At 46.1% G+C, this 143,352-nt stretch overlaps 3 protein-coding genes across 6 annotated transcripts; 1 reads left to right on the plus strand and 2 right to left on the minus strand.

Moving 5' to 3' along the window:
- Positions 1 to 3,133: 3,133 nt before the first annotated feature.
- AHNAK2 (AHNAK nucleoprotein 2) lies at positions 3,134 to 29,201 on the plus strand. The gene is made up of 3 exons (XM_071426297.1): positions 3,134 to 3,269; positions 3,611 to 3,786; positions 4,616 to 29,201. Exons 1-3 carry the CDS (start codon positions 3,134 to 3,136, stop codon positions 28,229 to 28,231), a joined length of 23,928 nt encoding a protein of 7,975 aa, XP_071282398.1. The 3' UTR covers positions 28,232 to 29,201.
- A 4,114-nt stretch (positions 29,202 to 33,315) lies between these two features.
- PLD4 (phospholipase D family member 4) lies at positions 33,316 to 47,985 on the minus strand. The gene is made up of 11 exons (XM_071426298.1): positions 47,863 to 47,985; positions 44,852 to 44,941; positions 42,460 to 42,695; positions 41,629 to 41,812; positions 41,174 to 41,294; positions 40,701 to 40,828; positions 40,015 to 40,215; positions 39,455 to 39,594; positions 36,225 to 36,390; positions 35,094 to 35,190; positions 33,316 to 33,815 (listed from the first exon to the last, which is right to left on the minus strand). Exons 1-11 carry the CDS (start codon positions 47,863 to 47,865, stop codon positions 33,616 to 33,618), a joined length of 1,566 nt encoding a protein of 521 aa, XP_071282399.1. The 5' UTR covers positions 47,866 to 47,985; the 3' UTR covers positions 33,316 to 33,615.
- A 4,584-nt stretch (positions 47,986 to 52,569) lies between these two features.
- CEP170B (centrosomal protein 170B) lies at positions 52,570 to 110,811 on the minus strand. 4 transcript variants are annotated; one of them, XM_071426299.1, is made up of 21 exons: positions 110,674 to 110,811; positions 109,301 to 109,436; positions 97,266 to 97,355; positions 94,197 to 94,277; positions 91,650 to 91,706; positions 90,223 to 90,361; positions 81,770 to 81,871; positions 80,740 to 81,216; positions 78,423 to 78,485; positions 76,728 to 77,473; positions 74,522 to 74,707; positions 74,209 to 74,317; positions 70,973 to 72,748; positions 67,496 to 67,745; positions 65,107 to 65,266; positions 61,299 to 61,337; positions 60,611 to 60,754; positions 59,112 to 59,200; positions 58,478 to 58,571; positions 57,508 to 57,559; positions 52,570 to 56,782 (listed from the first exon to the last, which is right to left on the minus strand). In XM_071426299.1, the coding sequence occupies exons 2-21, from the start codon at positions 109,403 to 109,405 to the stop codon at positions 56,547 to 56,549; spliced, it is 4,995 nt and encodes a 1,664-aa protein (XP_071282400.1). In that variant the 5' UTR covers positions 109,406 to 109,436; positions 110,674 to 110,811; the 3' UTR covers positions 52,570 to 56,546. The 4 variants fall into 4 exon arrangements, with proteins under 4 accessions (XP_071282400.1, XP_071282402.1, XP_071282401.1 ...); XM_071426301.1 differs by lacking the exon at positions 78,423 to 78,485; XM_071426300.1 differs by lacking the exon at positions 61,299 to 61,337.
- Positions 110,812 to 143,352: the final 32,541 nt, after the last annotated feature.

Here is a 143,352-nt window from a genome sequence, read left to right on the forward strand (position 1 = left end):
GATCTCTGCAAATGTTCTAATTCTGTTCTAAAATGCTGTTTTAATTCTTTGGTGCCCAATTTAAAGCGTTTCATCATACTTTCAAGACAGCCCATCTCCTTCACCTCTTCTCTGTCTGCCCTCAATACTTTTAAAAACTAAGAAAAAATGTCTTTTGTACTGTCAAGGTTCATGATATTTACTCTCCTGTTCTTAAGACCTTTGTCAGAAGTGAGGAAGAGTTTCAATATGAGGAATTTCAATCAATTTAATTCACTGTGAATTAGCAACCTTAATTACTGATTCTGCTATTTTAAAGAATAAAACAACTCTGGTAGAAACACTTCAGATTCCCTCTGTACACGTCTCCTTAACTTTTTCTGGTCTCCAGTCCTTCCAAGCTTTCACTGTGGGCTCAGTCCCTCTGGAAAGGTGGGGGCTGGTGGAGGAGACTGGGGTCAGCAGATGGTCGATGCTTTTCTTTTTCTAAACATATCAGAAATACTCATATCCAGAACTCTAAAGGCTTTTGTGAAAAAGAAAACTCCCCAGTTTGGAGAAAATGTGGAATTAGAAGTAAGCCAGATTATAACCCCTGCCCATGGCTAGTAGGGAGAACTAGATGATCTTTAAGGTCCCTTCCAACCCAAACCATTCTGTGATGCTAGGAATCTAAATTAAGGCAGGCCTTTCCAGTGGCCTGTGCACAGCCCTTGCCCTGCTGCTCCAGGGAGTTTCAGCTTGCAAGCTGACTGCTCTGTGCTCTGTGTGGATCATGCAGGCACCAACAACCACAACCTGTGTGCTGCTTTCAGGTTCTGGACGACAGCTGAGACCGGCCGAGCCCCCGGGAGATGCTGATGCCGATGCAGATGCAGAGGAGGAAGATTCTGTGAGTTTTTTAGGGTTGAATTTTTCTGTGATGACAGTTTGGCAAAATGGGATCTTAAATATTTTGTTTATGGCTAGGTCTTGCTGGTGGTTTTCTTTCCTATTAAAATGTATTTTTGCTTGGGATTGTCCTGCCAGCTCAAAACCCAGAAAGACTCTTTGCCATGGTTCATTGGCATAAGTTTACTACCAAGACTTAGCAAACTATTACATGGCTGTTAACTACAGTAACTTTTCTTTAAGGATTTAGACAGTTTAGGTTCCCTATTGTCTGACTGGAGAAGGAAGAATGCCAATTGCTTGTCAGCAGAAATTCCTGCTGGGACGTTTGCTTGCTTATAGAGGGCACTAAAGTTTGAAGCCATTGGATGCAAAGTTTAGGTATGGAAATAGAGCAGGGAAGGAATTTTTTTTTGTTTGTAACTTTTTCAGTTATTACTAATTGATCTGTCTGTTTTCAGTCTGTTCAGTCTGCAGATACACACAATACATAAAGAAAATCAAAATAAGCTTACCACTGGGTTTTGTCTCAGAACTCTGTCCCTTGTGAGTTTGAGTGCTTTAACATGAGAACTGTATTTGTTCTTGACCTAAAAAAAAGTTATTGGTTATTTTTTATCCACTGTCAGTAATGAAAGATTTTTACTCAGAAGGTTACTATGGATAGCTAGAGAAACATTCCTAAAAACGAGTCACTGTTTAATGGTGAGTGTTCCTTTACCACTGCTCATGTCTTTTCCACAGGTTACTGAAGTGGCAGTAGAAGACATTCGTCCAAGGCCACAAGGATCCTCTCCAGTTTATGAGTATCCCGTAGAAGAAGACTATTTAAAGGCAAGATAACTAAATTTTCATGTAGGCATGGCTTTCTCAAGATACTTTAGCTCCCACAAGTAGCAGAGAGCCACATGCCATGGAGTGGGACATTGCTGCAGCCATATTGTCTTCCTGTCCCCACCAAAACTGCATCTCTGTTCATTGATGGATTTATTTTGTGCTGGGCTTCCTGACCATGTTCTTGTTTCTTGGCATGAAAATGCATTTGACTTAATCCTGTAAAGGAACAAGGCAGAGAGCATAAAGAAATTGTAGTGTTTTTCCTGTTAGAATATATGGCTTGAACCTAATTAATAAGTATTTCAAAATTACCTGCACCTCTTGGTTATTCAAAGTTAGAGATTTAATTAGTACAGCCATGTTAAGTAGGCAACAGTTTAAAATTCATGCTGAAGTTGAATAAGTAAAAAAAATTATGTTTACAGAATTGAAAGATGAACAATGTACTACATTAGGACACAGAAAGTCTCCCAATATCTTAAGACATTTGGTCTCTGACTAAATGAAAATTTTCTTACAATGGTCCCTGATTTAATGCAAATTTTGGTAAAATGAAGGGAGGCCTTAGCATCTAATTTACTGCTGGGATTAGTATAGTTAAATCATTCATGTTGTACATGGCACTTGATCCTGATTTTGCTCTGTTGCCATTAAAGTCAGCCTCATTTCTTGCTCTAAACCAGGAATTTTAACTGACTTTTGTTGTACTTAAGAACACTGTGGCTTCTGAACTTGAAATAATTTAAAATTGTTTTTTAGATTCAAGAAGAAAACAAAAGACATTCTACAGACAAATCAAAGCAGAGTCATCCACAGGTCAGTCTAAAAGCACTCTGTAGTTTTAGGTATGAGCTTTGTAAATAGTAAAGTTTGTTAAAACACACAGACATGAATGGGTGGACAGAAGGAAGGACAAATGGGCAAAGAATCACTTCAGACTTGTTTTGACCAGGAACTCCATGAATGGCCAAGTTGTGGCACGGGCAGGAACATTTATTTGTCCTATTTGTGGTCCTTCCATAATTCTTTTTAGAATTCTTTCTTTAGCCTTCTCTGATTTGAGTGCAGTACAGCATTAACTCTTATTCTGACTTTTCTGGCCCATTGACTTTAACTCGAGTGGTTAACATCTTCACAGAAAATACAATCTTTCAGCCCTAAAAGTTTCCATATGTTTCACATTTTAAAATTATAACCTATTTTTCCTATGACCCTGATTTAACATAACCCTAACACATGTGCTTAATTGTAATTTAGAACAGAATCAAACCCATACTAAGTATATCCTCTATTTTGGATAATCTTTTTTGCGCTATTGAAAATATACTTGAGGAGATTAAATTTTTTATTGTAGAACAACTTAGAACCCTTTAATACAAATTAGTAAAAATGATAAATTCACATATTTTTCTATCTCTAGGAGACAATGGAAGTGACCCTGAAAACAGAAGTGGAAGCTGGAGCTAGTGGTTTTAGTGTGAAAGGTGGAGGAAATGAAGGAATATTTATTAAAAAAGTACTTAAGGAATCTCCTGCTTCAAAAATATTTAGTCTTAGAGAAGGTACAGTCTGATTTTTTTATTTTGTTTTGATTTTATTCTATATCTTTAAATAATGAGAATTGTAGCTGTGTGATCTGCCATCTCTTTGGGTATCAGAAATAGTAGATTTTAAACCAACTAATGTTATCTATGAGCTTAACCTGTCCATATTAATAATTTCTAAGATCACTTGCTTGAACAATAATGAAATGTGATGTTTTTTGTATACCGTAAAAAAAATCAGTTTTCACTGGAACAGTGGAAAAGACACATAGAAATTAGTATATACAAAACTAAAATAGAAAAAAAAAAACTATAAGAAAACACAAAGTAATTAAAATTATGTATTATTCCACTTACAGGTGATCAGCTTCTAAGTGCTACAATATTTTTCGATAATATCAAATATGAAGATGCACTCAAGATTCTCCAATATTCCGAGCCATACAGAGTCCAATTCAGCCTCAAAAGAAAAATTGCCGTGCAAGAAGATCTGGAACACTCTACAGCCCAGCATAAAAAGGAAAGGATAGCCCAGGTAGATTTCTGATTAGTTTACAAAGTTTGGATAACATACTATAGTAATGTGCTCTGTGGAAATAGATCATAAACACACGCTTGTGTCTTCTTAAGACTTACGCATGTGTTTAAAGTTACTAGCATGAATATTCATGATTTTAAAAAATCCCACACAATATTTGCAGCTTTTTAAATATCTTGAGTGAGACTATGGATTTTATATAAATCCACAATCTTGTTTTAGGTGGTGATAATACTCTTTAGTGAGTCAGCATTTTTTAATTGTTAACTGTCCACTGATGGAACAGACTTGGGTAATCTCTGTAATACTTATAATAAGCATGTTCAAAAATGTAAAATATCAGTGAAAATTTTAATCCAAAGCTTCTCTGTAAGATTTTTCTATTAAAAAAATATCTGTGTCTAACCACTGATATTTTGCCAGACCTCTTCATAGGTTTCCATCAACTTAAAGATTGTATTTTCTTCAAATACTTATACATACACATAAATACTATATATAACATATATTTGTACAGGGATAGATAGATAGATAGATAGATAGATAGATAGATAGATGCATACATACATACATACATACATAAACCACTGTTTACTGTAATATTTTGAAAGGAATATCTTCAGAAATCCATATATTACAATCCATTTGTTTTATGTAATTTCTGCCTGACATTGCATATTTTTATAATCTTCAGGATTTTTTTATATAACAAGTAGATACTAGTAATCAAAAGAACATTTTTCAGGTTTTAAGGTATGTTTTTTATTTTCTGTTGCACCTATATTTAGGTTACTTCTAATCTTCTGAATACTATTTGTTCTTTTAGGAAAAAGAGCTCAGTGAGAGCATTCCTGAAGAAACACTGCATGTTTCAGGAAAATCCATTTCAGAAGAAGACAGGGAAACATTAATTGTAAGCCAAAGAGTAGGAAGAAGTAAGAGACCTAAAAAAGATAGATTATCATGGCCAAAATTTCAATCAATCAAAAATAAAAAGATATTGAGGCACAGAAGATCTCATAGTACATCAGATGCATATGAGCCTGCTTTGCAGGATATTTCCCCTACAAGCACGGACACAGAGTCTCAATTTCCACAAGAGGTCCATACCAAAGAGAAAAAAGGAAGCCAAAAGAAGCTGAAGTTCCCTAGCATTGGATTCAGAATGCACAGGTCCAAACCAGAGCCACAAGAGAAGCAAAAAAAAGAAATAAAAACGACACTGATCTCTGAAAGAGAAAAAATGCATAAATATGATATAAGCCTGGAAAATCCCGAAATTTTAACTGTTGAATATACCACATCTCCTGCTTATGAAGTGAAGACAGGGGAGGGACATGAAACTTTAACAAAAGACTTAAAAGAAATTAAAAATGGCATTCCGTCTCATGTAAAACAATGCCCTGAAGTTGAAATAAGCATTAAAAATGACAAGGAAGCATCATCAAAATTTAGTGTACCTGAAGTACCAGACATAACAACAGAGATACCAAAGCCTAGTTTAGAAACTGCTGATCTGAAAGTAAGCCCAACTAAAAAATCTCCACAAGCCTCATCAAAATCCCGAAAAAAGAAACAGAAGGGAACAGCAGATAAAAAAGATGGAGAAAGTGGAATTAACATAGACTTGATGGGTCACAGTACTAAAGGATCTGTACAAGTAAAAGGCCTAGAAATTGGCACTGCTAAAGTAGAATTACAGACATCTGAAACACTGGAAACAGGAGAAAAACAAGCAGAAGACACACAAATACTAAATATTCAGAAAATAAATTCTGGAATTTCAGTGCCCAAAAGAAAAGAGACAGAGACTGACACTACTAAACAGGGAAGTGACGTTCCACAGTCAGTCCCAGAAAAAACAGCTGATATGACTTCAGAGGACAGCAGGAATTTCAATGCGAAAACTCTTTTGCCAGATGCACAATCAGATGTATCTACTTGGAAAATACAAATGCCATCATTCAAAGTGGCCAAAGTACCCAAAGCACCCAAAACAGACATGAAAATAACAAGAGAAGAAAGCAAAGAGGACACAGAAGATAGGATAAAAAAGGAAAGTATGGAGGAAGATGGCATGCCCACAAATGACAAAGACTTAAACATAGAAATTGAAATGAAGAGAGGAGAAAAAGATATAGAGGGGAAAGAAAGCAAATTCAGACTGCCAAAGTTAAAATTCCCTACATTTACCTGGTCAAATACCAAGGAAGAAACAGCCCAACTTGAAGAACAGATAAGTGACAGGGAACTAAAAGTGCAAACCTTGGAAAATGCAGGAGGACTTCAGGTAACTGGACCAACAGAAAAAATTCCAACTGCTGAAATGGAAATAGGAATATCCATGGGAAAAATAGGTGAAAACAATGTAATACAAAAACCTGAAGACCAGTTGCCGAGTCTGAAAAAACCAAATATAAAATCTACCCCAATAGAAATAAAAACAGAAGATACCAAAGGAAAAATACAGATTTCAAAAATAGGTATTGAAACAGAGAAGTGGGAAATCAATAAAAAATCAAAAGATAAAATTTCAGAAATTACACCATCTAATATCAAAGCTGCCAAGGTGGACATCAGCCTGCCCTCTGTTGACGTCACCCTTCCACAGGCCAGCGTCGACTTGCAGGCCCCCGAGGCCAGCCTTAGCCTTGAAGGAGAAGCCAAAGTCCCAGAGAAGGAGGCCACCAAGACCAAGGACGGCAAGTTCAAGATGCCCAAGTTCGGCATGCCTTCCTTTGGCTGGTCCAGCAGCAGAGAGGCCAAGGGCACCGTGGCCGCCGAGGTGGACGTCAGCCTCCCGGAGCCTCAAGTGACGGTGCCTTCCGGAGCCAGCGAAGGGGAGGTGACCCTGCCCACGGCCGATATCCAAGTGCCCGGTGTGGAGGTGACCGTTGATGCGGGCACGGTAGCAGCCGAGGGTGAGAAAGGCCGATTCAAGATGCCCGACGTCAAGATGCCCAGCGTCAAGCTGCCCAAAGTCAAAGCTCCCCAGGCACAGGTCAGCCTGCCCAAGGCCGAGGTCTCGCTGCCCAAAGGCCAGGAGGGCGAAGCGGCCCTGCAGGGCCCCGAGGCCGAAGGCAGCCTGGAGGTGGCCGCTGGCAAAGCGGAGGGTGGCGGCATGAAAATACACATGCCCAAAGTCAAGGTCCCCAGCGTGGTCTTCTCCAAGCCCACCATCAAGTCTCCCAAACTGGAGGCAGAAGTCAGCCTCCCGCAGGCTGAGCTCAAGGCCACCGACATCACTGTCACGGCCCCCGATGTCAAGCTGCCCTCCGTTGAAGGCTCCCTGGAGCTCCAGGCGCCCGACGTAGAGCTCAAAGCTCCCTCCGCCGAAGGCAAGCTGGAGCTGGAAGGCACGGGCCTGAAAGGCAAGCTGAAGATGCCCAAATTTGACAAGCCCAAATTCACAGTCTCCTCCCCCAAGGCCGAGGTGCCCACAGCCGAGGTCAGCCTGCCCAGCGCTGAGGTGGAGCTCCCATCCGCCACCGTGACGGCCTCAACAGAGGGCACTGGCGTGAAGCTGGAGAAGCCCTCCCTCAAGATGCCCAAAGCTGACATCAAAGCTGCCAAGGTGGACATCAGCCTGCCCTCTGTTGACGTCACCCTTCCACAGGCCAGCGTCGACTTGCAGGCCCCCGAGGCCAGCCTTAGCCTTGAAGGAGAAGCCAAAGTCCCAGAGAAGGAGGCCACCAAGACCAAGGACGGCAAGTTCAAGATGCCCAAGTTCGGCATGCCTTCCTTTGGCTGGTCCAGCAGCAGAGAGGCCAAGGGCACCGTGGCCGCCGAGGTGGACGTCAGCCTCCCGGAGCCTCAAGTGACGGTGCCTTCCGGAGCCAGCGAAGTGGAGGTGACCCTGCCCACGGCCGATATCCAAGTGCCCGGTGTGGAGGTGACTGTTGATGCGGGCACGGTAGCAGCCGAGGGTGAGAAAGGCCGATTCAAGATGCCCGACGTCAAGATGCCCAGCGTCAAGCTGCCCAAAGTCAAAGCTCCTCAGGCACAGGTCAGCCTGCCCAAGGCCGAGGTCTCGCTGCCCAAAGGCCAGGAGGGCGAAGCGGCCCTGCAGGGTCCAGAGGCCGAAGCCAGCCTGGAGGTGGCCGCTGGCAAAGCGGAGGGTGGCGGCATGAAAATACACATGCCCAAAGTCAAGGTGCCCAGCGTGGTCTTCTCCAAGCCCACCATCAAGTCTCCCAAACTGGAGGCAGACGTCAGCCTCCCGCAGGCTGAGCTCAAGGCCACCGACATCACTGTCACGGCCCCCGATGTCAAGCTGCCCTCCGTTGAAGGCTCCCTGGAGCTCCAGGCGCCCGACGTAGAGCTCAAAGCTCCCTCCGCCGAAGGCAAGCTGGAGCTGGAAGGCACGGGCCTGAAAGGCAAGCTGAAGATGCCCAAATTTGACAAGCCCAAATTCACAGTCTCCTCCCCCAAGGCCGAGGTGCCCACAGCCGAGGTCAGCCTGCCCAGCGCTGAGGTGGAGCTCCCATCCGCCACCGTGACGGCCTCAACAGAGGGCACTGGCGTGAAGCTGGAGAAGCCCTCCCTCAAGATGCCCAAAGCTGACATCAAAGCTGCCAAGGTGGACATCAGCCTGCCCTCTGTTGACGTCACCCTTCCACAGGCCAGCGTCGACTTGCAGGCCCCCGAGGCCAGCCTTAGCCTTGAAGGAGAAGCCAAAGTCCCAGAGAAGGAGGCCACCAAGACCAAGGACGGCAAGTTCAAGATGCCCAAGTTCGGCATGCCTTCCTTTGGCTGGTCCAGCAGCAGAGAGGCCAAGGGCACCGTGGCCGCCGAGGTGGACGTCAGCCTCCCGGAGCCTCAAGTGACGGTGCCTTCCGGAGCCAGCGAAGTGGAGGTGACCCTGCCCACGGCCGATATCCAAGTGCCCGGTGTGGAGGTGACCGTTGATGCAGGCACGGTAGCAGCCGAGGGTGAGAAAGGCCGATTCAAGATGCCCGACGTCAAGATGCCCAGCATCAAGCTGCCCAAAGTCAAAGCTCCCCAGGCACAGGTCAGCCTGCCCAAGGCCGAGGTCTTGCTGCCCAAAGGCCAGGAGGGCGAAGCGGCCCTGCAGGGCCCCGAGGCCGAAGCCAGCCTGGAGGTGGCCGCTGGCAAAGCGGAGGGTGGCGGCATGAAAATACACATGCCCAAAGTCAAGGTGCCCAGCGTGGTCTTCTCCAAGCCCACCATCAAGTCTCCCAAACTGGAGGCAGACGTCAGCCTCCCGCAGGCCGAGCTCAAGGCCACCGACATCACTGTCACGGCCCCCGATGTCAAGCTGCCCTCCGTTGAAGGCTCCCTGGAGCTCCAGGCGCCCGACGTAGAGCTCAAAGCTCCCTCCGCCGAAGGCAAGCTGGAGCTGGAAGGCACGGGCCTGAAAGGCAAGCTGAAGATGCCCAAATTTGACAAGCCCAAATTCACAGTCTCCTCCCCCAAGGCCGAGGTGCCCACAGCCGAGATCAGCCTGCCCAGCGCTGAGGTGGAGCTCCCATCCGCCACCGTGACGGCCTCAACAGAGGGCACTGGCGTGAAGCTGGAGAAGCCCTCCCTCAAGATGCCCAAAGCTGACATCAAAGCTGCCAAGGTGGACATCAGCCTGCCCTCTGTTGACGTCACCCTTCCACAGGCCAGCGTCGACTTGCAGGCCCCCGAGGCCAGCCTTAGCCTTGAAGGAGAAGCCAAAGTCCCAGAGAAGGAGGCCACCAAGACCAAGGACGGCAAGTTCAAGATGCCCAAGTTCGGCATGCCTTCCTTTGGCTGGTCCAGCAGCAGAGAGGCCAAGGGCACCGTGGCCGCCGAGGTGGACGTCAGCCTCCCGGAGCCTCAAGTGACGGTGCCTTCCGGAGCCAGCGAAGGGGAGGTGACCCTGCCCACGGCCGATATCCAAGTGCCCGGTGTGGAGGTGACCGTTGATGCGGGCACGGTAGCAGCCGAGGGTGAGAAAGGCCGATTCAAGATGCCCGACGTCAAGATGCCCAGCGTCAAGCTGCCCAAAGTCAAAGCTCCCCAGGCACAGGTCAGCCTGCCCAAGGCCGAGGTCTCGCTGCCCAAAGGCCAGGAGGGCGAAGCGGCCCTGCAGGGCCCCGAGGCCGAAGGCAGCCTGGAGGTGGCCGCTGGCAAAGCGGAGGGTGGCGGCATGAAAATACACATGCCCAAAGTCAAGGTGCCCAGCGTGGTCTTCTCCAAGCCCACCATCAAGTCTCCCAAACTGGAGGCAGACGTCAGCCTCCCGCAGGCCGAGCTCAAGGCCACCGACATCACTGTCACGGCCCCCGATGTCAAGCTGCCCTCCGTTGAAGGCTCCCTGGAGCTCCAGGCGCCCGACGTAGAGCTCAAAGCTCCCTCCGCCGAAGGCAAGCTGGAGCTGGAAGGCACGGGCCTGAAAGGCAAGCTGAAGATGCCCAAATTTGACAAGCCCAAATTCACAGTCTCCTCCCCCAAGGCCGAGGTGCCCACAGCCGAGGTCAGCCTGCCCAGCGCTGAGGTGGAGCTCCCATCCGCCACCGTGACGGCCTCAACAGAGGGCACTGGCGTGAAGCTGGAGAAGCCCTCCCTCAAGATGCCCAAAGCTGACATCAAAGCTCCCAAGGTGGACATCAGCCTGCCCTCTGTTGACGTCACCCTTCCACAGGCCAGCGTCGACTTGCAGGCCCCCGAGGCCAGCCTTAGCCTTGAAGGAGAAGCCAAAGTCCCAGAGAAGGAGGCCACCAAGACCAAGGACGGCAAGTTCAAGATGCCCAAGTTCGGCATGCCTTCCTTTGGCTGGTCCAGCAGCAGAGAGGCCAAGGGCACCGTGGCCGCCGAGGTGGACGTCAGCCTCCCGGAGCCTCAAGTGACGGTGCCTTCCGGAGCCAGCGAAGGGGAGGTGACCCTGCCCACGGCCGATATCCAAGTGCCCGGTGTGGAGGTGACCGTTGATGCGGGCACGGTAGCAGCCGAGGGTGAGAAAGGCCGATTCAAGATGCCCGACGTCAAGATGCCCAGCGTCAAGCTGCCCAAAGTCAAAGCTCCCCAGGCACAGGTCAGCCTGCCCAAGGCCGAGGTCTCGCTGCCCAAAGGCCAGGAGGGCGAAGCGGCCCTGCAGGGCCCCGAGGCCGAAGCCAGCCTGGAGGTGGCCGCTGGCAAAGCGGAGGGTGGCGGCATGAAAATACACATGCCCAAAGTCAAGGTGCCCAGCGTGGTCTTCTCCAAGCCCACCATCAAGTCTCCCAAACTGGAGGCAGACGTCAGCCTCCCGCAGGCCGAGCTCAAGGCCACCGACATCACTGTCACGGCCCCCGATGTCAAGCTGCCCTCCGTTGAAGGCTCCCTGGAGCTCCAGGCGCCCGACGTAGAGCTCAAAGCTCCCTCCGCCGAAGGCAAGCTGGAGCTGGAAGGCACGGGCCTGAAAGGCAAGCTGAAGATGCCCAAATTTGACAAGCCCAAATTCACAGTCTCCTCCCCCAAGGCCGAGGTGCCCACAGCCGAGATCAGCCTGCCCAGCGCTGAGGTGGAGCTCCCATCCGCCACCGTGACGGCCTCAACAGAGGGCACTGGCGTGAAGCTGGAGAAGCCCTCCCTCAAGATGCCCAAAGCTGACATCAAAGCTGCCAAGGTGGACATCAGCCTGCCCTCTGTTGACGTCACCCTTCCACAGGCCAGCGTCGACTTGCAGGCCCCCGAGGCCAGCCTTAGCCTTGAAGGAGAAGCCAAAGTCCCAGAGAAGGAGGCCACCAAGACCAAGGACGGCAAGTTCAAGATGCCCAAGTTCGGCATGCCTTCCTTTGGCTGGTCCAGCAGCAGAGAGGCCAAGGGCACCGTGGCCGCCGAGGTGGACGTCAGCCTCCCGGAGCCTCAAGTGACGGTGCCTTCCGGAGCCAGCGAAGTGGAGGTGACCCTGCCCACGGCCGATATCCAAGTGCCCGGTGTGGAGGTGACCGTTGATGCGGGCACGGTAGCAGCCGAGGGTGAGAAAGGCCGATTCAAGATGCCCGACGTCAAGATGCCCAGCGTCAAGCTGCCCAAAGTCAAAGCTCCCCAGGCACAGGTCAGCCTGCCCAAGGCCGAGGTCTCGCTGCCCAAAGGCCAGGAGGGCGAAGCGGCCCTGCAGGGCCCCGAGGCCGAAGGCAGCCTGGAGGTGGCCGCTGGCAAAGCGGAGGGTGGCGGCATGAAAATACACATGCCCAAAGTCAAGGTGCCCAGCGTGGTCTTCTCCAAGCCCACCATCAAGTCTCCCAAACTGGAGGCAGACGTCAGCCTCCCACAGGCCGAGCTCAAGGCCTCCGACATCACTGTCACGGCCCCCGATGTCAAGCTGCCCTCCGTTGAAGGCTCCCTGGAGCTCCAGGCGCCCGACGTAGAGCTCAAAGCTCCCTCCGCCGAAGGCAAGCTGGAGCTGGAAGGCACGGGCCTGAAAGGCAAGCTGAAGATGCCCAAATTTGACAAGCCCAAATTCACAGTCTCCTCCCCCAAGGCCGAGGTGCCCACAGCCGAGGTCAGCCTGCCCAGCGCTGAGGTGGAGCTCCCATCCGCCACCGTGACGGCCTCAACAGAGGGCACTGGCGTGAAGCTGGAGAAGCCCTCCCTCAAGATGCCCAAAGCTGACATCAAAGCTCCCAAGGTGGACATCAGCCTGCCCTCTGTTGACGTCACCCTTCCACAGGCCAGCGTCGACTTGCAGGCCCCCGAGGCCAGCCTTAGCCTTGAAGGAGAAGCCAAAGTCCCAGAGAAGGAGGCCACCAAGACCAAGGACGGCAAGTTCAAGATGCCCAAGTTCGGCATGCCTTCCTTTGGCTGGTCCAGCAGCAGAGAGGCCAAGGGCACCGTGGCCGCCGAGGTGGACGTCAGCCTCCCGGAGCCTCAAGTGACGGTGCCTTCCGGAGCCAGCGAAGGGGAGGTGACCCTGCCCACGGCCGATATCCAAGTGCCCGGTGTGGAGGTGACCGTTGATGCGGGCACGGTAGCAGCCGAGGGTGAGAAAGGCCGATTCAAGATGCCCGACGTCAAGATGCCCAGCGTCAAGCTGCCCAAAGTCAAAGCTCCCCAGGCACAGGTCAGCCTGCCCAAGGCCGAGGTCTCGCTGCCCAAAGGCCAGGAGGGCGAAGCGGCCCTGCAGGGCCCCGAGGCCGAAGCCAGCCTGGAGGTGGCCGCTGGCAAAGCGGAGGGTGGCGGCATGAAAATACACATGCCCAAAGTCAAGGTGCCCAGCGTGGTCTTCTCCAAGCCCACCATCAAGTCTCCCAAACTGGAGGCAGACGTCAGCCTCCCGCAGGCCGAGCTCAAGGCCACCGACATCACTGTCACGGCCCCCGATGTCAAGCTGCCCTCCGTTGAAGGCTCCCTGGAGCTCCAGGCGCCCGATGTAGAGCTCAAAGCTCCCTCCGCCGAAGGCAAGCTGGAGCTGGAAGGCACGGGCCTGAAAGGCAAGCTGAAGATGCCCAAATTTGACAAGCCCAAATTCACAGTCTCCTCCCCCAAGGCCGAGGTGCCCACAGCCGAGATCAGCCTGCCCAGCGCTGAGGTGGAGCTCCCATCCGCCACCGTGACGGCCTCAACAGAGGGCACTGGCGTGAAGCTGGAGAAGCCCTCCCTCAAGATGCCCAAAGCTGACATCAAAGCTGCCAAGGTGGACATCAGCCTGCCCTCTGTTGACGTCACCCTTCCACAGGCCAGCGTCGACTTGCAGGCCCCCGAGGCCAGCCTTAGCCTTGAAGGAGAAGCCAAAGTCCCAGAGAAGGAGGCCACCAAGACCAAGGACGGCAAGTTCAAGATGCCCAAGTTCGGCATGCCTTCCTTTGGCTGGTCCAGCAGCAGAGAGGCCAAGGGCACCGTGGCCGCCGAGGTGGACGTCAGCCTCCCGGAGCCTCAAGTGACGGTGCCTTCCGGAGCCAGCGAAGTGGAGGTGACCCTGCCCACGGCCGATATCCAAGTGCCCGGTGTGGAGGTGACCGTTGATGCGGGCACGGTAGCAGCCGAGGGTGAGAAAGGCCGATTCAAGATGCCCGACGTCAAGATGCCCAGCGTCAAGCTGCCCAAAGTCAAAGCTCCCCAGGCACAGGTCAGCCTGCCCAAGGCCGAGGTCTCGCTGCCCAAAGGCCAGGAGGGCGAAGCGGCCCTGCAGGGTCCAGAGGCCGAAGCCAGCCTGGAGGTGGCCGCTGGCAAAGCGGAGGGTGGCGGCATGAAAATACACATGCCCAAAGTCAAGGTGCCCAGCGTGGTCTTCTCCAAGCCCACCATCAAGTCTCCCAAACTGGAGGCAGACGTCAGCCTCCCGCAGGCCGAGCTCAAGGCCACCGACATCACTGTCACGGCCCCCGATGTCAAGCTGCCCTCCGTTGAAGGCTCCCTGGAGCTCCAGGCGCCCGACGTAGAGCTCAAAGCTCCCTCCGCCGAAGGCAAGCTGGAGCTGGAAGGCACGGGCCTGAAAGGCAAGCTGAAGATGCCCAAATTTGACAAGCCCAAATTCACAGTCTCCTCCCCCAAGGCCGAGGTGCCCACAGCCGAGATCAGCCTGCCCAGCGCTGAGGTGGAGCTCCCATCCGCCACCGTGACGGCCTCAACAGAGGGCACTGGCGTGAAGCTGGAGAAGCCCTCCCTCAAGATGCCCAAAGCTGACATCAAAGCTGCCAAGGTGGACATCAGCCTGCCCTCTGTTGACGTCACCCTTCCACAGGCCAGCGTCGACTTGCAGGCCCCCGAGGCCAGCCTTAGCCTTGAAGGAGAAGCCAAAGTCTCAGAGAAGGAGGCCACCAAGACCAAGGACGGCAAGTTCAAGATGCCCAAGTTCGGCATGCCTTCCTTTGGCTGGTCCAGCAGCAGAGAGGCCAAGGGCACCGTGGCCGCCGAGGTGGACGTCAGCCTCCCGGAGCCTCAAGTGACGGTGCCTTCCGGAGCCAGCGAAGTGGAGGTGACCCTGCCCACGGCCGATATCCAAGTGCCCGGTGTGGAGGTGACCGTTGATGCGGGCACGGTAGCAGCCGAGGGTGAGAAAGGCCGATTCAAGATGCCCGACGTCAAGATGCCCAGCGTCAAGCTGCCCAAAGTCAAAGCTCCCCAGGCACAGGTCAGCCTGCCCAAGGCCGAGGTCTCGCTGCCCAAAGGCCAGGAGGGCGAAGCGGCCCTGCAGGGCCCCGAGGCCGAAGGCAGCCTGGAGGTGGCCGCTGGCAAAGCGGAGGGTGGCGGCATGAAAATACACATGCCCAAAGTCAAGGTGCCCAGCGTGGTCTTCTCCAAGCCCACCATCAAGTCTCCCAAACTGGAGGCAGACGTCAGCCTCCCGCAGGCCGAGCTCAAGGCCACCGACATCACTGTCATGGCCCCCGATGTCAAGCTGCCCTCCGTTGAAGGCTCCCTGGAGCTCCAGGCGCCCGACGTAGAGCTCAAAGCTCCCTCCGCCGAAGGCAAGCTGGAGCTGGAAGGCACGGGCCTGAAAGGCAAGCTGAAGATGCCCAAATTTGACAAGCCCAAATTCACAGTCTCCTCCCCCAAGGCCGAGGTGCCCACAGCCGAGATCAGCCTGCCCAGCGCTGAGGTGGAGCTCCCATCCGCCACCGTGACGGCCTCAACAGAGGGCACTGGCGTGAAGCTGGAGAAGCCCTCCCTCAAGATGCCCAAAGCTGACATCAAAGCTGCCAAGGTGGACATCAGCCTGCCCTCTGTTGACGTCACCCTTCCACAGGCCAGCGTCGACTTGCAGGCCCCCGAGGCCAGCCTTAGCCTTGAAGGAGAAGCCAAAGTCCCAGAGAAGGAGGCCACCAAGACCAAGGACGGCAAGTTCAAGATGCCCAAGTTCGGCATGCCTTCCTTTGGCTGGTCCAGCAGCAGAGAGGCCAAGGGCACCGTGGCCGCCGAGGTGGACGTCAGCCTCCCGGAGCCTCAAGTGACGGTGCCTTCCGGAGCCAGCGAAGGGGAGGTGACCCTGCCCACGGCCGATATCCAAGTGCCCGGTGTGGAGGTGACCGTTGATGCGGGCACGGTAGCAGCCGAGGGTGAGAAAGGCCGATTCAAGATGCCCGACGTCAAGATGCCCAGCGTCAAGCTGCCCAAAGTCAAAGCTCCCCAGGCACAGGTCAGCCTGCCCAAGGCCGAGGTCTCGCTGCCCAAAGGCCAGGAGGGCGAAGCGGCCCTGCAGGGTCCAGAGGCCGAAGGCAGCCTGGAGGTGGCCGCTGGCAAAGCGGAGGGTGGCGGCATGAAAATACACATGCCCAAAGTCAAGGTGCCCAGCGTGGTCTTCTCCAAGCCCACCATCAAGTCTCCCAAACTGGAGGCAGACGTCAGCCTCCCGCAGGCCGAGCTCAAGGCCACCGACATCACTGTCACGGCCCCCGATGTCAAGCTGCCCTCCGTTGAAGGCTCCCTGGAGCTCCAGGCGCCCGACGTAGAGCTCAAAGCTCCCTCCGCCGAAGGCAAGCTGGAGCTGGAAGGCACGGGCCTGAAAGGCAAGCTGAAGATGCCCAAATTTGACAAGCCCAAATTCACAGTCTCCTCCCCCAAGGCCGAGGTGCCCACAGCCGAGATCAGCCTGCCCAGCGCTGAGGTGGAGCTCCCATCCGCCACCGTGACGGCCTCAACAGAGGGCACTGGCGTGAAGCTGGAGAAGCCCTCCCTCAAGATGCCCAAAGCTGACATCAAAGCTGCCAAGGTGGACATCAGCCTGCCCTCTGTTGACGTCACCCTTCCACAGGCCAGCGTCGACTTGCAGGCCCCCGAGGCCAGCCTTAGCCTTGAAGGAGAAGCCAAAGTCCCAGAGAAGGAGGCCACCAAGACCAAGGACGGCAAGTTCAAGATGCCCAAGTTCGGCATGCCTTCCTTTGGCTGGTCCAGCAGCAGAGAGGCCAAGGGCACCGTGGCCGCCGAGGTGGACGTCAGCCTCCCGGAGCCTCAAGTGACGGTGCCTTCCGGAGCCAGCGAAGTGGAGGTGACCCTGCCCACGGCCGATATCCAAGTGCCCGGTGTGGAGGTGACCGTTGATGCGGGCACGGTAGCAGCCGAGGGTGAGAAAGGCCGATTCAAGATGCCCGACGTCAAGATGCCCAGCGTCAAGCTGCCCAAAGTCAAAGCTCCCCAGGCACAGGTCAGCCTGCCCAAGGCCGAGGTCTCGCTGCCCAAAGGCCAGGAGGGCGAAGCGGCCCTGCAGGGCCCCGAGGCCGAAGGCAGCCTGGAGGTGGCCGCTGGCAAAGCGGAGGGTGGCGGCATGAAAATACACATGCCCAAAGTCAAGGTGCCCAGCGTGGTCTTCTCCAAGCCCACCATCAAGTCTCCCAAACTGGAGGCAGACGTCAGCCTCCCACAGGCCGAGCTCAAGGCCTCCGACATCACTGTCACGGCCCCCGATGTCAAGCTGCCCTCCGTTGAAGGCTCCCTGGAGCTCCAGGCGCCCGACGTAGAGCTCAAAGCTCCCTCCGCCGAAGGCAAGCTGGAGCTGGAAGGCACGGGCCTGAAAGGCAAGCTGAAGATGCCCAAATTTGACAAGCCCAAATTCACAGTCTCCTCCCCCAAGGCCGAGGTGCCCACAGCCGAGGTCAGCCTGCCCAGCGCTGAGGTGGAGCTCCCATCCGCCACCGTGACGGCCTCAACAGAGGGCACTGGCGTGAAGCTGGAGAAGCCCTCCCTCAAGATGCCCAAAGCTGACATCAAAGCTCCCAAGGTGGACATCAGCCTGCCCTCTGTTGACGTCACCCTTCCACAGGCCAGCGTCGACTTGCAGGCCCCCGAGGCCAGCCTTAGCCTTGAAGGAGAAGCCAAAGTCCCAGAGAAGGAGGCCACCAAGACCAAGGACGGCAAGTTCAAGATGCCCAAGTTCGGCATGCCTTCCTTTGGCTGGTCCAGCAGCAGAGAGGCCAAGGGCACCGTGGCCGCCGAGGTGGACGTCAGCCTCCCGGAGCCTCAAGTGACGGTGCCTTCCGGAGCCAGCGAAGGGGAGGTGACCCTGCCCACGGCCGATATCCAAGTGCCCGGTGTGGAGGTGACCGTTGATGCGGGCACGGTAGCAGCCGAGGGTGAGAAAGGCCGATTCAAGATGCCCGACGTCAAGATGCCCAGCGTCAAGCTGCCCAAAGTCAAAGCTCCCCAGGCACAGGTCAGCCTGCCCAAGGCCGAGGTCTCGCTGCCCAAAGGCCAGGAGGGCGAAGCGGCCCTGCAGGGCCCCGAGGCCGAAGCCAGCCTGGAGGTGGCCGCTGGCAAAGCGGAGGGTGGCGGCATGAAAATACACATGCCCAAAGTCAAGGTGCCCAGCGTGGTCTTCTCCAAGCCCACCATCAAGTCTCCCAAACTGGAGGCAGACGTCAGCCTCCCGCAGGCCGAGCTCAAGGCCACCGACATCACTGTCACGGCCCCCGATGTCAAGCTGCCCTCCGTTGAAGGCTCCCTGGAGCTCCAGGCGCCCGATGTAGAGCTCAAAGCTCCCTCCGCCGAAGGCAAGCTGGAGCTGGAAGGCACGGGCCTGAAAGGCAAGCTGAAGATGCCCAAATTTGACAAGCCCAAATTCACAGTCTCCTCCCCCAAGGCCGAGGTGCCCACAGCCGAGATCAGCCTGCCCAGCGCTGAGGTGGAGCTCCCATCCGCCACCGTGACGGCCTCAACAGAGGGCACTGGCGTGAAGCTGGAGAAGCCCTCCCTCAAGATGCCCAAAGCTGACATCAAAGCTGCCAAGGTGGACATCAGCCTGCCCTCTGTTGACGTCACCCTTCCACAGGCCAGCGTCGACTTGCAGGCCCCCGAGGCCAGCCTTAGCCTTGAAGGAGAAGCCAAAGTCCCAGAGAAGGAGGCCACCAAGACCAAGGACGGCAAGTTCAAGATGCCCAAGTTCGGCATGCCTTCCTTTGGCTGGTCCAGCAGCAGAGAGGCCAAGGGCACCGTGGCCGCCGAGGTGGACGTCAGCCTCCCGGAGCCTCAAGTGACGGTGCCTTCCGGAGCCAGCGAAGTGGAGGTGACCCTGCCCACGGCCGATATCCAAGTGCCCGGTGTGGAGGTGACCGTTGATGCGGGCACGGTAGCAGCCGAGGGTGAGAAAGGCCGATTCAAGATGCCCGACGTCAAGATGCCCAGCGTCAAGCTGCCCAAAGTCAAAGCTCCCCAGGCACAGGTCAGCCTGCCCAAGGCCGAGGTCTCGCTGCCCAAAGGCCAGGAGGGCGAAGCGGCCCTGCAGGGTCCAGAGGCCGAAGCCAGCCTGGAGGTGGCCGCTGGCAAAGCGGAGGGTGGCGGCATGAAAATACACATGCCCAAAGTCAAGGTGCCCAGCGTGGTCTTCTCCAAGCCCACCATCAAGTCTCCCAAACTGGAGGCAGACGTCAGCCTCCCGCAGGCCGAGCTCAAGGCCACCGACATCACTGTCACGGCCCCCGATGTCAAGCTGCCCTCCGTTGAAGGCTCCCTGGAGCTCCAGGCGCCCGACGTAGAGCTCAAAGCTCCCTCCGCCGAAGGCAAGCTGGAGCTGGAAGGCACGGGCCTGAAAGGCAAGCTGAAGATGCCCAAATTTGACAAGCCCAAATTCACAGTCTCCTCCCCCAAGGCCGAGGTGCCCACAGCCGAGATCAGCCTGCCCAGCGCTGAGGTGGAGCTCCCATCCGCCACCGTGACGGCCTCAACAGAGGGCACTGGCGTGAAGCTGGAGAAGCCCTCCCTCAAGATGCCCAAAGCTGACATCAAAGCTGCCAAGGTGGACATCAGCCTGCCCTCTGTTGACGTCACCCTTCCACAGGCCAGCGTCGACTTGCAGGCCCCCGAGGCCAGCCTTAGCCTTGAAGGAGAAGCCAAAGTCTCAGAGAAGGAGGCCACCAAGACCAAGGACGGCAAGTTCAAGATGCCCAAGTTCGGCATGCCTTCCTTTGGCTGGTCCAGCAGCAGAGAGGCCAAGGGCACCGTGGCCGCCGAGGTGGACGTCAGCCTCCCGGAGCCTCAAGTGACGGTGCCTTCCGGAGCCAGCGAAGTGGAGGTGACCCTGCCCACGGCCGATATCCAAGTGCCCGGTGTGGAGGTGACCGTTGATGCGGGCACGGTAGCAGCCGAGGGTGAGAAAGGCCGATTCAAGATGCCCGACGTCAAGATGCCCAGCGTCAAGCTGCCCAAAGTCAAAGCTCCCCAGGCACAGGTCAGCCTGCCCAAGGCCGAGGTCTCGCTGCCCAAAGGCCAGGAGGGCGAAGCGGCCCTGCAGGGCCCCGAGGCCGAAGGCAGCCTGGAGGTGGCCGCTGGCAAAGCGGAGGGTGGCGGCATGAAAATACACATGCCCAAAGTCAAGGTGCCCAGCGTGGTCTTCTCCAAGCCCACCATCAAGTCTCCCAAACTGGAGGCAGACGTCAGCCTCCCGCAGGCCGAGCTCAAGGCCACCGACATCACTGTCATGGCCCCCGATGTCAAGCTGCCCTCCGTTGAAGGCTCCCTGGAGCTCCAGGCGCCCGACGTAGAGCTCAAAGCTCCCTCCGCCGAAGGCAAGCTGGAGCTGGAAGGCACGGGCCTGAAAGGCAAGCTGAAGATGCCCAAATTTGACAAGCCCAAATTCACAGTCTCCTCCCCCAAGGCCGAGGTGCCCACAGCCGAGATCAGCCTGCCCAGCGCTGAGGTGGAGCTCCCATCCGCCACCGTGACGGCCTCAACAGAGGGCACTGGCGTGAAGCTGGAGAAGCCCTCCCTCAAGATGCCCAAAGCTGACATCAAAGCTCCCAAGGTGGACATCAGCCTGCCCTCTGTTGACGTCACCCTTCCACAGGCCAGCGTCGACTTGCAGGCCCCCGAGGCCAGCCTTAGCCTTGAAGGAGAAGCCAAAGTCCCAGAGAAGGAGGCCACCAAGACCAAGGACGGCAAGTTCAAGATGCCCAAGTTCGGCATGCCTTCCTTTGGCTGGTCCAGCAGCAGAGAGGCCAAGGGCACCGTGGCCGCCGAGGTGGACGTCAGCCTCCCGGAGCCTCAAGTGACGGTGCCTTCCGGAGCCAGCGAAGGGGAGGTGACCCTGCCCACGGCCGATATCCAAGTGCCCGGTGTGGAGGTGACCGTTGATGCGGGCACGGTAGCAGCCGAGGGTGAGAAAGGCCGATTCAAGATGCCCGACGTCAAGATGCCCAGCGTCAAGCTGCCCAAAGTCAAAGCTCCCCAGGCACAGGTCAGCCTGCCCAAGGCCGAGGTCTCGCTGCCCAAAGGCCAGGAGGGCGAAGCGGCCCTGCAGGGTCCAGAGGCCGAAGCCAGCCTGGAGGTGGCCGCTGGCAAAGCGGAGGGTGGCGGCATGAAAATACACATGCCCAAAGTCAAGGTGCCCAGCGTGGTCTTCTCCAAGCCCACCATCAAGTCTCCCAAACTGGAGGCAGACGTCAGCCTCCCGCAGGCCGAGCTCAAGGCCACCGACATCACTGTCACGGCCCCCGATGTCAAGCTGCCCTCCGTTGAAGGCTCCCTGGAGCTCCAGGCGCCCGACGTAGAGCTCAAAGCTCCCTCCGCCGAAGGCAAGCTGGAGCTGGAAGGCACGGGCCTGAAAGGCAAGCTGAAGATGCCCAAATTTGACAAGCCCAAATTCACAGTCTCCTCCCCCAAGGCCGAGGTGCCCACAGCCGAGATCAGCCTGCCCAGCGCTGAGGTGGAGCTCCCATCCGCCACCGTGACGGCCTCAACAGAGGGCACTGGCGTGAAGCTGGAGAAGCCCTCCCTCAAGATGCCCAAAGCTGACATCAAAGCTGCCAAGGTGGACATCAGCCTGCCCTCTGTTGACGTCACCCTTCCACAGGCCAGCGTCGACTTGCAGGCCCCCGAGGCCAGCCTTAGCCTTGAAGGAGAAGCCAAAGTCCCAGAGAAGGAGGCCACCAAGACCAAGGACGGCAAGTTCAAGATGCCCAAGTTCGGCATGCCTTCCTTTGGCTGGTCCAGCAGCAGAGAGGCCAAGGGCACCGTGGCCGCCGAGGTGGACGTCAGCCTCCCGGAGCCTCAAGTGACGGTGCCTTCCGGAGCCAGCGAAGTGGAGGTGACCCTGCCCACGGCCGATATCCAAGTGCCCGGTGTGGAGGTGACCGTTGATGCGGGCACGGTAGCAGCCGAGGGTGAGAAAGGCCGATTCAAGATGCCCGACGTCAAGATGCCCAGCGTCAAGCTGCCCAAAGTCAAAGCTCCCCAGGCACAGGTCAGCCTGCCCAAGGCCGAGGTCTCGCTGCCCAAAGGCCAGGAGGGCGAAGCGGCCCTGCAGGGCCCCGAGGCCGAAGGCAGCCTGGAGGTGGCCGCTGGCAAAGCGGAGGGTGGCGGCATGAAAATACACATGCCCAAAGTCAAGGTGCCCAGCGTGGTCTTCTCCAAGCCCACCATCAAGTCTCCCAAACTGGAGGCAGACGTCAGCCTCCCACAGGCCGAGCTCAAGGCCTCCGACATCACTGTCACGGCCCCCGATGTCAAGCTGCCCTCCGTTGAAGGCTCCCTGGAGCTCCAGGCGCCCGACGTAGAGCTCAAAGCTCCCTCCGCCGAAGGCAAGCTGGAGCTGGAAGGCACGGGCCTGAAAGGCAAGCTGAAGATGCCCAAATTTGACAAGCCCAAATTCACAGTCTCCTCCCCCAAGGCCGAGGTGCCCACAGCCGAGGTCAGCCTGCCCAGCGCTGAGGTGGAGCTCCCATCCGCCACCGTGACGGCCTCAACAGAGGGCACTGGCGTGAAGCTGGAGAAGCCCTCCCTCAAGATGCCCAAAGCTGACATCAAAGCTCCCAAGGTGGACATCAGCCTGCCCTCTGTTGACGTCACCCTTCCACAGGCCAGCGTCGACTTGCAGGCCCCCGAGGCCAGCCTTAGCCTTGAAGGAGAAGCCAAAGTCCCAGAGAAGGAGGCCACCAAGACCAAGGACGGCAAGTTCAAGATGCCCAAGTTCGGCATGCCTTCCTTTGGCTGGTCCAGCAGCAGAGAGGCCAAGGGCACCGTGGCCGCCGAGGTGGACGTCAGCCTCCCGGAGCCTCAAGTGACGGTGCCCTCGGGGCCCGCCATCGTGGACGTGACATTTTCTGAGTCTGAGTTCCAAGCGCTGAGCTTTGATGTTCCCCTAGATTCTTCTTCTTGTAAAGAGGATGTTGGTAAATCTAAATCTTCTGTCTTTAGGATGCCTAAAATTTCTCTTTCTAAAAGTTTCAAACCTCATGCACAAAGCCAGTCTGCATATGATGTTTCTGTCTCTGAAACTCTTTGTTATTCTTTGACAGAGGAATCTTCTTCTGTCCCTTCTGAGAGCGTTGAACCTAAACATTTTACTGACATTAAGGGGGAGAGTGTCTCTAAAAGTGCCAAATTCAGAGTTCCTAGCATTGGTTTCTCTAAATCTGAAGTGACTTCATCTGAAATTGATCTGGAATCCTCATTACGACAGGGGGATATTACTCTTACTAAATACCAAACTAATCTATCAGAATCGGAATCAAAAATAGCATCTCTTGCTGATGAAAATCTTTCAGATTTTGAAATTTTAAGTGAAGATGGTTCTGAGGAGCAAGGAGGTTTTAAGCTAGAGGGCAAAACCACATCTGCTGAAATATCTTTGGGTGACACAGAGGTCACAGTTAAAATTCCTAAATTCCGAAAACCAAAATTCAGAATTCGATCTAAGGGAAAAGCATCTGAAAGTGATGTTGGTGCCAATGTGGAATCTGAAATTTCCAAGGGAAGGATAACATCTGATATGACTTGTCCTGATATTGAAAAACCAGTTCAAATCCCTGATGCCCATCTTGGTGTCAAGTTGCATAAGCCTTCACTTGAAGCTGTTCTGGATGCACCAACAATGGATCCAAATCTCTCACCCATGGAGGTTACCTTGCCAAAATTAGAAGCAGAAATCCATGGCCCAGATTTAGAGTGCAAGGCAGAACAGGAAGTAGTTACAGGAGAAAAGGGCACTGAGGAGAAAGAAAACAAATTTAAATCATCAAAATTCAAATTGCCTTCATTTAGGTGGTCCCCAAAGAAAGAAGCTATTGCTCCTTCTCATGTTGAGGAACATTTGGAAGGACCCACTTTGTCTACCTTATCTGGAGACATGGGATCTGAATTAACTTTTCCTACTCCTGAGAATCAATACCTTCATGAAGAATTTGATACAACAGAAAAAGATGGTGAAAAATCCAAAACTAAGAAGTCCCAATTTACTATGCCAAAGATCTCATTCCCTAAAATTAAGGGTCAGAAAGTACAGGTCTCTCTGCCTGTAGTGGAAAGTGGTGTTTCTGGACCCAAACAAGAAAATGAAGGTGTTTCTGTTCAGAAATCTGAGAAAGGAAGTAGTGGAGAAGTTGCAGGACTGGGCATAAAAGTGCCCAAAGTTACAGTCCCAACTTCAGAATTTTCCAAACCAGAAGCCAAAGGTCCCAAAATAGAGGTGGATATTAGCATGCCTACAGGTGAGGTCAAAGTTCCTACCTGTGAAGGAGATGATCTGACACTGAAATCAGCTGCTGCTAATGCCAGCCTCTCCACCTCAGATATTAAGATGATACCTGAAGGTTCACTTGAGGTGAAGAGTCCTGACATAAGTGTTGAAAGAACATCAAGTGAAATTGCTGTGGGTGATGTAGAGATAAAAGCTGAAGGTTCTGAAGGGAAAACAAAAACGTCTAAATTCCAAATGCCAAAGGTAGGAATCACACTTTCTAAAGGGAAAGGGTCGGAAAAGAATGTTGGCCAATCCAAAGCAGAAGTCAAGGTTCCCCAACTAAAAGCAACAGTAGAAATATCTGACATTGCTGTTGAAGCACCAGACTTGAAGGTAGAATGTGGCACAGAAACAAGGACTTACAGTCCTGAAGCCAAAATTACCAAAACTGACAGTAAGACATCAGAGGCTGATGTTCACCTCCCATCAGCTGACATTCCTATTCCAAAAACAGACAGTGATATTCAGGATTCAGATGCAGCAGTAAAGATCAAGGGGGAAATAAAGCAAGATGGAGATGGAGAAGAGAAAGAAGGACATTTCAAGATGCCCAAATTCAAACTTCCATCCTTTAGTTGGTCACCAAAAAAGGAAGCAAGTGTTAAATCTGATTCTGGAGCAAATTTGGAAGACCAAAAGCTTGTTGTCATGTCAAGCAGAATAGACACAGAAGTGAATGAAACTGCAACTGATGATCAAGGTAGTGGGCCAGACCTTGATCTGGAAATATCTGCAGGAAAAGTTGAGCAAAAAAGTCCAATTAAAAAGCCTCAATTTGTCATGCCTAAAATTTCGCTCTCCAAGATCAAGGTTCCAAAATCTCAAAAAGTTGAAGCTGATGCTACTTTCCCTAAAACAGAAATAGAGGGTGATGATTCTATTAAGATACCTGATATAGAAAAATGTCATCCTGAAGGGACGGAAGAAGGGGCACAGATCAGCATAAAACTGGCTGACACTACAGTCCACACTCTGGAGTTTTCCAGAGTAGAAACTGAAGCCTCTAAAACTGAAATAACAGTCAGCTCAGCAAAGATTGATGCTTCTTTGGCTCCCTCAGAGGGGAGTTTTCAACAGGTCGACTTAAAAATAAGTTCTACCAATGAATGTAACATTCAAAAAACAGGTACTAAGCTCTCCAAAGGAGAAGCTTCAGTTGATTTGAAGAGCCCTGATATATTAAGAGAAAGCTCATCAGTTGTGGATGGAAGAAAAGTGAAATTAGAAGGTCCTGAAGGGAAGATTAAAATGCAGAAATTCCAGAAGACAAAGTTTGGAATCACTAGAACAAAAGGGAAAGTCCCAGAGACAGAGATCAGTTCTCCAAAAATAGAAGCTGAGCTACCCCAACTAAGAACAACAAAAGAAATTGCTGACATTGCTGTGGGAGTTCCAGCATCAGAACTTATATCTGATGTGTCAGATCCTGGAGTAGTTGATGGTAAGGTAAAAACACCCCAAGCTCTGACAGGTGGCATTGAAGATGCAAAGGTAGACATAAGCACCAAACCAAAGACAGAGGGGGTTAGTGAGAGTCTTGAGGAGAAGGAAATCAAATTAAAAGAACATGAAATAAAAGCTGAAGTTCAGACTGAAGAACATCAGGGATGGTTTAAAATGCCAAAATTCAGAATACCTGCATTTGGCAGGTCATCCTTAAAGGAAAAGAAAAGTGATGCCGATATTGAAAGAAGTATGGAAAAAGCTCAGGCAACTATTCCTTCTGCTAAAGTACAAACTGAAACAAGTGCTCCTGAAAATACCTTCTCATTACCACATGCAGTTGCTGAAATTACTATTGGAAAAGAAGGGATTCAGAAATTAGGAGATTCTGTGGAGAGTTCTAATGTTAGCTCGCCAAAGATTGAAGGAGACATTTCATTATCCACAGAAAGAACAGATAGTAGAGTGAGTATTCCAAAAACTGAAACTTACGCAGATGTAGTTAAGCGCAGTGCTGAAGGACATACTTCAGAAATCACAGTGTCTGCAGCAGAATTGTCTAAGTCATACCCAAGCACTTTGGAAACTGACAAAGACAAGAGTTCAGCAAATAGGTTTCCTACGTGTACTCTGTCATCTCCAGAGCATAAAGGCAAATCACAGGATATAAATGTCCAAAAGGTAGAAAGTTCCATGAAGTTAGAGACATCAGGGGTAGGATTCAAGCCATCATCAGCTGAAATTACTCTGGATGCAACACAGAAGAAAACAGATGTTAATCTTCCAAAGGAAGAGCTAGATATTCAAAATGAGGCAGCAATTAAAAAAGGAAAGATAAAGGGTGAGGTGAAAATCACAGGAAAAGACAGTGAAGAAAGTCAATTAAAAAGGACTACGTATGAATGGTCCACAGCAAAAGGATCAGAAGATGGTACTTATGTTACTGCTAAGCTGGAAGATCTAAAGGTAGAAGTTCCAACATTGAAGACGGACGTTAAAATTACTGGAGTAGATCCTGAAATGAAATTTCACGTGAAAAGTGTTGAAAAGGATGTGTCTGCAGGAGTGGAAGTGCAAGTAGAAGATAGAGCAGAAACAAGTAAAATTAAAGCATACAAGTTTAAGATTCCAAGGTTTGGAATGTTGCATTCTGAAATCAAGGGGTTTGAAGATGATACCAATTTTCCAAAGTCAGAAGCTGATTCAGCACCTAAAAGTGAAAGAGGCACAGCAGAAATGCAGTTACAAAAACCAGAAGGATCAATTGGCCTGAAAAGTCCAGCTCTAGATTGTATAGAAGCATCTGCCAGAGTAACAGGGGAAACAGTGGACCAAACACAAGGTGTCCCAGAAGTAAGTGTAAGAATTCCCAAACTAAAAATACCAAGATTCACTTTCAGAGCTCCCCCAATTGAAGCTGATGTTTTACTGTCAAAAGTAGTAACAGATCCAAAGGGATCTAGTACTGACATTGAAATAGTGCAACTGCAAGCAAGCTCTGCTATCCCCGAAGAAACCCCAGGAGCTGTAGAGGGGGGTATTCAAAAAGCAAAAAGCAAAATTTTAACACTGACTGAACCTGCCATTAAAACAGCCCAAATGACAGCTACCATAGAGTCCTCCCTTTCAAGTGCAGGGCAAGACATTCATTGGTCTTACATAGAGGGCCAAGAAGTAAGTGAAAAAGTAGAACCTGAACATGTTGCTATTGAGCGGTGTGAGATTTACACTACTGAGATACTGAAAGAATCAGAGATTCTGTCATCAGAGGTCAAAACTGCTACTTTGGGATTCTCATTGCTCAAGGCCAAGTTGCCTGAATCACACAGTGATTTAGATGTGCTGGTCCAGCAGCCATCTCCAACAGGAGATGCATCAGTGAGAAAACCTACAGGGGCTGGTGAAAGCTTTGGAGTAGCTGCACAGGGAAGTGGCAGTGCTGAGCTTAAACTATCTGACAAACCGCACCGTGGGTCTGAAGAATCTAGAGGAAAAGTAAGTTTGTCAAAGTTAAAAACATCTGCTGCTGAAGTAAAGGGTTCCAGTAAACTTGAAGAAAGTTTTCCTGATAAATCACCAGAGAGAATAACTGCAGCTCCTCTCTCTGAAGATGAAGATGTAGTTGAAGCAGTGGAAGGTGAAGAAAAAGACATAACCAATGAGAAAGAAAAGACTGATAGTAAAAGATCTCCTGGAAGATTTAAATTTTGGCTTCCAAGTATTGGCTTTTCATCTTCTGGGGATGAAACAAGCACAGATGCAAAAGCAGAAATAAAAAAATCAGTTCCAGAAGATGTGAAACCTGCTGACACATCAGATGATTCCTCTAAGCAGGCTGAAAAAGCTGGATGGTTTAGATTTCCCAAGCTTGGTTTCACATCTCCTTCCAAAAAGGCTAAGTCTGCTGACAAAGAAGAGGTGGGTCATAAAGAGGGGAGACTCTCAGATGAAGATAGCCCAACAGATAAGCCAGATGTGTTTTTTGATGCACAAGAAAGCTTATCACCTAAAGAAATAGGAGAAAGTGAAAAAGCTGAAATTGATGGGGCCTCATCTATTGTGACATCTTCAGCAAGAACTGAACTGATCTTGTTGGAGGAAGAAAAAGAGAGTAAATCTAGTATTGTTGGAGATACAGCCAAATGAAGGTTGTATTTTCTCAATCCTCAATCCTCAAAAAAACAAAATCATCCACAGAAGAGAATGTTTTCCTAATTTTCTACTAACTGAAAATTAAAAGCCAAGGTTGGTATTCATGAAAACACTTGAACAATTTTTCAAGTACATGGATGTACTAGATTGTACACTAATAAAAATAATGATTTCTTCATATCTACCCCAAGGGCAACAATTATGACAGGTGCAGATGAGCCCATAGGTTGAGCAAAGTCTGAGTAGATACCAGAACCACGAAAGTAAATCATTGAAAGGCTCAACAGTACCAAAAGACTTGTTAAAGAGGCTTCTCAAAACACACCAGTTATATTTAGATTACAGATTATTTCCAGAATGGGCTCTAAACTAGTATTATGAGAACTACACTTACCTGTTTAGATTTTGGAACTTTCTGATCTACTTTTGCTTTGTTATTAAAAGGTTTTTTCTTTATTTCAGCTAAGGTAGTATGTATATTCCACAAACATTTTAAAATATAAAATAAAAATTAAATATTAGTATAGAGAGACTAATGCTTTGCCTCTTCCTCTCTTCTCATTTTTTTTATTATTGTGGCAGGTCATATTTAGCCTTACAATAATTTAAAATAAAAAACAGCAAAACCCAACAGAATAATTTCAAGACCAAAAAACATGTAACTAAATCATGTTTGTAAGATACCAGAATAAAACATGCTTACAAAGAATATTATTCAAATGTGGATAAATAAATCTTAATGTATATACTTATGGGATTGTTAAATGCTTAGAATGATCTGCCACACTGGTGGAATTGCTTCAGAGATTTTCTGGGAAAGGAGGTGTATATAATTATTTGCTCCTTTGTTTATATTAATGCTTCTCTCAAGTGCACAATGAAAACCAGGGTGTGTATGTGACAGCCTTCACATGTACCATTAAAACACTGTCTGTATTCTTAATTCACAATAAACTCACTATAGGAATAATAACTTGAGTAGCGTGAGTTACTGACATTTCTGATTAGGAAAATCCCAGCTTAAATTTGCAAAAGTTTGCATGTTCTTCATGGACTTAATGACAGCACAGTTCCTTAATGTAAGGATAATGGAGACTTTTCACTCAAAGTTGAACTATAGAATATGTTGAGTCAGAAGGAACCTTTCAGGATCCTTGAATCCCACTCCTGGCCCTGCACAGGACACCCCAGGACTCGCACCATGTGCCTGAGAGCATTGTCCAAAGGCTGCTTGAGCTCTGTCAGGCTTGGGGCTGTGACCACTGCCCTGGGGAGCCTGTCCCAGTGCTGAAACACCCTTTGGGTGAAAAACCTTTCCTAACATCCATCCTAAATCCCTCATGACTCAGCTCCAGCCGTTTCCTGAGGTCCTTTCACAGGCCATGAGAATGAAGAGATCAGCACCTGCCCCTCTGCTTCCCCTCATGAGGATTTGAAGGCCACACTTGAGCTCTCCCCTCAGTCTCCTCCAGGCTGGACAGACCAAGTGACTTCAGCCCCTCCTCATACAGCTTCCCCTCCAGACACTTCATCATCCCTGTGGCCTCCTTTGGACACTCTCTAATGTCCTTTTTTTTAATTGTGGCACCCAAAACTGCTCACAGGACTCCAGGCAAGGCTGCCCCAGTGCAGAGCAGAGCAGGAAAATCCCCTCAAATACAAAAACATTTTCCAGGAGAGTTTACTCACTAGTTCCTGAAGTCAGCTCTCCTCCTGTCCAGAGTTGAAGTTTTGCTGTCCCTTTTCCTCCTGTTGAGATTTTAAACTCAATTTCTTTGTGGCTTCTTTGGCCAAGATGGCTGCAATCACCACTTCACTCACGAGATACTCTCTCCAGAATGACAAGTGCAGACATGCTTCATTATAGTAGTTTTCCCACATTTCTCCATGTTCTTCTTAGTATAGGAAAGCAGACACAGCAAAACACTTAGGAAATGGGTTGTAAGTGAAGTGCACTTGGTTGTCTAACCATCTGTAGATTAAGATGTTCTTCATTTCTTCTCTTCTTCTTATGACAGAATCACAGAATGTTAAGGGGACAGAAGGAACCTTAAAGATCATCCATCTGCTATGGGCAGGGACACCTTCCACTGGCCCAGCTTGCTCAGAGCCCCATCCAGCCTGGCCTTGAACACTGCCAGGGGTGGGGCAGTCACAGCTGCTCTGGGCAACCTGTGCCAGGGCCTCAGCACCCTCACAGTAAAGATTTTTTCCTTGTAGCTGATCTGACCCTGTTTCACTTAAAAGACAGTTAGAATAGAATAGAATAGAACAGAATGGAATAGAATAGTTAATTGAAAGGGGCCCAAAATGATCATTCAGTCAATTGCTCGACGACTTAAGTGATGACCAAAACATAGAAAAAACATTGAGGTTATTAAGGGCATTGTCCAAATGCTTGTGGCATTGAACACTTCTCAGGACAAGTCTGGTTTAGTGTTTGAGCTCTCTCTTGGTAAGGAAATGTTTCCTAGTGTCAAGTTTGAACCTCCCCTGATGCAACTTTGAATTATTCCCACACATCCTCACACTGGATACTGGAAGAAGGAGCTGGCACCTCCCTCTCCACTTCCCCTCTTCAGGAAACTGCACCACCACAACCCACCCTGCAAATAAAACTGACTTTTCTGGGCCTCTGCAGAGAGCAGAGGTCTGTGAGTCAGTGCCCATGGCCCAAGAGCTATCCTCTAAGGATTGTGGAGATATTAATGACTGTCATGAAATTAAGTGTACCCTGATATGGCATAAATGGTAGATGAAATGTTTTCCCAGTACCTGGATTAAAGCAACAAAGGTATGTTTTATCTGTAACAACTGGGAAAGGAAAATCCTGCATAATGGCAGGAAAAAATGTGAACAGATAATACTAAAGTTTTGGAACAAGCTGGTGTCTAAGGTGACTTTGTGCTCATGTCAGTACTCATAACCCCTGAAGCCAGCTGGGTTCTGTCCTGCTGTCACCTGCATTGCTGTGCACTGTAGCCACAAGGCACTGCACCAAACCAAGAGCTTCCAGAGGTGATCCTGCTGGGAGAGCAGTGCAGCAGCTCCTCCTGAAAGCCACTGCAGTGAAGCAGAGCCAATTCTCACACCTTGTACTCCCTCATCACACAGGTACCTGAGATGAGCTGATCAGAGGAGAGTGTCCATGCTCAAGAGCCAAAACAGTGACTTTTTCTAGACATGAATAAACCAATACTGACAAAAATATGAACAGCCTACAGTCAGACTAGAAAATCATAGATTATCCTGAGCCAGAAGGGACTCACAAAGTCCAGCTCCTGGCTCTACACAGTACAACCCCAAGAATCACACCACATCTCCAAGAGTGTAGTTCAAATGCTTCTTAATGTGACAACTTTCCTGGGGAGCCTTTCCACTGCCCAACCACCCTCTGGTTGAAGAACCTTTTCCAATAGCCAGTCTGCCCAAAGATGATGCTAATAAATGCCACTGGAGGACCCAGGATACATTTGGTCCAGTCCTTAACTTGGAGAAATCACAGTCTAAACAAAAGAGATAAATAAGAGATGAATGGATAAGGACTATTATTAACCCTGTTTCATAAATAGAAAATAATTGAGACTCAAAGCCTGGTTTTAACTTACATGTTTAATAGAAAACAAGTAAATAAGAATCAAGGTATGAACGGGCTTCAAAAATCTCACAAGAAATGAGGGAAATACTCCCAAGTTCCTCTTAGATCCAGTTCACTGTATTCATTGTAAACACCCCCCTCACCTTCCCATGTGTAGAGGAAAACCAGCAGTGAAGTCAGTAGAGAAAATAGAAGAGCACTCTCCTAAACATCCATTTTTCTTTTGTAAGCCAAACCTTAACCCACCTGAGGTTTATATGGCCATAAGAACAATTCTGCCACCTTATCCAGAAACTCTGTCCCACTGAACAACTAATCCAGCACTGTCAGATTTGAGCTCCCGAGTAGAAGAGAAGGAAGTTTTCTTCTTCCTCCTGCAGTATCTATCTCTGCCAAAACAGAAAACACAGCTTGGAGTGCCATCTAGAGGAGTGTGCTCCTCTACAGAAAACTGTTTTGTTGGTTGAAGATGTAACGTCTCACAAAGATTTTCAAGCTAGCTCTAGTAAGGAATTAGGGGGTGAGAGCACGAAAAGCACCTGCATGTTCCTCAATATTTTGGCATGTATGGGACTACTCCCAAAATTTCCATGATGCCTGTACATGTAACTACCTGTCTTAGAAAATCTGCCACAGTAACAGGAAGAATTGATTTGTAATGATGGATAAAACACTCCAAGGAATCTTGGAAATGTCTGAAGAGATAGCTAAGGAGCAGCCTGGAAACCAAAAAACGGAACATTGATGGGGGTCATCTCTGAAAGTCCTTATTTGTATGGGGGTTTTTGTGTATGCACAGCCCTGGCAAAGCTCATGGAGCTCCAGCCCAGTGTCACTCACAGCTGGAGCACGAGCCCTGCTCTCCTTTCCTGTCACCTCAGGAAGCCACCCAGGGCAGAGCTGTGGTGGATGTGGATATCAGGCACCAGATGGCTCAGGGCTGTGGTCCCTGAGTGACTGCAGGAGGAAGGGCAGCCCAGAGACTCCACAATGCTCAGGGCCAGCACCAGGGCAGCCCAGAAGGAGGAAGGAGCCTCTCCAAGCACTGCCCACAGTGCAGGTGGGATGCCCCAGCCACAACAGCACCCATGTAGCAGCTTTGCCCTGCTCCCCATCCTGTTTGCTGCACAAGACTGACACACAGACATCCAAACACCCCCAGACTCTCGGGGCTCCAGGGCAGCTGAGCTGGAAACTGGCCCCGAAGTTTAAATCCCAGGCATTTATCTCTACCAGCTAGCCTTAACACTTAGAAACAGGTATCTCTAATTTTTTCAACCAACATTAATCCCTGTATCTCTAATTTCTAAATGCCTTTAAAAATCTGCCCTTGCTATTGTAGGTGATCATTATACATGGCTAAAAAGTTAAGGTGGCCAGGAGTTTTTTAAAAATGTTTAAATACATGTAAGCAGACACTGTTAATGGAACTTTTAGGTTGAAATATACAGTTTCTAAAGATAGAATAGCAGAGCAATAATGATCTGTGTCTCTGATGTTTGCTTTAATGTCAGACAGCTTGTCATACAACATTGTATGCATTTCATTAACTCTGCAATGAGGTAATCACACCAAAAAAATCAATCACACACTGACTAGTGGTTTTGCAGGTAGAGTCAACTGTCAGAAATTCTCCTGTCACCAATGTGGATGCCACGAGGAAGTGATTTCTCTGACAAAGACAAAAAGAAGAGATTTCCTTGATTTGCACCTGCACAAGATTCAAATTTTTTTTTTTTTTTGTTTCTATTTTAAGTGCACATTTCAATTCACTTCAGGTCTAATCCCAGTTACAGTCTTTCTGTCCCTGCACATCTTCCAGATTCACCGCATATTTGGAATTCCAGTCTCGCTCAAAAAGATCTTTCAGCTGTTCCTGGACACGTTGTTGCCTTCTTTGCAGGTCGGTCAAATTCTGTTTGATAATTAGTCCCACACCAGCTGTATCAGTGAAGTAGTTTTCTGACCAATTGGAAGTCCCTATGCAATGGAAAAGCAGCTGATTAGAAAACATTCATTTCTCAATGTTCTGTTTGATCTCTGGGCTTTGTTGATTTGCTCTATGACTGCAAATCTCATTAGGACCAACGAGGCAGCAAAAATCAGGTCACCTCCTTCTTATGCCAGACCTCAGGTTTTGAAAACTTGCTATTAACTGCAACCCTGAAGGTTCATAACCTTCTGATTCATTACAGCCTGTGACAGAGTGCACAAATCTACTCATAAACATGGCAATAAAGTGCAATATATGAGTATTAAGAGAAGTAAAAGCCAGTGTTTGACATGGGTTTCAGTGTTTAAAGAAAGAAGTCTTTAATTTACTCAATTCTCTTCACTTGTTAAAGGAAAACAAAAGGAGAAACTGGACTCCTGATCAATAAACCCTCAGGAGCTGTTCTGAGCTTGACACGCAAAGCCTGCTTCTAAACCAGGCAAAGCTGGAAATCCAGCTGCAGACATTGTCTAGAGCTCTCTCCAAAGCTACCTCAATTCAGACAATCAAGCACTGTGAACAATGCACATTTTATCACTTACGCACTTCCCCTCGTGATCGCCTTAGCCAGAAAACTCTGCCAATTCCAGAAGGTGCTTAGGCATGAAAACAAATCATCTGCATATCTGCCTTCAAGTATAAAACAAGTTATTAAAGTATTGAAGGCAACTGGGGCTGTAAACCCTCAGCCAGTTGGAAGATGAGGCTATTTGCTGGAGTGTATTGCTGGGAGGATGAGCTGGCTGAAGTGACAGAGCACTTTCACATCTCCTTTTCTGAGGGTTCCTAATAAAAGGATGAAATGTAAACACCATCCCTGCTTTCAGGAACAGCGCACAATTGACATTACTGTTTTCTCATTTCCTTTCCTAGAATTCTGTTCAACAAACAGTGCATGGAATTAATTCCTCCCAGCAGTTCCTCTTTATTAAAGCACTGTAATGTTATGTACTGGAGCACCAGCTATCCCTGTGTCATTCTGAGCACACAGGCTGTGAAATCCCCGCTGTGTTTGTCACAGGGGGATTTGTGCACTCAGCCTTGTCACACTCTGCTCCTAATGGCTCACAATCACATGAAATAATCTCTTACTGAACTTGACCTACATTATTTTCTCCCCTTTATATCTATACTACTTTACCTAGAACAGATTTTGGTTTGTATGGCAAAATGAGGTATTTTTTGGTATTGCAGCTGATCCTATCTCAGCCTCAGTCTAGTAGATCTGGGGATACTGTAAATATTTGGAATCATGGAATACATACCAATGTAGGCTACTTTATCAGTGACCATGTATTTGTTGTGATTCACTCTCCCATGAGGAATGTTTGTGTGATTGAGAACAGGAACAATGAAGAGTTTCTGGAGGGAGAGGAATTAAAAATATTAACACAAATACTAGAGTGAGGAACAGACATCATGATTGGACAGTGCATGTTTTCTGTAGTTTCAAAGAATAGAAGAGTGTGGGAAGAACAAAAGAGAGCATACTGCACTCTGTTATTGAGTAGACCATAGAAGAGATTTTACTCCTATCCAAGAAAACTAGCAAATAATACTTCCACTATACATAAAACTGGATAAGCAATTAAGATCAGATACAGAAAATGTTTGCCTCACAATGTTCCATTAGTGGCACAGCTATTATCATTACAGGGCAGACAATTAAATGCAGTTTTAGGCAGCTGTTTAATAGATTGCATTTACCACTGATTGCTGCTCTTATTTTGTGTGAGAATGAGCTGATCACAGACACAATGGGTACTGTAGGCAACTATAATGCCTAACTTTTTGTGTTAACTCTTACCAAAATCTATGTTTCCCTTTTTATTTTTTTTTTTCTGAAATCCACTCCTCCTTCTGCGGTATTTCTCTGTTGTGATAACTGCATCATGTTGGGAGCATCCACACCATCCCCACTCCACCTGATGCATTCCAGCCTAATGCCTATGGCCTGTGTGCAATATTTAGTGTTCAAGAACAGATCTATCTGTAGAGGCAGAGAGCAGAGCTCTCAATTAAAAAAAAAACTGATATCAATTAAACCAATTTAACATATTCCATGCAGGAAAAGGTCTCTGAGAGGAGCACTAAGTTATCATATAAACTGTTACTTGTCACAGTGCTCAGAAAAGCAGCTGCCTGGATAACGTCTCAAGTGCCACAGCCAGGCACATACCTGATATCACTAGTATCTTGAAATAGCTACTTCCTCAAAGATTATATATTGGGCCTTATTTTCACTAAAACGGGAAGCAGTCACCACAAAACCAGACAACCAGCTTCTCTAAAACCTAACATTTGTACACACAAACAGCAGCTTATTCTCAGAAATCAGAGAACTGGGGGGCCGTATCCCCAAAGTGTCTTTCCAAAATCAGGTTTTTTATTCATACCACGTCGACACTGATGTGGGCGTGTGGGTTGTTGAGGGCACGCAGGGACCTCAGGTAGTGGAGCATGGCGGGGTCCGTGTAGGCCCAGCAGCTGACCAGGAGCCGGACCTGCACTCGGTGGTTGAAAGCTGCACGTCTGAGGGCATTGTCAATGGCTGGCCAGTATCTGCAGAAAAGCAGGTGTGTGCAAAAAGGGATGTTTTTTTAAAGCAGTTCACTAGAAAGCTGTGAAGTTAAACTGAGACTAGGAGTGATGATGCACAGATGGGGTTTCTGATGTCTAGTAAGTGAAGCACTTGTGGCTTCCCTGGAGGTACAAACAAGGTTTCTGCCTTCTACCAAGCCTGTTCTTCTCACAGAACGTGTTTTGAGACCTCCAGACCCTGCCAAATTGGGGTGAAATTAATCCAAAAGTCTAAAGCTTAGTAAAGTGCCCATACACAGATACACACACAGCGTGGTGCCTGCTTAGGAAACTGAAGATAACAATAGCAACTCCAGGGTAAGGACAGTTCATACAGCACAGAGTACAAGGGCAGTGCAGAGCCCATAGGAAAGTCTAAGAACCATTTTGCAGAATATGGCTTTTTCAGGCCCCTGGAGACTGTTTCCAGTGTCTGCAGTGGTCCTGTGCCATCGGCCAGCATGAGCAGACTCCACCCCTCCCCACCCCTCCCTGTTCTCATTGTGTGTGCCCAAGGTAAGGGACACAGCTGTGCTCTCCATGTTCCCTGAACATGAGAAAATCTGTTTTCCTGACCCTTGTGTTGGCTGTAGCAATGGGGGACATTTTTAACTCCTTCACCCAGCTACACAACACTAAGAGCTGAACAATGTGCATCCCAGGGCTGGTAACTCCAAACACCCACATGGCATTTTCATTGCATGGATCCTAACAAATGCTGCACGGAGGGAGACAAGCATGTTTAGTACAGATTGGAAGGCTGATACAGAGAGAGGTCCAGCATTTGCTCGCAGCCCCATGAGCAATGATGAATTAATTTGCCTAACTTAATCCTTTTGGTCTTATGTACAAAGGCCTGAATTCTCTGATCCTCCCCCGTGCATCGTCCTATTGCGATCAATGGCCTGGCCACGTGCTCTGAGGCTCAGGCTTGACTTACAGATCCTGAAAAGCTTGGAAAATCATGCTATTTGAAATGCAATTTTTGAATGGTTTCAATTTTTAAAATATATCAGTTTCTAGTTGATGAACACTCAGGCATTAGACAGCAGCTTTGTTTCCTCTGCCTCAGCTGCTGGAGGAACCTAACCTGAACTAATCAGCTTCAATTCATGGCACTACAGCTGGTTGCTGTGGAGATAGCCCGAGGCCCTGTGCCACTTTCCCTGGGCCTTTCAAACCCTTGTTTGCATCTGATCAGCCCTAGATGTCACAAACTGTGGATTAAGCTTTCAGATGAAGAATAAGGAGTATTAATGCACTCAATGCTAAGGGGGGAAAGAGACTTTCTGGGAACTTATTCCCAGAAAGATGAGTGGGTTCTCAGAAGATGAGAAACCCAGAGACTCAATTGTATTACATAGAAACTGAAAATCCTCTGAGGTGTTTGATTTATTAAAGATATCCTCCAAGTAGAGGCTAGTCTCAATTTTGTTTCTTGGACAGTAGAATTATCTGCATCTCTCTATTATCCTAAAATCTTCCCCATAACACACCTATGCCTCAGCTGAACAACAGAGGCTTTACACAGTTGTGGCAAAGGGACATGATGCATGGTATCATTCTGGCTGAATGGCAGCCTAGAGCTTACCCTATTCAACAAGACATGTACATAATTCTTTCACTTGAACTTCTTTCTCAGATCATTTAGCTGGTTGAAAAACTCAGAAATGTTGTAAGCAGGTAATTCAGAGCACTTGGTTGCACAGAAACATCCCAATTCAGGCATATCTAAGAGGATTTGGGAGTCTTAGTGCTGCCCCATGACTGTGTAACTTTCTGTGCTTCTCAGGTTTGGGTTCATGTGCAGAGCCTGCACAGTTCTGCTGAGCCTCGGGCAGTCTCTGGAGCAGGGCAGTGGTTCAGGCTCAAGGCCAGGCTGGATGGGGCTTTGAGCAGCCTGGTCTAGTGGAAGGTGTCCCTGCCCACAGCACAGGAGGGGAGGAATGAGATGGTCTGTAGCCTAAACCATTCTGCGATGACTCCAGATCACCACCATCACTTTATCTCTGAAGCTGCTGCTGGAACTTAGATGGAATTATTAAAAACAAAACAAAAACCCCAAACAACAACAACAACAACAAACCTCTCAACAACAGCAACAAAAAAATGCTAACCCCCAAACAAACAAAAAACCCAGAAGTTTCTTTTAGAGGCTGTTTCAGCTCTCACTGCAAAGGTCAGGAGAGTCAAGAACCACCCTCTAAACCATTGGTCAAGTGCATCAAGCAAGAAATAGAGCAGGAAGTCAAGACTCTTCAGAAGTAAAGAACAGCAAGAAAGAAACATGGGAGCAAGAAAGGAGAGCACAGCAATGTTTTCTCTGAAAAATCTGATGCCAGATGTATTTCTGGTGTTCCCTTTCCTCTCTCAATTCATAAAGCTACTGTGTTGAATTTTGGAGGATGCTGGACCTGACTGTCCCTAGCATGGCATTCCACATGGCATGGCATTTCACAGCATGGCATTTCACATTCAGCATGGCATTCCACAGCTGTTCTGCTGTGTGTAGAGCACAGGAGGCTGCTCCAGAGCACCAGCAAAGCACACAGGTACTGGTAATCATCCTTCCTGCAGCATCAGGACTGGAATCACAGAATCCTGGAATTGTCAGGTTCTGGAAAAGACCTTTAAGGTCATCAAGTCCAACTCTCAGCCCAGCAGCAGCACCATGTTCACCACTAAACCATGTACTCAAGTGCCATAGCCACAGAATTTTTAAACTCTTCCAGGGATGGTGGCTCCACCACTTCCCTGGGTAGTCTGTTCCACTACCTGACAACCCTTTCCATGAATTTCTTTTTCCTAATATCCAATCTAAACCTCCCCTGGCACAGCTTGAGGCTGTTTCCTCTCATCCTGTCCCTTGGTACGTGGGAGGCACAGTCTATGGGATGGTTGTGAATGCAGAGCAAAGCCTCTCTCCATTTTGAATATTTTCATTGCAGAAGGAGAGGAATCATATTTTTTTTTCTTCAAATAGTACCAGTAGCTGATTTGCTCAGGATGGAAATTGTGAAGATAATTGTGAAGATGGAAATTGTACCTTTTTGGTTGAACAAAACGGCTGGTAGGGAAATATTCCATAACAGAAACATAGACAAACTTCTGTGCCTGACTGATTATACTGAGTATAGCATAGAGGTCATGAGTGCGACCTTCTGGACAAAATGCTGGAGGGGAAGCCTGTAAAAAAAAAAAAAAAAAAAAAAAACCAAACAAACATGTAGATCAGTGATTTTCTTTTTTTTTTTTTTAAATCTCAGACTCCTTTGTGTTTAGATCTGTCTACTTTTCACTAAAATACCACGAAGCAATTGAGATGGATCACCATCTTTCCTCATGTCTTCCATACGCTGCTGGGTCAGATACTTATTGATATATTGGGCCTACAGGTGATTAAAAGAGACTTGCACACTGTTCCTGCCATACAATTTGCCAGCTTATGCTGGGTTTATCCCTATCCTTTGAACATCCCAGAGAAACCTAAGGAACAAATTATTATCCACCTGGAACACAAGCAACTGAGCAGGACTGCTGAAGAAACTTTCCTGCTCAATCCTTAAGCACTTTACACTTTGTTGTGTTATTTTCAAACATACTTACAGAAAAATAGGTTTTTGTCAAGATTCCATTAAATTCTACTTCCAGAGGATGATGATTGTTAATGTGGGTTGAGTAATTGAGAGGCCAAGGGGCTGGGATGGTAGCATTAGGATATCCAACATCCCAATAGGTACTAAATGTTTTCCAGAGGTCTTGGGCCAAGCAGCTGCAGTTATACATCACAGCACCAAACTCTTTCACCTGCAAAGAGAGCAAGCTCTGTCACAGCCCCAGAAGGAGCCACCTCCAGGGGTTTCTGTAGGGGGATAGAATATAAGAAAATAAAGGTAGTATAGAAAGTAATCTTAACCCTAAAGAGTTGCAGCTGGGCTAATTATTAAAGATTAGGAGCAGGCCTGACTTTAACAGGCCACAGCTGTAGCCAATAAGAAGAAGAGTGCTATAAAAGAGTGGGTTGGTTGGTTAAGAGGGGAACTGGTGTCAGTTGGCTGCTGTAAGAAGGAAGAGTCAGTGCTTGGAGGAGCTGCCCACAAGAAACATCAAGGAGGTATGAAACCCTTGCATTAAGGAGCCAACAATATGGAACCTTTGTAATGTAATGACAGCAGGTTTCTTTGCTGTTTCTTCTGCTCTGATAATATTCTACATCAATATGATTTTTCTCTGTTATCTGGTAGGATATGAATTTTCCCCCAGATTTCTGAATACGCAGTAGCAGACGTTACCTGAGATAAAGATCTCCAGTCCATGTTTGCACTACCAATGTATACGTGTTTCATGTCTACAATCCAGAATTTGCTATGCAACACTCCTCTTGTCAAATGTCCAAAATCAATCTTCTTCACATGAGCCCCTGAAGAAAGATGGAGGGGGAAAAAAAGAGTTTAGATACAGCATGAAGATGGTTCCTCAACAGGCAGAACACATCTGCGTGTCTGACTCTTGCAGGCAGTAACAACTACCAAAATTCACAAGCACTCATTCCCGGGATCACAGTAACTTGAAAAAACAATATGCAAAATGTGAACTTTCAGAAGATCCTGAAGAGCACAGAAAGAAAGCATGAACTAGTGAGCAGATGGCACTTGTCCTGTGAATTTATTTAAGCACTACATCAGAACAGGCCTTGGAAACCAGGTTTCCCACAGATGCCTTTTTGCAATACAGAAGCTGTGAGTGGATCACTGAAGGGAATTACCTTTTTCTTCTAAAAGCTCAAGGTCCGTGGATTTTGTAGCCAGAGTTGGTGAACTTGCTGCAATATACAAAGAGACATTCTCTGCGAGTAACCTCTCAAACCTCTGCAGAATATCTTCACCCTGTGTGATGAATTATTTTTTTATATGAGTTATTTTTTTATATTTTGTTGCAGAAGGTGTAGCAAGATATAGGCAAGGGCAGTGTTACTAATGGATACTTCCTTTGAAGAACCCCAGCACAAGGAAGGTCCGAAATTTCACTTATTTCAGCCTAACTTGACTAAAGGAGGAGAGCTGGAGTGCTGCTTCAGAACAGCATGGAAAACCTCCCTGGATTTGCAGGAGGAGTTAAGCAATGTCTCTGGGAGACACACCACACAGCCAGCCTGTCCTCTACCACAGGGACATGAGGAAAAACAATCACAGACCATGCTTGCTGCTGGTTTTACCTTACCTGCTTGGAAGAGGAGTCATTGACACCAATATCCTTCCCAGTGAGAGACCAGTAGTAAGAGGCCACGTGCACTTTTTCCTGGGCTAGATCAAGCAGTTTTGTCCAGGCTTGGTACAAGGGTTTGGCTGCAGTGCTGTTTATCTCGAAGGGCAAGTCATAAGGAACATTTTCCACAAGTTCAAAGCTGCAATGGCAATTTTGTGTTGTGAAGCAAGTGACCCCCAACAGGACACCAAGCCAGACTGCACAGTTGGCCATGCTGGGTGTCAACCTCCACAGCAAACAAGATGAGCTGGACAAACAGGCTGGCAGTGCTCTCTACCCCTAGCTTTCGTAGCCAGGCTTATATTGTTGTACAGTGACCTCCCAAATTCAGCAGAGTGGTTTCTCGGTAGCTATTCTGAGCTTTTTATTTTACCCTGCCTAAGATGTGGAGAAAAGCAAACCCCCATAGCTGGATGTTGCTAGGGTACCCTCTTCACCCTCTCCTAGCACAGACATTCCCTGCCCCTGCAGCCTCTGGGAAAGGCTGCTCTGCCAGCTGGTGACACAAAAGGAGGGTGGCTGCAGGGGGCAGAGGAGGAACCGAGCTGGGATGAGCATACAAGCAAGGACTGGGAGCAGGGCTGTGACACTGCCCCTCACAGCAGGCAGCTGCCAATTACCCAGCGCCTAAACAGCACCCCCAAATTAGCACTCCTCCCTAATTTGTGGTGCTTCATCACTTATGGTACAGTGGGAAGAGAATAAAGCCCATGCTGACATTATCAGTCCTGTAGCTATTTCTCCCTCTGGTGATGAGTTCTCCATGTGCCATCTAACCTGACTCACCTGCAGGAGTCATTGCATCTGTTGGTGCCCTCCTCAGTTGCTGTGGCTCTTGGGAGATCTCCATAGAGTCCTTCTTCCTCTGGGAGATCTCTGTACAGTCCTTCCTCCTCCACATTTCTGTAAATGCTGACAGCTGCTGCTTCTTCTCCATTACCATCAACTGTGCTGTCCATACTCAGGAAGTAAAAAGCCATCAGGACAAGACCAAGGGTCAGAATCGCCCCTAAGATTTGAAACTAGAACAGAACCCACAGAGGAGAAGGTTTAAGTCATCACCAAGGCATTGATGCACCAGCTAATGGATGACTACCTGTGCAGGTGAATAAATCACAATCTTTGAATGGGAGATCTGCTTGCAGCTCCTGTTCTTAGGGGCAGCACTGAAAGCGAGGAACAACTGTTCAAGGTCTGCTTGGACAGGGCCCTGAGCAGCCTGATCCAACTGAAGATGGCCCTTCTCTCTGCAGGGAGGTTGGATTAGATGACCTTTAAAAGGTCCATTTAAACTCAAGTGAGGTGCAGTGAGAAGGACTAGAAGTTGCTAAGATTTTACACATTGAAACCCCAAAATTGAGGAATAAAGGTAAACAAAGAGACATGAGAATAAATTGAAGAAAAGAACTGCTTAAAAAAAAAAAAAAAAAGAGAAAATTCTGAAACTAAGTGAAAACAGTAAAAGTTAATGGGATGACACAATGTGCAGGGGAAATGGACCAAAGCTTGACCAATTGATCCTCATTGAAATGGCAAGATTTCATTCCCTTCCTGAAAGGAGGAATTTCCTGAAATTTCATGAAATCTTGAAATCAGAGAATCAAGTGGAACAAACACTCTGGAAAGGAGATATGATCAAATAAAGTGCAACTGGGGTAAAAAAAGAAAATTTGGAAATTGATTGGTGTTGGTTTATGTGAAGACTGTGATTTTAGTTCCATTTTTTGGTTCATTTTTTTTTTTTTGTGCCAACATATCAATCCCTTGGAGCTTTTTTCCCAAATTTTGTGATTAATTTGACATTGATTAGCTTTATTTTAGCACAGGACCAATGGACGTTCAACAAAATTTCTACCAAAATCAAAATAGGGCAATTTCTAACACAAGATTAGCTGTGGGATTAAGCCAAGCATTACCATAGAAAGGAAGTTTGTGTCGTCAGGGGAGAAAAAACAGTTCAGAAAGTGTCAGAGGCAGAAAGACATTTTGTGGTTTCTGAACACGTTCTGGTTTTGTCTTAAACCTCCCTTAACTGAAGCAACACAAATCTCATTTATCCATGTGCACAGTATTCCCGTGTCATTTTAGTGTGGTGAGTTAGTTTCATTTCACTTTTGCTGCACTTTCAATTTTTTTCCTGAATGTAGATTGGAAAAAAAAAAGTAGCTTGGCTACCTGGTAGCTTCAGATCTGCAGTCCAGCCACTCACATGCTGGAAATTTTAGCACCAGGCTCTAAATGCTGCCTTGTACTGAGCAGGCAAAGACAACCAGCCACACATGCAGATCTATTTCCCCCCAGTAATTATCATGGCTGGCTCCCCATGGCAATTTATGGGAGCTGGAACCATCCACCAGCCTGTGATAGGCACCATGGACTTCAGAGCTGAGCTTCTGAGCTCCCAGGCAGGAGAATCAAGTCTGGGGGTGGTCGTGAGGCTGCAGCCATAAATCTGAGCTCCCAAAAGGGCACATGGGAAAACCACACAGAAACCACTTGCCTCTGAAAGTTTCTGTTTCTATGTGGTTTCAGTTTTAGTTTCTATGTGGATAAAGCTTCTTGCTTTTTATCTTCTCTGCTTTTCTCAAAATCTACAGTGCTGACATAGATTTCAGGCAGCAATTTTAATAAAATAATCATCTTAAAGGTATCTACTTAAATTTTTGCCCTCTGGGTTGTTCTCCACCTTACCACAAAAAAAATCTCACCCATTTTTAACAGTTCCACATTTCATCACATGAACATGTTAGCAAGACTTAGGTTTTAGAAGTTATTTCTAAGGTAAGAAATCTATTTTGAAGTCACATCATGGCTGTCACCATGCTACACACTGTGATGTCCAGGTACTCTGGGCATCTGAATAAATGAACAAATGAATACATTATTAAATGCTGTGCCAGGAGTGGAAGTGAGGCTGTTTGTATGAGTGTGGTTTCCTTGTCCTGAGCCAGACAGAGCTGCAGGATTTATCTCCACATTACTCCCTCTGGGCAAGGTTTGATCAGTCTACCGGATAAATCAATGAGGGTTTTGTCACTCACTTGTTTACAAATAGGATTGAAACCTCCACAGTTTTCTAAAATGGCCAATAAAATAATTCTCAACCTGTTATTTCTTTTCAGAAATGTCAGCACAATCCCAGCTTTTGTAAGCAAATGTGGTGCGTCCCAATAATTACCGTTTTGACGTCTTTTTGATTGTTCACGCCTAATTTCATGTTGGAGGACTCATCAAACATCAGGGATGTTTTTAATGCTTTTTTCACAATCTGAAAAACAGAAATGTATGCAAGGGGAAAAATAAAGCTTTGTAACAACATTTGTGTACAGCCAATTACAGACAAATAGTGCAGATTACTGCCACTGCTTTACACAGTGCTCTGAGATTTGAGTATGGATCTGTGCAACATCCTCCTGTATTATGGGTCTTGAGTGACATTAACAGATTCCAAAGTGACAGAGAGAGACGTGTCCCCACTGTTTTCCCCCCGTGCTCTCTACACACAAAAATCCCTGCAGTAATTAATGTGTAAACAACTGCATCACTGCCTCTTCCAGCCATCCTTCAACACCCGCTTTTGTCCTGTTGCAAGAGAACATATTTGCCAACAAGCAGTAATTAAATGCAGAAGCAGTGGGTGATAGTGTGCAGAGCATCAGTCTCATCCTGCATGTGACTCTGTCAGGCTTCTGCTCTCTTCCTGTGCCTGTTGTCTTCAATGCCAGCGTCTCTTCCAGAAGTGACTCTGTTAAGGGGACAGGGACCAGGCTGAAATACAAACTCCCTTTCTCCCCTGTTGCAGTCATGACTCTAGAAAATAAGTTATCTTCTTTTCTTTCTCAGGCAGTATTTCTCCAATCTTTTGTTATCACCAGCAGAGGCAAACATAAGAGCAAATACCAAAATATTCCAATATGACAGCAGATGGTCAGACACGGGGAGTTGGCACTTGCCTATTTTACCTCCTCAAAAACTTGACACATGCCCAGTGGGTCACGAATCATCCCTGCATTGGCAGAGGTGAATTTACACAACAGGAGCCTGATGACACTTTTCATTCCCAGAAGCAAGAAGCAGATCCTGGGCTGGAGCAGATCTCAGAAGGTGCTACCAGATGATACCTCCACATGTCCAGTCCCTGAATGCCTGCTTCTGACCCCTGAGCACTGGGCTTTTGTAGAGGAGGAGCCTGCTGCAGTGGTACTGGATGTGGAGTTGCTCTGTGGGTGGCCAAGCAAGGTTTGTGTAGGAAGGATCCTGCCAGGCTTGTCCCATCCATCTTGCCATGTGTTCACAGCTGTTGTCACCTGAACTGGGTGGGCTCACAGTGTCTGCCCTCCCCCAGCAGCAAAGCAGCATGGCCATACACATTCCCTGCTGCTTCCAGCTCCTGCCCACTCCACCTTTCTGTGTGGATGCAGTGGCTGCATGGAACAGGCAGGGGTTGGACACAGCCCCAAAGGCTTCCTCGACTCACAGGTACTGGTGGGGCTGAACCAAAGACGTGGAGGATGGACAGGAAGACAAGGGAGGAGGGTCTGAAACAGACTTGGGGAATGCAGAGAGGGATGTGGAAAGGGGGGACCTGTGGTAAAACAGCAGACATAAAAGATGGAAAAGGTTGGGAGGGATGAAAAGGTACAAACACTCCTGCTTAAAAGCATACTGGAGCTGCATAGAAGAAAGCCCTGCTTCCATTTCAGGACCTGTTTGTTGTTATCAGCTGCAATCACTGTAGCAGAGCCCACTTCCCAAAGCAGTTTTACTCACACTTTTCACTGTCACTTCCTTTTGCTGCCCCAGGCTCAGCTGCAAGCTTTTCCACTAGAAATAGTTACAAATGCTGGCAAGTAAATATCCATTCTCCCAGCCCTGGAGAAATGGAGTGGCTGCCAGCAGTGAGGGACAGTTGGCCATTCCCAGAGCTCTGAAGTCCCAGTTCATGTTTTTAGCACAGAATAAGGACCCACTGTCTTTCCCCAAAGAGCTGACAGCCCAAGCAGATGGGGGGATATAACCCACCACACAGGGAAAGGTGTGACAGCAATACACATGAGAGGAAGGGGTCACATTGCAACCCAGAAATCTTAGTGGGTAGAAAGGGAAGAGAAGCAAGAGTGAAGATGTGAGAGAGTTGGGTAGAAAGTGAGACAAAGGTATTTTACAGGAGGAGATGAAAGGCATCTGACAAACAGCAGCAGCCCTTCAGGCTGGGCCAGGAGAGCCCACTGGGGCTGCAGGTCACACTGCACAGCTTGTGCCTTTGGCACAGCTGTCCCAGCCAGCTGGGCTGGCCAGGAACAAACAGCCACCACGAGTGCTTCTCAACACAGGACTGGAGCTGAGAGGTGTAGAGGTGTCCCTCTGGCTCCCTTGTCCCTCTGGCTCCCTTGTCCCTCTGGCTCCTGAAGTCCCATCTGGTGACCCAGGCAATATCTTGGTAAGAAACTGCGGGTGTCAGTGCAATTAAAGCCACGTGATGGCCTCAGATGGATGGAGCTTACCAGAAACAACTTGTTTCACTTCTCTTTTTCAGCAACAGTTACAAAATGTCTTCCAAAAGCAGTGTTTTTCTTAAAATACGAAGGTGAACAGATTTTGTATGTGCTGTTATAGAATTATCTATCATTCTGTTCAAACAAAGCCCTTTCTGATGTTTTTGACTGGTGATGGGTTGAAGTCCCACCTGCTGTACAGAAGTTGTGAGAACTGCTCTAAAACAGTTTAATTTTCAAGAAGGGAAACATCACAGAAACAACCAGAATTCCTAAGAATAATATTGTAGCTAGTCAGCAATTAACTACAGCTCCCTAAAAGCTTTCAGGGCTCTACCAGCTGCCAGTTTCAATGACTGAATGAAGTTCATCCAAGAGCAGTGAATATAAGCACTACTCAGCATTGCTGCACAGGCTGGGGCACCAGCTAATGCCAGTCTGCTGAGTACCCATAGGACACTGCTGTTTGTAACATTAAGTTTGCTTTCTCCTCGTCTCCAAAATGCCTCTTGGAACTTCTTTTCTCCACCAGCAACAAATTGTGTCATACTTTGCATTTCAAACACAAGCATGTGATTTTTCACTGTACCGAATCCTCCCCGGGAGCAGTTTGAAGTTCCTCACACGAACAAGGTGCACTCATCTCTCCATTTCCACCCCCCAGCTCCCTCAAGATGAAGACAAAGGTACTCACCATCCTGGAAGGTCTCCTCCTGTGTGGATGTCCCCCTGTACTCTGATGTTATCCCAGCTTTGTGTACAAAAGGCAACACTCATGCTCTGTCAGCACATTTGTTTAGGTTTCTTCTGGTTTTTTCCCCTCCTGCTGTAGATCACTTCCTCTTAGACACTGAGTTTCACAATGTGTACTGACAGGGTACTAAGTTATCCTCCAGTTGTTGTGACCCAGTTCTTAAACTCTGGGTCCTGATCTTCACATGTTTGCCATAACTTGCTCTGTTGGATGTCAAAGCTCCCACTCAGTGGTGGAAAGTCAGAGTCCACATCAGCATGAGAAGACACTGGTTGGAAGGACTGCTCAGCTTTGGTGCTCTTTGCTGCCCAAACATGGCTCCATTTTCACTGCACTATCTTAACCAGAAGCTTCATTTTAAGCAGACAAACAAACCCTCCAAAACAAACTCTCTACAAAGCTTTTTTTGAAAGCACAGTTGTGCTTGGACAAACACAAGGGAGCAAGGCAGCTCCTCTGAAACAATGCAGCCCTCGTCTTGAACATGTGGCATTTGGAATTTGCAGTGATGCTGTTCAGGGGTTATATCTGACATTGAGTTTGGGGCAGCTTCTAAGAAATTATGCCTTCTGTAAAAATCCAAAGGCTGCACCTCAGCCAACACGAATCCTTCTGGGAATGCTGCTGTTTTCCTCCAGGCAGCCTCTTGTTCCTGCTGAACCCAAGGATGCAGTTCCCTAGTGCAGGTCCAGAGGAAGGATGCTGTAAGGAGTGAATGGAGACAGCTTGGAACATGAGGCTTTAGCACACCTTGTACTAGGCTGCTGAGGATGGAAAAAATAAGGAGCCAGAGGATAGGTCTGGTACAACAGAAAGAGGGCTCTCCATGGAAAATGCAAGTGCCATGAGTCCTCTGCTTCCCTCAAGACCAAAACACAAGCATGAACTCAAAGAAGCCCAAAAAGTAATTAGTGGAGCAGATAGGACACCTCTCTTCCCAGCCACCTCACTCCTGAATTTACTGCTGTGCACAGATCACTTATCATGGGAGCCATCCCAAATCTCTGGATTTACAACAGGGCTTAAAAACAAAGCAAAGGCTGCTGCTGTCCCTGTAGATCTGAGTTACCAGAAAGCTGGAGGCAGGATCTGCAGCCAATGAAAAGAGCTCCAGAAAGCCACCCCTGCTAAAGGTCCAATCACCCCCAGGAAGTGTCCCTGGCCCTCAGATGACTTCAGAGGCTGAGCATTCCAACTAAATATTTCAGCTAAGCTCTTGCTTGTGTGCAGGACTGAAATCCTGGTGTGAACTGTGTCAGATAAGTCACAAAAGCTCACACTGAATTCAGGATCGAACCACACCAGGCAGCAGCACCTTTTTACCAAGTTCAGGATTCATAATTTATCTCTCCAGTATCACAACTTCAGTTTAAGAGGGTTGTATCAGAGGAAGAGCAGCTCCCAGGAAAAGGAATGCTCTGTATTCCTCCTCTTTGTCAGCTCTCTAACCACTTGCAGCACTGATGAATTCCACTGTCCTCCTCCACTCCAGCTTGCAAAATCCTGGTTTCCTTCTCATCTGACCTCACATACCAGCCCACCCATTCTGCATTTCTGATCTTGCTAGCAGTGTTGTAGCTATGACAGCTTCAGGATGGAAGAGGGTTTATGGGTAGAATATTGTTCTGTTTGACCAATTCTTGCAGCTGGGGGGAGGAAAGAAAAAAAGAATAGCAAGTTTTAGAGCAAACAGGAAACTTTATTTCTTCTTCCTCTTCCCCATCTCTCAGACAAGGCTCCTTCTACCAGTTGCTCTGGCTGACTTGCCATCATCCCACACAGAATAAATGCACCTCTTGCTGTATGGTTGGGTGGCACTCTATGGTTAACATAATCCCTCTAAAAATCATGCCTGGCCTTCCAGTTTGCTACAGAGCGCATTAAAAGATAGAGTGGAGGAGCTTTTTCTGCCTGTGTGGGAGGTTTGCTAAGAAGAAACTGCCAGTTTAATGCATCCTCATCTCTGAGAACTAATTATAGACAAAAACATCAGTACCACTGCAGAGATTACTACAAAATTACACTTTCTGTTTCGTGAGAAGGAGGCTGGGCTCCAAATACCAACAGCTGACAGAAGGATGGGAGGCAGGAGTAGTCAAGGTCTGAAAAGAAAAGTGCTCTATTTATACTTTGTGCCAAAAGATTGTATACTTAAATTAGCTGGGGAAGGGGGGTGGGGAACCAAAAGAAATTATTTCAGGTTCAGAATTGGGAAGTGATTCAGCTGACAAGCCATGGGAAAATTTCAAAGTCTAAATAAAATTGTGATTTGTTTGGAAGTATTTTTAAAGATTTACTCAGTTTCCATCTTTTAAAACATTCAGTAAATTCACTAAGATATCTCATCATGGACTTGAAACATTTCACTTGAAATATATAACTTATTTGGAATAAGTTATAATAAATTTTATAATAAATTTTATTCAGCCTAAAATTAAATGTTCTATTTAATGTCTGCCATGTCTGCCAGCCATGTTCTGTTTAGAAAAAAATATTTCAGGGGAAAACAAATAAAGCTGTGATTCATATAGCACAAGAGACGGCAGAGTCCTTTGCTGTCTCAGTCTTGTCACTCATCTTTTGTAGCACCCACCCTCCAGCCACACCTGGGAAAGATGACTTGCAAGTATTAGGAAAATACTTCAGTGTATGCTGTGTTAAAGGTATTTTCTAGTATAAAAATTATACTCCTCTTATCTCTGTGGTTATTGCTGTTGCTGAAACGAAACCTCACCCAGACCTCTGGATCTCCTGTTTGGGAAGTGTCTGCAGGTGCCAGGTGGATGCTGTATTTTGTGGGCTTTGGTGGTTTTTTTCCTTCCTGTGATTTGAATGTTGACAGAAGCATTTAGTGTTGAACAAACCCTTTCTGGCACCAACTCTTTTGGCAAGTATAATATTTCCAGTATTTTCTGTTCAGAGGGGAAAAGGCTTAATCAGGGTAGAGTCCTAATGAGTGCTGCTTTCTTATATTCATTGTTCTTGGCTTCTCTTGCTCAGCCCACATCACTCAGAGAGCCCAGCAGCCAACCCACTGCAGTAACACCTTTGCTAGGTAACTGCACAGGGGAGTGTGCAGGTGTGTGCTGGTGCTCAGGGTTGCACCCAAATGGCTGCACCCCACTGAGGAAAGCAGCCCCCCTGCATGCACACTGCCCACTGCAGCCCCCTCGCACCAGCTGAGACCAGCAGGGCTTTGCTCTTCAAAGCCCAAGGATGTCCTTGCTGTCCTGACTCTCCCACCAACCCATGGGCAGATGAGGGTCTACTGCTGGATCTTCACACAACATCCAAAAAAAAACCCAAACCTGTCTCCTCCAAAGAATGAAAAGTTTTGTTCTGAGAAAAGATCCTGAAACCCTGCTCAAGGCAAAGCGTTCTGGTGTTCCCTGCTGTGCACATGTGGAAAACCAGGCTCTATTTCCCAAAGCAGCTGAGGATGTTGGAGAGCCAGGCCTGCAGCTGAAGGCTCAGCAGGAAGATGCACAGAGGAGATCATTACTTTTCCCATCTATCCTTTATTTTTCAATTCTAGCAGCTTTCATTATGTTGCAAATAGTTTTGGCTAGAGTTCCACCGCCTCTTATGTTTATTCAGTCAAACAGTTAAAAATTAATGAAGTGGGTGCACTATTGATTTCAAAAGGGCCCTTTGCACAGCATCCCAACTCAAACACTGCTCCATACTGTCAGGGAAGCCTGGGGAGAGGCAATATTGTCAGTGTGTAATGCAGCCCTGCATTGTAGGCAACACAGAAACCTCTGCAGACACAGCACACAAAGCTTCAGAAGGCTTTTTAAGAGAGACATAAGATTTATTGGTTTTTTAAAAACAAAACCCCTCCCTAAAACTTTTCAATGTAAAAGATTTCTATATACAAGTATCTGATGGAAAGGTAACCAGGAGATGGAAAATCTCCCAGTGATTCTACTTTAGGGACTAATATTTTCTTCCTATTTCTGTTTCAGTTATTGCTGGCAAGCAATGCCATGTTTTCATCAGCTGCATGTGTTCTGCTTCCTACAGGAGCTGTGCTAATGCAGAGTCCCATGTGGCACCAGGCAGGCTGGGGGAGGCTGAAGGCAGTGCAGAGAAGGAGGAATTAACATTATTTCTAAAGTGCCAGGAAGGATGCAAAGCTCAGACAGAACTGCAGCAGGGAAGGAGGACACTGGTGCAATGAAGGAAAACATCAACAACTATTTCACAGACACATAAGCTATATATATATGTATCTAAAAAAATAAATAAGCCTAATAATGTATCTGCAATCACATACCTCTTGGGGAATGATCACTTCCAGGCTGGATTCAACCACCATGTTAATCATGGCAATGACACATACCAGCACTAAAAATTAAATAAAGTATCACCAGACAATACTGAGAGGTGCTAACTTCATGTGAAAGGGACTTAGGGACTTAAACCCCGGAGTTTCTGGGGGAATAAGGGGACTCCCGCTCTTTGCAGAGGGATCTGCCCAGCCATAGGTGTCACAGGACTGATCCAGCCATGCTCTGAGTCTCCAGTTGCTGACAATTCTGTCATTCTACTGCACTTAACACCAGTGAGAACAGGCAGTTGAAACAATCCATCCACCAAACACACATCCTCCTCCAAATCAATGCACAAAATGCAGCATCACTGTCACATGATAAAAGAATGATTTATTAGAGCAACTTTATGATAAAATTATATAAAATAACAATTTGGTTTTTTAAAGACATCCACAATATCACCTTGAAACAAAATGTACAGATACTGCCTATAATCCAAACAAAAATAAATTACCGTTCAAAAAAAAACACAACAAACCAAAAGTGGAAAGAAATCAGGGCAGAAGAAACAAATCAAAATTATACACAGCATTTCAAGAGGGCGTGGAAGAGAGAAAGTCATTAATCGATTCAAGTTATACAAACATGTTTCAGCTTTACTCTCAGACAGCTCAGCTTGCATTTGTGTTGCATGCAAATGGAATGATCCAGTGAACAGTTCAGAACAGCAGAATCAGCAGCATAACAACAGCAGAGAGTGAAATAGGCACAATTCAGCACGGGGCACATTGAAAGTGAACAGGTAGTTCTGTCTGGTCTTTGCAAAAGTTATACACATTTACCAACTTCAAAAATAGCTAGTGTGATCTGCAAAACAAGAAAAAACTAGTAGAGTCTTGCACTTAAATACTTTACACCTTTTTATCTTTTTCTTTTTGTCTCCTTTTTTGTCAGTAGGCTGTATGTAAACATTCCACTAATTGTACCTTTACTAAAATACTCAAGGATGATGCAGACGTTCTTTCCTCCTGGAGCATGACCACAACATGACACCACCACAGATCCAGCTGGGTCCTTGCTCCCAAAGCTCCTACATACCCTCACAGGAATTTACATTCACCCCATCAGAACAGAGTAACAGGATTTTACATTTGATTTTACATTTGAAAGCGTCGAACTGAAAAGTTTTCAAGTATAGTGGAAGAGCTGAGGGCTGGGATTTTGGAAGGTGCTCAGGGCATCAAGCACCCAAAGCATATGGAAACCCCAAAAGAACATGAGCACCTGCTTCCCCAAGACTTCAAAAATCCCACCCTTGGTTACATTGCTTTAGTCAAACACAAAACACACAAAAGCAGTGGCCCAGGAGTGACACACAGGGCAGTGCCAGCCCTGCCAAGCTCAATGCAGGGCCCATCCACAGCTCACAGGAGCAGCAGGAACCTCGTGCACTGATCCTGGGCCCCCCAGGTACACCACTACACGTGGGGCAGGTTCACATTGGAGTCACACAGGCATGGTTCCATGGTTGCATACAGTACTGCTTGAAAGAACCAACAATCAGCAAAGGAGTGGATAGCTCTTTGGCTTATCTGGAGCAGACAAGTGCAAACCACAGTACGGCAGAAGCAGTGAACACAAGAGAAAATATGTCGCGTTTCATCGTTGACTAGCAAAACCTTTTCAAATGCAAAGATCCAAGAATGAGCATTGTGTCAGGACACAGAAGCATTTTACAGTTTGGCTGAGTCACAAATAAAACAAATCAAGCTGTGCATCCTCCCTGCCTTCACACACTCATTTCCAAATTATCAAGAGACACTGATTGTTGCATCCTCATTAGTCACTTGAAGAGGTACTGTATTTTGCAGGTTGATTTAATTGATGCAAGGTGTCTGTGGGTTTGCTCTCTTCTAGCTCAGAACAGAGCAACCAAGGGAGAAAAATCCCTCCCTGATGTGTTCAAGAATCAAAGAAGAATCAAGCAATTTTCAAGTGAAAGTAAACAGAAGTCCCATCAAGGACACGTTGCAGAGAAACAGAATCCACTTGCGCATAGCCATGAAGATGTGGAAATAACAAATAATCAGAGAAGTCAGATTTATGTCTTAGTAATTCACTTGTTTCTACAGCAAAACTGAAACTAACAGCAACACCTTATCTGTGAAGGTCCTTTGACTCCTAGTGAGTTGGGGTAGCACCTGGTCAGTTCAAACCCTAACTAAGAAGGGCTTGAAAAATTGTGTTTCATATGTCAGGAATGATACCACCACTTATGATATTCACCAAGGACACAGTCAGGTATTTCAAGAAAAGACAGATCAGAATCAACGACTGAATTAACACATTCAGATAGTGCGTATATTACAGGCAGAACAACATCAAGGGCAAATTCTTTTTATTCTGCATTCATCTATGTGAAATCCAGCAGATTTCTTCATGGAAGGGCATCTCCACACAAGCAGATGAGCTTATAGCCTACTGGAAATCTCGGAAGGATATCTGCATCTACTATTTACCAGCCAGCATCTTGCAGGCTCAAAAATAAACTAATGACATGTTGACATACTCCCATTTTGGGACTGATCCTGTCTCTGCTGAAATTGATGGAAAGCTCTCACTGGCTCCGCCAGGAAAGCAATCACCTTCTTCACTAGTAAGGTTAAACACTTTGTGAGCATCCCTATTTATGTAAATTATTTTAACAGGTTCCCACAGTTACAACATCCTAGCAGAAAAGCTCAGGTAACTACTGAAGCTAACTAAGGAATCCACTACTCACCCCAAAATATAGAGTCAGCACACAAGAAGCAGTCAAGCTTGGGAAACCATTTTCACTGGTTAAACTACATACTGTATGAGGGCAAAGTGGAACTCATCTGCTCACCTTTCCCAGTAAATGTATCCTCCACAGCTACAAAAGAATTTCTTTACATGATTACTATTTGTTGACCTGGAAGAATGAAAAAGGAATTGATACAAGACAGAAAAACCTGGGAGCAAACACATCTGGAAGAGATCCCCTCAAAACCAAAATTTTTGCTCTTAAAGCAACAAAAAGTGCAAAACACTAAGCAATTTAACACAAAGACAGAATATAAACCCCAACTTTTGTTAAATAAGAAATTGCTCAAAGAACTGTACACAATCCTTAGTGTTTCTAGGATTATAACGGACCAAAAATTAAATCCAGAGACAAAAATCCCAAACGTACCTATACAAGTGCTTGACACCGTTGAATAGTTTCTGAGGAACACCACAATGGTGGCCTTCACAAGCACTTTTGCATTGAAAAAAAATTCATAACAGAATTAGCCATAAAGGTGGAGCTACATTGAAGCCATTATTTTTTCAGTGCTGTCAAGCGATTGCACTAGTTCACAGCAACTGTGTAATTGAGTTTATTCCATGAGCCATTGGAACAGATGGTTTTCTTTGCAATTGGGTAATTGCAAACATCTTAGTCTTTGGCCCAGCCAAGAGCATCTGTAGCTCATGACGAAAAGACTGTATATTTAAATTAAAAAAGAAAAGCAGCTTAAAGACCGCATTTGTACCAAAATCATGAAAATTTGGCAAGCTAAATTGTAAAATATAACTTTTTGCACCTACCCCAAACTTTGGGTCTGAAAGAGAATCAAAAATAGTAGGTGTATTGGTAGTCTTTACATTCATACCATTATTAACTTTTATACTTTCCCAAGAGAAAAAACAAAAGGGTTTATTCTGTCTTGTTTTGGTTTTTGGACTGAAAAACAGATGCACAACTTCAGAGTGGCTTCTTTTTTATGACTGCCAAAAGGAAATCTTACACAACTGCAAGTAAGGGTTTCTCTCAGAAACCCATGATATTGCACAATTGTTCTGTTGGATTTGCAAGTTGATTCCAACAGAGTTGTAATGCTTCACTTGTACACTTCAAAAAAATTCAACCAAATAAAACCCAAACAGATATAGTACCAAAAAGGTGTGGTTTTTTTTTCAAATTGAGCCACATTACAACTTAATAGTTATAAACAGGCCAATGCAAGAGCACTTTAGCCTCAGCAGTATTGAATGGAAAATATGCAAAGCCTGTTTTCTTATGGCACACTGGAAGAATAAATAAATGAGTAATTTAGTAAAAATCAGTTTGCCTCTGTGCTGAGTATGTGCTGCTCCACAGTGCTAGTCTTGTTTAAAAGGCATACACAGACTTTCCATTCACCCTCACAGCATAGATTTTTCTTTTTTGTGCAACATGTTAGCAATCTAAAGAACTGCTCCACACAAACTGTCCACAAACCACTCATACACAATACTAATGCAACAGTAGATTACAGTATAACAGCAATACAAAATATTGTATCAGATCACATATTTCTCTCCATCTGGAATGAAATTCGAATCTTGCAAGCTAGAAGACCCACAGTTCGATTTCTGAGCGTAGTTTCTCATCTGTGCTAGGGACAAAGTCTCCAGTGTGGACCCAGAATTGTTAGCAGTCCTGACTTTAGTGGCTGTAGATTGTTTAGCAGCAGAAGATGCTTTGTTACTGGCAACTATATCCAAGTTTCCAGTAGGGTCAATGATAGCGTTTATGACTAGGGAAAAAAAAAAAAAAGAGACATAAACACATGAGCAACCATCAGCAAAGTTTCCAAACAGAAGTTTGCTGCCTTCATTTTGAAGGCAGCAGAACTGTAAGCAGTACTTTTGTTCATCTTAGTCAGGTTATTTTGCTCATTAATACGTTCAGGTCTAAACAGCTTTAACAAGCAAAACCTCTCCCAGACTGAAGAGATGTGGACTCTCAACTTTCTGGTTAATTTGGAAAAGACAAATTAGAGCAGCCAAATGGCAAGCTTCTAGCAGGAGCCCAACATGTTGCCTGGATGTTTTTACATGCCTTTATTATGCTTTTAGATGATGCAAGAGCTTGTCTTGTTTTTCCTAATGCAGAGATCCATGTGCAAAATTCAAGTCCAAAAAGCATAGCACAGCTTATTGGCTGAAAGAGCTGCTAAATATTATTTTACCAGAACAGTCCTGCACCGTTTTATCTTATGGGAATATGCTAATTACCACAAACAAAGCATTTCCATAGCAACAGCTTCTACATTTCAATAGTACAAAATTTTCCTAAAAACAGGCAGTATAAGATAAATCTACCGTTGATTCCCTATGCATTCATCAGACAGCCCTGTGGTAACAGCCTGAACTTCTGCATCCCTTCCCAGCTTTCACTGACAAATCAGGCCAACAATACTTTATTTTGTGCAACTCTACTGGCATTTGGGAGACAACAGGAACATTTTAGATGACCAACCTTCAAGCTGTTTTTGAACTCGCCTCAGCTCCTTCAGGATAGAACTGATTTCCTAGAAACAAAAGCATCAGAATGGAAAATTAAGCAACAAAGTACTCGACTGACACAGGAATCTAGTGTTACTGCTTCTGCCTTATCTGATCAAGAAGATTCAAGGTCAGGCCCAACCTTGCTCATTTACCAGAAAAGCTGCATTGAGGGGCATTTGGTCAGTGCACAGGGAGCCTGCTCTGCACTGTGTCGCCAAGTGCTACTACAGCACTCCATTCATGGCCACAGTGGCTTTTATGAAATGCTACACCTGTACAAAAACTCCTCCTTAATACGAAATACACAAAGATAATTATAAACTCAAGACCTAGACCAGACAGGGCATTTGGCCACATTTATACTGCTGCAGCACCAAGCTGCACAGGTCTAGCACGAGGTTGTTTAGCATTAATCATATTCACTGGATCCACTACTGCACTTAAATCCTTACTGACAATCCCCTTCAAGGACAATGAAAGGCCATGACAGCACAAGCACCATCTTGAGGCTGAATCACCTGAGTGAATGCACCCTGAGGTGGATTTTTACTGCCCTAACATCAAACAGTTCCAGGTGAAGAAAACAAACATTCATGAGAAACACCTGTCTGCAACTGAAGCTGTGGCAACCACATGGCAGGTGACCCTTTGGTAAATGTTTAAATGAGGCCTAATGACCCTGAACTTCAACATCTGTTAAGAAACCCCGGCTTTGAAGATCATTTGCAAAGGAACTGGGAAAGGGTTTGGTGAAACAAAACCACAGAAAGAACTCACTCTGTGACACTTCAAACAGTAATGAAATCCAGCAGTTCAACACATGAGAATGGACCAGAAATTCCAGAAATGGATTTGAGAAGGGTCAGAGATTGTTGGTTTGGTTTCTTACAAAGCTTTCATGGATCAAGTCTTTAGTATTTCACTGGTTTGCATGGACTTACTTTGTTTGATGTCTTCAGAATTGGCACTTCATTTTCTGAATTGATTTTGGCCTCCATTTCCTCCCAGGTCCTTTCTGAGTTTTGAAACAGAATCCTGTAATACAAAAAGTAGAGCAGATCTTAAAATTGCCATCAACAAACTGCTTGTTTAAAAGACTTAATTATCACAAGATGTGGCAACAAAAGAGATTAGTGGATTAGCAGCTGGATAAAGCTCCTTTCAGCTGATTTAGGAACAATCCAAAGTCCTTCCCTCTGATGTCTCTAGAGCAACAACAAACTTTGAAAAGATTTCACAAGCTTGGTAACATATTGCATATTTACAAGAGCCTTGTAAAAAGAGACAATCCACCAGTTTTCTGCTGTATCTCCTGCATAGGCAACATTTCAAAGTCAAGGCATCAACAGGCAAACCCAGCATCAAAATTCCAAAGGCCAAATATATGAGGAAAAGTGATAGCAAATAATCGTATTACCTCTGGTTCACTACACACACACAATTTCCTACATGTAGACTCCCTGCATCTTGATTACAGAACTTTCCAAGACAACAGAACAATATCTTCCCCAAGTAGCAAGTCAACAAACTCACCAGCAAGTCAATATTTCAGGCAAGGGACAAGAAGTTACTTACTTCATTTTTTCAGCAAGGTTTTCTGTATTTTCACGGATTGTATGTGATAACTGGGACACTGGGTTCAACATCAGATTGTCAAAGATTACCTAAAATATGAGGACAGATTGGAAAAATTTTAGCAAAAGCAGCATATTACAAAACAGGATTTTTTTTGTACAGTAAATCATCTTCACTGAAACATCTCTCTTTGTGTGGATAATACTTGAAGTTCAAGGGAGATTAAGATGGTGTGCAGCTTTACTGCAGCACTTTGGCAAAAAAGTTAATACTAACTTGTTCAGACTTTTTCTAGAGACAGAGCTGTTTGCAGTAACATAGGCATTTAAGCATTTCTGAAAGAACAGCACTTGGGACTTTCCACACCAAAAAAAAAACACCCCAAAAGTCAAATCACAATGCAAGAAGCCCCACAAGCAGTCTCACTGATACTACCTAATGTGACACATATGAGTTCAAACCACCTTCACAGGCAGGAATCCCACCATGTTACATTCTGCTGTATTAAAATACTATCAAACTCCAAATACTCAAGTCCTGTGGCTTAGCAGAGCCTCCAGGCTTCTGCCAGGAAAGCCCACATCAAGCTGGGGGCACTCTGAAGCTGCACCTTTTATCCAGCCTTGGCACTTCTCTACAGGAGAGGAAGGGACTGCTTCAAAACAGCACAGGATCAGTTCCAGTGGCTCAGCCCACAGTCCCCTGTATGTGCCTGTGTGAGTCACACTCCACCTCCAGAGTGGCTGTGCTGGAGCCAGCTCTGCCTCACTGCCTCCCTGAAGCCTCTGCCCAGCTCTTCCCTCCCACCACAGCTGGCAGGCAGAAAGCAAGCAGGAGCAACAGCCAGTGCGGGATCAGCAGCTTTCTCCTCCTCCTCCTGGCACCATCACCCCACTACACCCCTCATCCCAACACCATTCCCAGCCTCAAGTGCAGGACAGGCTTTCCCAGCCTTTAGCATCACCCCAGTGATTTGCAGATCACCCTGCAGGTAACATTGGAGGGAGCAATGCTCACAGACTGCAGGGCACAGCAAACCAGCTGTGCCACAGCCCCAGTCATACACCTCTCCTAAGGTCCAGATCCTGCCACTGCTGCTCCATGAGCAGCTCTAGCCAGGATGCCAGCTGCAGAACAGTGCCATTGAACTATCAGTGCTTCTGCTTTCAAAGTTGAGATGTTTGAGTTCTTCTCTAAGACAGCAGTGAAATAGCCTAAGAAGACACTGAATGTGTGCTCTCAAAAACAGGTGATCAAGCCTCAGGTTTTACTGGCATTTTACACAAGAGAGGAAACTTCCAGTCACTACTGGCAAGAGGGGTGGTTCTCTTCCTCTTTTTTCATTTTAAACACTGTTTCTATACCCACACATCAGTGCTGCTGAGAAGTGTAGGCTTGGGTTTTTTTGAGCAGCCTCCTTTGGCAGCTTACAAAGAACAAGAAGACATACAGCATCTTAAACCCATGTCATATATAAAGTAAAGAAAAAGGTGGCCTGCCTCCTCACGGTTTCTGGTCCTTGTTTTTCTTGAGGGATCCTCTTCTCTGTTGTCGTTCATATTTTGGTCAAAATCCTTCAGTTCCACTGATCCCGGAGGCACTTTCTGGTAGTTCAGACTTGCTTCTGGAATGTGCTGCACCAACTTGGAAATAATGAGTAATGAGTCATTAAAAATTAGTAGGGAAAGCAGGTTCACAGGCACTCACTGAAGGTATTGCAGATTTAAGAGGAATACTGATTCACTTAAGTCTTGTTCAGGTATGGGCTTGTAAGCAAATTACTAGACCCCAATCCTGCAAGTGCCTACCCACTGGAGTCATACCACAAAACTCTGTGGGGCTATTCTACTTTAAAATTTTGAGTCTTGAGCATGTATGGAAAAGTACATCTTTGTCTTTTTTGAATTTAGCTAAAACTCAAAAGGACTCTGTTTTCCTGTTATCTTATGTCTTAATACATCAATGCAACATTAAAGACACACTCAAATTAATCAGAAACCATTTAGTAACACATGAAAGAGATGAAAAAGCAATACAAAACCACTAAAAAAGCAAATAATTAACAAGAAGAACAGAAATGACAAGACAGTTACTCCTGTTGGGTTTACTGACAAAAACTTTAAAAGAAGGGGAAGAAAATAACAGTGACAAGACAGAGATACAAAAATAATGGGATGGAAAGTGCACCTGAGATGGATATGCCAGCCGAAAAGATCTACGAGCAATCTGTGTTAAAACAGAAACAAAGAGATCAATGCTAGTGAATGACTGTGACAGCAAGTATCAAAGAGAACACAGGGTTTGGGGTTATTTGGGGTTGATATTCCCAAAAGCACATTCCTGAGGACCAGCACTTGGTGCCCACCCCCCATCATGCACTGAAGCCCACGGAGATCCTGGCCAGCAGCCAGTTCTGCTGAGGTGGCCTCGGGCAGATCCCCAGTTACTCCACACTGGACTGTGCTGAGTGAAATCCAGAGTGCTCTGGGAAAGGGAGGAACACCCAGCCCAAGAGGCTCTTTGGCTGGCAAAGCACACAGCTCCTTGTGAGGAAACTGTGTGCCATCCAAGGTCCAGGCTCCCCACACTATGCAGCAGCACTTGGGTTATACACAGGCAGCAGATGTGAGATATTATAGCACAGGGGCAGAACAACCAAAATATTTAGCTAATAAGCTTCCTTTCATCAAGTGCAGAAACAGTAAGTTAGGCTGACTGCAGCAGTAAAAGTGTCAGAAGGGAATGAGATATTCCTACAGTGAGCAGGTCTCAGCCCAACCAGCTGAAAACAAGGTAAGGACAGCACCTGCTCCACCATCCCAGGAGATTTTGGGCATGACCTGTTCTGTTCTCACATTTTCTGTTCCATCACACCTGTAAGCATTTCCTCTTGCTGTACCAACACTAATACTGAGTATGTTACACAACAACTTAACAAACTTAATCAGGCTCTTTAGTTTTTGTTACATCGTTATCAACATTTTTTAAAAAGACCTGCCAAAAGAATTTTATGCAGGGCTAAAATTTGCAGAAGTAGCCAGTGATTTGGGATGATCCAACCTGACTGTGTTTGCAGCAGCTGAGGTTTAAGTTTGATGGCTGAGATCTGCAGAAAGCTGGGTCCTGCAAAATCTACACGCCCCCAAAGCAAGGCATCCCAAACAACCCAAGGCTTTGGTAAACAGGAAATATTAAGGTTTCATCCTTGCTGAACTCTTTTGTTCTGCTTTGTTGGGGTTTTTTTTAATTTGCTTAATTTGTAGCAGTACTCAGCTCTGTATGCCAAGAATCTATCTTATCATAAACTATACAGCTGAGCCTAGAAAAACAAAACCACCCCAAACATACACTGGGGAAATGGAAAGCCTCTTTGGCAAACATCCAAGCCAGCACCGAACCTGAAAGAACAGAAACTGAAGAATAAGGCTTAAATCTAAGGCTTCACCTTAACTTATAAGGGGATACTCCTCATTTAAACTTTAACCAAGCTTCTTAATAAAACTAATTTAAAAAGCAGTTCATTTGAGGTTGAGAAATGCCAGCCACAAAATGGTCCCAGATGATGTTTCTGGTACAGCATTAAACACTCAAAAGTGATTCCAGTACCAGTACTTATTTTTCCTGCATTTTCCCCACTTTTTTGGAATATATATATTTAGTACTAGAATGCAGAATGGCATACAACACTGCATAAGCCATTGCAGCATAAGAGACACCCATACAGAAAATCTTTTCTTACTCACATAATTCCTTCTATCAGATCTTTCAATATATTACTATTATAACCACGGTAGCTATTTCTCATCACTATGTCCTTTCCTAGAATATTTCATATAAAGATTTTTTGATAAACACTCACAAAATTCACAGTGCTCAGCATCACACACACTGATCTTCAGAAATTTCCCAGCAGCTTCTCTGCATCAACCCAAAATTATTAATTCAGCACAGTTTCAACAACACTCAGACTGGGGGAAGCAGGCATGGCAGTGCACTGGTGCTGAATCTGGTCCAGCACCAAAGATGAGGTGTCTGGTTATTAAACTCACATCAGTTTAGACTGTTGGCATTCATAACAAGACCCCCAAGCTGCACTGTTTAGGATCCCAAGCTAGGATCTGGCTCCATCTCATCTGCCAGCAGAAAGCCCTGCTGATGGAACCTGTTCCTGGCTATCGACCACATCAGGCAGCAACACCGATGCACTTTGCCATTTGGGGTGTACTCAAATGGGCTACCAGATGCTGGCCCTGCTGAAATCATGCTGATATCCACTCCTGTTCAGAGGAAGCCTCATTAGAAACCTTTAGAGTGTTTTCAGCCACTACCTGAACACACCAAAGGTTATGGCTCCTGATCTGTCTTCCCTGATTAATATCAGTGCTTCGTCCTTCACACCACTGTAAGATCTCAAAAACTGCTCTGGCAGTGGGCACTGCCAGGAGTACTCCCTACAGTGTGACAATCCTGAATTTGCTCTCCTGACTGTTGTGAGGGACTGACTGGCATGTCCCACACAGCAGCACTGCAAAACCACAGAGAAACCCTCATCCAGGTCTGAGCAATCCTGGGTTTGTGATTCTGCTATTCATCACCACACTTTGGAGCCTGTCATTTTGCACAGAGCAGAAACACTGTTTTCCAGGCGTCCTCCTCTAGCAGCTGGGAACATCCCTCTGTAGGAACTGAGTTATGGTTGAACCCTTCAGTGGCACTCCAAAAAAAAAGCAGGGATGCTGCTCTTCCTTCCCTACTTTTCTGTAAGCAAGTGGGAGCCCAGTAAAATGTTTCATTTGCAAGTAAGAAGTACAGTAGGTATGTCACCTTTACTGCTTGAAAAGAATAATACAAAAGGCAGCTTGGCAGGTGTGGCACTTGCAAGGAAACAAAGCAATAAAACACTTTATCTCAGAGCCTGCAGTTATTGTGAAACATTCGTGCACTTTGGCTCCAAAAGGCCCCAGGACAAACCCCTCCCTGAGCAGGCTGCAGCTGATCTCAGTTTAGCACAATCACAGCCACACTCACCTGATCTTCTGGGTATCTCCCTAAACTTCTGCTTGATCTAGTGCCAATCACAGCAGGATCACAGGGCCTCCAAGGACCCTCTTGGCAGAGTAAGAGCCTTGGTCTCAGCTTTGATCCCTGCCTAGGATGGGTCTGCAATTCTCACAACAGTCAAAGACAACAGGGGGCCAGGGGAACCATCTGAGCAGCAGAGAGCTGTGTATTTTTTAAGCCCACACTGGTGGTACACAGGAGAGAATCTGGATTTAAACAGTAGCAAAGGCAATTTTGCTTCAGCATCTGAAGCCTCCTGGTGACCTTGCAGCCAAATTTGAGCTGAGCTGGTCCCTGTGCTGCAGCACCGGTGAAACAAATTAAGAAATTGCCTCTCTCCTTCCCAGCCTAGTGCAGACAAACTGTGCTCCACAGTTTGGGAGGAAGCCACAGCTACACTGAAGGGCTGGGGGACAGCACTTCCCAAGCTACCTGCCTGCCTCCCTGCCCAGCTCCCAGAGTCCTTGCCCTCCTCCATCAATACTCAGCTGGAGGGAAGGGATTCAAGCAACACCTGCACAGCATTTCAACAGTCCTGGCAGAAAGGACACAGCAGAAGCACAAAACACAGCTGACACAGAGTGCTGACACGGTCAGTGCCTTGTGTGAAACAAAGAGGAAGGCTCTGGCTCCCTGGCACAGCAGAACAACACATCCCCCTCCATCCTGTTCCTCAGATGCAAATTTCAGGGACCAGCATCCAAACAGAAGCCTTGGGAAATTACATGATTCTGGCTGCGGCAGAGAGGAGAAAATAAAGAGCACCCTGCATAGGCTGCAGTTGGTCTTTCTGGTGGTGCTTTTTAGGAGTACAAGGAATGAAGGTTTTTTCAGTGCTGCAGCAACTGGATTTGCTGCCCTGGTCTCCCACCCCAGCCATGCCCCAGGCACTCACTAGCACCGAGGGGCAGAGATGTCAGTGATCCCACCTCACCTCTTCTCTGGCAGATATGGTGGAAGCTGGAGTGTTGGGCACAGAGCTGAGGCAGGGGCTGGGTCCTGTCCCCGAGGAGCTCTGTGAGTCCCCATCTCCAGCAACGTCGTGAATCTCCCGAGCAAGGATGGCCACATCCTTCACCAAGGTCTGGCTGAGCCTAAAGCACAGGCAACGAAGCAGAACCATCAGGACACAGAATACAACACGCCTCATGTTCATAACATATAAAAAAAGGAGCCACAAAAGGTTTGTGGGAACTATAACCTCTGCAGAGGCTAGGGCAAGCAGGGCTTTTTGGGCTGCCTTGGCTGAGGAATGTTCTAGCTGCATAAAAAAGAAATCCCCTTCCCTCCTCAATCCAGCTTCAAAGTGGAGAATTGATATAAAGCAAATTCTAGTGACTACACACTGCCAGAAAGTAGAGACAATCCATAAAAAAAATTATGCTATTGCTCCCCCACCCATTCACTCTACTTCTTTCTCTTGTTTGCTTGCTTTCTTAATACAGTACAGCTAATTTTTCTTCCTGGGTCTTGTTTTCCATTAAAAAGTACATACAGGGGAAAAACTTTTTTTTTTTTACTAAAAGAAAAAAACCTCAATTTCCCTTGCATTTTCCTTGTGGTCTGTAGACTGAAAATCACAATATGCCTCCACATTCTCCACAATTGCTGAAGGATTATGAGGATAAGCATAGCATACATTAGAGGGATCTGGTTTTCAGAAACCAAATCTTGAAACTTCAAGCCCCTTGACAGGTGTCCAGTTAACAATCAGTGTTGGCAGGACCTTGCTCTATCTGCCCTAGAGCTCAAAACCAGTTCCTAAGTCTCTGGATTGTTGGTAGTAGAGCTTTAAAAAAACCCCTTCAGACCTGAAGTAGCTGTTGTGGTAGTTTTAAAGGAAAGCTTCCACAAGAAAAGATAATCTTACAGCTAGTCAGATTCATTTGAAACAACTATCTTCTTTTAATGAAAAAAATCAAAACCAACCAACAAAAAAAAAACCAAAAAAAAAAACCAAAAAAAAAAAACAAAACACCCCACCCAACAAAAAACCCCATTATTATGGAATATTCCAAGTTGGAAGGCACCCACAAGGAAAACAAGCAATGTGATAAAACTGTCAGCTCATCAAAACATTTCCTTGGAAAGAAAATGCACAGTTGAACTAATAAAATGCAGGCTGAGCTGCCTGTATAAAGTAACCCCTCTCTGTGCTGGTTTGGATAGAACTGTCACCAAACACTTCCATTATGTGACTCACTACTGTAAACAAGTGGCATTTTCCCTTTTAACTCTCCCTGACTCCTCTAAACCCCTCCCAGTTAATTCGGGAGCAGCAAGGGAAATCAGAGCTGCAATTACCAGGCAGACTCTGTGACAGAGCCCCGCACGGTGCAGCGCCAGACGAGGCTGACGCAACCCTTTATTTATAGCTGCTGAGAGCCCCAGCGCTCCGGTGCTGGGAATGCTGCTGGGAGGGAAGCTGGCATCTCTCACACACACACACACACACACGTTGTGCAGCACAGGTAGAGCAGCCTGGTTTGAAGGCTGACACACTTTCTAACAGCCTGACAGCAACTTTCAGGCAAGAAAAGCCCTGTAGAGGTGAGCGCGGCAGCGGCGAGGGCGATGTGGCCAAAAGCAGACACAAGGCAGCTTCCTCAGGCAAAAGTATTTCAAGTATGGCCAGTACAATGGAAGACCAGTATTTCTGGAAAGTTGGCATAACACAGTTGCATATAAGAGATGACAAACCTCAAATGCCACTGTTTAAAAAAAGAATCTATTTGCTTTATTGCTGAAGTCCTCCAGGCAACCATCAGACCACCAGTACACAGCAAGCACTGTATCCAGGGACATCAAGCTAAGCAACGATTCATTTATATTCAAGGTCTAGACAGGTTCAGATTCAGTTGTGCCAAGCAAAGAGGTTTCTGCCCTGCAGCTATTTCTTACTGCTCCCTGACCAGCTTCAGGCAAAGCAGCTTCAACAGTTTACATATTCAGTCTTTGCTAATCCATTTGACTTCCTCTGCAGAGAATTAAGAGAGTTCACACCAACCACATCGTACACACACACACTGTGACTTCCAGCAGAGAGCAGAGTTATGCAGGTATAAACAATTAGACTTCCCACAGCTTGAACAAGAAACCAAGAGACAATGACTGCACCATGGCCTTTTGTAGGTACAAGGTACAACCAGTACATCCGGGCTGTAAAGGTTCCAAGTCAATGCTCATATATAAAGGAGACGTGGGGCACACAAACAACAGGAGAGAGCCTCTCCTTCTACCCCCCCACCTGGGTTTGATTTGAGCACTAAGGAGAAAACAACCCATTTTCAACTCATGGGTTAACAGATAAAACCCCAGCTCACCTGGCTATTTCTGCTATCTCTGCTGTTTGCGCCATGAAGTTGTAGGGGTCAGGGTTGTCATCAAAATCTTCATCCTCGTCTGTTTCTCTGCCATTGTGCTTCTGCTTGCCCAGCCCAGAGCCACGTATCCTCGGTGTTTGTGTGGCTGTTGAAGTATGGGAGCGTTTGTGTTTAGGGGAGCTGTGATTTGAGCCATATTCCTCCTCCGAAGTGGAAGTGTAATCTGAACCCTGTGGTCTCCGCCTTGATGCTTATAAAAAATGAATTGGTTTCAGACCGAGGACAGTAGTCAAGAGTAACTACAAAAGGCTGAAAGGTAACACAAAACTAGCCCAAGAGCACAAGGAAAGGAGAGTTTCTGTGCAGATCTTAAGTTAAAATACCATATTCTCTGAGCTTATTTCAAAGTTGAGCCCCTCTATGGCTCCCATTCACTGTACAAATTTGGAGTGGAAAATTCCAATGGAAAATCATAATGACTGTGTTAACGCCTCCACTGTAGTAAATTACTACCACAGACTTTGCTTTCCATGCACAGAAGCTCTGTGTATAAGTAGCACACATTTCAGACTCCTCATAGTCCCACAGATGTCCTTTTCTGAAGAGAGCCCAATTTTCAAGCCTGCAGATACCTTTCTAATTAGCTCCAAGTACAAGCAGAAGGAGGGGTTTTTGAGTGAAGAGTAGACTGCTGGTGCTTGGTGTTATTTGCAAGAGTCCACACCCCATGTTCACCTCCTGCCTCACAATTCACCATTAATGACACTCTACAAGAAAGTGCTCACTCTCAGGACTGGCTCCAAGGCCTGGAGCCAAGTGGAAGCTGCTCACTTATCCCAACTTGTTCTGCAGATCTGTAGACAGCCAGGTCTTCCTTGCATGGGAAATGTCAATTCAAGGTGTCCTTGTTTGAAAACTGGGCTCCCAATGTTTGCTGCTTCACTATACTCTCTACAGGTACTGCTTCATTCCCTTCTGTCCACCCCTGGAGAATGAAGACCCACCAAACACAGAACCAGACGAGTTATTTAGAATTACAACACCAAAAAACTTCACTGTGTTACCAAGACAATCCTAACACTGAAACACTACCTGTGAATTAAGTCAGCATCATACACCATACAAACAAAACCAACTAATTTGGCGTGTAAGATGCAGGTAGAAACTATAGATAATTACTGTATAGTGAAAGAAGAACTCCTAGACATTGCTATCTCACCCACAGCTACAATAATGCCTTGGCTTAGGATATTTATATATATATATATAATAAAAATAAATTTGCTCATATTCAATTCATAGAGTTGTGTCTCTTTTTTTAAATGCAGTTTTAGAATCAAGAGGTCACCCTGTCACTGAACAGCAATTTTAAAATGCTAAGACTCATTTTCTATCTCTGTATGCCAAGGGAAATCAGAATCAGCTCCCTCAGTATCATTTAAATTACCCTGAGTAAACAAATTGTGTACACAGAGGAGCATGGGAGACAGGCCTTTAGCTCTCAGAACTGGTAAGTTGGATTATTTTGATGCTATCTGTGACTTTCACAGAAAGCTACTTCAGGTGGCCCAACAATATACTGGCATTTCTTGTCTCATGGGCAGACAGTTCATGCTGTTCCTCCACTAGTGAGATTAACTTTCTCCCACTGGGAGAGTTGGGAACTCCTGTGGTTAGCTAAACACTAAGAACTCCTGGAATAAATCAGCCACAGCTGCCTCCCTATCCCCTAGGCTTGACAATCAAAGCTTTCAAGGGTTGTTGTATTTTTTTTGCTGCTAAAAAAAGTCTTGATGGCACAGTGCAATAGTCCATTTTCACAACATGTCACTCTTGTTGCAGGAAGGGAGTTCTAGCTGCTGATTTGCTATAACAGCATTAGTACAGGAGCATGGATCACACAACACCAAGCACAATGAAGCTCGAAATACACCAGCGTGTACTTAGAGCTTGCACAAGGTTCACAATCCTATCAAAGAATTAGGAGGTTAGTATTTTAGGAGTGACTAATTCAGAGGAAGGATTAGCATCATCTGCTGCAACTATGGACAAGGAAAGGTGTTAGCATGCTGCTACAGAGGTGTGGAAATCAAAAACCAATTCATTTAAATAAAGAACTGGCCAACACTTATCATTTTTCTCCAAATGATTTGAAGCCTGTGGTCCAAAGGCAGAGGGAGTGCAAAGAGCACCTCCTGTTTGGAAAACTGACCACATTATCTTTCTTTAAATTTGTTTATCAGCATTAACAAGAAGTTAATAATAGCATCATCTCAAAAAAAGGCAAGAGAAGAGACTGTACATACTCTTTTAGCTTAATCACATTCTGAATTACATGCATATACAAGTGTGTAAGAAAAAAAAATCACTAAAATTAAAGGTGAAGCTGAATGTACTAAAACAATCCAAATCAAAACAAGCAGCAAATAACATTTTTACCATGCAATAAAAATGAATACTGCAAGAGGGATAAATACTCAGCTGTATGAAAATATATTAAAGGACACATTCAGAACTCCAAGACCCCTTATAAAATCATGAAACTGCTGAAAATAGCATTCTTCTCAAGAGGACTGAGAAGTCCAGCCAAAGGGGGTCTTCCTGTCCCTTTGGCTGCCAATCATTCCTAAAATGCTAAGCAAACACATCTGTTTTGCCACATCTGTGGCAGGTCAAGGACTACAGGCATTGACTTGAACTTAGACCAAAGGTTTCAGGAACAATCTCCCATTACCAATTACCATCCCAAGGTTGTCATCTGAATTGTCCCCACCTCTTAATTGAAGGCTGATTTCAGTATGACAAATGCTGATATTTCAAGGGTCTATTGAGTGCTCAACTGCAGGGAAACGTAGTCCCCACACCTCTGCCTCATGGGAACCCCAACTGTGAACCTGCTTTAGCCGTGGCAAAAGTCAGTAAAAATACACAGAAGTGTCAATCTCTTGGGGTAATTAATGTGCAGTGTCTAGCTCTGTATTTATATTTTCAGGAACAACAAGGGAACAGCTTTCACAACACATGGACATATATTTTTTGTTCTTCAGTTTCAGAGGCCTTCAAACCTGCCACCTTGGACATCAGCTGTCACCAACATCATTATAAGCTCTCTGGGAGAAAACTTTGAATCGTACAAGTAAAACAGATCAGAATTTTTTGTAGCACTAGAAAGGGATTAAATTCTATAATATGGCAAACTGTCAAATGGCAACTGGTTGTTCAAAAACCAAACCACTGGAGTAGCTATTTGGAGTATCCTCACAGACATAACCACAATACCATCTCACTGAGTATGAGAGTGCTCTGCTGTCTCCAAATCCACATGAAGTCTCAACATCTGTGCTGCTCATGAATGCAGACTTTTGTACTCACCAAGGCAGCATCTCTACTACTGTGATACTAATCCTTGGCAACCACGTGCAGCCTGTAGGTCAGAAACAGGGGAAGAGGGGAGAAACATAAAGCAGGAGCACTTACAGGATGATGAGGAGGAATACTTGACACTGCTTGAACGAGTCCTGCTGAAAGGCTGCTTGGCAGAGGCAGCAGCTGCCGTCTTCCTGGCTGCAGCTCTCACCTCTGACACGCCCGTCTTGCGATAGGACTCGGCGCTGCGGCCCGAAAACCCCGTCCTCGCCTGCGCCGTCTCCGAGTCACTGGGCACTGTAAATGATCCTGCCCGTTTCCTGGGCATGGCCAGGATGTCCAGCCGGGACAGCTTCTTCGTCTCCGTGGGCTGCTTGGTGCCCTGAGCAGCGGCATCCGAGTTGGAGGCTGCTTTGTCAGCATCCACACATTCGTTGTCCGAAGCATCTCCCAGCCGGGCGCGGCGCAGCTTTGAGGCCCTTGTAGGCCGTGGGGTGGATAAACTGTTGGACCGGGTGAGAACCTGCTGGATTTTCTGCACGTTTGAGGTTGTTTTGCTCTGGTCCTCCTTGGGGGGCTGAGTGAAAGGTTTCCTCCTGGGCACAGGCCGGGTTACTGAGTGCTCATGGTCAGACACAACCGCATCTGGGACTGGCAGGTAGGGCGAGTTTGAACTTCTCTCGTCATCTGTGAAGTCAAGTGACCCTCGAGTCCCAGCGCTCCGCTTCATCTGGAAGCGTTTGGCGGCCTCTGCTCGGTTGGGTGCCTCTGGTGCTTGTGTTTTCCGCTTCTCCGTCAGCCTGTCCCGAGCGCTGGGCTGCCCACACTGGTCCTGGATGGATGGCGTGGAGGAAGATTTCTCCTTCTGCAAGCTCACAACTGCTTTGCGTTTCGGGGCACTTGCTGGGATGTTTTTGCCGCTCACCAAGCTGACTGTGCTGGCCGTGTCTACATCTGAGTCCCCTGACAAGGAGTCCTCCAGCTGACCAGCAGTTTCCGATGGCTCCAGCTGTTGGCTTTGACCAAGCAACTTGGCTTCCAGCGCTGCCAAGGCAGTTTCAGTGTCCTTAAGCAGAAGATGAGTGTCCTGACTAAAGTCCATACGAGTTGATCGAACAGTCTCTAAATCTTTAAGCAGAGGGTGACTTGAAATATGTGGGAGTTTATTCTGAGGAACACCACTGCTTGATTTATCTTTGGTAAAACTTTCCTGTCTGACAAAAGATGCCGTTTCCTTTCCTGACATATTTTCTTGATCTTGAGGAAGACTCTGATGAAGGGAAATGACAACTTTTCCAGCCGTGTTTATATAAGCACTGACATCTTTGACCGGTGGCTTTCCAGAAACTGGTGTGCCAGCACACTTGAAGGAAAACTCCGGATCCTTGCTGTCCTTGTCTGCTCGAGCATGGGATATACTCATAGAGAGCTTGGAGGGAACCTCTGCATCATTGCTGTCATCACCAATGTAGAATGAAGTAGAAACTGGCTCACTCACAGCTCTCACGTGAGAGATCCGGGTGGCTCCTGGCTGCCGGTTCTCTGATCTGTTGTCTTCCCTCATCTGCTCTAGCATTTTGCTGTTCTCTTTATATTTCTTGCCTTTTTCTGTGCTGAAGCCATCATCAGATCTGCTGGCATCGCTGAGGCTATCCGGATCCAGGTCTTCCTGGATGAAGAGGTGGCTGCTGGAATCGCCATAGGCTTCCACGCAGTGGTCCTTCACGATGGTTCTCTTGGTAACCTCCGAATAGGACTCCTGGCACACCAGGACTGTGGGAGTGGGGCTGTCTGATTTATCACTTGGAGGGAGCTGGGGAAGAAGGCGCCTTGTTCTCGAGGGCACAGAGTTTTCTGGTTCCCCAGGTTTTGGGGGTACCCCACTTTCTGAAGAGAGTTAAGAGGAAAAGAATCAATTACTTAGAATTGTGCCATTTGTTTATTTATTTGTTTAGGAAGAGCTTGATCCTGCAAAGTACAAGTCCACAAAAGCACTCAAAAGATGTGCTTATAACTAAGGTTTTATGTAATATGAACATCATCAGGGCCTGGTTGGTGCCTGCTCCCTCGAGTTTATAAATACAGACATTAAACTTAATTCCTTTGCTGAATCACACTGCCCAACACCTTCCCTTCTCGAGGTAGGAAGTCAGATTCATTCTCCCCTAATATACCTCTCAGTAAAAGCACTATGGAGTATAATGACATTGCTGACATCTAGCATCAATCAGGCCATGGGAATGAGATGAAAAGCCATCAGACATCAGTGATGCAGTGTTTTAAGTGCCATTCTAAACAACATTGCCCATTTGACTAAATAGATTGTGTTTTTCACAGTACAAGTTCTCCTACACTCATGTCCCAGAGCAAAGTCCCAGGAGAAAGACCCTGTAATAATCAAGAGACTGTGAATTAGAGCTCACTGCCCCAGCATGTGTGGGCTTATCAGCAGGAACACTAACACTCCATAGAAAGAGTGTTCCTTTTTCTCCCATGCTTCTGGCCAAGCCTCCCTATCTGATAACACCTTTAAGTACCAGGATAACTGGTTATTTGGCTATGGTAATGTTACAAGCACTCCAGGAGTTAGGTCTCCTGCATGGTGTGAAAACAGTAGCAGTGATCTCTGAAACAAAGATTCCTTCTAATCTTTAGGGGATCTGTCTACAGCTGTAGATGGCAAGAAGGCATGACAAGTAATCCCAACCAAAAAAAATTGAAAACATTTGCAAAAGCCAACAAAGTGCTTTTCTCCTTTTCTCACACACCAACAGGACCACAGAGTCCATAAGGTGTTTTCCAAGTTAGGAAATTGAGGGATATCAGACTCCCATCATTTCTCCCCCACCATATCTAGTGTCCTATGCTGATCTCCACATCCTTTAAAACTGCCAAATTCCAGAACAGAAAATTCCAGAACAGCCTAAATTCTCAGCACAACCAGACACAGGAGAAGCACACAAAAAAACATGCAGGTCAGGAACTAACTCCAAGGCTACATGCAAAGGGTTCTTCTCATCTGGCATCATAAGGCAGTCTAAGGAATCACAGCTTGGGGCTGGTTAACACCCAAAGCCCTTACAAGCTTTCTCCTGCCCAGGTTCCATTTAGTCATATCAAACCTAACATTTAAGAACCTCTTGAATAACTCCAAAATGCAAACCAGAGGCTCTCTCTATCTTCAGTCCACTGGGAACTACTCACTCTGTGCTTCCCATCTCCAACTACTGCAGCTAAAACAGATACAAAGCTAAAGCCAGATGCAGAGATGCCCTTAATTTCTGCTTTTCCTAACATCCTTGTTTAGATTCAGATACCCTCAAACCACAGTGCTGGAAGAGACTTACCTGCACTTCCATCACCCTGCCCAGAGACAGATCCAGAGTCAGAGTAACTGTCCGCAAGGCTCGCCCACCTTGACACCCACTTCTGACTCCCTTGAGATGCTGCAGACATCTACAAGTGGGGAAGATGAGGTCAGAAAGAGGGTTTGGACACAAAATCTTAGCCACAAAGTCCTAGCCACAAAATCTCTCCTCTCTCACTGACATCACTTGGTCTGTTTAAAATAGAAATCAAGCTACACATCACATTTACATCCAGACAGAAAACCCATCTACACCTCCAACATCCCAGGAAATCCACCTGGACTGCTCATACCTGTGCTTCAGCCTGAGACCCATTCACAGCTTTTGAGGAAAAAGCCTGGAGCAAGGGTGACTTCTGACTGGTGCCGTTTTCACTGATTAGATGCTGAGAACCGGAGTCATCTTTTTCACCTTTAATTACTGGTCTAAAGGTTGAAGAGATTCTGGAAAATTCAGGTGATTCAAGAACACCAAAAACCTGAAAAGATGTTTGCATGGGAATATTAAAATGCAAGGAAACAGAAAAACATTAGCCAAAATCTATGAAAATCTGTGAAACATTAGTCACACACAAACTATGATCCCAAGGGGCCAGAAACACTTGCCAATGCTTCCATGCAAACCATGTAAATGATTTTCTTCTGTACTCCACAGTAGCAGCTTTAAATATACATAATCACAGAATTCCACTTACACCCACCTTTCCTCTCTCCCTCATTATTTAGGGGTGTTGCCTTTAACAGCAGTAACTTTCACTGAAAAGGAGTCCCTTTTCAGCCCAGAGAAATTTAGGATGAGTGTTGGGAAAGCTATTTACCAGCTCATTCATGAAGATTTAGACAGAGAAAATGGGAAAGCTCCATCCCCAGTGCCTTTCATAGACTGTGGCTGTGAGTGGGCTGAGCAAAGCAGCCCTGCACTGCCACAAGGAACTGGGACAGGATGCACCTCTGAGATGGGTGAGTGTTTGAGCTCATTGCACAGATTCCCCCTGAAGATAAACAGGCCTTCTATGGGGGGTGATGAAGACTCATGCCTCAGAAGGACTTGTTCTTCTCACTTGACTGCAAGAAGTTCAGAGGAAGATACACCACAGAGGGTGCCTTGGCTGTGCAGAGACGGCCATAAAGATCTCCACTCTCACTGCTCTGAAAAAAATGTGCTTGCAATGGTGGAGGAATAAAGAACAGAAACACCTTAGAACATAAATAAGTCCAGAATTCATTTTCTTTCTTCCTGGACAGAAGCACTGAGGTTCAGTTACCAGCTGTTTCACAAGTGGCAGGTCTGCACTGCACCAAGTCTATGGCACAGTCAGGACCAGAAGCTGGCCAGTTTGTCTGCTAGAGTCACATGGCTGCCAAGACTATTCCCCAGAAATATTTGTATTTTTGTGGCATTTTCCCTCATACTTCCCCACCAGAACAATTAGTCATCTATTGTCAAGACTAGGACCTTGCTGTGACCTAAATGCCGTGCCCTGAAAGCTTCCGATCACATTTCAAACAAGATGGAAGGAACAAATGTAATCAAAAACAAAAGAGAGAAGCTAGATCCAGGCTCATAAACACTGTATACAAAGCTCTAAAGCCAGGCTCAATTAAGGCTTCCTTTAAACCTTGACATCCTCCTGACTACATTTCACTAAATCTTCATAACAACTTGCCAGTTTTGTTTTCATAATAGACCGCAGATGAGAGTTAAACCTGAAAATCAGCCAAACTTTCGTTTGCCCTGCGGTTGGTTAGTTGGGTGGGCTCTTCTTAAGCCTTCCTCATCTCTGGAGTTTATTTTTTATGCAATCATTCACACTGCAAAATCTAAACAAGTACAGATCCATCTGGGATTGCCTCTGCCCTAGATCACACCCTTTGCTATCTCAGCCAGCTGCTGCTTGCCCTGACAGCAAGCACTGCCTTTCTAATCAGGCACAGCCAAATACAGAAACATCTGCCACTAAGGCTTGTAAGCACCAGCCCTTGGCATTTCCTGTGGCCTACCATGGGATGATGCATCAGTGAGGACTGCAGCTCCCATCTTTATAACAGTGGGCAGGAGGTGATGCAATGCCAAGGCAGAGGCTTGGGAGCAGTCCTAGAGAGCAGAGCTGCTCCCAGCCACAGCTGTCAGCAGGATCAGCCTGATCTTTATTCAGGTGTTGCCTTTCCTCTAAACAGATGGCAAACCCACTCTTTCCCTTTTGCTTCCAAATTCCATTTTTTAAGCAAGCAGCTCTTTGCTGTGAGCATGTTTTGCCTTCTTTTACTCTGTGGTTTTTTCTTTGTTTGTAATTTGGTTGTTTTGATGGGATTTTTTAAAGACAAGTGTCACAGTTTGTTTGGGCCTATCCTTAGCACACGTCACTCAGGACAATTTTCCACTCCTAACTATAATGCTCTGCTGCACCCAATTGCATCCCTTTGTGGCAACAGTTAATTTAAGCCCTCCAAGCCTTCAGCCCACAGCTCATTGGCCAAGCACAGAAAAGCAGCATTTACCTGATCTATCATTTTTCGCGCTTCCTCCACCTCTTTGTCCTGCGACTCCGTCTCAATGGTGTACGTGCCCGTCTCACTCACACTGTCTTCCTCATCATTCCTCCTGCCCTGGGCAGACTTCACCTCTGGAGGTGGAGCAGAGGCAGGCTCTGGTTCCGAGGATATAACCACGCGTGGAGCTACGGGCACAGGGGCTGCTTTCTCAGCGCTTGGCTTCCCAGACTGAGCAGTCTCACGCAAGTACTCAGCCATAAAATCCTGAGCCATTTTCGACTTCCTTCCAACGCTCCCATAACTTTTTGCTCTGGGAGCAGAGGAGGACGAAGAGTTGATCCGATCCTCCGTCTTGTCCCTCTTGAAGGAGCTTGTTCTTTGGGTCCCGCAGGAGCTGTTGCTGGCTTTGCCCGCCTGGGCTGTGAGGTGGGACGGTGGCACTGAATTTCCCGGCTTCTCCGCTGGCAACGCGTTCTTGCGCTTTTCCACCTTGCTCTTCATCCCCGGATCCGTGTCGCTCTGGGACGAGTGAGCGCTGTGCGTGAAGGACTGGGACCGCTTCTTGCGCGGCGTGTCCTCGAAGAACTCGATGACGAAGGCCTGCTTGTTGTGCAGCATCTCGTGGGGGTCGCGCCTCATCTGGCGCTGCAGCCTCGTCTGCTCTGTGGGACGTTCCCCGCCCGCCGTCGGCGTCTCCTTCTCTGCCTTGGGATCTTCGGTGTCGCTCTGCGTCCCGTCCTCGTGCCTGTTGCCTGGAAACAAGGTATGAATATTTGACCTTCGCACTCTCAGATGTTGTGGGCCTGTCATTACCTCCCAGATGAAATTTATCATTTCAGTTACAAGAAAAGCATTCTGTAAGATTAAAAAACTCCAAAGAATCTGTGTGGTACAGTGATTACACCCCATCACAAGAAATAAAGAGAAAGCAGTCTCTCCTGACCCCACTTTTCACCACTGGTTGGCTACCAAGTTAATTATTTATTTAAAAAGAATTCAAGAAGTACTTTTAACCTTATTTTTATTCTTATTTAAAAAGAATTCAAGAAGTACTCTCAACCTCATGGATTTCTGATTTTTCTGATTCTGGTGATTGGTTTACATACCTAATGTTTTGTTTCTTTACTTTACTTTTTCAATTCAAATAAAAATGAAGAGATTATTCTGCCATTCTATCCAATTACTGTAGTCCAAGACCACCTCACTGGGTTTTCTCTTTTACAGAGCAGAAATATCTCTGCAGGATCAGGAAATAAAACCCTCACACTGCATGCCATGAAACCAAATCCCCACGATGAAAGACCAGACAGATCACTGCATTACAAGTACATGCATCTCTGAGCACCCATGTCACCCTCCTCTACAAGGGGAGATAAAACAGAGGCTAACAGAAAAGTGGATTTGCAGGATTCTTTACTCTTCCTGGAGATTTAAGAATCACACCATGACACCCCCATGAGTTACACCATCCGATCACCAGCCAAGCAAAGGTTAAATCATTACTTAAGAGTTCACTAAGCTTAAAATAAGTTTATAATTATTTTCATTTATGTTAGCAACAACCATCTTTTACAACTGTCTCTACATACCAGTGACTGCCTGCCTCTCAGCACCTTAGCTCAGGACTCTCAGAAAGTAAGTTCAAGTAAAACAAAAAGTCAAAATTAAAAGAAAAAGTTAAAAGTAAAACAAAAAACAAACCTTTTTTTGGAGAAGGAAACAGGTGTGAAGGCACACAACACGATTCAGTCAACGACCAGGAACCTGTCATCGGGAGAACGGGGAAAGAGGTCTCTGCGCTCTAGACTGTAATATGTAGCAAGATATACTGGCTAAAACACCACGTGTTTGAAGGAAAACTGCTCAAACCAACTTGGCAAGTTCTCCAGACTCATGGGTGAAGACCATTTATTACAACAAGTTAACTGCAAAAGATTAGAATTTAATGTAAGGTCCATTCAACCCAGGAGTCAGTTCTATGAAGAGTTTGCTAATACACTGATGAAGAAAGCCAGCAAACTTTGCATTGTGCCCTGAGGGCTGATAAGCTTCACCCTTGGAAGGGAAAGTTCTTAAATTAAAGGTCTTGACTAAGAGCTCTGATGGATGCAAAACAGTGAGGACACAAGGAAAACATGCACCATGCTCACAGATGCCCCAGCAGAACATCATGCACATCCTCTCAAGCTGCTAAGACCTGAACACCCTGTAGTCTTGATACTGGACTTTACATTCACCACACTGTTGCTGGAAATGAACAAATGTTACTTAGATAGCCCTAAATGGAGGGCATTTCTGATCCTGGAAATGCCCAAACCTAGTAGGCAGCCAGCAGCAGCCTCCAAGACATCTTCAACATCAGCCCTGCCAGAAAAACACGTTGCACAGCTATCGTAGATAAATGACACCTGCCAAAGCAGAGGAGCATCAACTCCTCAGCCCATCAACACTCCATGTTTTAATCAAATGTCCAGTGTTGATTTCTTGATATGCAAATTGCACCCTGAATCACCTCAGCTTCTTTCCATGCCTTATGGACTGTAGATAGGCAAATGCAGTCAGTCCCTAGTGCTCCTGTGCATCACAACAGCAACAGCTGCCCAGCTCTCTAGTTTTCTCCAAGAGGAAAGAGCAAAACCACTGAAGCACATTTCTACCCTTGACAATGTTCTCTAGTAAGTCAATAAAATCCAGTATGACAACAACATAAAAAATGCCAGCACAAACCCTTTCATCACACAGTCACAGTACACTGAAAATAAGATCCTAAATAATGAAACAGGGCACCTCAACACTGTCCCTTATTGGGCAGAACTAGAACCAAGCATTGGCCAACAAAGTAGTTCAATTTCCATACCATATGAAACCCTATAGCTGAATAGAAGACCTTTATGATCCTACAGGGTTCCCAAAAATATGTACCAAAACCAGCAATTTGGAGGTGTAATACATAAAACTCTTCATATTACGATGAGTTTTCAGGGTTTTTTTTCCAAGAAGGTCAAAGCAAATATTCCTTAAGAGAAAACAAGGTATAGCTCTTATTTAAGTAGGACCTCAAGCACAGGTAGGTCTGGTAACCTTCAATTTGACTTCATCAGCTCAAGCTGCAGTTCAAAACAATAGCTCTTCCAGAGGCAAGGCAGTGAGAATGCAGGAATCACTGGTCTCCTCCAAGCTGTTCAGAGGATGGCCCAAGAGAGACACCTAAGCAACCATAAACCTTGCAGAACGTATTCCAAGTTGCATCAGAATCATGTAAGTCCCACAAGCTGCTCTAAGAACTGAGCTTCAAACTTCACTTCAGATCTTTGAAAATCCCCCAAGAATTCCTCACAAGTGACACACTTAACAAGACAGAGGTTCACTAAATCTGATGTTCTTGAACAGAGCAGGGTTTCAGAAAAGCTTTGGGTTAGAAGAAACCTTTTCCTACAAGCACAACGATTTCCTCTACTAGGGATCATGTGTATCTCAACTCTGCCAGTATTGTTTCTGTCAGCACTTTCTGTCATCCAACCAACTGGCTCTGGCCATTACCAGATGATCACACTTAAGGCAGCAGGATGATCATGCTTAGACTCCTATGGTTAGACTCCATGATTACAGTTAAAAAGAAAAGCCATTCCATCAGCTAGGAGAAGCCAAGAGAACCAAATTCATTGAAATATCTGTGTTTATCAGCCTGCCTGACCATATGGAAATTATTTTAGACATTTAAAAACCAAAATCTTATTTTCAACCAATTACTACTGAGCTGGCATTATAGATAGAGGAGTCACATTAGTGTCCCCAAGCCAACATCACACATGACTTCAGGGCCAGGTGAAGAGCATGCTGGATGCATTCAAAATATCAACAGTCATTGAAGTAATATTCTTCATCTTGCAAATTTGGAGCAGAGATAATTAAGTCCAGTTCTCCTTGATAGGAGAAGGGTTTTCATATTTTACTATGAAAGGCTGCATTTTGCATGGCCAACAGAGAGCTATGTCCACATGACAAGACATTCACTCACCTTTGAGCGTCCTTACATGAACTGGCAGGTCACTCTTGGTACTGTAAACATCATCTCCTGCAGACTGCCTTCTCATCAGGCTTGGGTCATTCTGGACAAGCCAGTCAGCCACTTTGCTCTCTGCTGACATCACTTCTGTAGGAGCTGGTTCCTTACTGTAGGGTCTTCTCTGTCTGAGTGAAAATTTTGTTACATGGTCTTTTATCTTTATTTTACCAGGGGTACCATCATCAAATTCAATGGTGAAAGAGGCATGACTCTGTACCACAGGGGCTACCACAGCATCAACATCTTTTGTTGGGATCTCATGAACCTGTGTTTCTGGAGATTTTGATGGCTGCTGAAATTCCTTAGTTGGAATCTCAAAATAACTTGGCTCTCTCCGGAAGGCAAACACAGATTGTTCTTGGGCATCTCTATAGGTAGAAATATTCCCATTCAGTTCCTCTTCATGTTGGGTTATCTCTTTTGATCTCTCTAGAAAAGTGGAAAAAAAAAGGATGAAATAACATTTTTTCAGTACTACTTAATTAACTTATTTCAACTTCTTGGAAGGGCTACTAATCCCAACCCTGCTAGAGAACAGATACACTGTGTGTGCATTGAACTAGAACACTTTTTTGTGCAGTAGAGCACATGCTTGATGGAAACATCAGGTTTGCTGCATAAGTGAAAACAAGATGCCTCTTCCATACACACAGATTCAACAGGAGTGTTAAGACCAAATGGCTCCCAGGGATGATGAGGTGAGAAACAGATACAGGTACACAACTAACTCTAAAACAAACTTAGTGATTTACTCCACAACTACTGTTTCTAATGGTCAAATGTTTTAGGGAACACATTTTAACTCTCTCTTATTCCAGTTTCAGCAGCAGCAACCTACACACAGGAGCGTGCAAATACAAGGACAAAAAAAGAAGTAGTAATTACAAGTCTTGAAACAGGATGGCTTCAAACAGTAAATATCAAAAGTGTGCCAAAATTTTGTGTCCTGTATCTTCTCCCACCACACCTCACCCTCCATTACCTGAGTAATGTTCCTCTTGCCTTCTCTCCTCCTTGTTATTTGCATCATCTTCCCCCCACCAGGAGGGCTGCCCATAGAGAGGGGTGCGGTAAGTATTTGTTTCTAGGAAGAGGATAAGCAAATATTTTAACACAGAAAATACTAATTTACCAGGTTCAATTGCACAGCAAGAGGGGGAAAACAGCAGGGCCAGATGAGACCATGAACCTGCTACACCACAGCTATAACAACAGCAAATTATACATAATAATATGTTCAGGCTTCTCTTTGTTTCGCCCTTTTTTCCTTTTTACATTCTATTGCAAGATACTAACTTCACCTCCTTTCATTCACATCTGTGTTTCCCAGATACTGGCTTTTGTCCCTTTCTTGCCTTGCTATACGCAAAAAGTAGAAGATTTGTGGCAGGACAGACTACAAAACACCACAAAACTGTCTTCAACTCTCCTGAAATTCAGGTGAAAATCTTTTTTCCTCACCTTAATTGGGAAGACTTTAGCTCTACCCTTTTTTGTCCCACCATATCCTTGGATGTGTTCAGGCTAGGGATTTTTTGCACTGTTTACCACTCCCACTGTAAGCGACACATATTCCACAACAGGAAATTCTTGAAGCATTACAAACTTATGAAAAATAGTAAAACCACCTCCTAACACTTTCATAAAGAAGCAGTAAACTCTTGCTCTCTAAAGCTTATTTATAGAAAACCAAATGAGTTGCACAGTCATTGTAGTACAGAGGTTTTTCTCATGGAGAATTTCCCTCTAGAAGAGCCAGGCTTACATTATTTCTCTGTTCAATAAGCACTCACTGCAGGATCAGGACTTCACTGCAACAACTGGCACCACACTCAGTGGAGCTGATCCACTACTCCTCATTTTGTATCCCACAAAACAAGGCTGTGCTATGGCAGTGCCTTGGGCTGCTGCTGTTTATGCAACAAACAAAAAGAATACACCCAATTTGCCTGTGGTACAGTTAATATTACAGTTTTTTCATAGTTCAAGAGAAGCAAATAAAGTTGCTTTTGTTCTTTCATCTACAGGTGATAGAAACACCAGGATAGGTCAGGGGCTGAGGTTAAGATCCAGCTTTGTTAGGCTGTTTCTGCCTCTGCTCATAGCAGCTGTAGCCAGCCACGTCTTGAAACCCTGGCTCCAGCTCCAGGGCCATAGCTGGGCTTCTACTGCCAGCTGCTGCTCAGCTTGTGGTTTTCAAGCCACACACTGCTCTGTGCAAAGCAGCTCTCAAACAGCCCTGCAATTTTGCATTCCCTGCTTTAGTAGGGACATGACAGAAAGCAGTTGTTTGCATAAGGGAAGTCAGGAGGGGAAGGGGAATTAAATAACTCAAATTTAAAAAGCAGCCTGATTTTATGCTGTTGTTTCTAAAGCTACACAGGCCCAGTGGCCACTTCAGATATTTCGGTTTAGGTTCATTCCAGATATATAAGCTCATACACTGACAGTCCACAGGAAGAATTTTGCTTTAAAGATGCAGCCCACAGGCCCTTTTCTAGAGATCTTCTTCATGTTTCAAAGATAACCACACAGCCTCCCTTCTCACTGAGGATCAAAAGAGGCTGAAAGTATTGCTCTCCTCCCTGCCTAGAGTGCATGGAAGATAAACCATGCTCCTATTATGTGGGCGGCCTTTGAAAGTTCAAAGGAGGAAGCATTTCTCACCATGATAAATTGGAATTGCCAAGCAATATGTTTCATAACTGATGGGTAAACCACTCATGGGAGAGGGGGGGAAATGATAAAAAACCTATTCACAAGGTTGTCAGTGAACCCTACTCCAGTGCAGGGTTTGGTTCCTCCTAGGTTCAGAGCTGCTGTCACACAGCCTAGCAGAAACCTACCATCCTCTTTACATGCTGTCACTTGCCCACTAGAGCCCACCCCAGCCATGCAGGATCTGCTCCACCAGTGTCAGGCACTTTGGGCACACCATGGATTATTACAGACCTTAGGGTTGATGGCCAAGAGGCAGCTATCTGGGGGAAGCCAGAGGAGGGAGATCAGCACTTTAACACAAATCCATTAGCAAGAGCTGTCTGAGGTAATTTGTGCCTAAAGGGATCAGCTACCCCAGATGAAATCCAAAGACCACCTGCACTCCACTGTTGCATAAGCAGCACCATTCCCAAGGATGGATGCTGTTACTGCTTGCATCTTACAAGGAATTGCAGCTCATTAACAGCTCATCTCTGCAGCACATCCCAGCCCCAAAGGGATCCCAAAGGCCCCCTAGTCTAGAAGATGCCAGTGATCTATTCCAAGACAATTCTGTGTCCAGAGGGGCAGAAGAGAGCTAAGAGAGCTCACACCCATCCTGCAGGACAGAAGTCTTCCTAGAAACTGCTCTAAGATCTGTGTCCTATCTGAGTACAAATACAAGAGCTTCTGCCTTTGTTGTACGGGAGTTTTTCTTCTACAGGGAAAAGGCAGCCAGGGAAGTGAGTCAGACTTTTGGTCAGACCTCTTCTGTTGATGAGGAACTTTGGGATTACAACTGAAGATGAAGGGAGAAAAGAAAGGATTTATAAAGAATGATGATCCAGTTTCTCTGCTGTCTCAAATTTCCCTGGGCCCTGACAGGTACTTGGAAATTACCCTAACAAAAGCTAACACAAAGTCAAGACCCCAGGGCAGGTCTAGGAACACCTAAAAAGAGTGCACCAGGTTGGCCAGAGTGCACAGATCTGGGGCCCTCCGGTGGAAGACACTGCACTGCACTCACTGCCTAGCAGCAAGAGGTTCCTCATGCCTCCTGATACAGAGCTCACATGGCACCACCTGCAATGCCTGTTACAGCATCTGTGACAAAGCTGCACATCTGTGTGTGTGGCATTTCATTCCTTTTCTCTCCTGATCTCTACAATGAAATGGAAGTTAATTTTAAAACCGCAAAAAGCACAGATGGAAAGCTGAGGAGTCAGTACCTTCCTATTCAGGGACAGTTTCAATATTTTAAGAGCAATTAATATTTCCCCTGAGAATTCATATTAATTTTCATTTTGAGTAATACTGTCAAGTGACACAGTCACCATCATTCCTGGCTGTTGCTGAAAGCAGGCAGATCCTGAACCAGACTAAAATTTCTGTGACCTCAGAAGAGTGTTGTGGTTTAACCCCAGCCAGCAGCCAAGCTCCACACAGCCACTCACTCACACTCACTCCCCCACCAGTGGGATCAGGGAAAGAATCAGAAGGGTAAAAGGTAGAATAGTTATGGGTTGAGATATAGAGAGTTTACTAAGGAAAGCAAAAGCCATGCACAGAAGCAAAGCCAAACAAGGAACTCATTCCCCACTTCCCATGGGCAGGCAGGTGTTCAGCCATCTCCAGGCAATCAGGACTCCATTACATGTAACAGTGACTTGGGAAGACAAACAACAATCACTCCAAACATCCCCTCCCACTTCCTCCTTCTTCTATACATTATATACTGAGCATGTGATATAGTCTGGAGTATCCCTGTGGTCCCTTTGGGTCACCTGTCCTGGCTGCGTCCCCTCCCAGGCAGCTCCAATCTCCTGACCAGCGTGGCAGTACAGAGAGCAGAAAAGGCCTTGGCTCTGTGTAAGCCCTGCTCAGCAATAACAAAAACATCTCTGTATTAACAACTCTGTGTTCTGCAAAAATCCAAAACACAGCTCCATACCAGGCACTGGGAAGAGAATTAACTCTACCCCAGCCAAAACCAGCACAAAGAGCTACATGAATTTGCTGCCCTGCTCATGTCAGAAGCTTCTGTCCCTTCTAATTTGCCAGCACAACTGACACCTCTCCCAGCTCCAGCTCTAACACAACAATATTGTAGAAAAAGGGGAGGGGAGGGGGGAAAAGCACGAGGGGAAGGCAGCTAAAACAGATGGCTGTGACAGAAGTGGGCCAGGGAGCAGCTACACATGCAGTTGTGCCAGCGGGCTTTGCTCTTCACCAGCTGGGATCCATTTTAGGTAGCAACCTCAACCTGGACCTGCAGCATCCAGAGCAGCATGTTTGCCTGTGTCCTGAGATATGCAAAGCACCCTGAAGCCACCTCCTGTCTGCTCTGTTTTAGCGTAAGATGGATGTTCTTGCAAGAGCAGAGAAACTCGGGGTTTGCTCAAGTCAGCAGTGAAGGGAGGAACACCGATGAAAATGAACTGCTCAGTCATTTTAATGACATGAGACTTCCTCCAATTGATGGCAGCTCGTTACCACCTCTCTCCACTCCGTGCCAGGCTGCCCAGATGGTGCCAATTCATTTAGACATATTTCTTGGCTCATCAATTCAGGCAGGCAGCCCGAAAACCATCCTTTTAGATAACTGAATTGAGGTCAGCACAAGCATTCAGCCAGATAAATACTGAGTTACCAGGGATGGTGTAATACAGGCAAGACCACTGACATACACGTGTTCTGCTCCTGGATTTCAGTCTTTGGGGCAGTCACTCAAAAGGAAAAAATGAAGGCTATTTTAGCACAGAACAAGGGAAGTCCATTTGTTTAACAGTCTGAAAAAATGGGGCCTGTTAAATTAAAACAGAACTATTGATCATCTGAAGGAGAGGCACCAAAAGAGAGAATGAGACGTGCCAATACAAAGGGTGTATTTATGAAGAAGTGAATCACACAGAACACAAGGCCACAACCAGAAATGCACTCCAGGTGATGAAAGGTAAAGGAGAAAGACTGTGTTAAAGCTGCTTTCCATCATCAAGCAGGAGGAAGTGCTTTCAAGACAAGCACACAGCTCCCACTAAACAGAGGGGTCTGATTTCCCTTGAAGGTGTCCCCTGTGGTCAGGACAGGACTGAGCACTGTGCTTTGCCTGAATCTTCACAAAACTTCACACAATCATGAGAGAGACAGACAGTCAGCAACAGCAAATTTCTTTGCTCACAGAAGCACACACAGCTTTGAAGCTCGCTACTGCAAGTCATAACAAAAGCATGAGAAATCCAGCTTCCTTTAAGTCAAACTGTTTTTGATTCATTATTAATAACAATAATGTCCATCTCTAGAAGATGCAGAGTAGGTTTCTTACAGCAGAGGCCTTGGGGAAAAAAAAATATTATCTAGCTACAGCATTTTAAAATTAATTCCTTACATCTCTGCTTTTTCACTCCTCTCCAAAATAAAGAATTCAGACCTAGCAGGAATAATCATAAAGCAGTTCTCTACTCTTTGCCACACAATTTATTTTCTGTGTGCATGGTTAATCTGGGCCCTGGTCTTTTGTACCTGCTGTGAACATACACAGATCCCAGGGACTTTCAAATCAGGCTGATGATCACAAATGTACTTGTATCACTTACATGGTCAAACCTTAAACATGCTGCAGTTACCACCACTCTAGTTGAGGCAAAAAAGCAGATATAACACCACTCCCTTAAATTAAAGGCTGGGGCAGAGCTGTGTGTCTAAATAGCTATTGCCATGATCTCATGGGGAAAGCAGCCAAAGACCATGGAAATCACTTCACAGCTGGGCACAGCTCCCACTGCCTCCATCCACGCTGCCTGCTGACCTCAGCCCTGGACATCAGCAAGACTTTCAAATTGTCCACTCTGCTGAGAGGACTTAACTAATGACATGGACGCTGACTTGGTGAGCAAACCTATTTCACAGATCCTGCTAGAAGCTCCTGCAATTGGTCCTACTCCTGCAAGTGATGATGCCCATTTCCCTGTAAGCAGCCTCCACCCCTGGAAACTCAGGCCTGCAGCAGTTATTCAGAGGTTAGTCATCAGATTCAGGATTACCCACTCCCATCAGGCTGTGGCAGCTTTGAAAATACTAAAAATTAAGATCGGCCTGAGGATTTAACCATGTGCCGAGAACAGAGGATCACAAAGCAGCTTATCTCATCAAGTACCTCAACTCAGGTAGCAACAGATGGGAATAGGGATTGTGACTGTCTTGAAATCTACTCAGTTCAAGGCTCTACCTGGCTTCCTGATAACTTAAGGCTTTAGACATGAGAGCTAATAGCTATTTTTAGCATTAACTAGCTGAGCTGTGGACACTTTTATTCATATCCATCTCCAAGCTATAGAATTAACTAAGCTCCTTGTTTCAAACATTTCACAGACTGATGATTTTCTGCTTACAGGCAACATACACCCAAAAGCTGCAAGTTCAACAGCATAAAGACTAAACTGACTGTTTCCCATCCACTCCCCTGCATCTCTTTATCCTCAGCCCCTCACCTCCTCCCATTTCTAAGCAGCTCTAATTGTTCACATTGTTTTGTTAAACCTCTTCCCTGAAAGCTTGCATTCCCTCTGCCTCTTTTCCACCCGGGCCCTGGGAACCGATCCTTCTAAAGGCTTTTGTCAGCCCAGACCTTGCTTTAATTAGTCAGTGCAAATTCCTAAATACCTACAGGCTTAGCAAAACAGCTCTTTCCCTAAAGCCTCTTTCTGCTGCCACTAAGCAAGCCCACTCCCCTTAAGAACACTACAGCTCTTCTTTTCACTAATCATTTCAAATTGCTGCCAGTCCTCCCAGCAGCCGAGGAGAAACAGTGCATGTGTGCAGCTGAGGACAAGGTGAATTAGTCACCTCGCAGATGAGAAAGGGATCCACTGATCATTCTGCTCACGTGACAGAGATGCTTTTGGGAGAGCCAGGGACTGATTTAATGCTCAGGCTCTTTCCACAGGCTTCAGTCCAATCCAGCAAAATACTTCAAACAAAAAGTCCTGATTTCCTGTATATTCACTGGGGTTAGCAGCACTTTACAGATTTTTTTAGCTCTGCCCATCAGTCCCACTGCATGTGACATACTTCAGTGCTGGTCCCCAGCAAGAACACAGAGCCCGTTTTGCCTCAGACCTCTGGTCTGTGCCCAGTGAAGATGACAGAAACAAAATGCAGGTCTGCAAATCACAGGCCAGAAAAACGGGTCACCTTGCTGAAGAGTCACTCAATGTCCTGGCTTTGAAGGTGTTCCAAATATCCACTGCTTATGCTATGTAGGTTAAAATCAATGAGAGTGTATTTTGGAAGGTGGCAAGAATAAAAAAACTGAGTGTTCATGGAACCAGGTAGTAGCAAACACAAAGTGGTTCCAGTTACTGGCAAAGCTTTCCAAGAACCTCCTGCCCCTTGAAAGGCAGTGGAGAGATCTTCCCCCGTTGGAGTTCACCCCTTCTCACCCTCACCAATGTCACACTTAATCATCCACAATTCCATCCCTTTACATTCACGCTTGTCAGGCTCAGTCCCAAACACAGACACAGCCAAAGCAACACAAAGAAAGGTTTTCTAGTGCAGAAAATGGGAGTGCTTCCCACACAGCTGGAGACAGCAAAGAGACCAGGGAGGAACATTTCACTGTTTTAGTGCACTTTGTCATCCTAGGGGGATTTTCATAAGGACAATACATGGGAGATTATGGTCAATCAATCCACTCCAATTAGTTATCATGAAGCCTTAACAGATCTACCCAAATGTGTATACTTTTCTAGAAAGCTGCCATACCTGTCTCTAGGCAAACTCACCCAAGATGTTTACCTCACTCTTTTACTTGCCATCCCCTTCCCTCCATTCTCCTCCCTGATTCTTCCTCCAACAGAGTGGGCAACTCCCCCTGCTAAACCCTAAAGCTTTCCAATTGCTCTGCCATCCTGAAGCCACAAGACCACCACTGGCAGTCATGTCACCAGTATGATTTAAAACCTTTTTTGTTCCTCCCATGCACCAGCAAGCCATGAACTGATACCTGACCAGAACTGGGGAGAGAGACCTGTCAGGACAGCACACACAGGGGGCAGGAATTTGGGTGAAATGGGTGAGACAAGACTGCTGGGAAGGTCCTGGCAAACCATAATGGGGAACACTCATGTTCCCCAAATTCAACAAAGGATCTTTAAAGGCAGGCAGCAGTTGTGAACAAAATGGAGAAGAGAACGAATTTCTCAAACAGAAAAGGTTTGAAGCTGGGGAACAGTGAACCTGAAGCAAACACCTCCCAGTTTGGCAGTCAGTTTCAATCCCACATGTTGGCACGTTAGGAAATACAGCCATTTAAAACCATCCAGGCTTTGTGAAAGAAATGGCTTGCTGCTTCTTTGCCTGCCAGCACCATGCCACAGCAGCTATACATTTTCTACTCTGAGTCACCCTCTCTGTTCAAACACCAGCTCATGATTAGGAAATTAAAAATAGACCAGACAGGTGCCAGAGAACTTACCAAACCTGCTCTGCCCACAGGTTTTCCAGAACACACACAGCGACAAGGCATGTAGGAGCCATCACACCAGCTGACTTTTTTTTGAGACTGAATCTCCAAAAACCCAGAGTCTGGAATAATCCAAGAGCTTAGAAAGATGATCCTTCCAGAACTGCTCCCAAATGCAACCCGCAAGACTCTACTGTCAGAATAATAACCCAGCACAGGGCTCAAGCTGCACTTTGCTCAGAATCCAGAAGAACTGGTTCCCAAGCAGGTACCTGTAATTGCTTTCCTCTCTCCTTTCTCCAGCTTTGCTTGTGGGGACTCTGTGTAGACGCTGTGCTCCATGGGCTGCTCCGCCCTCTTCACGGCCGTGCCTTTGTAGTTCATCTGGAGTTGGCTGGTGTACTTCTCATGCTGCAGAGACACCAACAGCAGTGAAAACCTCTTCCCCACCAACAGATCACCCAAAACTCCACTGCAGCTCTGTCCTTCAGCAAAAAGCATGCACACCTGGGAAGAAGCTACAGAACAGGAGGAGTACCCCATTTGGAAGCCATTAAGTGACAATTCTAGTACACAAGAAGGTCACTGTGACTTAGCTCTGCAAAACAACTAATTAGCAAAATCCCTTAAAAAATAGACTGAGAAGAATCAGAGCACAGGCCATTCTCCACTCAGGATTCAAATCCTGAAATCCCCTTTGTTCTTAAAAGAACATTATAAATTATTTCAGGGCACTCATCTGCATTATCTCAGTTTTTCAGCAAAGGCAATTGGAATCTATTTGAATTATTTTCTCCAGACCCTTTCCCCAGCCAGGAAAGTGATTCTACCTTAAAACAGGTTCCATATTAACACAGTAAATGAGCTATTTAGAAGCTGGTTTATTACAAGTAAATTAATAAAAGGGTGAACCCATCCAGTTTATCCCTAAGTAAGTTCAATGAATCATTTGCCCAATTGTAGCTGTTAAATTCCCTATTTTTGCCAATTCCTAAACATGGAACCAGGGCTAGGAAGGCAGTATCTGCTAGCCAAGAGCTGATGCATGGCACTGATAGCCCAGTCCCACAGTTGAACATTATAGCTTTCTTGCCCAGAGGGGATTGCTTTTCTGCCTTAGATAAAGGGATGCTTGAATATTTCTTACCTGCTACTGAACAATGTTTAAAAAACACCTCACTCCTAAGAAGACTGACTGCTACTTACTCAGTAAGTAAAAATTGGGAGCTTGAAGGCAAAAATGAGATGATACCCATGAATAAATTAAGCAAACTTCAGCCTGATTGAGGAGGTGTGGTGGAGCTGGCATAAGTCACCATGCTCAGAAAAGACATCTGTGCTCCACTTCTGGGGAGAAAAAAGTTTTGCTGTGCTTCACCCACAAGTTCATGTGCTGGTTATTCTTTAACACGTTACAGCTTTAAGGAACCTTTTTTTTCTTGGCAGTCATGAACATACAGAACTTGATCTACATGTTAGCACAGGGATAGGAGATCAGAGTTGAGATAACTGGGAAATGTATCTCTCCTCAAAGGAGGGGTTCATTAAGTCCAAATCCAAAAAGAGCCGCACATTTTGAAACATTTCACTGCCATCAAGAGTATTTTAATATTTCACTCTGCTTGACCATCACTAGAGTATTTAAAAGGTTGTTTGTTTTTTTTTTTTTTTTAAGTGCACTGCACCCAGCCACTCTTACCTTTAATGCTTCTTCTGGGACTTTGTGTTGAATTTGTTCCAGGACATACATATTCGAATGTACAGAAAATTCATTAAGGAAAATACAAAGGACTTGAATGGACAAAGAAATTTAACATTTAGTCACAGAAAGAAAACAGGATCATAAAACCAGAAAGTCTTAAAATAGACGGGGTAGTTAAAGTTGCCTGTGCTGCAGCCCAGCATGGTCTTTGCTGTGCACAATCACATTTGCTGGGCATATCCAGGACAGCTGAGGGGCAGCAAACGTGGGCATCCTGGCCAAGATGGGCCAGTTTCACATGCTGGGTAAGGGAGCAGCAGAGCTCAGCTCCTTGCTCAAACCCTTGGGACTATGGTGCTCTCTTGCCCTGGCAAGGCCTTTCAGTCACTGCAGTTTTCTAGATGAAAAGTAAATCAGGTCATGAGCTGCTGTGACCTCTTAGGGAGGGAGGCATTCACATGGTTGAGCCCAGGCAATAATCCTCAGCAATGCTGTATTAAAAAAAAAAAAAAAAGGCAAAAAAAAAAGCTGGCATCTGGAATGTCATCATGAACAACCCAATCAGCACAGCAGAAAGCAAAGAGGAGGAAAAAGGAAAGATGGAAAATGTTAGACTAAAAATAAACCCAGTGATACTGGCCTAGCAGGGAAACTCTGCACAGCCTGTAAGTGAAACTGTAAATGGAAAAGAGAAATGCTCTCGTGCAATGGGACACAGAGACTCCAAGACCTCAGGAGATGCTGCCATCCACACCAAGCTGACTGCAGTGTGCACAGAAAGCTCTGCTAAACAGAGTGGCACCAACACAGCAAAGCAGAGAAAGACCTTATAGCTGCCATAGGTACAGTACATCTTACAAAGGTTACTCTAAAACCTACATTCTTTAAAATTTTCCTGTTAAGGGCAATAAATTCTACAACTCATAAGTATAACCATTCATTTCACTTGAATATGCATGAAAGGGCTGCAGGACTAAATACTTAAACTCAGCTGCTCATTGCTGAGAACAGCTTTCTGTAAAAAGTTTAAACTGGTATTGCAGCCATTAAAACCCAGCCATGCTCCAGGCACTGATTTTTGCCTTCCCAGGACTGGAGCTCACAGCAAGTCTTCTCTGCATTTCCTCACACACCAAGAGACCAGAATATACACAAGCAGCTACATTAAAAAAAAAAAAAAAAAAAAAATTTGCAAAATCAAGAAAAGCTTCATCTGAGGTTGCCTGTAACAGATTTCATCACATGTGCAGCAAGACACCACCTTTTAATGACAGGATTCCAGAGGAGAGTGACCAAGACCCAAATTATGACCCATGGCCCAGAAAACTCTCTTTTCCTGCAGATCCAGAACGGCACCCACAAGTTTAAGCAATCCTGGTGGCAACAGTGAGTGCTCCTGCACTGTCACTGCAGAGAGCTGAAGTATCAGATCCCTGGGAGACCAGCAAGGCTGAAGGTTTGGAGTATTTCAAGGGCTAAAGCATGGCCAAGCACAAATGGATTATCATGGGACAGCAAAAGGCGGAAGAATGTGGCCTTGGGGTCAAGGATGCACAAGAGTTTTCCAGTCAAACATTTTCCCCCACCAAATTTAAAACTAAAACTTAGTCTCTGCCTCTATTCTCAGAAATGTCTGGACTGTTTTAATTGACATCTCCCCAGAAAAGAAAAAAAAAACCTGAAGAAGACACTTGCTACTTCTAAATTCAGCTTGAGTGGGCAAAGTTTGGCAGATAGAAGCAACTGTAAAAAAAGTGAAAAAAGTATTGGATTACATGAAAAGACAGCAATAGGAGCCTCTACTTACCACTATTGCTCTTCAGACTCAGAAAGGCATGTCAACATCTATTCTTATAGCCAGCCATACTGTCACATCAGGGTAAAAAAGCAAAGGGATGAAAGCAAAGGTGTTTTAGCAGACACTGGCAGGATTTGTGGTCTGTAAATAAAGCAATAACTGCAACCTAGCTTCCCTTGCTAGAGGTGAAATGTGCTATTGCTAAAGATTTACTATTGCATTTTATGGCAGAACCAATTTGCACAGGCAAACTTTAATCAGTACACAGTCAAGGTCTAGCCACAAACTCCACAGCTAAATGTTGAAGGCTGAAGGCCTGAAAATTGTCTGAAAGAAAGCATCTGGGTGAAATGACTAATAAAACAAGGCAAATTGAATGAAAAAAATATAGGAAGATATCAGTTCATACAAAAATATATGAACTATGTTTGCTCCCAGCTAGTACCAGCTACAGTTGCCACCCAAATAAAAAGAAAAAACCACAACCCTTCCTTAGGAAGAGACTGAAAAGGCACTTCCACATTACTGCCAGTGCAGGGCCTGATCCAAAGTACAATGAAAAAGCAGGCATCATGATTAATGTGCTCTGAATCAGGTTCATGTGGAGAAACACAAGCTCATGAGACACCCAAAGGCTCCAAACAAACACCTTACTCAGTAGACACAATTAGCCCTGGTACCTCTCCATGCAGCCAGCAGCACAAAACCCAAACAGAGCCTGAGTCCCCATCCTCTCCAGAAAGGATATCATAGCCGAAGCGAATGACATCGTTCAGTTTCAGGGTGATGTACTTCTGGTCAGGAATCCTCACATCATTGACAAACGTCTGCAGGAGAGAAGCACAGGAATGGGTTTGGACCGAGGGTACCAGGGTGATGGATCTCAGAGCCATCTGCTGATGGCACTGCACGTACTCAGAGTGTGCCAGCACCAAGTCAGGAGCTAGGAGCTAAGTTCCCTGGAAAAACCAACACCAGCAAGCAGCTCCCATGGGCAAGTCAGAGCACCCCAATTATGCTTCAAAGCAAGGTGCTGTGAAGGGACCTTTAGGGAGATTTCCTTTGCACCAACTGCAAATGCAATTTTAGTTCCTGACTTGAGCAGGTAAATGAGGTGCCTGAAGTTAGGAACTTCAAATGCTCTTGGTTCTCCTACACCCGTCTCAACCAGCAAACGGTTGCAACTCATGCCCTTAATTACTGAGCTAGGAATCAGCTTTCTGCTGGATGCCAAACAAGACTGTGTCAGCCCCAAGGCCTGATAATTTAACAAGCAAAGCCTATCACAGAGGAAGGGGAAATGAAAATGCACAGGGAAATGGGAAAAAAATTTGAAGCAGCATCACCATGACACCTGAGGCCACACTGTCCGAGATAACCAAACCCCTCGTGCTGAAACTTCACCCGCCCCTTTTGCCCATGCTCCAGGCAGTTAACTGAGGCTGAAAGGAACTAACATCCTTCTAAAGGTGCAAGACATGTATTTCACAGCTGTGAATAAATGTCTTTGATGTCTGTGCTTCCTGAGGGAACCCACTATGAAACAATTCTCCCAGACCAACCGAGGATCAAATCAAGCATGCGTGGACATCTTTCACAAATAAACCCATGTGCCTTTGCAATGACCTGGGCCAAACAAAAATAAGAAGGGGGTGAAGAAGCCCCAGAGTGCTGATGGGGATTAGCCTCTCCCACAGCTGGATTTGAGGCAGTCAGACACCAGGAGTTAGCCTACTTGGGAAGGTGGGATTCACCCAGCCTCTCAGACCAGGAACCTGCTGCTGGGGCTTCGTGCCATTAATGCAAATGCAGCTGAGAAAACAGAATTAAACTAGAAAATGAATTTGCATGTTTGCATGACTGCAGCACAGTCTTTTCCTTCTGTCTTCTCACCTCAGCCAAGCCAAACATGCATGATAAGACCTAGTATTAACCACAGATGAAAAATAAATGGTAGAGCAGGAAACTAGAATCTCAGCAGACAACAGCCCCCAGTTTCCTGGCAATTTACAGAAGAGTTGGGAAACAGGCCTGTAATTTCAGAATAAAAACAGTGAAGCTAGTTAAAAGGCACAGAATTCCAATTTGCATTAAAGTTTTTAATATTTAAAAAACCCACAACAGTAGCATCTGGAACAAGAATAATTGTTTGCTGAATTTTCTTCAAAAAAGTCTGCAAGAACCCATTTTGATAGTTACCTATTTGTCCACATTTACTTGAGATAAAAGTAACTTCAGTAAAATTCTTAATCTGGATAGAAATGCTACCCTTAAAAACAAAAACCTCTGAATAGAGACAGCAGAATTACCTGAACATTATAATAAAAACAATATAAAACATTTTGACAATTAATATTAACCAGATTATCCAGCAAAGCCACATAATGCATTGCTGACTACTCAAATACAAAATAAAAGGAAATTCTCAAAATGGATTTAAAATCAAGATGCTCAAAAGTGATTTCTTTAGTTTCAGGAGGGAAAACAAGTTTTTGTGACAATTTTCAAATAAAAATATGTTTCTTGCATGCAAAATTTGGTTTGGCCACAACAGACTTTTTCAACAGAAGTGTCTGATCAGCTGCAAAAACAGGCACTGCTGCAACTCCCTTTTACTCCACTGCCTCTCTAAGCATAAGTCTACTATTAAAATGCTGTAAATTCTTATGCTTTAGCATGTGATAGAAAGATAGAAAATAATTAGTGGTACATGTCTTCCCTCCCTTGCTAGCAGAATCTTTAGCTGCTATTTTGCCACCATGAGTTAAATACCACAGCTTTTGAACCAGGGATCCAGCTAGAGTCCAGACCAGTTACTGGAAATATTCCCATTTCAGCAGGGCTCTGTGCCTTCAGCTATTAGGCTGAGAAGGATCAGCACTCATTCTTGCTGTGTTCAGATGCCAGAAGAGGCAGAATGGTTGAGGACTGCTTTAGCCACTGTTTTTGTACAAGTTTCTGGGCTCATCTTGTGGTTTTGTGGCTGTGATGGTGGAGGGCTTCTATGTCCAAAACAATGAAACAATGGCTGCAGTAAAACCCCCACTGGGAAGACAATTAGGTGAATTTAGCTTAGGTCTGCTCCAGCAGAGGAACAGCTCCACTTGTATGAAAAAACTACCAAAACAGAGGCATGCTAAGACATTTGGACATTTTTAACAACAGTGGTGTATTTAAGTATCATGGAATTCAGGTGTCTACCACCACTGCATAAGTTGAAGCAGAGCAAAGGTTAAAATTCAGTCAGGCTCAGTTCCTTCTTCTGTGCTCACAGTATTCCTCAGTCTTCATGCAAAGCAGGCTCAAGGCAGGCAAAAAAGCAATTTTTATTATTAAAAAAAAAAAAAGAGGTGGTTTTAAGTAGTTTCTCCCCAATGAAATTAAATTTCTCATCACCCCATAAATCACTCCATGCAGTGACAATGAAACCACCAAAAGGTCACCCTGCTCATGCTGAACAGCTGCTCCAGAATCTCCACCAGTTTAAAGTTAACATCCCCAACATGAAACTGAATTTAATTCCTCCCCTTTTGCAAGAGGCTTTCTAATTTTGTGAGCCCTGAAGCGTTCTGCGAGGACACCAGCAGAGAGGGAAAAAGCAATACAATATTCACCAAAGCTTTCCCCTCCCAAGACGAGATGCTACACGACCTCCACCTCAGGCCTTGCAAATAATGATGCATGTTTGGCTTAACTCGTGCCAACAGCTGCAGTGACCCAAAAGGGTCTGAGAGCAGGATTCAGCGAGCACATGAGTGCTTGCAGACTCAGCACAGCACCAGGCCACCCCTGCCAGCTGCAGGTTTGGTACTCACCCCGTTTAAGCTGCCGAGATCCTTCACCCAGTGCTCATCCTTGTCCTTGTCATAGTTGATGACAGCGTGCTGCTTATCCACACTGCGGGACTGGCAATGGAAGCACAAAACGAGCATCAGGCACAGAGACACTGGTCATCAGAGCAACACTGAGGCATTAAACTGCCTTCATGGGGGTAGGGGGACAGAGGGGGAAAGCAGGGAGGATTAAATACTATTTACTGCTATAAATAATGGAAGGATAAGCAGTAAATGCTTCCACGGTTGGTTGCAGAGTTTGAAGACAATACGCTATTTTCATGGAGAAGGGAAAATAAAAAGTTTTTAAAAATTGCTGAAGGCTGTCAAGACTATGCCACAATTTCAATAAATTATATCAATACACACTGAACAAAATCAGTCAAGCTGAAAGCCTGGGGGCCAGGATCTGAGCCAGCATGAGCTAGAAGATCTCCATTTTTCAACTGCTGAGGCCAATGGCCTCAACACTAGGGATGCTCCTACTTGGGATCATTTCTTCCTATTTTTCAAAGAGAAAAAAAATCATTTTCTTGAGTTACAAACCGAACTTGTTCCCAAAAATTTATACTGTTCCCAGGATTATGTCCTGGAATTGATTTAAATTTTAGGATGTGTTCCAAACTAGAGGTTAGTAAACCTGGAATGAGAAAGAAAGCAACTCCAAGAAAATTTAAACTGTAAACTGGGTTTGAGTACACTGAACTTAACAGTGATCTGGTGCCACTGGCTTTGTCACAATGCACAAGTAATGCACCTTATCTTCAAAACAGAGTGTGACACTTGAGGAGGCATCATGTCAGACTTCTGAAAGAAGTGCTAGGACAAGATCTATGAATAATTTTGAAATATGGTGTGTTACAGCTATAAAGACACCAGACTGTCTGTTTTTAGACCTGCTGCCTCTCGTAACTTGAATCCTTGCTGCAGGTGACCTCAGGCAGACACTGGAAGCAGTCTCTCCATCAGCACGTACACACAGCACTGAGACCTCCCTGGTACCTCAGGCCAGGGGAGGGGAGAGCAGGGAGACCAGCCAGGCTCCAAGTCAGCTAATCCTCATCCTCCTGGGCACCAACCAACAAGTTCTTGCTGAAAGTCCTTTCCTTTTGCCAAGTATAAACACACTGGTTTCCACAGCACCGCTCTCAGCAAGCCATTATCTGGCTTCTTGCAAGCATGCAGAGGCAAAGATTGTTTCAGGCAATTCCTTGGTGAAAACAAAAGAGGTTTTTTTCACACAAACTGCTACTATTTTCAGGAATTTCTTCTGGCCCCACCAATATCAAGCACATGGGAAGTACCACAACACCTGAGAAATGGCGTCTCCTTCCCCTGCAGAGCACCCATCAGCCCAGGAGACACATCCTCCAGAATAACCTTGAAGTACCAATATGAAGCAAGCACTATCTGGCCAGAAGATTACCCTTCCACCTTGCAACATCCCTCACACTATTCATGACATGTCACCCCAAGCAGAGGCAGTGAGGACAGGGGCAAGTGACCCTATGCCTCCAGCTCCCTCACTAATACAGTTATCCACATGCTGCTGGACTTCCAAGGAAGCACTTCATGCTTTGCTGCCCAACTGATGCTGCTCAGACAGCAATCACCCCCCAAAGACACAAACAGATGTGGGACAGGCAGAGAAACCATGGCTGGGGACAGCCCACCTGTGCCTCCTGCTATGCTGAGCACTAAACAGGAGAAGCAACACAGAGCAAAGCCCTCCCAGGAGGGGCACACACAAACCCCTCACCCCCATGCCATCCCCACACTTGCTGTCTGAGCCCTGACCTCAAGGCAGGGCACTTCTTAAGCATTTGCAGTGAAGGCAGTGCTTCTCTCTCCTGTTATCCACACCAGATGCAGCTCCTCAGTCCATTTTCAGTGACCCAAGTGGCTGTGGCAGGTGGGTGCAGTGCAAGGTAAGGATGGTCCAGGTGAGCACAGCTGAGGGACACTGCCCAGGCCCTGCACCTCAGCACATGGCCCTGAGGACAGGAGTGTCTCCAGGCACAGCCCCAGGTGCCACAGCAGCTGATGTTACACAAGCTGGGGTTGTTCCTGATCTGTCACATGGTCCCTCACACCCTTTGGAGGATGTGAGCCCAGAGCCTGTCCCCACAACAGTCTGGCTGTTTGAGCACTGTATGGACAGGGCTCCTGGAGGGATCACCACACCTCACCTACACAGCAGAGGGGGATGACCATCCCCTCTCCCTGTCCATGGGCATTTATGTGCTGTGCTTCATGGCATTGGAGTCAAAGACAACCATGCACAGGCAACCATGCAAACCCTGCACAGCACAGACATGGTCTGTCTTCCCTGTGATCCCTCTGCTACTCAAAACTGTGGATGCCACTGTTCCCAATGAGATACAAGGGAATGCTGATAAACTGCTGCAGCAGTGTTTGCTTTAGCTTTTTACAGCACATCATGGAGGCTCATTTAAAGATTAACAGATTCTAAAGGCAGAACAAACCATTTAGCTTCCTTCCAAGGGCAGAAAGGTTTCCAGACCAAAAAGTTAACCCAGACAAAAAATTGGGACAGATCTGGTATCTGATTTTAAATGTATCACAGGTCACTTTAAAAGAAATTTATTTCTGGGAACCAGCTGTCTCCAAAAAATTCAATTTGCCCTGCATCTGACCCTGATGTAACTGAGCACAGCCCTTGGTCTGCTGTGTTCTACAACAGCTGACTTCAGGCACTCAGGGGTCCCCAGTCAGATGGGGGTCATCTCAGGGGAGCAGACATGTATTCCTGCAACATGATATTCCCCTCCATAAATGCAGAAAGAGGTCACCAAAGGAACCAACTTATGCCTGTTTTCCAAGGAAGTTTCAGCTGTGTTCAAGAAAGCCTATGGCAAAAAGAGTCAAAACAACATGCAAAATCTGACCCACAGTCTTCCTCCAACCTCTCAGCATCTCTTTAAGAGCACATCAGGAACAAGGCAAACTGTTATGCATATTGCACTTCTGTGAAATTTCATGCTTTTGTGGAGAAGAGAGGAATTTTCTTAGTTTTGTTTACGTTAAGCCAGCAAACATCACAGGAACTGGCAGCAGGAGTTCCTAGGGGCCTGTCTCCAAGGAAACTCAACTTAAAGTAACTAAAATCACACCTTATTTATTTTGATGCAGACTTGCCAAAGGTCACTCTTACTTGAGAACTGAGGTGTGGTTTATTTCAACATCAGTCACATTTAACATAAACTGCTCTTGTGTGCAGTGCCAGCAGCAACTCAGCAGCTGATGGTGCTTTTGTCTCTTGCAGAGAGGAGCAGGCTCCCTTAATCCCACTTCCCAAGAGGAGACTAACCAGTTTCCATGCTGGTAACAGCTGAGAGCCCAGGGACAGTCACTTCAGCCCAGCAGGCCAGTGGTTTCTAAGGAGTGACCTGCTGAATCACAGAAAGTGATTCAAGAAGCCTGAGTCAACACATTACAGAGCTGCCCATGGGTGCAGAGCTCCCAGCCACCTGCAACTTCACTGGAAAGATTTTAGGCATCTCTAAATTGAAAACCTGCAATTAAGTTGACTGAGTCACTAACATAAGAGGACTTCTAGCCTAAATGCACACGTGCACCAAATACTGAGTCTTGCTTAATGGTCAGCCATGACCTCCACAACCAAAGGCAAGGCTGATCCGTCACGAGTAGACACAGGGGTCCAAAAAAAAACCAAACAAAACAACAGAATTTCCAATAAAGTGTTACTAAGAAACCTCAATTACCTATATCCAGATGTCAAAAGCAAAAAAATAATCTGTTTCACCAGAAAAGCACTTGTGATGGGGTGAGCAGCAGTCCTGAGCTATGGGTAAGATATCCAAACAACCAAAGCAGAGCTGGAGCACCTCAGGGGAGGCTGAGAAGGGGAAAAGAAAGAAGGGAGGTATCATCCTCTTAAGCAGTGGTGATCTTCAAGCAAGAAATAAGGCTACACTCCAAGAGGCTGGAAATGAAGGAAGCACATAGCATTCCCACCATATCCCAACACTGGACCTGTTATCAAATGAAAACAACTCTCAGGAAAACACGTGTGCTTTTCTGATTAAGAGTATTTACACTCCTCTGCAGGGAAAACATGGGCACTGATTTGTTACTACACTCAGCCCTCATCCAGGGCTGGAATTTCCAGACATTCAAATCACTTCCTAATATAAGGTTGTGTTGCTTTTCTGTCATACAATCTACCATGCATCATGTTTTAAATACCTAGTAGACAAAATGCACACACAGCATATAACTGAGGATGGAGGTTCTTTATATATAGCTCTTCCTTCTTCCATGAACATGTTAAGCAGATGGTACAAAACACAGGAATGGTACCTGGGGGTCTGCCAGTCCCACAGTGGTACCAACACCTTGGATCACCAGTTTCCAATCAGCCATGCAACCAGGCAGCTCACTTGTGATTCTCAAAACTGCACACATCATCAAATCAGCAAAATCAGCTTCAAAAGCTTGCAGGAATCTCCATAGAGGCACAAATCACACTGTGGCTACGTGTGCTGTGCACACCCTACAGCTTTGTGTTTGGGGAAGGGTCTGATCCAGAGAACAGGGATCTCGGGATGAAAATATGAGCTGCAGAGATGCCAAACAAAACCCACAAGGCAAAAAGACCTGCTTAGGAAGGCAGGAGGAGAAATACAGCCAGACAGCCTGTGTTTCCCCACAGGGCCAGGGAGCAGACACAGCTCAGCTGTCTGTGCAGATACAGATGCTACTTTTTTCCCCAGGAGAATTACCATGGGTGAAAACCTACCGGTTGGGGCTGAGATTTGGACCTCAGCCCTGCCAGTGCCGCGAGGCATCGTGGCACTGGAGATAAAATAAACAAACATGAGCAGTTTCCCTGTTCCTCACTGCAGTCTGCTGTGCACTTCTGGCACAAAATAACTGCAGCGTTCTGGTGGCAGCATGCAATAAAACAGTTGCTCAAATACTTTCCATAGTGAACAGGTTACATTTCTGCCAGTACTGTGCTCTGCACAAGTGTCCCAGTAAGGAAATATAAACCTCTGCTGGTGTCCCACTTTAGAACGGAGACAGACAAAACCAAGTTTAAAAAAAAAAAAACACCAAAACAAACAAACAAACAAACAACCAAAAAACCCAACAACAACAAAAACAAAAGACCCAACAAAACAACAACAATAACAACAAAAACCCATTTACAGGCATTCTGGCCTGAAATGTGAATTTTGCTCCTCAAAAGTAAACATATGCTGGATAACATTTAATGACAGATGTGAACACCTCTTTCAGGAGGGGTGTTGGGTCACAGATGGGTCCCCCTCTTTCACCACAAAGCATCTCACAGCGCTGTGTGCACTGGCCCCTCCAGTACTTTTCCAGAATATCAGTGAATGCTCCATCCTGCCCCAGGCTGGCTGCAAGTGTGTCACCCCTGTGGCAGCCTGATGGCTCCCAGGGGCAGGTGCTGCCAGCTTCTAATGACTCTACCTGAGCAGACAAATCTCTTCAGCAAGTGCAGCCACCTCATCCTGGGGCTGGACTCTCTTTACAGCTCCCAGGCTGCAGAGGCTCCTGCCCTCAGCTCTGCTGCAGCCAAAATCATGGGCTTTGCAGATCTGTGGCTGAAGCAGGGCCTGAGTATTCAAGCAAAAAATAAGGCACTGAACAAAAGAGAGAAATCCCCCAGGAAAATGAAACTGTAATCCCCACAGCTTGGCAAAGGGATTTGGAAGCTGGCATGATTCCCATAAAAACTTAACCCGTTATTTTGGGGTAAAATGGGTTTTTGCTCGCTGGTTCCCCATCCCCAAAGTGAACTGGTTCAAGTGACCCAGGGTCAGATCCTGACCACAGGCAGGGAGCACGCTGCCCACAGATGCACTGGCTTTTCCTTTGTTTTACATGGCCACCCAGGAGGAATGGAAAAGCATAATTTAAGGTGGGACACAAGCCTGAATTTTTATAGTGCAGCTGAGCTGCTAATGCCTGGATCAGGATCTCATACAAGGAAGATACATCTCCCTTTTTTGTCTGTCCACTCCAGAGTGGGACAAACCCTCTCTTGGCAGTCCAGGCTTCCAGCACCTTGCCAGCTGCATGAACCCCTCTCAACCCTAATAACCACCTGCCCTCAGTGCCAGCATCACCTCTCTCCCTACCCTGCCTCCAGCAATGAACTCCCCTCCCAGGTCTGCCAGTCTTGATATGCCTCTAGCCTCCTACACCCATATGCCATTAGGCATCATAACCTCCTCCCATCAACTGCACATTAACAGAACACAATGGGACAAGGAAGAGCCAAAAAAACAACTCTAGGCCTGGAAATACAGGATGTGCATCCTTCCTCCCACAGCTGCTGTCCCAGCACCTGGAAACACTACCTGTCAAAAAGCAGCACCTTCCCAAGGCTAGATCCATTCCCTTCTGTAAGACACTTCCTTTGTAACACCTAATGAGTTACTCTTGGCAATTCCCAACACCCAGGGACTAACTTAGGTGCTTGTTCACATCCTCTGGATAATTGCAGCAAAACGGCACAGGTAGGGCATCTCCCCATCCCAACTACAGCTTCCCACTTCCACCCTACACTGCCATGGGGAAGGAGGTCCAGACACAACAACCAGCAGAGACTCCTCATGGCTTCTTCTGGGAGCTCCCAGTGCTGGAAATACATGAGCAATGGAGGGATACAATTTCTGCACCGTAGCGAATCCACCTAGAACGACCAGGAAAAAGATCATCTACCAAGTTCTCACCATCTGCTTCTTCCCAGCATAACACTGTAGACAACCACACCTATTCACACTCGTTTATGTATGCACTAACTAAACTACACAGGAGAGACACGGTATTATCAAGTATGGCCCAAGGAAGGCAGGATACATCAGGTCAATGAAACCTTAATTTGACCAGATGTCACACACAGGCAGGGTTCATCTTTGCACTCTATTATTTGTGGAGCATGCCGTGCACCCTGCATACCAGACACAGAACAGATCCTGCGGGGAAAAATACCCGGGAACGGCACAATAACAGATTGCATCTTCATGCCTATGTACACAGGGGCAGAGGCAGGATTACACAGGCAGCCTTCACACCAGTGTGTTGTAACTGCTCTGCAGTTATAAACACTTGACTTAGCAGCCACAAGAATACTCCTTCAGTGCCTAGAATGCTTGTAATTCCCTGTCTTTTTAACAAAGCAAGCTAAAAAGATGGAAACGCAGTATTGTTACCTTTGTGTGATTCACCACAATGAACTCGTATATCCAGCTCACAAGGCCTCAGCACTTGAACTGACTAATTGGTATCATAAGCAGCACTGGTCCCATCTGGACCAGTGACAGATGCTTGGCTAGGAGCTTTCACAGCTCTCTTCTGACACCAGAATAATAAACAGCAAGTCTTGACCCATCTCAGGCCTAAGGGCGATGCTGCTCAGCAGCCACATCCTGTAATGCCCGTTTTGCCCACACTGAGAGGCTTCTGCCCTGTGTGCACCACCCTCTCCACTTCTCCACATCCTGCTGCTCCTCCTCTCACTCTGCACTAACACAATCCTCACTTGTACTCGTTGTACTTCTTCACTTGGCCAAATCTTCATCACTTGGTGAAGCTCTATAGAGTAGAAACCCAACCGCTACATGCAAAGATCTGACCTGTGGCTTCCTGAAACACAGGTGAAGAGGTTGAACAAGCGTTCTGGAAGTATCATTGCACTCTTAGCTTGTTCTTGCCCTTTCCTTGACAGCTTCTTTCACCACTGAGTCAGGATGCCAGGTTGGTTGTACCCTGATTTAATCCAGCACAGCTGCTGTTACATCTACACCCCAGCCCTGTGGATACCTGCACCCAGTTCCTCTTTGCCCAGCCTGTGACACTTCTCCACTCCATCCCCTTGCCAGCCTCACTCCCAGATGAAATCAATTAAGGGAATACTATCAAATACGTCCCTGCTGACCACATTCAAACTCCAGATTTTATTCAAAGGTTTGGAACTTAGTCAAAGCCGCTCAGTGTGGGCAAAAAAAACCAAAACCCACCACCTCCAACCTAGTCATTCACTCTTGAAAATCTTCACTGACCCAGCTCTACTACAATGCCAGAACTTCAAAGAACAGGCTAAATATACTTTTAAATAATTGACCTGAAGAAAAAAGCATTTTTCTTAGAGTTGCTCACAGCAAAGACCAAAGAAGGGAGATAAATTATTGCATCCAGAACACATTGCATAAAACAGATGCCTGGAAAATAAACTCTCATCCCAAACACCTACAAAGTTTAGCAGAGTTATAAGCAATTGCAAACAGTGTCTCCTGATAGGAAATGTCAGGCTGTCTCAAAAGGCATCTAGGATAAAGGCATAAAAAAGAAAGCATCATGCTGCCTGCACCTACTCACACTCATGTAAAAACTCACATGCCCAGAGCATCACTCTAAAGTGAGGGAAATAATCAGGGGAGCACTGGTTAAACATTTCTATTTGCCAAATTTTCCAGTAAACATCCCTCTCAAACAAAACCAGGGAAATCATGACACTGCTTTCCATTCTGTAAATATTTACATTTAGCAAAAATGCAAAAAAAAGTTTTGTTTAGGAGCAGCAGGGAATGTTTTAATGGTTAAGTGAAATTTTTGAGTTTGCAAAATGTTTGTCCCCTGAGTACCCATCACAGTAAGCAAGTTATCAAAGCTGATAAAAATGGCAGCTGCATTTCCCAAAAGAAGGACGTTGGGGAGGGAAAAATTATTTTCTTCAGGATGGTCCCAAAATTCTTTTATTTTTTATTTTAAAAAAGTAGATCTTTTCAGACCATTACTTCCTACCACCCCCGAGTTTCACATTAAAAACCCACAGCAGTGCAAGTTAGTGAAAGTCCAGACTTCCACACTCCTGCAGTTTGTTCACTGTTACCTGAAGGAAGCAGCAAGGCTGTTGAAGAAATAAAGCATTTTTCTTAGAAAAAGGGCAGAATGGAGCTCTTGGCTCTGGCAGCAACACTGCATGCCAAGCTACAGCTTCACTTCATGGCATTTTCACTGATGCATTAACATTCAAACCCAACGTAAATCTCGCATTTACTTGTACTAGAAGCTTTAGAGAGCTGCAAAAACATTTAAAATATTTCTAATCCTCTTAGTAGGTATAGAAGATATCAAGGTAGATTATGTTTCCCCACTATCAGACCTACTTTAAGATTAAAGACTTTGGGTTTCTTCACCTCTTTGTTAATCAGAAAGCAAATCCACTACTTGTATTACGAAATAAGAAAACCAGACAAAACTAAAGCTTAATTGCTTGGTGACAAATCCATCCTTTTTTGCTGTTTAGAGATCTGATACCTTGAGACAGTACATTCCAAGAAAATATCAATATACAAGACACTCCTAAAATAGTAAAATGAGAAAGGCAAGACTGCAGGTCTCCAGGACAAGGTTTATCTCTGTGCCATGTGTTTGAGCACCGTGTTACATGTGGACTGAACAGGGAATCACAAACCCTATCACTATGAAATCAATAAGCAGTAACAGCCTTAGAGATGAAAAAACACTGACCAGGTCACCCAGTCACTGCCAGTCTCTTTCCAGCTGTGCACTTTAAAGGATTAAATGCCAGTATCTTGAAATATATATAGAAAATAACCATGCAGTGAATATATAGTCTCAGGGTTAGTACCACAGAAATACTACAAGGTGCAAACAACTGCCACGAGAGCTCTGTCCATCTGCTCTGATAACTGCCCTGCTTCTTAAGCTTCCCCCAAGACAAATGATTGTGACAGTCTGCACAACGATTTTGTGACATGGACAGTCACAGTAGGGAAAAAGTCTATTTTTAGATCTCATCCTCCATCTGCTCACATACAATTCCGCTTGGATATGAAGTCTCTCTGCTCACAGTTTCTCTTCTGCACTCAGTCTTACTACAAACATCTCATTTGGAGCCCCAGGTAGCTCTGGAAAACATCTTCATAAACAAATGGCTAGGAAAAGAATGTGCTGTGCTGTTCAAAACAAGACTTTACATGTGAGCCTAGAAAAAGCTTTATTACTGGAGATAGCAGTCCAGTAATAAATGTTTTTAATGTAATAAAATGTTAATATATGTTTATAAAGGGTCACATGTAGCTCACCCCATGAACACAAGCTGCTGGCTTTTATAGACAATCCAGAGCCTTCACTCTGGTGAAATAATGAAAACCTCTTTTAATACCACCCACCACCTATGAGCCCCCAGATACAACCATTTCACAGATATTCCTGGCTCCTCTAGGAATCTCAATTCATTTACCTTGTAGAAAAGTGCATGGCAAATGAAGAGCCTTCACAAGGTTGGGTACTCCACAAGCAACACTGACAAGCCAGCTCAGGCTTGCAAAGAAACATGAAATACTCTGGTTGGTATGGAGTGGCTCACAATCCACGACATCCAGTTAACGCCATAAGCAACCAGAGAAACAAGCTGTGCATTTTAAGCATAACAGGTATTTGGGTACTTTTATTTTACAGTGCACAGCTTTAGACATGACTGTCAGAGTACTGAAAGCTAACAGTAAGAAAAATGCACAACAACCCTCAAGTTTCTTCATGAGATATTAAGATGGGCAGCCACAAACAAAGACCATTTCTGGAAACCAGGGCCACTGTGTGTTTTCTCCCTCCAAGTCATGAGAGAAGATGCCAATCAGGTTCCTGACACCTAAATGCAGACATACAGCAAATATCAGGACATTTTTAATGTCTCACCTTTACATGTCTCAGCAGCCAGACATGTAGAAACATGAAATAAGAGATAGTGTGATTCATGGGAGAACCCAAACAGATGATCTTGGAACAGGAGTCCCAGCTCTACCACTGCAACACAGCTGTGCCAGTCACTGCCAGCATGCAGAGCAGGACAAACACTGCAAGCTCTCCTCTTGTGGGCACTGACACTTTGTTACAGCTAGAGAGCACCTTGCCCATCAACTACACCTTGTGCAAGCACTTCCACCTCTCTAAACAGGCCTCCTACTGACATATCATACAAAATCCCTGCAGCAACTACAAACACAGCCTCCTACATCAGCACAGCATTTAGGACATACCTGTGACCAGGTCAGCAGTGGAAATTATGAGGAGGGAGTCTCCATTGTGCAGGCAGCTTCCTAATTTTGCCACCAACAGGAACATTTGCCACCTTCACAAAGGGGCAAAAGGAGGATGGACAGGTGCAATAGAACATTTCTTTGTGCACTTAAGTACTCATGGCATGGGTTTAGCAGAATCACTAATTCAATTCTGAGCTTCTACAAATTCCTGAGCTGAACTGCTCCTGTCAAAAGCTCTTTGCAAGATTCCAACCCCATTCGTCTGGAGTGACATCTACTACATTATGCTGTCAAACATCAGACCACAGTCAACACTTCAGACATGCTGGATTAGGTCCAGCAGAGACACATGCTGGTATGGAAAGTACTAATAGAAGCTCAAAGTTTGCCCAAGTAACACAATTACTTTGGGAAGAGGTCACTAGCCTACTCAGCCTACCAAAACAGATTTCCTCTGCTAAACATCAGCATTTTCTACCATGACAAAAACACCTAAGAAATACCAGCATAAATAATTTAATCAAACTTAAAGGGAAAAACAGGTAAACAAAAAGCCCTGCCTGCATTCAAATCACATGTAAACAGCACATGTGTTAAAAGCTAAAAAAGCCAGCAGCATAATCACAGATCAGGACAGAATGGAATGTCTTTGTTTACTGCTTCTAGTAGCATCAAGACAGTTAATCTATTTGATTAATCTCCCACCACTACAGATCCTATCCATCTGATGACATGGCAATTTGAAAACCTCACTTGTGCTGTCACAAACATGAAGTCTTCAGGGGAAACACAGACTCAGGATAAAAAGAGGAAGTTCCTTTTAAAAGGTGTCACTTGGAAGCATCAAACATCTCTACAGATCCCCAGCATTACATACACATTTACTGCATCTTCAGAAGAAATAATTACCAAAAAAAAAAGCCATGTTACCTGGAGCATCAGTTCACAGTCATCTCTCCCAACAAATATCATCTCCCGAGGGAGGCGATGGCGAATGCCAGTGCTGCTCACCAAGAACCACGAAGTCACGCTCATTTTGGCGCTTGGCACTTAACCTTTATACATCCTAAACACAAAAAAACCCACAAGACACAGTTAGCTATTAATGAAGTGTGCAAGTACAAGAGTGTGTAGCTGCCATTCCCAAATTTCCCTCTACCGTGGGACCCAACGCTGCCTCATGCACTTGTGTTCCTATCTTAGATCTCTGGTGACAACAAGCAGTTGTTGTGAAGTGTCTGCCAGGACCTGCTGCCCATGTGTAGGAGCTCTGCAGCCCTGGAAATATTCCCATGGCAAAGTAAGACTAAGGATCTGCAGAAAGGATTGTTTAAAAAATTGAAGGATCCAGCTGAATCCAATGAATGAAATGATGAAATATGGTGGAGGGGAAAAAGGAGAAAACAACAAAGATCTCCTTTCCGGAATATTTCCAGAACATTTTCCAGAACCACTACCACAGTGCTAACGGCTTGAGCCTTCCCCATCACCAGAGATGTGGACCAGCACATCACCGAGGTGACATAACGTGGCTCCTCTAACCTTTCTCAGCGCATTCCCAGGAGCGCTTACACCAGCGCTAGGAGGGAGGAGACCATTGCTCATCCCACTTCCACACTGATGTAAGTTGGGAGCCCACAAATCCTTCCTTCCTTCCTCCCCCGCTGCACGGCTGGTCCAAACACCGAACCGCTCTGCGACCCCAGGTCAGGAAGCCCAGGCTGCGGTTGATTCCCAGCGGGGCTCGGTGCCCAGCGGGCGGAGGGGCGGCAGCGCTGACCGGCGTGCGGCACTCACCGGGCGCTCTCCCGGCCACACCTGTTTGTTGTCGCTGCTCCTGCGGCCTCTCCGCCTGCCTCTCCCACAACATCCCATTTTCCCCTGCCTGGCTGAAGGAAGGAGGATTCACGGCACACGCCAGGCTCTCGCCTTCCCCTCACCCACCTCCCGGGCTCCCGGCTGCATTCCTAAGCGCACCGGGGGAAGGAGATCTCCATTTTCCCCGGGCTGCGCGGCGCTCCCCGGCCCGACCGCCGCCTCAGCAGCCTCAGCGGCCGCGGGGCGCTCAGGTGGGGATGAGTGCCCTCCACGGGGACCGGGCACAGCCCGCACGGCCCCCGCCGCCTCCCCGCCGCTCCGGGAGCCGCCGCTCCGCGCTGCCGCGCCCGTGTCACGACACGCGAGCGGCCCCACACACCGCGGCCCCGACAAAGCGCCTGGGAAGGGGAGCCGGGAGCCGCCGGCAGAGCCCTTTGTGTGCCGGCCCCGCGGCCCCCGCCCGTCCGTCCGTCCGTCCGTCCTACCTGCTGCGGCCCTCGGCGCGGTGGCAGCCGGGCACCGCGCCCCGCCAGCCGGCTCTGCCTGCCCCGCGGGCCGCTCCCGGCGCCCGCCCCGCTCCGCCCCCGCGCCGCAGGTTCCCGACGTCAGGAGGCGGCTCCAGCCCTGCCGGGCCCGGCCGGGGGAGGCGGCGGTGCCGCGGCGGGTCCCGCACCCGGCTCGCCGGGCACCTGGGCGGAAGGTGCTGGCCTGGCTTTGGGTCGTGTCGTCGCTGCAGGGACACAACCGTGGCATGGGTTGGCTTGGAAGGGGCCGTAAAGGTCATCTACCTTAAAGGTCATCTACCTTAGAGGTCATTACCCTGCCACCATGGGCGGGGATGCCAACCACCAGACCAGGTTGCTCAAAGGCGTATCCAGCCTGGCATTGAACATCTCCAGAGATGGGGCATCCACAGCTTCTCCAGAAGCCTCTGGCAGTGCCATACCCTTGTTCAGCATCCCTCCCTTCAGGCTCTCAGAGGGGCTCAGTGAATGCCAGCAGAGCCTCTGGCACCTCACTGACCAGGGCAGCCTGGGAAGGTCCAACATGCAGGCTTGGTGCCATGGGACTGGAGATGCTGCCTCTGCAAGACACCGGGACCAGACCCAACACCAGGGAGATCCAGCACCAGCCTCTTCTCCCACTCAAATCCCAACACCAGCTGCTTCTCCAGCCCAAATCCCAGCACAGCCTCTCCAGTCACCCAAGTGTGCCTCAGCACCAGTCTGTCTCTCCAGCAGGCTGCAGGTTGGCATCCATCTCCACATACCCTCCTTGTCCTCTTGCAGGGCAGTACCTAAATGCAGTTGGCAGGATTGAGTTAATCTTGAGCATCTAACCATGGAATAAGAGCCTGAAATGGATGCTGTGAAAGGATGTGCCATTTTATGAGTTCTTTTCAGTTGTAGGTAACTAGAAAATTCTGAACAATTTCAGAATTTTGTGTAAGTGCAGCGAGTGATGACTTTTTCTCCCATTGTGAGGAGCATTGAATATCATGGTAAAGCTTTCTCAAGAGGGCCCCAGCTCCTGCAGATGTCAGTGGAGCTGCAAAGAGCAGCAGCTGAACACTGGTTCTCTGACACAGGCTGTTAAAGGAAGACTATAGGAACACATCAAGTTCATAGTGATGTCTCCCCAGGCTGATATTCCAGCTGGAAAGACAGCTTTGCTTTTGTACTCTGTACAGTTGGGTTTGAGTATTGTTTCTGTCATCTGCAAGAACTTTTCTTGGTGTCTTCAGTCGTGTGTACTTTGGAATTTTGGCTCAGGATGTAATCTTAATAAAGTCTGATGGCATGGAAACCACAGGTCTGGCACGCCACTTGCAGGGGGTGGCCCTTTGGCACATCACTTTGTGGGCTTACCCCTGATTTATACTTTTGCTGCAAGGCTGAGGAGCCAGGAAGGGCAAAGTGAACTGCAGCAGGAAGGGCAAAGTGAACTGCAGCAAGACTGCAAGGAGGGAAGGAAAACAGCATTTCTTCCTTTTCCTCCTCTTTCTGAAGAGCAGTAGGACTTTGTTATTATTTAATTAATGGTATTATTGCCTTCTTTAAATCAACATTTGACTTCTTTCTTGGCAGATACGTCATGCCCCAGAGTGATTTCAGGGTATCATTATCTTCAAAGTCTTGGAAGCTGGCTGAGCTGCAGCATCTGTGTTTTATTGAAGTGCTCTTGGTCTCTGCTTGGAGCAGAGCACCACACCCTAGCAGCATGCCATGTCCCTCAGACACCAGGCAGGAGGATGGAGGGAGCAGCTGCCACTTCCAGGGCACTTTGAAGGCTTTTATACTGAGTGCTGCCATCAAGTAATAGAAATCCTTTATAAATAAAAATGGATTTCTGCCCTATTTTGCCAGCTCATCCTGTCATTGACTGATGTTTTATTATTGGTTTTACTGACCTATAGCTAAAGTTTTTATATATATTATTCACTTCTTTATGAACTGCATCTATTTACTGGAGAGGCTGCTCTATGAACTAATCTGTAGAGCATCTCTAAACTCCTCGAAGGAAGTAGGATAATTTACTTCTTTATACAAGCCTGCCATCTAGGCAAATCTTTGTTATAAGTTGCTATAAAAAGGTTAGTGTTTGCTTTAGTCTCTCTTTAAGCCCAGCTTTACCATGCATTTATCCATGTGTATTTACTTGAGCAGTCAGTCGTACTTCAGTGTTTATAGGGAAGAAAAAAAAGTCCCTGTTCCCACCATGTGTCTTCTGACCTGGCTGAAGATGAAGTTTGGGCCAATACCCTGGGCCTGGCTGAATGCTGCATTGCAGCCTCTTTATTTTACTCCAGTGATCTAAAAGGAATAAAAAATATAATAAGTGGTGTCTTTCCTTGTCCTCTTTCCTCACCCCTCCAAAAAGTGTGTGTGGGCAGCAGATCCTGGTGCTACACGGTCATCTTTAAATCACACTCAGAGCATGTGTCCATGGGGAAAACAAGCTGTTGCACTGCTGTACTTTGAGTTTTACATTTTTTTTTCATATTGAAACAAGCCCTTTTGGCAGGCAGTGCAGCCCTTGGGCTGCTGAACCCCCCAGGCTAGCCAAACACACAACTGTCTTGGAAAATACAACCCCATAAAAATGACATAAAAGCACTTCTTCCTGCTGGGAGGAGGAAAGGCCAGGGAAAGACCTCACAAAGTTGGGTGTAGTAGCAGCACCATGTGGCTCACACTAAATTTGGGGCATATGTTTATCGTGCAAATCCCTCTACATTCATCTACAGCATTGTCACCTTCAGCTAGAGGGGACACGCTCACAGCTGTGTTAGCCTGCATGGCCCAGGTGGCAGGAGGTTCACTGCTCTGTACGCTGTGCAGATGCAGAGTAATGGGACCAGTCCCTGTCCCAGAGCACTCATATTCCCACTAAACAAGGAGATTGAGGGCAAGGTAAAATGTCCAGGCAGAAGAATAACAGGTCACAGGGCAATCTGTATCCAGAGCTGTTGAATCAGGCGCTCTGCTCCACTGAAATACTTTGACATCCTGAACCCACAGCTTGGAGCAAAACCACTTTAGATCCCTGCTTCAAAACAAAGATCCCACCATCCCCAAAGGAGCTGAGCTAAATCAAGTTCTTGCTGGCAGGCTCTGAAGTGAAGGAGATTTTTGACAGAGTTGCCAAACAAGAGCTGCATCTTGCTGCAGAGGAGGCTTCTGTTCCAGAGCGATCACAGCCTGATCCAGATGTCCTGTTTGGCTTCCCCTCTGAGGGGCAGTTTTCCTTCTCCATGAGCTAGATATCAATATGCTGGGTAGCTTAGAGATGAAGGTGTGCAGGACTGCTAAGTGAACGTGGCCTGATTAACTCTTTGCAGGCTGGCTGAAATCCACTGTGCACAGCTGTATGCACACACATTCATGAGTGCAAGTGCAGCTCGTGAATTCCTGACTACTTTGCATCCAAGGGCTGTAGAAGTAGCTGTCAGTCACTGTTCCCCAAGATTATTTCATTTGTTCTTTGTTAACTCACTTTGAGAAGCATCAGGAGAGGTTCACAAGTAGGTCATGCAGGGTTTCTTAACCACTTCTTCATTCAAATGGATTCCACTCCTCAGTGATTACTTTCTTTCCCAGAAAACCAAAATTGGAGACATGCCAGCTCTTTGAGCCCTGCTGCAGGGAGATGTGTGCCTGCAGCATTCTCACTTCAGGTCAGGATTTCTGCCTGGATTTTTACTGTAACCAGGAAAGATCTGTGGGCTTTCACAAGAGAATGCTGCAGGTCTGGACCTGTGTACTTCACACAGCTAATGGTGCTGTTGGCTGCCAGCAGAAAGGGCAGCACTGAGCCCTTTCCTATGGAGCCTGAAACCAAAGCTTTTCATCACTGTTTCTGGGTATCAGCATGAGCTGGATCAGCATAAAATGCAAATAATCCCCCTTCTGAATGTACACCTTCTAAGTGTCATTTCAAAAATATTTCCCTTGATTTTTGGTGGTTTTTTTGTTTGCTCATTTCTTGCTGATTGGTGATTTTTAAATTACTAAAAAGAATTATTTTTTAATGGATGTTTATCTTAATTTTAGTTAGCTTGGTGTAGGAACCTTGCTGAACTGAGTTTGGACCAACAAAAGCAATCTGCCCCTCCTCTCTATCTAAGCACCAATCCTTCACTCTGCCCAGTACCTCAGTTGTGCTGGTTGCCAACATTCTCCTCTCCTGTATAGCCAGGAACAGGCCCCAGCCCTACCCAGTCAACTGGAAAACAATAAGACCATTCATGTGCATGGTTATTCCCTGGCATAAATATTTGCAGAGATACAGTCTGACTGGGACAGGCTTCTGTCGTTTGGATGGTTCCACAAGATGGCTTTTTGCAATACTTGTGTTTTTAACCTGTTTATTAACCAGCTATAGGGACAGATTCATAGCTGGAATGTGGTAGCATTGCCCAAAACAGCTTTAGTTTGGCATCTTTGTTTTACACCAGCTGGAGAATTTTACTTGTATTTTTTTTTTACCCACAGCATAGTCCTACATACCAAGATGAAATTTAATTTTACTACTATGGAATTTACTAAAATAAAACCCCATTTGTGTTAACACTTCTTTTCAGAATGTGCAGTATGGCCTACTCCAGTGATCCTCTTTTATTCCCCAGCTAACCCATGAAAAATATCTTACTTTTATTATGGAGAGGAATTTGTACAACTATTTTTAATTTATGACCCTCATAACTTGTGGCAGGGGAGCAGGAAGAATTATCAGTGCAATAAAAGAATGGAGCTGGTTTAGTGTGAACATTGTCAGAATGTCTCATCTAGGATCTGTGTGGTATAAAACTTCGCTGAAAGAATTAAAACATACGCTTAAGTGAGCTCGTTTTAGGGGGGTTTAATTAGTAAAAGCTCGGCAATGATGATGTCGTGCTGTCTGATGAGATTAGGTCAGATTATACATACTTGTGTGGTGTGGCATCTTAAATGGGAATCACCTTATGGCAAGTCAGAGCCATTTCAATATCACATTTAAAGAAATAGCTTCTCAGGGAAAGTTGATTGGTTTCATAAGAGAAGCAGCAGGGTTTTGAGGCCTCCTGTGTGGGAGAATGGGAACAACAGGCAGCTTGAGATTGTCTCCATTTCAGGGGTTTTTTCCCTCTTATTCGTTCAATTAATTTTCATATATGTGTGTATTTCTTAAGAGAAAGGTTGCAAGCCTACTTGAACAGAAAAATGATTTCACATGGCCTGGAGAACCCAACACAACACACATGGCCAGAGGGCTGTACTTTGCCCTCCCAACCATGAACAAATTCTTTCTCCTCTTCCTCTGTGGTTGTTATTATAATGCTAAGGCAGGAATATTTGGTTGAATGCCAGAAATACAGGATTTCCTTAAGCAGTTTTGCTACAGTAACCTCCTCTATTTATTTTCCTTCCTCTTCCCCAGTACTCTAGTCATGCACTTGCACATTTTCAGACCTGGCCCAAGCTTTATTTTGCAAGTACATTCATTGCAGACTCTGTTCCATGCAGGGGATCTTTTGCTACCCTTTCCCAAGGGTCCTCTTAGTCAGGAGATTCTTAATAAAATTTCTCCCATTGGTTCAATTTTCTGCATTTTTAGGAAAATCCTCTTCATATTTAGTTCAGTGGGTCTGTTTGATTAAAATTCTTGAGGATTATAAAAATCCTAGTTCAAAATGAAACATCAGTTTACACCAAAGAAAACCAACACTGTCATTCAACAGGATCTCACTGATTTATGAACTATTCAAGGTTGCTCCTTGCCTAAGAGACTTGTTAAGACAAGACGTAGAGACTCAGCAATGGGTAAATGAGAACTTCTGGAAAAGAAGTCATTCCTGTATGATTTGAACAAATTCATGCATTTTACTGGAAATCCAAGACCAATAAACTTATTTTGCTGATGTTATAAAAACCATTTTAGGTAACAGTAAAGTTTCATCATTATTATTGCCACTGTAAACAAGTGTTTGTTCTGCTGACTGATCATCTGGTTTAATGAAAATGTCAGTTCTGCTTGAAACTATCTTCTTGGTTTCTTGCATTATCATTTTTGCCTGCAAGATGAAAAGCTTTGATGAAATATTTAATATTTAACATGTAAAAAAATATAGTTCCCTTTAAATTGAAGAATATGTCTGAAGAATATCCAGTGTAGTGGCAAAGGCCTTTCAGGAAGAGAAGGTTCATAATTTGCTGCCCTGCAGGGAATAATTTATTGAATCACTTGGAGATTCACGTATTTTCTGCCCTGTGAAGTTAAAACCATATTCCACTGTGTTGATCTTTAGTGATGCTCTTTCTTCACTTGAGAATGGTGGAAGAATGCTATGAATGTGGAAGAAAAGGTCAGCAGTGTCAGGAGGAGCCAGCCCACTTTGATGGGGTCAGCTGTAGGGGCAGCTTTGGTAATTTATAGCATACAAGCCATCAGCTGGAGATTTATATGCTTGTTAGGCATTTTATGAGAGCTCATCAGAATAATATTTATTTCTTTGGGGAAAACAGTTGTATAACCAGCACCACTGGAGAATAAAAGCCATGAGCAGGAGACCAACAGAGCAGTATTTTTGAGTAATAGTAATAGTGGCTTCATTACATGCTGGTTCTTAAAAGCTTCAGGATACTTTAGAATAATCTTCTTTAGTCAGCAGGTGCATGAACTGCCATGTGTTCCACATTCATTAAACCGTCTTAAAGCCCTGAAAAAAATGCACATTTTCTGACTGCACACACATAGCTCGTGGCTGTCCTCAGTGCAGAGTTTGTGAGTAGAAGCTCCATTCATTTAAGGTAAACAGAGTGATCATGACTGAAACAAGCTCTCAGGTAAGCTGGGCACAGATCTCTGTGTCATTGCAACACTCCTGGCAAGACTCAGGTTCCTGGGTGCTGGGTATTTCCATGCTGGTGAAATTAATTCCCAAAAATGAGTTGTGGGAGGTTGAGAGAGTTGACTGAAGAAGGCTAAGTGGCATTTGAATAAAAAGAGAGGTACAACAGTCTTCATTATCTGCCAAGCATGAAGCAACTGTTCACTTCCTACACACACAGGCTGCTTTGTTTAAATTGTCCTGAAGAGACTCAGAATGCCTCTCACCTCTACTAAGTTTCACCATCTTGCACAATTTTTTTGGAATTAATAAAATTCTGGGCCCTTTCAATACCTCTACCTATAGGATGGATGCTTGCTGGGAGATAATGGCACCCTTTTTTAACAATCAGCTTCAGTGTTTGGGGTTGAATTGCATTTTCTGCAGGAAAAGCTTTAGCAGAAACACCTCTGAACCGACCACATCTGGCCACTGCAGGCAGAAGGACCATGTTGTATCTTTCTGGCCAGATCTAATATCAGGGGGTGCAGGAGCTCTCAGAGGAGGGTCCAGTCACCAGCTTTAACTGATCTCTCTCCTTCCCCTGTGGCAGAGCAGATTTGTGCAGGTTTCTCCTTTTTTCAAAGACCCTGGCAGTGGTTCCAGAGAGAAAAGGAGGTAGATAACAGCAGCAAACAAGTTTTTTTCTCTAGGAAAAAACAGTGACTGCCACACCAGTCAATGCTGGTCACACCTGCCCACAGGCTGGGTACTTAGGGATGAGAACAGATTATACTACTAAATCTCACTAGAGGATTTTAGACTTTTTTTTTTTTTTTTTTTTTTTTTTTTTTTGTGTCCTGGGACATACAAAATAGGTTCTGCATCACATCAGTGGGCACAACACAGCACATCCCCAACTCAGTCATGCCTACCCTCATCCTGCCTTTGCCACTCGCTGCTACAGGTCGAATTTCTGCTCTTGGGATCTTGAGGAAACATCCTAGAGCTTTCCCCCCACACACCATGAGTTAACTTTGAATGCAGAAACATTCATTAGCATTAGTATTTTATCTTAATTTCTCATTCATTCCTGAGGGTTACTTTCCCCACTCTACAAGAGACATTTCTCAGTAGCTGGGCCTGCATATGCCTCAGCTCAAACACATAATGTAACAGAGGAGCCAGCACAGCAGAGAGATGCCATGAAGAGGTTTCCCCAAGTGGTGTGGTTGAGACAGGGTGGTCTGCTAAACTCAAGTGCAAAATAAAATGCAAAGAGAAAAAGAAAAATCCTGAGGACAATACACACAGGTCTTGTATGAGACTGAGAGGCAGCAACAATGGGTGGGACATAAGAATTGTCCCACTTTACAGCTTTGCCTCTGGTCTTTGGTTTCCAAGTAGACTGCAACCATTTTTAATCAGGGACTGTCTTAAATAATGTTTTTGTACTATGCATTGAGCTTCTCAGCACTCCTCTAGTACAAATATTCATTCAGCAGAAGCTGGTGTATACCTGGCAAGGCTGTAAATCAGATCTCCTTAAGAGCCAAGGTAAACCAGAGATAATGTCTTACAGGAATTTAGCTAAGACAATAAACTGATGAGGGGAGAGAATTGGTGAAAACAGTTAAGGTTGATGACATGGTCTATAATTTCATTAAGGTTGATGACATGGTCTATAATTTCTTTCTTTGTTGGACTGGTAATAGCTGAGCAGAAAAATGATCACATTTATAACAAGTTGTCTTATTAGTGCAAGGAGAAGATGAAAAGGAAATCCTCCAGTGTGTGGTTTGACTGGTCCTGTGATCTGCTGTTGAGCCATAAGCTGATTGCTGGGGACACGTCTGGACAAGGAGAGGAGCTGAGGTTAACACACTCTGCAGAGAGCTCTGACAGTGCCCTCTGACAGTGAGCTCAGCAAACCCTATGCAAATGTCTTTTGCAAGTCTTTCAAGGGAGGAAAATAAGCAATACAATACTGTACTGTGACACAAAAGGACTTTCGAAACTTCCAGTTAATACTTGAAAGCATTTTGAACGCTGCCTAGAGCATTGGCCAATAATTTGCCAGGTTACTTTGTTCCACCCTGCAGGATAAAGGATCATGCAGAAGTATGGCTTAGACTTCCTTGCCCCTACAGATCTGCCTTTGCAAACAGAAATGGGCACAACACCTTTCAAAGAGATGGCATTTCCTGCTTTAAGTAAAAACAAAACACAACTCTCTAAACCAACCAACCATCCATTAAAAAAAACAAAACAAAACAAAACAAAAAAAAAAACCAAAATACCCAAACCCCAACAAAGCCTCCCAAATAGTTATTGTTTAAAACATTTTATATTTCCTTACAGAAAAGGGGGATGCAGTTGGAGGACCAGAGGGACTGTGTCAGTCCTAGTGCCCACTGAGCCCCTTGCACAGGGAATAGCAGGAGAGGTTTTGTGCTGGTGGGGAGCTCCCACAGCAGCAGGAGCTTGAGCCCAGGAGTGCCCAGGAGGAGAGAAGTCTCCCTGATGTAACATAACCCACAGGAAGGTGTTTCAGTCCCTGCACAGCCCTAGCCACAGGTTAGGTCACAGACTGTGGATGACAACAGTGGCAGCAGTGATGTCACTGGCCATTGAGCACTTCTTACAGTGCACTTTTGGAGCTCTCTGCCATTTCTGTGCTGTGCTCTCACAGTTAAGCAATTTTCTTCCCTCTCTGAGCTACAGCTGGTTAATTTTTTTTAAACAGTAGAAACACTTAGAAAGGATTGCACATTGAGACAAGCTTTTAAAAACATTATATGAAAGATGCTTGCTGTGGGAAAATAAATTTAAGAATGCCATTGGCTTAATAAAAGTACCGTGCTGCCTTTCTGAGTAATTTAAAACTTGAATTGTAGCCATTTTAGCTTTAACAAAATCAATAAGGCCAATTGGTATGCTGTTTCAGTCATTGCCTATTTTAATCTTTTAAGTAATTTTGGCAGCCAATAGCATCTGGGGGGTTGAGTTCACCCCTGAAGATCCTCTAGGATTTTAGTGGGATTTTCATATTGCTGCAGTCTTGAACAATCAAGTCCTAAATCGGTCACAAGTGCATTAAATAGAACAGGGCAATAAGCTGGCATTTGGCTCTAGTTTACATTTAAGATGATGCTCACTTCAAAAACACTTGAATCACGTGGTGGAAATGGTAAAATTGTTGATGATGATGTGAAAAGGACTGAGGTGTTCAATAAATATTTTTGTTCTGAATTTGGAAACAAGAAGAATCATGCACAAATGTCATGAGGACAATGCACTTTCCATCCCATTAGTAACCAAGGAAGCTATTAAACAGCATTACTAGAGATAAACATTATTACCTTAACAGGTCCAGGCAACTGTCATCTTCAGAACTGAAATGAATTGGCTCAAAGGATCTTTGACCCACTCCCACTTGATCTTGGAGGACTGCAAATGTTTTAGAGGACTGATGAAATGCTGCATTTTTTAAAATTATTTAAAAAATCACTAGGGCAATGTAAGTAATTCTAAGCCATCCATCCAGCCATTCTGGGTAAGTAAGGAAATATTAGTATAGAGTCAGCAATAAAGAATGTCAGTGGATATAGTAGGGGTCAACACAATTTACAGGAAAAAAGGCTTGTGAAAGAAGCTTCATTTTGTCTTTTCCATAAATTATTTGCCTAGTTGATAACAGCTTTAAACTGATATAAAATAGTTGCCTTTTGCAGCTTGCTTTATTGTTTGCAATAATTATCACAGTAAGTAATAGCATTAAGGCAGGTGAATTAAGAAGTGACAAATTGGCAAGTCTTAAGTGAAATACAGGCCTCAGTAAAGACTTGGCAAGAAGCAGAATGAACCAAGTTTGGATACTGCAGCCAGCATCACCCTGCTGCTTCTTCTAAGGTGTGTGGTTTGTGTAAAACTGACTCCTGCTAAAAACAGGGGAATGTCTTGGTTTGTAGGGGTGCCAGCTGCAGCCAGTTTTGTACCACTGCCTTCCCTGCTACCAGTTATTAAAGATATCATTGTATAACTGGGCTGCAGCTGGTCCCTCAGGGTTTAGGAAGTCAGAGTGGTGCAGGACAGGAGCTCAGCCCTGGGGGCTCTCTCTGGGCTGTGGCAGAAAAGATGAGAGCTGGTCAGACAGAGAAGCAACCTGATCTGAACTGCTCCACTCTTGAGCCCATGCAGAGCCCCCAGATATCCCTCCAACCCTCTCAGCTCAGGAAATCCCTCTCTGGCTGGGTTTGGGTCATGTCCTCCTGTGCATTGCTCCTGGAAACTTCCCAGCCCCCTGTGCCACCGTGCCTCTTCATGGACCCACTGGAGTGCAAGAGGCTCAGCACCTGGGATTCTGGTTTTCAGTCATTTAGCACATCTGAGTGTGTGGCATTCACGTTCTCTGGACATGATTCCTTCGCCCAGGGTTTTTCTCCTGGGAAGCTGAAAGGCAGCGAGAGAGGCCTCAGAGAAAAGGAAAACAATTCTTATCTCATTTGCTTCTCCTGTGCTGTGTTCATGTGGAATATGTTTGGAGATTGTTTATCCACAGGTTTGATAGGACTCCAGTGTGAGTTGTTTTGACTCATTGGCCAACTGGGGCCAAGCTGTGTCGAGACTCTGGAAAGAGTTTTCATTATTATCTTTTTAACATTCTGTATCTTTTATGTATTCTTTAGTATGGTATGGTATAGTATTCTTTAATATAATATAGTATAATAAAGTAATAAATTGGCATTAGCCTTCTGATAACATGGAGTCTTCCTCATCATTCCTTCCTTCATCAGTGGCTGTGCATTTACAATATGGATATTTACAATTCAGGGCATATTCATGTGTGCCCTGAATGCTTTTCTTAGCGTAAAATTAGAAGCTGAGAAGTAAACCTGGAGATGCTGACAGCTTTACACAGCATAATTTCACATCCTTGAGAACACACACTCCAAATTCCTCTTCTGAGGAGGAAGAAGGGCAGGAAACTCATTGAACACCCTCATCTAATAGGAACAGATCCCTCAAAATCTCTTTACATTGGCTGAGGCTGTGACCACGTCCATTTATTCAGCTCTGTGTAATTATTGCTCTTGCCTTTTGGTGATTATTTTACTATCCATGAAGAATTATAAAGCCATTAACCTGGAAGAGAAAAAGACAAAAGCCTGGGCATATGAGAAAGACTTTGAACACCAAATTCATTCACCAGCTAGAAACAAAAGTGCATGTTCAGAAAGTTAATTAACAAAAAGTCTGTCTCAAGGCAACTTCTGCTTACTACTAATGGATATCATGAAAATTCATAAACTCACTGCTCCCAATGGGAGGATTTGCTGACTGGGGACTGCTGTGTGGGAGCACATCTCTCTATTCCTTTGCAATGGGAAGGTGGGGGATGGCCAGAAAAGCCCCTCATCCTTGTGCAGGGGCAAATTCCCGACGAGTCCAGCAAGGAAAGCTTTCACAAGCTGTGTTCTTGTCTCTCAGGAATACACATCACCCTGTGCTCAGGGAAAGGTTTAAACTGCAGCCTTTGCTATTTGAAGAAAAACTGAAAGTTCTTGACCCAGAATTAGCACTGCCAGCTGCAGTTCAGGCAGCACTTTCTCTTTGCTCCAGATGTGAAGCAGGAAGGTCCAGACTCCAAAAGCTCAGGGGCCTGTTCCCACTGAGGGCAGCCATGGGCAGAGCCTTGGTGTGATGAGACCCAGGAGCTCACAGGTGCTCTGGAAAGTGATGGCTTTCCTGTTAATGGCTCTATCCTGTGCTTCCCTGGCCACAGTCAAAGTGAATTCCTGGAGGAAAATGAAAAAATCCCTACTTGCCCTGGGTGCAGCCTGGCTGCCAGAGCCCTCCTGAGGTGTGTGTGGTTTCCCTCTTCTGAACAGCCCTTTGTGAATCTGCCCAGCCTCTCCTTAAACTCACAATCATTTTTATTATTGCAATATCAATTGCACCAAAGGGATATAAGGCACATGGGGTCATGTCCTGCCTTCTTCACCAGGGCACAGCAGGCTCCCTGACACTGGCAGAGGGGATTTGGGACATTGTATTGGAAGGGCTCAATGCATTTGGAAGCTGTTATAGATCAGCTTGCACAGAGTTTTTCCTCAGGCCCCTCTGCAATTACTGTGATTTCTTGGCACTGAGCTTTAGTGATTCACCTGAGTGGAGTCATGCACAAGGCAGTGTGGCTCTGGAGGGCTTCCCACCACAATTGGTGTGCTCAGCAAGTCCATCAGCTGAATAAAAGGGATCTTGCAACTGCTAAGCCTTCTAGGGTAGGGGGGAGACTGAAAAGAGATTAAGTAATTGCCTGCACTAATCAGAACCAGACTTTACAAATCAATCTTGGCTCAGTTGCTGGAGAAAAAGCAGCTTCTGGAGTTGAAGGGAGATGGCATAGCTAGAAGGCTGGTTTTGGGAGACAGGACTGGGTGTTGGGAGGGTAGGATGGATTTCCTAAAAATGACAGAAGCCAAAGAGCCAAAAAGCAACACAGAATTGGCTCCAGAGCCTATCTTCCTGCAGCAGGCATGGGACAAATAGTATAGGCTGGGTGAATGAGTAAAAGCCTGGTTAGAAAGACAGAAGAGAAGGCAAAGAGATACCATGAGGCACCAGGGGCAGCATCACTCGGGGTCTAGGGAGGAACATGGCAGTCAGTGCTGCAGAAAACAGAGAGTGGAAGAATGCCCAGCATTCCTCAGCACCCAATTCAATGCTCATTCCAATCAGGAGCTAAGCTGCTGCTCTTTTCAGCAGGGCATGATGGAACAGGGAAAGGGGGTGCAAGGCTCTGCATAATTTCAGTAACACCTCCCCTCACCACTGCTATGCAGCAGTTCTGCTATCCAGAGTATTATTAAGAGGGTTTTATTCACCAAATGACACACTGTTTGGCCCCACCTGTGTCTGCTCATGCTATCTGTTTGGTGCAGTGCTTGTACTGTCCATACCATCCCTCTGAAGCCACTGCCAGCATAAACTGGACGTTGCTGGTGTGCTCTCAAGGTGGGATTGCAGTAGGTTACTCAGAGGACACAGGAGCAAGGCAGGGCAGGAAGTGAGCAATCAGCCCTGCAAGCCCATGGGCAGATGTCCACACTGACATTCCAACCACACCAGCTGCAGAAGGGAGGGCATCAGTCAGCAAAACTTGTCAACCTGCAATTCAGCACCTTGAATGGGCAAAATCCTAAAATCCTTGGTGGCATTAACATTTCTGGTTTGATTTTCAAGATCTGTGTTGCTTGAAGTTGTTTATCTTGTGTTTAGCTCTATGATTTGATTAAATCACAAGTCAACAAAAGAAATAAGCTCAAAATTTTGGGGTATGCCCAGCAGCTCTATTTAGGGTGTTAGAACAGAATAGGATAGTTCCAGTTGGAAGGGATCTGCAATGATCACCCTGTCCAGCATCAATATTTACCTATAAAAAGCTGTGCCTGTTCTCCCCAAAGCCACCTGCCCTGTCTGGTGGATATGCCCAGAACCTCCCACAGAGGACCAGACTGAGCAGAACATCCCAGGAGAAGTCTCACCCACCTCTGTTCTATGCCTTTGTCCTGCCTTCTATCTGCTGGAAATCCATCCCCACCCGTTCCATCCTAGGAGTGGACACACCCCTGTCAAGGCCATGGCAGCTGCTGGAGCTCAGTCCTCCTGCTCTCAGTGGAGGCACTGATGTGTTCTCCTTCCCAGTCATTCCCAAGTCTTGGGAATACCTGTTTGATGGCAGAAACTCTGTTGTTACTCCATGAGCTCCTGCTCACAGCAGCTGAATTTCCTCTCTTTCTCCTACTTTTTCCATCTGAGCTCTACTGGGACACCCCATCTCCCCTGTACTGGCAATGATTTTCCAGTCTTCTTGTGGAGTGTCTCCAGCAGCTTCCCCCAAGGCTTTCCCTGCTACTCACATTGCCCTGGCCAGTTTCTTACCTCACCACAAAATTTCTACCACTTCCCATCTGAGGGTACAATTTCCCAAATGGCACTTTATCAATTGCTTTGAGAGGCCAGGCAAGTAGTGTATGGATGAAGCAGATCTTATCTGGGAGATCAGTTCTCTTATCAAAGGAAGCTAACAGGTTAGGCTGGAATGGTGGACTTTGGGTAAGCTCTCTTGGATCTTATCTCATTTTCTGTTTGCTCCCATGTTGGATAAGTACTTATCCCTTCAAAGCTTCTTTCAAAGCCTTTCATCCCACTGAGGTGAGATTACTCCAACCTGTGTCTGTCCTGATCTCACCCTTCCTCTCTACTTCTTCCAAATTTGTGCACAGATGGAGTGTGTTACTTGTCCTACTATGTGAGCTTCTCCAGGTCAGAGCATGTGTGCTGCCTTCCTTCCTGCAGAAGGTTTCCCTGCAAGCTTTTAGCAAACAGCAACAACCAGAAACAGCCCAACCACCCCATAGCAGGATGGTTCCAGCACCTCAATAAGGAGAGGAAAGATGAGGGATCAGGGAGTGTAGGAACACCACAAGGGCTAGCAGTTTTAAACTGAAGGAAAGGTAGATTTAGATTAGATATCAGGAAGAAATTCTTTACTGGGAGGGTTCTGAGGCCCTGGCACAGGTTGCTCAGAAAGGTTGTGAATGCTCCATCCCTGGGGCTGTTCAAAGCCAGGCTCAGCCAGGCTGAGCAGCTTGGTCTGGTGGAAGTGTCCCTGCCCATGGCAAGGGGTTTGGAACTGGATGATCTTTAAGGTCCCTTCCAACCCAAACCAATCTGTGATTCTGTGATTCTGAGGTGCAGCGAGGTGGGGAAGGAAAGCATGGCCTCATTTCTCCTGTTCAGGCTTTGGAAGGTAACACTCTGTCACTGGCCATGTGTCCACCCACCTGCAATAATTATACAGCTCCCCATCATCTTTTAGATGCACACTCAGCATGATTAGTTTATCCCCTCCTGAGGCAGTGAAATTAAACTTGTTTTTCCATTTTACAGAACAAAAAATAAGGCACCGGGGGACTAGATCTGTGTCATATAATACCATAATAGCATAAATACACATAATAGCCATGTAATGATTATTTAAAAATCTTTAGTCACACTCTTCATTATTTATCCAGACTTCTATCTACTGGAGATGCATCCCCTTGCACCCTAGGAGTGGACCATGGCAGCTGCTGGATCCCAGCCCTCCTGCTGTCAATGGAAGCACACTTTTTACGGTGCAGTGAAAATCAAAATGTGGTTTTAGTGCTCAGTGCACTAAAATTGCTTACTGTTACCAAAAATATAAAGTAGATTTTCACAGAAAAAAAAAAAAAAGCCCAGAGCCTCACTTACCTTTTTTAGCAAAATACATTTATACTCAAAACACGCCCTTACAGAAACTACTGTAATTTTTAAGTGCATAATACACATTTTAAATTATTTTAAGATGTCTGCATACAGCAAGTCTTCCATTTTTGATATACCTGGCCACATTTAACATGATTAAATGGTTGGCACTTGGTTTCACTCAGGATTACCAGATGAGAGCTGCCCAACCACCTCACAGGCTCAGCCCATGGGGGTTTCGGTGCTGTCACCTCCCCCTGGAGCGGGGCCAAGCATCCCCTGCCTGTGTTTGCATTCCCTCCCTCCTGCTGCCTTTCACCACCAACCTGGAGCTGCGTTTTTCCTGCTTTGCCCCGGCGGTGCAGTTTTTGGAGGCGAGGTGTGAGTATTCCCTTCCATCCACACTAGAGGATGCTCTTGGGTCAGCAGTGAGCGGCGAACGCTTCTCTCCCTTCTCAATCCGCACGGCTTCGAGGCTCGCAGAGTATTCCAAGGCACAGCCAAGGCTTAGGCGGCGTTTCAAGGCTTAAAAAGATAAGAAGAAAACGTTGACACGTACAAAAGTGTAATGCAAGTGACAAAGGAGTGACAATAACTACTGACCCTGCTTTTGTAATGCTATTACTGCTCAATATTCATTTAAAACCAGCATGGAGGCAGGCAGGGATTTCAAAAATGCCAATAAATGTTTGCTGGGTTTTTTTTGGTTTTTTTTTCAGTCACCTATTTTTGATACACGATGTGAGACATAAGAGAAGGCTCCAGGGAGACCCTCCAGTACCTAAAGGGGAATCCAAGGGAGCTGGAGGGAGGCTTTTCACATGGGCAAGTAGTGACAGGACAAGGGGAATGGCTTTAGACTGAAAGAGGGCAGGTGTAGATGAGATATTAGGAAGAAAATTGTCACTGTGGGAGTGGTGAGACACTGGAACAGGTTGGCCAGAGCAGCTGTGGGTGCCCCATCCCTGGGAGTGTTCCAGGCCAGGCTGGATGGGGCTCTGAGCAGCCCGGTCTGGTGGAAAGCGTCCCTGCCCATGGAGGGAGGTTGGAACTGGGTGATCTTTAAAATCCCTTCCAACCTATTCTGTGATTCTGTGATTTTTACAGCCAATAAAGGGCAAATTAAAGGACACTTATAAATCCTTATGTCCCTTTATCATAGACAACAAGGAAGGAAATGAAGAAATTTGGGGTTGTTATGCATTTCTCCAGCACTGTGCAGATGCACCCACCCCACCAGAGCACCCATCTCCCAACAGGCAGGAGTTCCCAAGGCTCAGTGAATATTCTGAATTTCAGCCCCTCCCACTGGAACAAGGGAATTTCTGCAGATGTTTGTGTTTGTACCAAACACTTGTTTATAATGGCAATAGTCTCTTGCTTTGCCATGGTTTTATTTTTCTGGTTTGATAGATTTCCTCTAAAATCCCCCTTTTCTGTAAACTGCCTCATTTTGCAGGATGAAACTCATTGTGGCACACGGGAACAAATCCAGTCTAACAAAACACCTGGATGCCTGTTAAGACTGTCCAGTGAGATCCAAAGTAATAATAAAAATGGATTTTAAATGAAGGGCTTGATATTTCAGGGGAAGTTGGAAAACCCAGGGGGGATTTTTTTGGTTTTTAAAAATGGTCCTGGCATTCTCAAAACAAAAGTGAAAGAAAACCCAACCATTAAAAAGCACATTAATTTCAACACAATGTGACTACAGGAGACTGTGCCCATCAAAACTATACTGAAACTCCAGCTCAGGTGGCTCTTCAGGGGCCCAGCACCTGCAAGGTTTCAGCCAGGAGAAACCTTTCCCAGGAAGAAGGCTTCCTCCAGCCTTCAGCCTTGCCAGCCCATCCAGCAGAATTTATTCCATGCACAAAACTTCCTGTGGTTTGCTCCTGTCTGAAGGGAAGGCACATTTTGACCTCTCCCACAGCACAAAGTCACCCATCAGCTGGAGTGATGAGGAAAGCCACTAATGTCTTTGCTGCCCACATATGAAATCATCCAGCCCCAAAGTGCTGGTGTGGCCCCAAGGAGGAAGGTAACAAACTGTACCACTGCTGAAACTCCTCTGGTGGGGAAGTTTGGGCTGCTGGGTGAACTGGTGGTGGGTGGGAGAAACAATTATGAAAGCAGGTTAACAGCATAACTGGTAGTTGTGATGCTCACTTGGGGCTGACTGCAGGTTGCAATTCAAGACCTTGCTGCAGACCAGAGATCATCTTAATCACTCAAATTGAAGCTAAAACTCCTGCTCTGAACTTCAGACCCCTCATTCAAATTTGAACCTTTTTCCTTGGAAAATCTGCTTTCCATATAAATCCCCAGACACCCTTTCCTCCCCCCAAAGACATGTGAAATGTTTGGCCTAAGCAGCTCCATGTGGTAACAAATCCCAAAGGCTAATTGTGTGGAAAAGCATTTCCTTTCATCAGATTTAAATTTTCTGCCTTTTAGAATCGACTGCACCCTTTTTCTTGCATCATGGGAAAGCAATGTTTAATGCACAGGGCTGGAAAGAGCCCAAGACCACCGAGTCGATGTGTGAAGGCCAGTGGGCTGCCAGCAGCTTTGAACAACTGTTGATCATCACCACCACCACCAAATTCCAAACAGATTACCCAAAAAAGGCCAAGGCCAAATCCCTATTTCTAGGCTAGAAAAACAGATTCTTCCAACTGTTGTTATGGTGAGGAATTCAGCTCATTTGCAGATGACAGGCAGAGCAGAGCTGTCAGTCACGGGCAGGGGGAGAACACCCAGGGCTTGGGAAGTTGTACCTTTCTCCTCTGTTTTGCCTGAGTAGTTGCTACTATTGCAAGCAGCTTTCCAGAAGAAAATGCCAAATCAATTCTCTATTATTTTGAAACAAAGCAGTAGTTATTCTGACTTGCCTGAGCAGCATCTCTGGGGAGGGAGATGCTAGTTTCAGAGTGAGTTTTATGAAGAGCTGCTGAGAGAGCTGGGAGTGTTTAGCCTGGATGAAAAGATGCTCAGGGGAGAACTTATCACTCTCTACAAATTTCTGAAAGGACTCAGGTGAGGGTCAGCCTTTTCTTCCAGGCAGCCAGTGAGTGACAGGATGAGAAGAATTGGCCTGAGGCTGCACCAGGGGAAGCTCAGGTTGGGCATCAGGAAGAAGCTTTTTACTGAAAGGGTGGTTAAGCATTGCAATGGGCTCCCCAGGGAGGTGGGGAAGTCGCCATCCCTGAGATGCCTGGATGTGGCACTCAGTGCCATGGTTTGGCACACAAGGTGGTGTTGGGTCAAAGGCTGGACTCCATGGCCTTGGAGGTCTTTTCCACCCTTGATGGTTCTGTGGGTCAGGGATGTCTTTGTGATATCAAGATGTTTCCTCCTTCATCCCCAACTTCACTTTATCCTCCCGAGCATCTGCAGGGCTCCTGGAAAGTTTCCTGCCTTTGCATGAGGGGTTCTGTACCTGGGCTCTGCAGAGCTCAGGCAGAGGCACTGAATTTGCCCCTGGGAGAGGACACAGGTCTGGCTGGACCAGGCTGGACCAGGCTGAGGATGCCCTTGTACCTCCCTTGCAGCCCAGCCACTCCCAACAGGCATGAAATAACTAGCTGATAATCCTAATGAAATTGCAATTAAAAATTAAGCATTACCACCCAAATCCTTTGCTGTGACAATGTGTAGGGCAAGCTTACAGCAGATTAGTTGGCAGCTCTCAGCTATCCCCTATTCATGTGCATAAACTCCACTCTCAAAAAACAGCTGTTCTTGTAACCTGCATCCTCAGATAAATCAGCACTGCTTTGCTCCCTTCTCTGAGAAGATGTGGTGTGCAGGGGGCAAATGCTCATCAGAGGCAAGAAAGCTCTGGGGTAAATCTCCTTTTATTGTCTGTAGATGTAGACAGAGGGCTAGAAAGAAGTCAGCTCAGAAAACACATGAAAAAGTAGCGTTTGGGAATGTTAGCTGAAGGGCAGCAGCCTGCCTAAGGCTCAAATCTTCTTCCATTTAAATCAATAAACATGAATTTCAGCTCAACTACTTAGCAGAGATTTCTTCCTAGATCCTTCTTTCAAACTATTTGAGTGAAATAAAGTACAATTATGATTTTTTTGTAGTTTTGTGGCCAAGAAAATGTTATCAAGTTATTATAGTGGAAATAGTGTCACTTGTATCACCAAGGGGACAATCTCAAAGTTGGAGCTGAGGCAGAGATATGAATATACAATTTTGGGGAAAAGCTAGAAAATACACATTTGACTCTACAATGTAGCCAAATGTAGGAATAAGTAAATTTGAAAAATCAGAGTTCTGAGGGGGTTTTTTAAGTTTCAGAGGGGTTTTTTGCTATTCCTGTTAGAAAATTGCTAAATTACAGTTTTGAATTCAATCTCCTTAATAACTGGTCTGATTTCCTCAAACAAAATTCATCTAGGACAAAAAAAAAAAAACCCACCCTTTACTTTATCCATCCTCACAGTCATCTCTGATTTAAAAAAGCTTCCACACTAAGTTCAACATGAACATCTCCTCTGTGCACATCCTACACACAGTTGGATGGCCTGGTTTGTTTGTGTGTTCATCACCTCAGCAGTTAAAATTTTGCTTAAAAACAATTTGTCTAAAGAACTCTGGGACAGCCACATTTGTTGCCTGCTGTACCCAGGCCTCAGAGCAAGGTCTGTTTGCATTCACAGGTCATTAAAGGCAATATTGGCAAATTAATGTAAGGTACAAGTGGAAAAAGGCTTCAAACACTTGACAATAATGCAGGAATAATTTTACATTGAAATAGAATTTAAAATTGAAAAGGAGCTGCTCTACTCCAAAGAAGCAGAGAAGGAAGTGGAAGCAGCAGCAAAAGTGCAGACAAATGCTAAGGCAGCCTCTATGTGCAGAGGGGGAGATGGGGGAAGAAACTGAGCTACAGGTTCTGTTTGTTGTCAGCTAAAACCAGCAGAAGACACACAGATAATTTTCCCATCCCAGTTTATTTCCCTTTCTTTATGCTTATGATGCACATACAGATTAACATAATTTTAAACAAATCCTGAACTCTTGCATAAATTCAACTTCTACAGATAGTTTGGAGGGAAAAAATAAAGATAAGAAATATTTATACAATTGGTTTCTTTAGGAAGGTGGAGGTGATTTTGTTGTGTTTCTCTTTAACAAAGAGCCAGATTGATATTATTTCTCACCTCAAAGGGCAAAAGCTTGGCTCAACAAAGCTTGAGGCAGGGGTAGAACCCACATTCTGACAACATTCATCTCTGAGGTACCTTCAAAATAATTTCCTTCTGCTTTTTTTGTTGTCTTCCCACTGCCTTTTCCCAACTGCCTTCTATAAAGGGGTCTGTGCTCATGGCATCCCCCTTATGGGGGTGGAGGGGCTCACCTGGGCTTGCTAAAAACCCTCTGTCCCTTCTGTGCTGGACTGTGACAGTGGCTTTGATTTAGTCCAGTTTGTTGCACAGTTTTGCCTGCTCAAATGATGGAAAATTGCACAACAGGCTGAGTTTGATTTTTTTAAAGGGATTGAGAGGTAATATGGAAAACAACACGTCAAGAATCCTCTGTGACCCAGGTTTCCTCTCCCACATCCCACGCTGCAAATGTTTCATATCCTCGATTCGGTTTCTGGGTCGCTCTGGCGCCTCTCCCAGCCCAGCCACGAGGAGCTGAGCAGGAACCAGGCCCTGCTCCATCACCCACCCTGCTAAGGCTCTGCAGCCCCACAGGGAGACTGGCTGGGCTGGGAAGTGCTTTCCAGCTGGGTGTGCAGGACCAGGCACCAAGGGCACCCTGCTGCTGGCAATAGCAGAGCTCTCCTCCATCTCACAGGACATGAGATTTCACCCAAATATCTTTTGCTGTTCTCTGTTCTAGGGAGAGAGGGATCTCTCTAGGGAGAGATGGCAATGCTGCAGAAGTGACTCCAGCATTACTGGCTCTACCACAGCCAAGAGACAAACCCTTTGTGCTCTTTACCCCTCAAACTCTGGGTAATATTTACAGTACTGCCCTCAATGCTTTAGTGAAGACATTCCCTCACATCCACTGCTTGCCAAAAAGCAAGTAAATTTAACTCAGTGATTCAATTCAAAGCAGTTTGAATCATCTTCATCCCTGGCTATGGGTATCCAGACACCCAGCCACACATGCATTAATAAAGACTTAAAAATAGACCATGGATTCCTCCAGACCTGGAGTAACACATCTGGTCCCAGCTAAGCAAGAGACCCAGCAGGGACCACCTCAGCCAGGGGGTGCAGTGCAGGTGGGTTCCTAATGCACCTCCAGGTGGTGGTGGCTGGGTCCTCCTGCTCTCCTGGAGCCTGTGGCTTGGAGGGAGCACTGGAGATGCTCTGGCAGTGCCAGTGCTCCTGCCTTGCCTGGGCTTAGGTGCTGACAAGCAGAGGATCAATTATTCATCAACTAAAAGACAGGCTTCTATTACAACAGATGTTTCTCCGAATGTTTGACACTGCCCATTAACTCACCCTTTAATTTTAATTGCTTAACTAATGGCTGTGTTCAAGGTTAAATGAGCTTAAATCTTTATTCTTCTCTTGTGCTGCTTAATATAAAGATACTATTGGACTAACAGGGAAAAGGGAGGGAGAAGGAACCAAACCAAGTAACATCTTTGACCAGACACTAACAGGCAGCCAGTTTATCCTCCACAGGCCTGCCTAGGGATAGACACAGCACTTGGACATGGTTTTCTCTGAAGCAGAGAAGTGATGGAAGGATCCCTCAGGCTGAAGGTATCTGTGGGTTTGCAAAGCCAGGCTGGACCAGAGTCAGGAATGAGGTGTCTTGGGGTGAACATCCTTCCTGAAGCCAGCAGAGAGAGGGAGTGCCTGCTCAGGGAGGTGAGAAGTGTTTGAACATGCTCTTTAGGTACCTTCCAAAGCAAGAATTCAGCTCATAGGAGTAGTTTTGGTTTGTAAGTCGTGGAAGTGATGGCCAGGCTCCTATGCTTCCTCCTTTAAATATTTATAGCCCATGGGAAGAGTGGAGTTTCCTGGCCATCAGGGGAGGAGCTCTGAGGAAAAGAAGAGGTTTTCACCTCAGTGTCTGGACAGCAAGGAGGGGATCATCTCTCAGAGGATACAGACTCAAAGAACTGCTGGGCTGCAGGGCAGGGGCCATGGTCCTCACCTCACTGTAGCCACAGTCTTGCCATGTGCCAAGCCAGTGTTTACCATGGATTTTAGCTCTACAGCTTAAATCCCTTGGGAATGAGCAACATAGGCACTGCTAATGCCACAAACAAAGCGTGCCCTGTCCCCCACCTGCTCCCCATCTCAGGCACAGGGATGTCCCCACAGCAGTTCCTCCCTGCCAGAATCAGTCCCTTCGAGTCACACCAGAAGAAAACAAAAGGATGTATCCTGGAGAGGCCACATCACCAGGCAGGAGGCTTTTCCTCAGCTCAGGCAGGCTTAAAGATACCTTTGGCATCACATCTGTTGACCTAATTCAAGAATGCATGGCACCATTTTTCTTGAGGCCCGTGGATTTAGTTTGGATAGTTCAGATCTACCCCCAAAAAATAAATTACCAGTATCAGTAGGAACAATGGGAGAGGCAGGACCAGAGCCAGCACTCCTCAGCCCAGTGAGCAGCAGCACCACAGCACCTCCACCCCAGGAGAGGGACTTGATACACATGGTCAAGAAAAACACTTTATTTTCTGTATCTTACCATACTAAGAACATGAGAGAAGGAAAGTGGAGGCAGGCAGAAGAGTAAGCTTTTTTTTTCCCCAACACAGAGGAGAAAAGGAAGCACACCTCTTTCCTTTCTGGCTTGCTTTCCTTCCTTTTGTCCCTCTCTCAAGAGGTGAAGGAGCAAAGATTAGTGCATTCCATTTTCCAAGTTGTTCTTTTCCCTCAGGATATGTTGGTCCAGATAACTCTTGTCCATTTTGTGAACAATTTGGAGACTGAAAGGTGAGCTGACCCCATGCCAGGGGTAGGGCCTCATCTCTGCTTTGCTGGTGTAAATCTGGCCCAATTCAGCCATTACAGACAAACCAGGCTCTAACACTGTGTTTCTACTGTGGTTTTGTAAAATCCTTTTGATAGCACCTCTCAGTCAGATTCAGGAAACCAAGTTCCCTCTTTTTGCCTGGGAAACATTGAAGGTCATTTGGGATGGGGCTCTGATCAATCTTACCCAGTTGAAGATCAGATATAAGGGCACATAGCAATAGGAAAAACAGGAGGTGTGGTTTTAAGCTGACAGAGGACAGGTTTAGATCAGATATTGGGAATAAATTCTTTACTGTGAGGGCAGTGAGGCATTGGCATGGGCTGCCCAGAGAAGCTGAGGCTGCCCCATCCCTGGGAGTGTTCAAGGGCAAGTTAGATGGGTTCTGAATAATCTGGTCTGGCAGAAGGTGTCCCTGCCCACGGCAGTGGGGTTGGAATTAGATATCTTTAAGGTCCCTTCCAACCCCAACCATTCTCTCATTCTATGGCAATGTCCCTGCTCATTGCTGGAGGGTTGGACTGAACAATCTTTAGAGTTACCTTCCAACACAAACTATTCTATGATTTGCCAAGGAGGTTATAACCAGCTGCTTTGCTATCATTTTGCATCAGACACAGCTACGATCATGCCCAGGGCTGGTTGTCCATATGGGAAGAGGGAAAACCATTAAAGGACATCGGCCCATCCCCTGTTGCCACCATCAACGTTACACCACACCTGTCAAGATCAGGGCTGGCCATGGTTAAACATTCCTCTGTGCCCTATGGACAGTTTAACATGAGATGCTCCCTCCTTCCTGACAGTCTCTTCTGCTACAAATCACTACCAAGGAAGACGAAAACCTGTGGCCTTCCAATTCTGCATGCAGCAGGAACGCTTCCCAGCCCTTCTTCTCAGCTAAGCTATCACAAAGTGGAACAACCCTCTTTAGCTCATTTTCTAAACTGAAAAGAAGTTCTTAGTTTAACTTGCTTTTCTTTTTTTTCCCCTCTCTCCCCCAAGCAGGCTCACAAGGACATCCACTCATTTGATTTTGGCTCTGGCTCAGCAGCGTTCGGTAGTGACAACCATCAATCCTGCCAGACAGCCGATGGCACAGACTGCGGAGTGGGCGATCTCCGTTCCTGTGCAGCTCCTGTGCCGCAGCGTGCCTTGGGCTGGGCTGGGCTGGCGGGCAGCCAGGCGCTCGCCATCCTCCTCCTCCTCCTCCCACCCCCCCAGGTGTCTGTGCAGAGCAAGGTGCCGGGGCTGCGCCTGCCAATTCCACGGCGCCAACCGTGCCAGTCCTGCAAATAGACGCGGCAGCGCGGAGCTGCTAATCCTACACGCTGCAGTGTTGCAAAGTTCAACGCAGAGGAGTCTTTTTTTTTGTATTCCTCCTCTCCCCACCATGCCACCGAGTTCAGCCTGAGTAGTACTAAGCTTAAGTTTAAGCTTAATGCTTGGGTGCAGCCCAGTTTTTGGCAGGGAAGGGGAAGGTTGCACCAAGCAGCAGTGATGTCGAGGGCTGGTTGCTGGCTGGCCCCTGCCCTCTGGTGAATATTGGGTTTCTGAGTGCAGAAGTGAGAGTTTCATTCTTTGTTCTTGAACTCATTCTTTCCATCCCAAGGGCCAGTGGAATGTAATCCCTCCAGATGCCAGCACCTCTGAGGAAATTGTAATATAGCAGCTATGCCTTGTAAGTGGCTTATTCATACATGGAGAAAATAATAGTAATATCCTTGGGGGACAGTTTTTAAACAGTGCACAGTGACACAATCCAAGGGACAGGTGGGATTTACTTCAGCTGAGGTCTGTCCCCAAAACCACTCATTTTCAAAAGCAGCAGCAGAACTGGCATTTTGTCTCTTACTCTTAGTTTGTTCAGAGGCTTTTCTTTCTGTTTAAAGCCATCAGTGCTTCCTTCCTGGGGGGGGAGTCAATGCTTTTAGAGTTACTGTAAATAATCAGTCAGCTGAGCAAATTATCCTGTCCACTGGATAATTTGCTAACAGATTCCACGAGCTATCAGGAACTTGATCAGCTTTTTTCCCCTCTCCCTATTGTTATAATAAAACAAAGATTTGCCAAAAGACCCTCTTTGCAGCAAAGTAAAAGAAATGCCTTGTGGATAGAGACTCCAGGGAGCATTCTCAGAACTCTCATTGACCAACTCTGAATTAAGAGGTTTGTCAAAAAGAAAAGGCACACAAGAGAACAAGGGAGCCTGAAGGGCCAACTGACAGATTACCACACGACAAAACTAAAAGGGAACTCCAAACCCTGCCAGTGTGGCTGCCCACAGAGTCTGCCAAGAGCCAGATGCTGCCACAGGGATAATATCCTCCAGGGCTGGGGAGCCAGGCACTTCCCAGCCTTCTGAGCTGAGAACAAGGGGATGGTGGGGCAGCTGTGCACCCCTAGCCCATCATATCTACATGAAAAAGCCTCCGAGAGGAATAGGCAGGTCTCTTCGGGGGGAAAAAAATAAAAAGAAGAAAAACAAAACCCACCAGGGTATCTGCTTCTTACTCAGAAACTCCATTGGGAAAAATAAATAAATAAAAGCTGGGGGGGAAAAAAATTGGAGTCCTTCTGGGTAGTGCTTTTCCTCCTTATGCAAAGCAAACTGCCACTGGCAGCAGGGGGAGAGCAAACGGGTCAGGCAGGGGAAGAAATGACACACAGCAAGGGAATAAGCAGCACACTTTGCAGAATTAGGAACCAAAGGCACCTATTCAGGGAGCCAGCCCTCACCCTGCTCCAAGCAGACTTTTATTAGCAACCAATCCCGATGGTCTGCTGAGAGAGATTCTGCCGAGAAAAGGGCAAGTTAACACAGACACGTCGGTGTTAGCATTACCCTCCAATGGAAGTGGCATAAACACAAAATATTTGTTTCGCTGCTACTGTGCAGCATCTGTTGCCAGTGCCTTACTCATCGCGCTCTGCCTCCCTCGGGGTTTCAAAGTACACGGGGAAGGAGGGAGAGACTCGCAGGTACGCTCGGACCGCGGGCAACACCCGAGCCCAAGGCTCAGCAGCCTCCGATGGGCAAAATTCTGCACCACTGAGCCGGAGTTTGCCCCCAGCCGGGGCTGAGCCTCGCAGGACGCAGCCAGCAACCCAGGCACTTTCTATTTCTGCAATTCGATACCTCACACGTGAGCCTGCGGGGATGGCAAACCTGCAGACTTTTAACTGAAAGGCTGCCAATCTAATACTTTCCTTAGCAGATTTAAAAGAAGAAAAAATAAATTAAAAAAAAAAACCAAACAGACTTCAACCCATTTTTTTTTGAAACCGACTGAATCAGTCAGCTTTTGCTGCAGTGCCAGAAGCCAGCCATGCAATAAGAGCTCTCACTACATCTATTTTCCTTCCACAGAACCCTTTAACACCACACAGTTGTAAAAGCTAAGGGAGTTTGTGCCAGGTCATGGTGTGGAGACAGGCTCTCCCAGGGAAACTCCCAGCTCTGACATTTTAGCAAAAAGGCTGTTAGATATGTCAACTTGAGAGGAGAATTAAGAGATCCAGATATCATGACTGGGCATGAAATCATCCTGGGGGACAAATTCGGGTTTTGTAGTTACATTCCTGATACCTCCCCACACTCCCCTGAGCACCATCAGCTGTGCACAGCCACATTGCATACCCTGAAGACCCAGTAAGCAGAGAAAAACACACACAAAAAGGCATGTTTTGGAAAATAATTTCCAAGATAAATCTCCTAAGTGTCTATATTCCAAAAGCAGTTGACATTTTTTGTTGGGTTTGAAATAAACGAAACAAAAAGCTAGAATTTCTGATTTGAAGGTGAACACAAAGCATTGCAAGAACTTGCCAGAATGCTACTGGAGGCTCAGTGAACACCACTGTGCTCACGCCTAACTTCAGAGCAGTGCTCAGTAAGTTTTGTCATCTTTTGATGTTTGAAAATACTGTAGAACAAAGTGTTGTCTGATCTTTTAAATTCTGGTTTTACAAGCAGCAAGGCTAAAAAAAAACCTGAGCCCAATAAAACAGGTGGCTTTTTTTGTTGGAAGTCACAGGTGACTTTTTAGCCTAATATCAGGGGAAAGAAGTGTTTCTGATTCTGCTGATGGTGAGAAGTTAAATGCAGCCTTTGGAAGTATTGCAGCTTCTCTGCCCTGCTGGAATTTGGGGCTGCTGGGAGCCAGAGCCCCTCAGTCCTGTTACACCAGCAACAACAAGCAGCAGCACTATCACTGTGATTTTAGGGTCAGAGCCCTGTTCTTTGCCCTGAAAATGATCACACCTTTTTGTTCAAGTCTGCAACCTCAGCCTGTGACCTCCCCAAAACTGTCCTCACCCAGTGGGTGCAGAGCCTGGCTGTCTTCTCTCTCTCTTTGGACAAGTCTTGTCCTTGCAGGAGGGGATCTCTGCTGGGCAAGGGCTGCTGTCCCAGCTTATTGCACTGAATGGCATCACTGACTTCATCTTCTTCATCTTCTTCTTTACAAAGGTCCAGACAAGACCGTATCAACTGTTTGAGGCTGTACCACCTCTGGATACATGGAGCTGAAGGGAATTCAGTGCTCCACTTTCATGGCACTGAAACTGGGATTGGATTTCAGCTGAGTGGCTCAACAGAGCTCCCTCAGACCTGCTCCAGACCTAAAGCAAAACTCCATCCCCTGGGTAAACTTGAGCTTAAGGAAAATTCTCACACCTTCAGAGAGGCATGGAGCTGAAAGTTTTTCTGCCAGGTGTAGAAGTACCAGGAGAAAAAGTGCTGCCCAGCCCAGGGGATGACTGAGCAAGACTGATTAATCCTGCTTCACCCTTCCACCAGCCTGAGGCAGAGCAGGGATATGGGCACCTGCAGCACCAGGTCTCATGGACCAGGTGTTTCTCTGCACTCCCCAGCAGCCCCAGATCTTTTTCCATCCAGCAGTGAGTTTCTCCACCACACTCTTGCCAGCTGAAGCATTTGGATCTTACCAGGCCAAAGGCAGGAATGACCCTCACATTCACTGCCTCATTCACTTGCCAACACCAGCACAGGCTACACAGTCCCACACTGGTGCAGCCCCAGCCCAAAAGGTCTCACAAGGTTAATAACCCCTGGTGTAACCTGGTCCCTGTCCCCCTTTTCCTAGCAGGCACCATCTGAATACCCTCGTTTTGAATGAATGCAAGAGAAATTACTTTCATTAGTAAGAGGCTAATGAGGTTATTTCTGAAGTCAGAACCAGATGATCAGTTTGAAGGCTACAAGAAAGGGAAGGCGATCTCGCTTGGGGTTTCCCCTCTACACCTCTAAAAATTTAAATTGTGTTCATTAAAAAGAGATCAAAATTCTACCTTAAGCAAAAGCCTAAGACAAGGCCCAGAAGAGCTCAGCCTGCTGCTGGCCAAGCAGGGGTCAGTCCCTGAGAGTGTCCTGAAGAACAAACGCAGCCTTAATCTTGCATGTTTTACTGAAGGCACTTGTGCAGGCACTAACCCAACAGCCTGTTTCTCATGCTGGCCACCTACAGACAGCAGCTTATGCCCTGGGGCCTCCTGGATCTTCCTGGCTGTGAAATAAAACACCCAGGGGCCTTCAGAATAAGCTCGTTCTGCTGTTCAGCTGCTTTGCCCAAGACTTCATCCAGGTCTAGTTTATAAACTGGGTCAGACCCCCACACAGACCATTTTTACATCTCAGGCATCACACTGACAGTGGAGCCTGCCTCTTTATCCACCTAAAAAGGTAAAACATCAGAGCATATGATCTGCAGTAGATATTAGGGTGAGAAAAAAGGCTTTCTAAGCTAAGGGAGAGGTGAGCATCATGACAGACTGCCCAAGGAGGTTCCTACAAGCAGGTTGGACACATATTCCTCAGGTAAAACTAATGGCTCCTCACCAGGAGCAGGGCAGACCAGATCCCAGACAAGGTCTTTTCCCCTCTTGTGCCAAGGATTTTGTGCATATCCTTTGACAGCGATATGGTGAAAGGTTTTGCTTACAAACATTTTCAGAAACAAAACTTTTAGATATATAAAAACTTCTCTGAGGAAATGATTAAAAGGAAAGCAGCTTCTTCTGACAGCTGATTAGACATCAGAAGGGTTGAAACCCCAGTCAGTGTGACTACTCCTAGTCTACTAAAAATGAAAGTATTTTATTTAATTTACAGAGTGAGAAAGAGAGCAGCTACTGCTTCTCCAAATGTCACTGGTCCTCCATGAGCTAAAAACATCTTGCAGTACATGAGAAATTTAATGTTCCTGGTCCCCTTTCAGTGCTCATTGCCACAACCTATTGCACAGATGTGATGGATTTTTGAACACAAGATCTATTATGTTTCCTGCCAGAGGCTCAAATGCACACAGGCACTGAAAACACGTTGCCAGGTAGTTACTTTTTATACTGACTCAGTATTTGCTGGCAGTCCCTGCCAAGCATTTCTTGACTCTTACCAATAGGTTGGAAAGTCAGCACTGCTAATGAAATTCTTCATGTTATCTGAAAGATCATCTTCCCCCCATCCCAGAGTAAAATTCGAGTGATTCTCACACTCAAAGAGAAGGCAAAAGGCAATGCAAATTACCCCAAGGCAAATTCTTGCCCCAAGGAATTTGTGATACCCAAGGCAGAACTGGCATCACCCTTTCTGCCCGGCTCCTGTCCTGCACAGCATTTGTTCTACAAAATCCTGCTGGACTGGGGCTGTCTTGTGTCCTCAGAGGGGAATTATTGCCCCCACCTTGGAGAGCTTTATACTCCGGTGCTTTTCAGCCCAGGCACTCTCAGCATGACCTTGGGAACAAAAATGGCACCGTCTCGTTCCCATCCTGCGCCAGCCAGGAAGCCCAGCGCCTGCCAAGCGCCAGCCAGACACCGCAGCACATCACAAAGTGCAAGGGAAGTCCTTCCCTCCCAAAGCCAAACCAGCCATTTGATAATTAACCACGGGGGCCGAGCCAGACGAGCCCGGAGGAGCGGGGTGAGGCCACGGAGCTGTCGCAGCGCCCCGCGGGGGCTGGGGCTGACCCCGGCCCCGCTCCTCGCAGACACCGCGGCAGATGTGCCGGGCTTCCCCACGGCCTCCCCCTTGCCTGGCAGATGCCGGCCTCGCTGGGAAAGCGCTAAATGGATTCTGCTGAATCACTGCAGCAGATGGCTCGTAACACCACCTGGATAGCACAGAAGAGAGAGGGAGATAAAGAAGGTTGGGGAACAGAGAGTACCTAGTGTGTGGGCTGAGCTATCCCCGGGGAGAAGTAACCTGTGGATAAGGTCGGCATTTGAACTTTTGTTTTCCCAAATTCCTGTGTTATGAACACTGAGGACATCAATTTCCTAGAAATTCTATATTGACATCTACAACATACATTGTTTAAAACCCTCCCCCCCTTGGGAAAAGCCTTCAAAACCCACTGGGATGCCAGAGCCCACTCTTTGCCACTGGGAAATGCTGGCAGCACTGCCTGGCCCAGGTTGCTTTGCTGGTGGGAGCATCAGCCTTCATCCATGCCTGAACCAAGCTCCTCTAGCTGGGGGAGCGTACAGAGGAGACTGATGTGTTGGAGGCCAAAGAACATTAAGAAGGATTTAGGAGACGTTGTTGGGTTTGTGTTGTTTGAGGGGTTTTCTAGAGCCAGGTTGGCAAATACTTCAGTTTTCTGCAACAGATCATTTTGAAAGGGCAGGGGAGCCAGCTGTGCACAGAAGCGAGCAGCTGTACAGAAGAGAACAACAAACAGGAAGCAGGTAACAATAACCAATGTGTTTGCTCACTCTCCTCCTGTTAAACAGCAATTTTTTATTTTATTTTTTTTTTATTGGGATGAAAAGAGCATGTCAGGAAGAGCAGAGAGCTACAGCGCACACACAGAGGACGCCTGCTTGGATGCTTGGCATCCCACCTCTGAAAAGTAAGAACCTGGGATCCCTTGGTCTGATTGCACAACCTGCAGCACTTCCAGCTGGGTCTCCCTGGCACAACACACCAAGCCTCTTGAGATAACGTGCTCTCCAGGCAGTCGGTCACAACTCCGCTCACGATTCCTCCTCCTCCTCCTCCTCCTCCCAGGACAAGGCATTTTCACACACCAACTCCATTTCACTTGAGCCCAGCTTTGTCCTACATAGGTTGTTTTTGCTGGGTCACACCTGCCATTGATTCCCTCAGAAAACAGCTGCTGTTCATGTTCTGCTGTTCACCTTGCTCAGCACAACGGCGCAGAAAGACGCTCATGGGCAAGCCAGGCTCAGGGTGGCACGAGCTGACCTCGAGCGCAGCAGAAACTGGAAGGTGACAGTACTGCCAGCCAGCTGGGCAATAACACAAAGATCCCTCTACCCCAACTACTTCTTGTGGGGGACCTCCCTCATTAAATTCATACAAGAATTTAATCAATTTAAGCAATAAATAAGATCCGTCCTCACAGTGCTTCCCCACAATGTGGAATCCAACAGCACCAGGGACACTCTTATGGGTCAGCATGAACTCTCCTCGTGCTTTGGAGGCACTTGGTCCAAACCCAGACCCCATCACCTAAGCCAGGAAAAAAAAAACACCTCTCTGTGGTCTTCAGCTGCACAGCAGCATTTGGTGACACATGGCCAGACGCACCCAGATAGC

This window comes from Agelaius tricolor, unplaced genomic scaffold (assembly GCF_023055355.1).
Source record: "Agelaius tricolor isolate 1412-34295 unplaced genomic scaffold, bAgeTri1.0.p SCAF_5, whole genome shotgun sequence".
In the NCBI taxonomy this organism is placed as follows: Eukaryota; Metazoa; Chordata; class Aves; order Passeriformes; family Icteridae; genus Agelaius; species Agelaius tricolor.

Excerpts from the sequence above, each read along its gene's own strand:
- AHNAK2 (XM_071426297.1), top strand. The coding sequence starts at position 3,134 with ATGGAAGTGACCCTGAAAACAGAAGTGGAAGCTGGAGCTAGTGGTTTT. Across the intron at positions 3,270-3,610 it reads AATATTTAGTCTTAGAGAAG|GTGATCAGCTTCTAAGTGCT; the intron begins GTACAGTCTGAT and ends TTCCACTTACAG. Across the intron at positions 3,787-4,615 it reads AAAAGGAAAGGATAGCCCAG|GAAAAAGAGCTCAGTGAGAG; the intron begins GTAGATTTCTGA and ends TTGTTCTTTTAG.
- PLD4 (XM_071426298.1), bottom strand. Across the intron at positions 42,696-44,851 it reads ATCAAAAAGACGTCAAAACG|TTTCAAATCTTAGGGGCGAT; the intron begins GTAATTATTGGG and ends GTTCTGTTCTAG. Across the intron at positions 41,813-42,459 it reads AGATGCAATGACTCCTGCAG|CTTTGAACTTGTGGAAAATG; the intron begins GTGAGTCAGGTT and ends TTGCCATTGCAG.
- CEP170B (XM_071426299.1), bottom strand. The coding sequence starts at position 109,405 with ATGAGCGTGACTTCGTGGTTCTTGGTGAGCAGCACTGGCATTCGCCAT. Across the intron at positions 94,278-97,265 it reads ATCTCGGCAGCTTAAACGGG|ACGTTTGTCAATGATGTGAG; the intron begins GTGAGTACCAAA and ends TCTCTCCTGCAG. Across the intron at positions 74,708-76,727 it reads CGCGAAAAATGATAGATCAG|GTTTTTGGTGTTCTTGAATC; the intron begins GTAAATGCTGCT and ends ACATCTTTTCAG.